Below are 144179 nucleotides of genomic sequence, written 5' to 3'. Positions count from 1 at the left end.
TTGATACATTTTATTTTTCTACTCCTTTCATGCTTTGACCTTACCCTCTCCAAGTCCCCTCCCACCCACAACAGGCAATGCACTTGATCTAATCCTCACAAGATGCTGTAACCCAGCTGATCTTACCGGAACTCCACTCCAGGTCTCTGATCACTACTTTGTCTCATTCTCTCTCCCTCTGTCCTCTAACTCAACTCCTTCCTAGATAGTACTGTGTTGCCGCAATCTTCATTCCCTCGCTCCCTCTACTCTCCATCAATTTTATAATCTCTACCTTCTACCAGGGCAAAAGTGGAAGAAAACAATACTTCCAGAGGGCCTGTCATCCATTCATTCACAACCTTCTCTTCCTCTGTTTCTGCGGCTAAAGCCAATTTATTTTGCTGTAAATATCAAGCATCTGCCTCTAATCCCAGGAAACTCTTTGCCACCTTTTCCTCTCTCCTAAATTCTCCCCTCCCACCTTCTCCTTCCCTAACAGCAGACCACCTTGCCAATCATTTCTAAATGAAGGTTGACAAGACTCCCTCCTCTTTCACTCAACCTGTGCAGGCTTCTGGCCCCACTGTCAGTGAACTACCATATTCCTTGACCTCTTTCTCTTCGCTCTCTTCAGACAAAGTCTAGTGATGTCTGGGTATCTGACAACCTGTCCTCTTGACCCAATCCCTTCCTCCCTTCTCTTGAGCATGCTGTTTCTAACCAACTCATTTCTTATCTGTCCCAGAACTATCTTCTGGACCCTAAACAATCAGGTTTCGAGACAGGTCACTCAACCGAGATCGCTCTTCACTGTGTCACAGAGGCTCTCCGAACTGCCAAAGCAAACTGTCTTTCCTCTCTTCTTATCCTTCTTGATCTTTCCGCTGCCTTTGACATTGTGCACCCACCAGATCCACTTTCAGACCTAGAGGTCTCAGGTTCTCTCCATTGGTTTGCTTCCTACCAGGCAAGTCGCCCCTACCATAATTACTTCACAAAGTGCATTTTGCAAGTCCTACCAATCAACGGCAGCACCAATCATAGTGTGAGCCTCACTCTCTCCTCTTCCACTGAAGATACTGCACGCACTAAAATACTATACCTGACATCCTGCTTATGCATCCCAAATATTTGCTCTGTGCACCTTGGAAGGATCTGCATACTCTAGGAAGGATAACAGGGTACGATGAGTGCCTCCATGGGAATAAATGAGCTGATTGAAATGTTTGTACATTGCTAAGATAAAACCAGGGTTTTGAAACTGCAAAGCTTTTCTAGATATCATTTAAATATGACATATAGTTACTTCCCATATTAATGTTATATTCCAACATTTATAATCCAAAGAAGAAAAACAAATGTGAGCAAATAGTTGATTAGACATCTCACCCTTCTCTAGACTACTGATTTACCAAGCTCTATTCAGGAATTTGGAGTAAAAGCAGTTAGCCAGCAACAATCCCTCTCCCATATGAGAAGTCATCAGACAGATGAAAAAGAAACATAAGCTCCACGCTCCATTGGTCTCAAACAGGTTTAATACACGTTTGACTCACAAAGGCCTCACAATTATGACTATACTAAAGAAATGTGGCATGACACCCTCTCTCCAGGTACTACCGCTGCACCATCAAGAGCATCAACTTCTGGAATAGGAACTATTCCTCCATTCTATCCAGTTTGGATAATATTGGAACCAAACTGTTTGAAGTACAAACTCATTTGTCCTCTGTGATGCACTCAGGCTTCACAGGAGCGGATTGAAGGTAGGCATTTCAATTTGGTTTTCAAGATGGGGGTTTTAATTTTTCTGAAATCATGGAAATGAGAAAATTATTTAAAAGAAAATATTTATACAGATATACAGCTCAGGAACAAGATTTAAGGAAAGTTTTGAGTGAGGAACAGAAGTGTTCAATTTGCAGTGGTCTCTTAATTTTAACCCTTCATTTCCTCACCCAAAACCTTCCTTTCCAACTTTTTTGGAAAGGAAAGAAAAAGGTGCAGTGGTCTCTTAATTTTTTCCAGAGCTGTATATAAGCAGATATGAACATTATTTAGTCAAGATTCATTTTTCTTTCCCCAAATGCTTTCTAAAATCAACTACAACCCTGTTTCCAAAAGTTGGGATGCTGTGTAGAATGTATATTAAAACATAATGCAATGATGTGCATTTCATTTAAACCATGTATTCAATAGAAAATAGTACATAGACAACATATCAAATGTTCAAACAGACATTTTATTATTTCTGGAAAAATAAATGCCCACTTTTTGATGCCAGCAACACGTTTCAAAAAAGTTGGGACCGAGGCAACAAACGACTGGAAAAGTTGTGTAATGCTAAAAAAAAAAAACCTGATGGAATATCACACCACTAATTAGATCAATTTGCAATAGCTCAGTAGCATGATGGGGTGTTAAAAAATAATTCTAGAGAGGATGGGGTTTGCAGAAGTGAGGATGGGGAGGGGTTCATCACTCTGTGAAAGACTGCATGGAAAAATAGTGCAACAATTTAAGAATGAGGTTTCTCAGCATTAAGAAGAAACTCTATATAAACATGATCTAGAACCACAGCCACCTTCTCTGTGTCCGAGCTATTTTTAGATGGACTGAGGCTAAGTGGAAAACTGTCCTGTGGTCTGACAAATCAAAATGTGAAATTACTTTTGGGAATCATGGACACCGCGTCCTCTGGACTAAAGAGAAGAGGGACCATCCAGCTTGTCATCAGCGCACAGTTCGAAAGCCAGCATCTGTGATAGTAGAACTTCTGTAAAGGCAACATAAATGCTGATACAATACATACGGTTTTGGTGCAACATACACTCACCTAAAGGATTATTAGGAACACCTGTTCAATTTCTCATTAATGCAATTATCTAATCAACCAATCACATGGCAGTTGCTTCAATGCATTTAGGGGTGTGGTCCTGGTCAAGACAATCTCCTGAACTCCAAACTTAATGTCAGAATGGGAAAGAAAGGTGATTTAAGCAATTTTGAGCGTGGCATGGTTGTTGGTGCCAGACGGGCCGGTCTGAGTATTTCACAATCTGCTCATTTACTGGGATTTTCACGCACAACCATTTCTAGGGTTTACAAAGAATGGTGTGAAAAGGGAAAAACATCCAGTATGTGGCAGTCCTGTGGGCGAAAATGCCTTGTTGATGCTAGAGGTCAGAGGAGAATGGGCCGACTGATTCAAGCTGATAGAAGAGCAATTTGGACTGAAATAACCACTCGTTACAACCGAGGTATGCAGCAAAGCATTTGTGAAGCCACAACACGCACAACCTTGAGGCGGATGGGCTACAACAGCAGAAGACCCCACTGGGTACCACTCATCTCCACTACAAATAGGAAAAAGAGGCTACAATTTGCATGAGCTCACCAAAATTGGACAGTTGAAGACTGGAAGAATGTTGCCTGGTCTGATGAGTCTCGATTTCTGTTGAGACATTCAGATGGTAGAGTCAGAATTTGACGTAAACAGAATGAGAACATGGATCCATCATGCCTTGTTCCCACTGTGCAGGCTGGTGGTGGTGGTGTAATGGTGAGGGGGATGTTTTCTTGGCACACTTTAGGCCCCTTAGTGCCAATTGGGCATTGTTTAAATGCCACGGCCTACCTGAGCATTGTTTCTGACCATGTCCATCCCTTTATGACCACCATGTACCCATCCTCTGATGGCTACTTCCAGCAGGATTATGCACCATGTCACAAAGCTCGAATCATTTCAAATTGGTTACTTGAACATGACAATGAGTTCACTGTACTGAAATGGCCCCCACAGTCACCAGATCTCAACCCAATAGAGCATCTTTGGGATGTGGTGGAACGGGAGCTTCGTGCCCTGGATGTGCATCCCACAAATCTCCATCAACTGCATGATGCTATCCTATCAATATGGGCCAACATTTTTAAAGAATGCTTTCAGCACCTTGTTGAATCAATGCCACATAGAATTAAGGCAGTTCTGAAGGCGAAAGGGGGTCAAACACAGTATTAGTATGGTGTTCCTAATAATCCTTTAGGTGAGTGTATGCGGCATTGCTTATTTAAGCACGACAATGTCAAGCCATATTCTGCATGTATAACAACAGCATGGCTGTGTAGTAAAAGAGTCCGGGGGTTTAACTCTTCTGCCTGCAATCCAGACCTGTCACCCATTGAAAACATTTGGCGCATTATGAAATGAAAAATATGACAAATGAAAAAAAATAAGAAGATGGGTTGTGATCTGGTGATTGTGCTGGCCACTCATTACTGACAAAACACCAGTGAGCTGGCCACACATTATGGACACCCATTACAGACACCCATTACTGACAAAACACCAGCTGACAGATTCATCCCTAAATAGTTCTTGCATAGGTTGGGACTGTGCTTTTGGTAATTGTCCTGTTGTAGGAGGAAATTGGCTCCAATCAAGCGCCGGGTATGGACAGGGTATGGCAAGATTCCCTTTACCCTGCACATATCTCCAAATTTACCACCACCAAAGCACCCCCAGGCCATCACTTCGCCTCCACCATACTTGACCGATGGAGTCAAGCACTCCTCCAGCATCTTTTCATTTGTTGTGCATCTCACAAATGTCCTTCTTTGTGATCTGAACACTTTAAACTTAGGTTTGTCTGTCCATAACACTTTTTTCCAGTATTCCACTGTCCAGTGTCTGTGTTCTTTTGCCCATCTTAATCTTTTCTTTTTATTGTCCAGTCTGAGATAAGGCTTTTTCTTTGCAACTCTGGAATGTGTGCTCAATTGAGGTGTACAGCTCTACACATACACCTACCCACCCCAACCCTAAATCCTCAGGCTTAGACCGGAACCACTAGGAAAACAAGAAAGGGCCCTTTTTACTTCCATCAGGAAACCCCAAAATCAGTTTCTACCTCCAAACCCCAAAATCACTTCCAATCCCGTCATCCCCACCCCACCCAAACACTTCAATCTTTCCCTTAGATCATTTTTCCTACAATAAAGCAACACATGCTCAACCGTTTCCTTAAACAAACCATTGTCATGACTGCCTACCAACTTCACTGCTGATTCAGCATATTGCCCAGTACACAGCATGGCAAACATCACCTCTTCCAATCTTATCCTGATCTTTAAATCTCTGCCCACCTACCAGCCTCTAAAGGGCATATAAATGGTGCCCCTCTGGCTTCATGTCCCACCATCTCTGCCAGACATCCATCACAAACCCTCTGATCTTACATTTGACTTGATCTTTGCCTAAAGGCACACAAATCTTACCTATATCATCCAATGCCCTCTTTGCTACCTCATTTACATTTAATTTAATTCCCCTCCACACCAGAGTGAGCTGGTACCCAACAGTCCATCCATTCTTGTTGATATTCCGAGACTTTATGCTGCTTTGCATGAACATCATGATTTGTGTTGTGCCATTTACCTATTCACTGGGCTAGTCCAGAAGCTTTTTGTAGGGTTGAGTCACGTGCGTACTTGTTCCTACATGTGCAAAAATATTTTTTCAGCAATCCGTGACCCTCTTGTTATGAATGAGGTTTTAGGGCAGGTTGATTAGTGTTATTTAATAGGGAGCTTTCTGTCTGGAATGTCTTTACTACGAATGTATTTTTTGATTAGGATTGTATGAAATAAAAAAAAAAGTCTAAGTTCATGTGTCATATATGTTGTGTCGTTGGCAGGTGGGTTGGCAGGGGTGTCCTGACCGACGCTAGTATTGTGTGCAAGCAGTGGTAACCAGGCATTATGTGGGAAATAATGGCGGTATGTTGGTACAGTAGTGTCCTATACACAATCATGAGTTACCCCAGAGGAGCAGTACTTAATTCCAAGACATTGTATGTAGTGCATTGCTGTGCATAGTTCTTTAATAAATGGTCAAACTAATACATGGCGTTTTTTATCTGAAATGTCTATACCACCATTCATGTGGGAATGAATGCTTGCATGTGATTTGTTTGAATGGTGTTTTTGGGATCAGTCAGTTTAATTACGTTTATTCCTGTTGTATTGATGTTTTGGGGGATCGGTACTGCGTCCCTTGCTGATTGCCTGTGGGGATTGCTATAAAGAGTAACACAATGATGTTATTGCTGGCAGTATCAAACACAATCTTGTCATGGCAGTGAGTTACCCCACTGGAGTATGACCTAATGCCAAAACATTGTATGTACATTGCTGTGCATCATTTTCCAAGAAATGTTTAAACTAATGTGGTGTTTTCTGTCTGAAATGTCTTTACAATGAGTTGGTGTTTAGATTATGATGTTATGAGTTTATTGAAAAATAATGACCATCCATGTTGGCTTCACAAACATTTAAGCAGCAGTGTACAAAATGTTTGTTTGTTGTTTTTAGCATTTGTGCTATGTCAGTGTTATATTTATTAAATCTCCATTTATTCTTTGGAGGAAACAACCCAAATCACAAGTTCACACTGGGTGTAGTGTAGTCAAGACAACTAATATGTTGACACTCATATTACTCTAGGCAGGTGTGTGTGTGTGTGTTTGCACCCTAAGTGCATGCACAAAATGCATTAAAGATGCCACCGTGGAGGATGGCTACCGTTTTTCGTGCTCCCAACCAACTTTGCGGATTTATTGTCCTATTGTTGTTACTATTGTTGTGTAATTGTGCTACATTCACAACTGCGTTATCAACCTATAATAGACAATCACAATTGGACATCAAAAATGGAATTGTCATTTTCGTCCAGAACATCAAGTTCATTGAACCACCCGGGATGCCCTTTGTTGTGCTTGCCTGAGCAAGCACCTGGAAAACGACGCAGACCAAGGAGGCGTGTCATTTTAACAGTTCTGAACACCCCCCCCCCCCAAGCCAACGTTGGGGCTGCACTCAACAAGCGTTTTCAAGTTATCAATAGGCTTGAATATTTACATCTGGAGGCTGCCTTTATTATCTCTGGTGACAAACCGAAGAAAGTCCTACCATAGTTTAAAAAAACACATCAACTTCACACGTGGGAAAAACACTCTGGACAATGTCTACTCTCCATTTCCTCACGGATATAAGGCCATCCCCTGTCCTGGTTTCAGCCAAAACAGACCATGCGTCAATACTGTTGCTCCCTGCATACAGGCAGAGGCTAAAACAAGAGAAGCCAGTGACAAGGCCCATTCAACGATGGACGAACTGTTTCCTCACCACAGACTGGGAAATGTTCTGAGAGGCGTCTGGAGGCAATATCAACGAATACACAGAGTCCGTGTCCGGTTTTATTTGCAAATGTATTGACAACGTTTTATCACGTACAACTACAAAATCATTTCCTAATCAAAAACCGTGGGTCAACAATGGTATCCTTGCCATGCTAAAGGCACAGACTGCAGCATTCAACTCTGGCAGCAAGGACAATAATAAGAAACCCCAGTATGACCTCAGGAAGGCAATATAAACTGCAAAAAGTCAATACAGAGTCAAAGTAATCTCTCTACCAGGGCTCCAATACCAGGAACATGTGGAGTGGGAACATGAGAACCATCAGACTATAAAGGCAATACAGGTGGTGTGGAGGAAGTGTCGGCTTCTCTCCCAGAGGAACTGAACTCTTTCTATGATCGGTTTGAGAACATCATCCCTGGCATGGATACTCAAATGGACCAGGACGGCTGCCCTTTACAAATGACCAGATCAGATGTCTGTAAACCTCTAAAAAGGATTAACACCCGCAAGGCTCCTGGACCAGATAACATCTCAGGCTGTGTTCTCAAGGTCTGTGCTGACCAACTAGTTGATGTCTTTAATGATATCTTCAACCTATCGCTATGTTAGTCAGTGGTCCCCACCTGCTTCAAAATGTCCATCATTGTTCCTGTGCCAAAAAAGCAAAAAGTCCTCTGTATGAATGACTACCGACCTGTAGCACTCACACCAATCATCATGAAGTGCTTTGAGCGGCTAGTTAAAACACACATCACAAACTCCATGCCTGTAACACTTGACCCGCTACAGTCTGCCTACAGACAAAACAGATCTACAGAGGATACTCTGTACTCTGACCCTCCACTCTGCACTCTCTCATCTGGCCAAAAGGAACACATACGTGAGAATGTTGTTCATTGACTACAGCTCAGCCTTCAACACCATTGTGCCCCACAAGCTGACAGTTAAGCTCAGGGATCTGGGTCTCGACCCCACTATGTGCAGATGGATCCTGAACTTCCTGACGAGCAGACCCCAGGTGGTGCGGATGGGCAACACTACCTCCTCCTCACTGACTCTCAGTACAATTTTTTAAAATTATAATTAATGTGAACTTTTTTACTTTTAACTGCACTGTCGGGAGTAGGAAAACCAATAATTTAATTGCCATAACGTGTTATTGCAAATGACAAATAAACCTTTTGCACTTTGAACTTGAAAAGAGCTGTCAATATTCTTGATTCTTAACTTTGCATTTGAATTTGGTGCCAATTACTGGTGTCTAACAATGTGAGGAACAAAGAAGTGTGAAAACAAGTAAATCTGGTCATCACTATCCATTTTAATCAGAATTAATCAGTAGTGTTGCAAAGTGCAAAAATAGTAACTTTCCTTAAAAACAGGATGGCCCCAAAATTCCAAAAAGAGCCTGCAGAATTCTAGACAGATATTAACACATATTAACATTTACCTAAGTGCAACAAATATTAACATTTACCTAAGTGCAAGAGGAAAGTGTAAGGATTTTCATGTCCGGGCTGGGGGCCTCTAGGCATCTCTATGCGCCTGGGGGCCACAGTCAGGGCCCTACCACAGAGGTGCCTCTAGGCACCACTGTGCCCCATTTTTGAGTTGTCCCACGTTGCCTCTAATTGGGGACCCTATTGAAGTTGTCCTTTGAGTTATTTAGTTTGTGGTCCATTGTTTGTGTGAGTTGTGTTGTGCCTCAGTTCGCGGTTTGCCTCTCCTTTTGTTGTTTTGAGTTTTGTTACAATTAAAAGGATGTTACCCTACTATACCTCCACCACTCGTGTCCAGCCTTCCTTGAACTGTGACAAAAATAAATGGCAAAGAGGACGTGGCATTCTAACTTATCTGTGAAATCAGGTGGAGGTGGTTTTTTGCAGGGGATGTTTGGCTGCCATTGGCTTACAGTTTTAATTGATAATGAAACATTTTGTTTTGCTCAGATACAACCAAATGCCACTAAACTTATTAGATGACACTTCACTTAGCAGCATGACCAATGACCTCAAACATACTGCTAAAACAACCAAGGAGTTTTCAGTTCCAAACTGTGAAATGTTCTTGACTGGCCAATTCACTCACCTGAACGGAATCCAAATTAGCATGTGTTTCACTTTTACGATCCTGAAACTAAGGTGATGTGTGTGGGCCACAGACTTCAGGCAGTAATCAAATGTAATGGATTTGAAACCAAGTACTAAATATGGAATCAAGAATGTGAATTTCTCAAATTACTTTAGATCCCCTACAATGGGGGAATTGTAACAAAAAGGTCTGTAATTAATACACATTTTATAGTTTCTGGATATATATATCCTGAAATAAATGCTCACAGTCTGCACTTTCACCTCTGTATTTACAATTAAGCAATGACTAAGTGTTGTAGTACAGAGGCAAAACAATTACTTGTCTCGCCATCCAAATACTTATGGACCGCATTGTAAATAATGTCAGACTAGGATAAAAACCTTGAATGGCTCTTCATAAAAAGAAAAGATAGAAGGCCAGCATCCCGGAGTCACTTCTTCACTGTTGACATTGAGACTGATGTTTTGTGGATACTGTATTGTAATGAAAGATGTGTTTTGGAAGGTTTGTGAAGGTGCCGTGTTTTCTGGTGTCTCAACTCAGAGGGACATCCTAATCTCACACCAATGGGACTATTTGAATCCTGAAAGGAACAGACATACACAGTGGGGGTCAAGGTAGCCCCATCTGGTCAGACCAACCAGGGGTGAGGGTGAACAAATCAACAAAGTAGAAATATTACATTTGTTGGATTAACTGCACTGATGTTTGGTCTTTGTGTGTCCCATAAAGGGATAATGTGTGTCCCAACAGGTTTCAATGCTGTTATGTATCACGTGTTACAAGTTGGACACAGTCAGGCGTGTGCTGATGCACTTTGCGCCAACCTTACGGAGTCAGGGCGTGTTGGTGTGTTCAAACAATCGCATGGCAATTGCGTATGTCAACAGACAGGGCGCAGTCAAGTCTCTGTCTCTCCATCTGTTGGCATTGTGGATCTGGGAATGGGCTCAGGTACACCTGTCTGTAGTCATCTTTTGATGAAATGTTTTTTGTCTGGCTTTAGCCCCCCTAAAATATTAATTAGCCCCCCCCTAAATAAATCAATATATCAGCCAATATATTTTCTCTGTGATATCTTTTTTTCGTCAACCTTTCCATCACATCTAAAGTTCTTACAAATTGTATAGAAAAGAATTGTGTTTATTTGGCAGCATGTTCGGTTGAGTTTGATGCTTTGAACGTAACTCGCTCATCTGAAGCAAGCTGTGTTCTGTAAAAATTTTCTAGTGAGTTTCCAGTTTCTAGTGAGTCTGAGAATTAAATCCTCTCAAGTTCAAAATGTAATAGCACTGGAAAGCAACGGTACGTTTTGCTAATCAATATAACCTTTCAGCTAGCCTACTACCATTTTACACCCATTGTTACTCTAAAAATACATGATGAAAATATGTTTTGGGTAATATGCCCAGACCCCCCAAAACGAAGCTTAGCCCCCACATCCATGATTTTGTAGTGACGTCCCTGTGTACATTACTGCTGTATTAGTACTTTTTGAAAATGTCTGATGACAAAATTACATTTGATTGACTGATTGATGTGACTATTTATTTCTTGTATAAGACTTGCCTGAAGAGACATTTATTACTGTTTACTACTGAAAATACATTACTAATCTCTTCCTTCATCATGTCTGTGTTATGTGTTGTCTTTATAGCCTACACTTTAACTTAATCCTGTCATTCTTGAAGGGAGGATTATGTGCTATCACTAGTCCTAACTAACATCAAACCATTAGTTCATACTCATTTGGCCCACTGAGCAACCATTGTGCTGGAATAAAGCATTAATAACTGATACCCCACTATTAGGAAATTATTTTGTTGTCCCGCTAAGTAAAGTAATGAATTATCCTAAATTAACAATCACTAACTAATACTAACATTGGTAGCTCACAACCATTTAAAGAACTGACACTTAATCATTTGTTAATATAAATAAATGATTTTGAACTATCATTATCTAGCCTACCATATAAATAATGTATTCAAAAAGGTAATTCTTATGAATAGTTTATATTACTGTACTTAGGTTATTGTTCATGCAAACAACTAGCTACAAGAATGGATGGCCTGTATCAACATTAGCAAACTACAATACAAATGGTGTTCTTACAAAAAACGACATGAGTTTGTCCTGTGTCAACATGAACAAATGACATTACACTCAGATAATGCATTTGTAAATCATGAATTAAGGGTTTGTTTATGTCTTTGTTCATCATTCATTCATGTTAACGATTGCATCCGTTAATGGTAGCTCATGGACCTTATCGGAAAGTCTTATAGTTTGCGCTGTAGTACTACACACGTAATTCTATATACAATACCTTTTCTCAGAACAAGAATGGACTGAAGAGTTTCAGAAGAAAGTTTTTCGTTTCTGGCCATTTGCAAACCCACATTGCTGATGCAGAAGATACTGAACTATTCTAAAAAGGCAATTTTATTGCTTTTTTAATCAGCACAATAGTTCTCTAACATAATCGCAAAAGAGTTTTCTAATGACCAATCAGCCTTTTCAAATGATAAAATTGGATTAGCAAACACAAAGCGCCATTGGAGTACATGAGTGATGGTTGCTGATAATGGGCCTCTGTATGCCCATTTAGATATTCCATTAAAAATGAGTCGTTTCCAGCTACAATAGTCATTTACAACATTAACAATGTCTACACTGTATTTCTGAATACTTTGGTGTTATTTTAATGGACATAAAGAAGTGCTTATCTTTTAAATTTAGGCTAAAAGGTTCATAGCTAATACTGCACACAGATATTAAATCAGCGAACAGTATATATAGCTTATCACTTGTGAGCTAAAAAATTGTCAAGATCATTGAGTAAAACTTTAGCAGTTATTTAACCTGAAGGTAGCTAACATTTGTGGGAAATGCCATGTTTGTTTATCCAAATCCACCAAAGATAATGGTGATGTGTCACTCTGAGACCGGATGGTCATTTATATTTGCTCGTCACCTGGACAGATCTTTGGTCAGATATACCTTACGACTCCCAGAATCCAGTACATTGTAAATAAACATGGCTGCACATATACACAGTAACTGTATATAATAGCTCAATGTAACCTTTACAAAACTAATTTTCACTGATGATATTTGTCCATTACTAAATACGCAAGAATCGGAATTCATACATTTTCATAAACTTTTGAGAACTTATTAATAATAATGTAAATATATGATTAACACACAACCTATCGTCTGATTGTTATGTCTGATAGTATGTTTTAAATACAACAAGTGAAGCGTGCCAGTAGAGTTAAAAACTACCCACCATCATCCGTTGTGCATGCAGAATTAATCTCAGACTGGTTGTTATTACACGTTGAAGCAGTTCTGAAAAATTGAGTAATAGAAGATAATATAATTTTCATTAACCATTTCATGTGAAAAACAAAGAGCTTAGTGTAGTGACACCAAAATGGGGGTTGGGTGGAAAGAGTTAAAATGTGCCTTAAATCTTCTCATTTTGTCTTACACTATTTCTTCTATTTCTATGCCAAAATATCATCCACGGGTGCTGCGTCTTAAAGCTTCATTATTTTGAGGAAACATAAGTCAGGTTTCTCTAACCTCCGCTGCCCTGTGTGCTTTGAATTATCTCCGCTGGCTGGATGAGTGACTGTGAGAGTGATAGCGTTGGAGCCGTATTAGATTAGTCAGTGTCAAATGGTTTTTCAATAGTAATGAGCAACATTTGAATATTTTATATTTAATTATTTGCACCTTGATGCCCATGACAAACGATGAAACAGAGGGGGATGATAGAGGGAGATATATATGATAAGAGAACATTTTGTTTACTCGCAATTGGGATACAGGACATTATTCAAGTCTCATTTTCAAGACGGTTTTCAGTGTTCCAGAAATATACAATTAGACCTTTGCATACAAAAAATGATGTTAAATATAACTGTAGCATTGTACATGTCCAGTTGCCGTTCAGCTCTCCACTAGTGCAGTGGTTCCCAAATAGGGGTACTAGGACTTGGCCTCTCCACAGGGGGTACTTGAAAACACTCATGACACCATAGACTTACTAGTGAAATTAACATGAGGGGGTACTGAAAGCAGTGCAAAAACATTTTGGGGGTACAGTAACTAAAAAAGGTTGGGAGACACTGCACTAGTGGATGCACACTCTCAGGCTTTATAAATCTTCATGAAAAATTAAAATGTACTGGGATAGGAGATTATATTTACAGTATATACACAAGAAAGTATCATATTGTAAAAAGGCATAGTTACTGTTGTCAATTCTGAGCACATATATCTGCAAAATTGCATGCGTTTTCATGTCCCCAAATATTGCCTCTGTTTTTATGCTAACCTGGTTTTTACACTTGAGTTCACCCACTCTATTTTATTCATAGCATTAAGTGGAACAGATGCTTTTTGCTTTATAGGAGCACCTGTTAAATGTAGCAGTGTGGCATGTTTCATGCAAATTTGATTGACAGACAAAACCTTTCTCTAAATCAAGTTGATTTTGTGCCGGTTTTCAAAACTAAATAAAAAAGCTGTATTTTTTAGCACCTGCATGTGTTTGTGTAGACGTGTGCGTGAATCTATTGCTCAACATAATAGGCAGTAAGTTTGTCTAATGATCAATTAGGACTTTGGATGATTTTACCAGCTGCAAAACCACCAGGTAGGCATTTTACCCAGTGTAGACAAATGTGCTTCTCTAGCTCTGTTGTGTTATTTGTCAACAGCAGGCCTTTTCTGAAATGCCAGTGAATTATTGTATAGAATTAGACATCAGATGGTGTTGATAGACCAGTATGTTCAGTATTCAGAATGGTAAATATAATTACAAAAACAAGTTGGTCATGAAATTGTTTTAATGATCTAGATCAAGTTTGTGGCTTTACATAGTGATGTTCTAAAATCTCAGATCATCAAAGGAACATATTCCATTTGCTTTTCAAAACGATTTGGTGGGTACATTTTATGACTATTCTTTATATTCGGATACATGATCTCACTCCACAAGACTCTTTTTACTAATTATTTCATATCATTTCACATTTCATATTATTCTTCTCTTTATACTGGCTGTAGGTTTCTACAATATTATTCACTTAATAATGTTAGACTGTGCAACAATCATGTATGACCAGTAGAGGGCCCCACAGGAAAGGAATACATAGATCAAAAGTCTCATGGTTCAGAAATCAAATAATTTGGAAAAATATTCTTCTTAAAATGCAATATTCCACTTAACTTTTTGTATGGATTTCCTCTTGTTGCTAACTGACCAATATTATGCAAAGCCTAGTTAAAGTAATTGTCAAGTGTCTCCAAGATATATGATTGACAATTGCAATATGAGTAAAATTGTGGGCATACACCAGTCTATTTTTAAAATAGATATATTTAACCCCAATGAATGCACAATCAAAGGGTATAACCCCGGGGAAACAATAAGTGCAGCATATATGCTGGGGGTTTTTCAAAAAAAAAACTGCTGAGTTATTGATCCTGGGTAATATTTTTTTTAAATCCAGGTGTTTTTAACCTTCAATTCTGATTGGCTGATGGCTATGGTATATGAGACCATATATCACAGGAATGACAAAAAATTTATACTGTACAGGATCGTAGTACCTCCATTGGCCCCTTCAAGCAAGTGTGACAAAATACTATCCCCTACACACTTGTGTCGAGCTCCCTCTAGGTTGCTTACAAAACTCTGACTGTGACTTTCTTTGAGTGGCTAGTGGTTTAATAAATCATAAACTTCAGGACACATTAAAAAAAAACAGAGACCACCACTTTGCTGATAGCTAGAAAATAATGCAAACTGCTGAATGGTAACTAGTGACCACAGATTATACACATGCCGTTGTAGATGAGAAAGATGTTTTTGCAGAGTCCTAATGTGTTTCAATGCAATTACCTTTTCTGTTAGTCAATAGAACCTCCACAACAAAAGTTTAGCTAATATCTAGCTACACTTTTTGTGAAGCTAGGATAGGCCTGATCTGATTAGTGATACGACATGTGCAAATATTTACATATGATTTTGAGACTTGACACATATATACCGAAATGTCTTAAATCAAATGTTACATTTTTCTTCTTAATCGATAGGAGGGATTTATACATTTGAATTACAGGCCAATTTTATTAATCAAAAGTGGACCATGAATTGCCTCATTCAAGTCAAGTGTGTGTCTTAACCACTCTCTGGAAATCTCCCTCAGAGTTTGGCAGCAAAACATGACCATGGAGGGTACTCCAAGCAAGGGCATAGTAGAAATTCACAAAATGAATTAATTAATTCATCAGGAGATCTCTCCCAAACTGAAGACAATTCCCAGTCATAATGTTGGCCTATTTTCTGAATCATATGACATTAAATTAACTTCAATAATCCTGACGTGTTTACTAATCGACAAATGGAAAGACAAAAAAAATGATATGAACTACATTTGTCAAAAATGGCTAAATAAAATGTGCCTGAATGCAATGCATAGATTGAATGAACATATTTTTGATATTTACATTCCATTATCCATTTCATGTTTTCTTATACGAAAGTGCTAGATTCTAGAAATATAACAATATAACAAATCACCTTTCAACTGTTTATTTCATATATTTGAAGATGTGGAGTGGGAACTCTTGGATTTGTGTGGTGTATTGTAGGTATAGTCAACATTGTCAGAGCACAAAAGCATTTTGATGTATATCCATCATGTGAATTGACAGTATATCACAAAAGTGAGTACACCCTTCACATTTTTGTAAATATTTGAGTAAATCTTTTCATGTAAAAACACGGAAGAAATGACTCTTTGCTACCATGTAAAGTAGTGAGTGTACAGCTTGTATAACAGTGTACATTTGCTGTCCTCTCAAAAGAACTCAACACACAGCCATTAATGTCTAAACCGCTGGCAACAAAAGTGAGTACACCCCTAAGTGAGAAGCCTCTTCTAAAGATGATGCACAAGAAAGCCCGCAAACAGTTTGCTGAAGACAAGCAGACTAAGGACATGGATTACTGGAACCATGTCCTGTGGTCTGATGAGACCAAGATAAACTTATTTGGTTCAGATGGTGTCAAGCATGTGTGGTGGCAACCAGGTGAGGAGTACAAAGACAAGTGTGTCTTGCCTACAGTCAAGCATGATGGTGGGAGTGTCATGGTCTGGGGCTGCATGAGTGCTGCCGGCACTGGGGAGCTATAGTTCATTGAGGGAACCATGAATGTCAACATGTACTGTGACATACTGAAGCAGAGCATGATCCCCTCTCATCGGAGACTAGGACGCAGGGCAGTATTCCAACATGATAACGACCCCAAACACACCTCCAAGACGACCACTGCCTTGCTAATGAAGCTGAGGGTAAAGGTGATGGACTGGCCAAGCAGACCTAAACCCTATTGAGCATCTGTGGGGCACCCTCAAACGGAAGGTGGAGGAGTGCAAGGTCTCTAACATCCACAAGCTCTGTGATGTCGTCATGGTGGAGTGGAAGAGGACTCTACTGGCAACGTGTGAAGCAATTTTGAACTCCAAGGCAGTGCTGGAAAATGGATGGAGGCCACACAAAATATTGACACTTTGGGCCCAATTTGGACATTTTCACTTAGGGGTGTACTTTTGTTGCCAGTGGTTTAGACATTAACAGCTGTGTGTTGTGTTATTTTGAGGGGAGAGCAAATTTACATTGTTATACAAGCTGTTCACTCACTACTTTACATTGTGGCGAAGTGTAATTTCTTCAGTGTTGTCACATGAAAAGATATAATCAAATATTTGTAAAAATGTGAGGGGTGTACTCACTTTTGTGAGATACTGTACATACACATAGACACAGTGTGTATACACACACACACACACACACACACACACACACACACACACACACCATATTTGGCCTCAGAGCAGAACCCTAGTTTCTTCCTGTACGAAATAATTTTAAAGAGCATCCTAAAATGTATGTGACTTGCTGGCATGATTCTGAAAGACAGAAACCCCCCTCCCTGAATTCTGCGATTGGTTTAGTCCTTATTCAAGAAGTGGCTACTATTCTCCGTCTCTGAAAATACATTTATTTAAGGCAAATACCAGGTTGGATGAGGCTGACATTCTTGTGGCATCGACATTTTTTCAGAGGGGCTTACTTCTCGCAAAACTGGACCCATACAGAATGACCATGTATAAGGGAAAGCGTCGTAATCAACGATGTAAGTCACCGTACATCCATACCATATTTGATTAAAAAGGGAGGGGGGAAATCCGGTTTTGTTTAGCGAAAATCAGATTTTGTTTATATATTTGTGAAGTTATCGGTATGAACTCCATTGCAATTACTTTTTATAACTTACGGCTTCATTTACTTAGAAAAACTATAAAATTATGTGTGACTAAAAAAAATCTACAGAAATGGTTAGCAACGTTAATGTCTCAGTGTGGTTTAAGGCTGAGCAACGGGATACATTCAAATTGACATTCAGATAGTGTTTTCATAAGCTGTAAACAACTTAATTGTGTAATTAACATGTAATTAGTTACAGTAGTTTAAGGTTAAGAAACATGTTGACTAGCCTGGTTAAAAATAATAAACGAAATACAGGTGGGTAGGCTGCATGTTGAAATAATTATTTTGTTTTGGAAATTGGAAGGATTAAAAAACATTCTCGTCTTGTAACTAAAAAGTCTAACTATGAAAGCCTAAAATAATTCTATGTATTCTAAAATAATGGTTATTATAGTCAAATGACAGGAAAAGGAGTGTCATTATATTACATTGTGTGTACATTATTAGATCGCATCTTTAGTGTTATTATTTTTTAACATTGCTGTGACTCTTTGAAAGAAAAGCGTCCTCCTGCCTTTTTCTGTTTCAGCCATATCCTGGATTTTGATTCTTAAAGAGGCTCTGTTGAACTTTGCCAAGTATGTAACTATTTTTTAAACCTCTTCTGTGGGCTGGATGTCTCCAGTTGTCAATAAAAAAAAAGAGTAATTTAGCAAATGTTCATATTCAGAACGACTTATATTAGCTATGTTAGTTAAGTGCCTTGCTCAAGGCCACAAAACCTTTTTTTTTTATGTGAGGCAGCTTTCGGATACTGGCCCTACACTCTAAACACAAGGCTATATCTTCTGTCCTTGAATGGCATAGTTCAGTATGTAGTTACATGCAAAATCTATGAGCAGAATTAATGTCTTACCTCTGTTAGCCACAAAATCCCCTATTCTAAAGCGTCTGTTTTCTGTAAAAGCTGTGAGGCGCCATCTTAAATCCTGCAAGCTTGGTCCAGCCCACACGCAATTTACGTTTTGGCCAATGAGAATCCATCACCATTTGAGAGACATATAGCCAGATTCACATTGTCAAGTTGTACTGTGAAAGAATGCTATCCCAGGCGTTATCCAATGAGATTGCAGTGCAGGTCAATCAGATCAGTGGCACAGCACAGCGAGAGACAGTGCGAGAGAGAGATCAATAACACGCGGTGTACTTCACAATTTGTAGGTGCCCATTTGGCTCTTAAGTGCTACTTTCAAAACTACTGGGTAAAAATATAAAAAAGACTGGAGAACCTTTTTAAATCATATGTAAGCCTCTGTTGTTAAGGAATATTTTAACTCCCTTTTCAGTTCCAGTGAATGAGCGTCTTGGGTGTGCGAAATGCGCTTAACAAATTAAATAATTTATAATTAGTATTATTATTTTTGCAACATAGTTATCTTACTTAAATGTGTATGTGTGTTTATGTGTGTGTATCCACACAAGTGAATCTTTGCACGCATTTGTGTGTGGTTGTGCGTGCATGTGGTTTTGGCTATACCCAGCGCCCAATAGTCTGATAGTATAAATGATTTAAAAGCTTCCAAAAAAAGTGCTTTAATGAGAAAATATCGTGATGATGTCTTTTGCAATAGAGGGTGTTTTTAAATGTGTGATATCCTCTGTGTGTCACAATCCACTTCCCTCCAGATGTCCGCAACTGTCTTTTGTATCAAGTGGGCATGTTCCCCCAAAGATTGCTTTCTTAGCTGCAGTCTGCAGTGCATGACAAAAGAATGGCAGCCCGCTGTCTCCTGGTAAACCACTGAAAATGTTACCGGTTCTGTCTTTTTCACCCTGACAGTGAGGAAGAGGGATGGAAGGATTAAGATTATAACAATTGCAGCACTGAGATCCTTAATTCTATACTGTGTCAAGCCTAGGGCAGCGAGTTAACTCCATGTGATATAGACCAACATAAAAGCATACAGCAGCAGAATTCATAAAACTATATTGTCTCTTTGATAGTTTACAACTTCAAGCAGCTATGACGAAGCAGGTCATTCCTTGCATTGGTAGTTAAGGCACACTATTACTTCGTGCTACCAGTCTTAGTTCTTTGACCTTCCATTCCACATCAATATGTTTTTGACAGCTCCCTAGAGACACTCAATGCTTTAAGATAGTCACCAGTGAAATGTAGAAGATCTTATCCGGGAAATTATGAGGTCTGATTAAATCTGATGAGAGAGTAAACCAGTTTTCTACCCGATTTCCTCTACACCACACTGCCTGTATTCCATCCCCCCATCTCATCATCAAGGCAGCGTGTGGGAGGATATTTACCAGGGCAAGCACCAATCAATAATCAAAGTCTCACATACACACACCACACAAAATAATGTGCAAGAACAGCTGGCAGCATTGACTGGCACGCACACACACACACACACACACACACACACACACACACACACACACACACTTACATTCAAAAGATTTGTTGATTAAATTCAACTTCATTGTCATTGAACAGTATAAGTACAGTACAACAAAATGCTACTAGCATCGAACCAGAAGTACAAATAGCAGAGGGGAGAAAATGTACAAGTATTTACAAATATTAAGTATATGTATATTACCAGTAGAATGTACTGTATAGATGTGCAATGAGGCAAATGCAGTACAAATGGCAATACTCAATTTACAATAAGGCAAATATAGGAGGGCAGATAATGTACAGTATTAGGTGTAGTATATGTTACAAGTGGGATAATAGTTGTTCGGGTACAAATGGCAATTTCAAAATAGCATTCAAGATGTGCAGACGAAGCAAATGAAATGAGTGATGTATTAAGGTAACATGTGCACCATGGATGCAGAGATAGCAACAGTGAGGTCCCGAGGTAGACATGTGTGGGTAACAACTGTAAGAATGCAAGTACAATGGCAATTCTAAATGTGCAAAGAGGCAAACTGAATGTGCAAGGTACATGTGCAACTGAAATGCAGGGATTGCAGCGATGAGGTTCCTGAGGTAGACACCTACGTTTAACAACTGAAAACTTCAATTATCATGTATAGCAAGGCAGTGTCAGAGTAGTGCAACAAGGTCCCTGAGAGGCAGGGGGTATTTTTAGTGAAGGGTCATAGAGTTCACAGAGTTCTCTGGGTCACAGAGTTCAGCAGGGTTACAGTAGATGGGAAGAAACTCTTCCTGAGCCTGCTGGTGCAGGACCGTAGAGACCTGTACCGCCTGCCTGATGGTAGGAGGGCAAAGAGTTTGTGGCATGGATGTGACGGGTCCCTGATGATCTCAAGTGGCCTGTGCCCACACCACTTCCCCTGGAGGTCTGCGATGGCAGGAAGCTGGGCACGAGTGATGTGCTGAGCAGTTTTCACCACCAGTAGCAGGGCATACTGGTCAGCTATGGAGTAGCTGCTAAACCACACTGTGGCGCAGTTTATCAGAATGCTCTCGATTTTACAGCTGTAAAAGTTCACAAGGATCTTGGTGGACACACTGGCTTTCTTCAGCCTCCTCAGAAAGTACAGGTGCTGCTGCACCTTTTTTTTTACCAGGGCTGAGGTTTTGAGGGTCCAGCAGAGGTCCTTGAGATCTGGACACCCAGGAATTTGAAGCTGGACACACGCTCCACCTCAGTACCAATGATGAGGACCACCTTTCAGCCTTTAGACTTCCTGTAAAATTTGGGGTCACTTAAGAATTTCCTTGTTTTTCGAAAGAAAATAAATGTTTTGCCAATTAAAATAACATCACATTCAATCAATTCAATCAAATTTATTTATAAAGCCCTTTTTACAACAGCAGTTGTCACAAAGTACTTTACAGAGACACTCGGCCTTAAACTCCAAGGAGCAAACAACAGTAGTGTTGGATTTCAGTGGCTAGGAAAAACTCCCTAAGAAGGACGAATTTTAGGAAGAAACCTAGAGAGGACCCAGGCTCAGAGGGGTGACCAGTCCTCTTCTGGCTGTGCCGGGTGAGATATTAAGAGTCCAATTGGAATAATGTATACATTTCTCTGGGCTAAATCCAGAGTCTTTTTGATTTTAGACTAGGTCAAAAGTATGACCAGGTGGACAAGGACAGGGACAGCAACGGGCCCCCAAACCAGGTACTCCGCAGGTGTGGACCAGGACCTCATCTCCTCCTAAAATGTAAAACTGGAGCAGACTGAGAAAAGTTAGAAAGTGCATTCCTCATATCCCCCAGCACAATAATATAGCAGCGTAACACCTTGGAACTGAGACGGGGGGGTCCGGCGACACTGTGGCCCTACATTGATCAGAAATAGAGTGTAGACCCTGTTAATGTTGTAAATCACTATTGTAGCTGGGAACAGATTTTTTATAGAATGTCTACATAGGTGTACAGAGGCCCATTGTCAGCAACCATCAGTGCTGTGTTCCAATGGCAGGTTGTGTTTGCTAATCAAAATTGATAATTTTAAAAGGCTAATTGCTCATTAGAACTATTTTGCAATTATCTTGGCACAGTTGAAAACTGTTCCGCTGATTAAAGAAACAACAAAACCTTACACTAATTGAGAATTTGGAGCATCAGCAATTGTGGGTTTGATGACAGGCTCAAAATGTCCAAAAACAAATAACTTTTAGTTGAGACATTATTCTTGTTCTGAGAAATGAAGGCTATTCCATGAGAGAAATTGCTAAGAAACTGAATGTCTCATACAACGCTGAGTACTACTCCACAGAACAGCACAAAATGTCTTTAACCAGAATATAGAGTGGGAGGCCCCAGTGCACAACTCAGCAAGAAGACAAATGACGCTTTGCAGGTCCTCAACTGGCAGCTTCATTAAATAGCACCCACAAAACACAGTCTCAATGACAACAGTGAAGAGGTGACTCTGGGATGCTGGTGTTTTAGGCAGAGTTGCAAAGAAAAAGCCATATCTCAGACTAGCCAATAAAAAGATTAAGATGGGCAAAAGAACACAGACACCACTGAAAAAAAGTGTTACGGACAGATTAATCTTAGTCTGAGGTGTTTGGATCACAAAGAATATTTGTGAGGTGCTTGTAAGAAATGCCCATCAAGCCAATCCAACTTGGGGTTGATGCTTCAGGATTTCAGCATGGGCTAAAATCTCTCCATTTTACCTCAAGAAATTGATAACTAGAATGCCCAAGGTCTGCAAGGCTGTAATTTCTGCAAATGGATAAAAGCAAAGTTTGAAGGACACAATTGTTATTTTAATCAAAAATCATTATTTCTAACCTATTTCTAAATGACCATATTTCCTATGCATTTAGCTATATTTCCTATTCAAACTCATTTCATGCATGTTTTCATGGAAAACAAGGATATTTCTAAGTGACCCCAAAATGTTGAACGATAGGATATTTACGTACACACATTGATGGAAGAATGACTAGCAGCTTTAAGCTAACATAGGTTAAACTTTTTCCTAAACCCCGTAGGAAATCCAGCAAAATTGAGCAACAACATTGTGTGACTGACTGTTTCTTTTATTAGGCCTAATATCAGAAGTGTATGTGTAGCGAACTAGGTTAGCTAGTGAAACCTATAGGTTTTATATGGTCTGCTTACTTGTTAGTGAGAAAATGTTGTTTGCTGTAGCTTCTGCAGAGTTTGGGAGAAAAATGATATCCAATCCAAACTTTGTTGAAAAAATAATCAGATTACCGGTATGTAAAAAAAAAAAAAAAAAAAATAAACCGGGTAAGCCTAGTTCCGCTAGACCGCAATAGAATGTATTGCCCTATTGTGATTTGAACCTGGGTCACCCACTAAGTACACCTTATGAATTATTCCATATAGACGAAAACGTCGCTGGCTAAACCCATTTAGCTTACATTGCAACTGTTTCGGGCATGGAAAAGTTAATCTTCAGTCTTGCTCAATTCTTATGATTATTCCAAGGAAGTTAGTAGATACAACTAAGCATATTAATGGCTAAGCTGTTGAAAAGGCCAGTGGCAAAAGCAATACAGTTCATAGACGCTATGGCGGAGCTAAACTTAATAAGAAACGTTGGTCAGTTTAACACAATCCTCAATGGAGTCTAGCGACTGTTGAAATGTGTAATGCCGTGGCGTTGTGGTTGATGTCATTGCCTCTCATGTGGAAGATCTAAGTTCGAATCTATTGAAAACAACAGCATTTATTTATTATTTCTGGTAGATTATGCGATTCTCTCGTCTTTTCACTTGATGAAAAAGTGAGTTATCATTGCCTTGTTGATAGTTATTCTCATGCCATGAAATGAAATAGCTTTGGCAGACTCGCTAGCAATTTCTCAATTCTTATGACTATTCCAGTAAGTTGGTAGATACCGGTAAAGCTTATTACTGGCTAATACGCTGTTAAAACGGCCAGTGGCAAACACCATACATAGACGCTATTTTTGGTGGAGGTAATCTTAGTAAGAAAAGTTGGTCAGTTTGACTGTATCAAAGTCATTCACGAATGGCCAATTAACTATTAAAGTGGCTTAGTGGTTAACTCATGTGGGCGACCCAGATTTTAATCTCGAGATGGCAACCCTTTCTATTGCGGGCCGACTGAACTAGGCTTGCCTTGTTTCTTGTTGATAGTGATCAAGGTATTCCATTCCACATTCTTAAGCATTGAAATCTTCATGATGGGAAACACAAACAACATAGTATGCGTGTTACAAAGCTGGTGCCTTGTCCATGCCTTTTTGTCTGCTTCGCCACATTCATGAGCAGACAGTGAAAGGTTTATGTGAAGGACATTCATTTGTCCAGTGTAGTGGTGCCATGTACAGTGAACGTTCACCTGTAAGAGGAATGCTTGTTAGTCAGACTCAGTTTAATCAGGCAATTGCTCATTCTAATCCTAGCACACATTTTTATGATAATTAAATTACTAGTTCTGGGACAATTGTTTGTAAATGTACCTTCTTAATCTTCATTATAGATAAGGTGAGTTTTTTTTTTCCTGCTTCATCAGGAGGTGGATCAAACAAAGCTTTGTGTTCAGGAGTGCTAGAAATGGTGGGTAAGGCTACAATGTAATAGGAAGACATTAAGGCCTTCATTATTGGGTTTGTGGTGGGCTTTCTGAAACCATTAAGGGTTTAGATAAATCAGAAAAGGAACCAGGTAAGCCTAGTTCAGCCAGGCTGCAATTAAAAAAGATAAATGTTGTTGTCCCTGCTGGCTGGTTTTGATCAGCGGTTTTCAATGTGGCAGACTTTAACCATTCAATGTGTCTTTAACCATTACGCTATCTAAACTGCGTAAAAGTATGCAACTTTTACCTCAGCCATTACATTTTTGGTGAAATAACGTGGACAACAGAAGGTTTATTAAAGGAACTAAAGTTCACTTCTGTACAAAGATTACCGTAGATTGTCGTCCATACAATAACAATTGAATAGCCAACAACTATGATTTGTGAACTACGAGGAAATCGAAGGCATTGTCTGAATCTCAAATCGCATACTACAAGTACGTACTTCGTGGATGATGGTGAAGTACGTACTGTTTTCTATATAGTAAACAAGCATGCCAAGGCATACTACCTCGTCAGAAAGCATCTCGACATTAGATCATTATGTCACGCATTAACATCACGCCAAGTTTGAATATTTAGTTAGATACCATTAATCATTGTGTTAAACTGACTAACGTTTATTATTACGTTTACTTCCACCACAAATAGCATCTATGAACTGTATGGCTTTTATTAGCCAGTAATAGGAATACTACACTCACCTAAAGGATTATTAGGAACACCTGTTCAATTTCTCATTAATGCAATTATCTAATCAACCAATCACATGGCAGTTGCTTCAATGCATTTAGGGGTGTGGTCCTGGTCAAGACAATCTCCTGAACTCCAAACTGAATGTCAGAATGGGAAAGAAAGGTGATTTAAGCAATTTTGAGCGTGGCATGGTTGTTGGTGCCAGACGGGCCGGTCTGAGTATTTCACAATCTGCTCAGTTACTGGGATTTTCACGCACAACCATTTCTAGGGTTTACAAATAATGGTGTGGAAAGGGAAAAACATCAAGGTGAAAATGCCTTGTTGATGCTAGAGGTCAGAGGAGAATGGGCCGACTGATTCAAGCTGATAGAAGAGCAACTTTGACTGAAATAACCACTCGTTACAACCGAGGTATGCAGCAAAGCATTTGTGAAGCCACAACACGCACAACCTTGAGGCGGATGGGCTACAACAACAGAAGACCCCACCGGGTACCACTCATCTCCACTACAAATAGGAAAAAGAGGCTACAATTTGCACGAGCTCACCAACATTGGACAGTTGAAGACTGTAAGAATGTTGCCTTGTCTGATGAGTCTCGATTTCTGTTGAGACATTCAGATGGTCAGAATTTGGCGTAAACAGAATGAGAACATGGATCCATCATGCCGTGTTACCACTGTGCAGGCTGGTGGTGGTGGTGTAATGGTATGGGGGATGTTTTCTTGGCACACTTTAGGCCCCTTAGTGCCAATTAGGCATCGTTTAATGCCACGTCCTACCTGAGCATTGTTTCTGACCATGTCCATCCCTTTATGACCACCATGTACCCATTCTCTGATGGCTACTTCCAGCAGGATAATGCACCATGTCACAAAGCTTGAATCATTTCAAATTGGTTTTTTGAACATGGCAATGAGTTCACTGTACTGAAATGGCCCCCACAGTCACCAGATCTCAACCCAATAGAGCATCTTTGGGATGTGGTGGAACGGGAGCTTCGTGCCCTGGATGTGCATCCCACAAATCTCTGTCAACTGCAAGATGCTATCCTATCAATATGGGCCAACATTTCTAAAGAATGCTTTCAGCACCTTGTTGAATCAATGCCACATAGAATTAAGGCAGTTCACAGTATTAATATGGGGTTCCTAATAATCCTTTAGGTGAGTGTATATCTACTTACTACTTGGAATAGTCATAAGAATTGAACAATTGCTAGCGAGACTGAAGAGGGAATTCAGCTATTTTATTTCATGACGCAACAATGTTAGTTTTTCTTTCATTCATGAATGACATTGATATAAATAACTATCATTATAGGTGACGATAACTTACTTTTTAATTCAGGTAAAAGACGAGAGAATTGTGGAAACCCATCCACTTTTACTGAGAAAGGAGCTGTGATCTATATCATTGCATTGATGCATTCTTCGATAATCCACCAGAAATAGTTGCTATAACCGTAAACAGTGTTATTTTATAACATAGCAACTGAAGCTTGAAGCCAGCAAGGTTTTTGTCTATCCTGAACAAATCCTAATACTTACTGCATACTTTGTTCTGTTGGAGACTGTTTCTGTGATTCTGTGTAATTTGTGTAATTGTTGCCCCAGGGCTCCCTTGTAAAAGAGATTTGACTATCTCAATGGGACATCCCCTGGTAAAATAAAGGATAAAAAAAAAAAAGTACTGTTAACAGTTTTCCACAAGGTCCAACCTTATACTGCAGATTTTCAAGTGCATCATGCCCTTACCTCCTGAGTTCAAAATTTAAGCCCGGGTACCTGTACTGAGGAATCCAAAAATTATTTAAGCTGGGTGCCCTGACTCTCACCCTTTTTGCAGCCAGTCCACGAGCGGGGGAGGATTTGGGCTCCGGGACCCAGTCACTGGCCGTGCACGGATAACCCGCCATGATTTGATTACGAGACTCCAGAATAAGTAACCGAGGACGAGCTCCCAAAGTGTGATGGCAATTCCATCGATCAGACCTCTAAAAGGAGGACAAAATTCTCTTGGCACAATTGAACCATTTATTAATTATTTGCAAATAAGAGAGACGCGTCAAACTCTTACAAACATAATCGTCCGAGGAGTCCCTAACTTAATACATGAACAGTCCATATTTACAGTTGAAAGGGGTGTGGTAAGTTGTGCCCATCTGTCTGTTGTCACATAGGTTTTTACCCAAAGGGTGGGCTGTCCCCCCACCTTATCCTTTCTGCCATAATGTTTACTGTTGCGTTTACCTAAACAAGCCAATTGCTCCTACTTCCCCCCAAGGACCACATTCCTAAGGAACAAAAGGACTGACACCCTTCTTTGTCTAGGCAAGAGAACATTGTCAAAGTACCTGATAATGCTCTGATATTATACAGACATATGTGTCACAATCAAAGAAAAGATTGACATACCAGGCAATAGAAAGACAGACATTTCTCAAATGTACCTTCACACCTTCCATAACACCTCCTGTGTAGTTCTGGGCTGATTCCTCACCGTTCTCATGATCATTGCAACTCCACGAGGTGAGATCTTGCATGGAGCCCCAGACCGAGGGAGATTTACAGTTATTTTGTGTTTCTTCCATTTGCGAATAATCTCACCAACTGTTGGCACCTTCTCACCAATCTGCTTGGCGATGGTCTTGTAGCCCATTCCAGCCTTGTGTAGGTCTACAATATTGTACCTGACATCCTTGGACAGCTCTTGGCCATGGTGGATAATTTGGAATCTGATTGATTGATTGCTTCGGTGGACAGCTTTCTTTTATACAGGTAATAAACTGAGATTAGGAGCACTCCCTTTAAGACTGTGCTCCTAATCTCAGCTCGTTACCTGTATAAAAGACACCTGGGAGCCAGAAATCTTTCTGATTGAGAGGGTATCAAATACTTATTTCACTCATTAAAATGCAAATCTATGTATAACATTTTTGACATGCGTTTTTCTGGTTTAATTGTTCAAATAAAGCTACCATTAAAATTATAAACTGATCATTTCTTTGTCAGTGGGCAAACGTGCAAAATCAGGAGGGGATCAAATAATTGTTTTCCTCACTGTATTAATCAACTGTGATTTAACGTTACAATACTGTACCTCTGCACCCGGAACACAACATTGATAGGGGAATAAAAATTGTCAAAAACTTTTAATTACACTTAACAGTATAGTAAGATAAGTGTTTGGTACCTGAAAATGTAATTAGTTTTGTAACTATTTAGAAAATATTCTCCAGCCAGCCATAGTGGGCCAGGTGTCAAACCCCGCAATTGACTATGTGGTGAACTGAACATAATGTGGATCTAATTTAGTAAAAATACGTTATGCACCTATACCTATCCTGTTTGTGTATAATAAACTGGCTAATATCTGTAGTAACTCATTTAGAGTCTATAGACTATGAACAAGCTGGAGTTGTCCTTGAAGACACTTTAAATAGGTAAATATTTTCTAAAAACACATGACTCTTTGACAGTTTAACCCACAAACATCCCCATTTTCTTTCAGAATAATTAAGGCCTCAGCTAAGTAAATATGCCTTTAGTAGTTCACTAGTGACAATCCCATGATTAGTAATTTTGTGTATAAAGTATGTTTTGGATAATCAATGCTGTCCAACAGTTTTAAGTGTGAAATCACAACTGCAATAATTTTGCTCAAAGTTAACGTAAACCTGTAACTACTTCCATAACCTACATTATAAACAATGTTTAGCTACAATGCTATAGCTAGCTACAGTAGCTAGCTACTTTATATAAAGAATTATATATTTTATTTGTTTTATTGTTATATATTTTTTCAATTGTGATTATTAATAAGTTTAATTAATAAGAAATTCCCCTGTTACAAAAGCACTGTTCTTCCCTCACTGTCCAGTTTCAAAAGCTCAGTTGCCAGTTACATGTAAAAAAAACACACAAATGTTGTCTCTCTTTAGTTGTTTACTCACTGATTAAACAGGCACTTTTACATTCAGTATTTACCTATTACTTATGCAAATATTACCTATTACTTTTGAAAATAGGAATACACAAATTAAGTGTGAACAGGTTTTTGTAAAAAAATAAAAAAGCTATAGTTATAGTCTATTAACTATATTGAGTTCGCATTGCGACTGATGTGAGTCCTTGAAGTGGATGACTGGGGCTTCCTTTGAGTCAATTCACCGTCATTGCGGTAATCATAATCTGACCTGCAATTCATAATTTCAACTAGTAGGTACCCTCAGTGAGAGCTGTCTAGACGAGGCATAGATAAATGAGCCTTTTAGCAAAGCAATGTGCTGGAAAGCCTCATCAATTCAACAAGGCCTCGTTTGGCCATCACTACATGCAGGCAACATTAGAGATTCGACAGCAACGATAGGACTTCATGTTATCTTAGTGTGTATTCAGTACATTTTCAAAGGGAAAAAAAGAAAAAGAAAAAAAGGAAAAACTATGTGGGAAAAATATATACAAAACAAAATTACTTTTTCAATAATACTTTACATCAGGTAAATAATATAAGGTAGAGCACATTGAGAAATGGTTAGAGCTTAAGTAAATGTAGAGGACATTACCAATGTAAAAACAATAATCTTATTTTGATTTTATTATTGTTGTTAATCTGCTTGTGCTCTTTACCTTTGGAGAGGGATTGTATTATAGATCCAAGCACATATTTATATTTGTCCCTCACCACTGTAGTCTACAAGTGATCCTTTTGTGGTGGAAAAACTATTCAGTTCCGCATTGAATGTATTGTACGAAATACTCAGTAGAGTATGAGAAGTTTGAAAATAAAAGCTCACTCTGCCAGCTGTACCTCCAAAAATTATTTATGAATTATGACTTTAAAAAATTTAAGTTTACTAGTTGCACTGTATTGTACTAGTACTTGTTCTGAAACACTTACTAAAATACACTTCAGAATGTCTTTTATTTATTTTTTGTTGAAAAATAAAATGTAAATAATGGAATTGGCAAAAAAAACAGATTTTATAGGCCCTTACTGATGACTAATTTGTTGGGTCTGTGGCGATGATCGAACTCCGATTCGACTACGTGGTGGTCTGCATCTCTAACCACTATGCTATTTAACAATGGGTGGTCATTCACTCAGTCAGTTACTCACTCATTCACTCAATATTTCAACATTTGATATGTTGTCTTTGGACTATTTTCAATGAAATATAGGGATAGATGATTTGAACATCATTGCATTCTGTTTTTATTAGCTTTTTACGCATCCCAATGTTTTTGGAAACAGGGTTGTAGTTGGATTTATTGCACCTGTTATTAAGTTGATTGTTCAAGATCTGGCCACACCAAGTCTCCAACAGATGGGTAATAGGTTGTCCTCCATAAAAGTGTAGAATTGAAGAAAACGCAATAACGAGTTATTTGTCAGCACTCAAATATGCGTAAGTGTGCTCAAGTGTGCATGGATTCTGTTTTTTACCTAAGAACAAATCCCAAATAAGAAAACATTGGTGAACGTCAGAATGTTTGTGGGAACCGAGTAAGTGGGTTTTAATGAGGCCCAATGTCGATTTATGGCCAGCTAACATTGATTGATCTAGCAATAGAGACTTTGTTCAAGTGGTTATATTACTTATTCTAGTTTTTCTTATTTGGGAAGTAATCTGAAAGTAATTAGATCGCATTACTGAGCTTGGGTAATCCAACAGTTATGTCATGGGTTCCAAATTTGGACTGTGCTCAAATTAAATAAATAAAAATACATATTGTACAGAGAAGTACAAGGTGTTGTATTGTCAGCCCTTTTCAAATAAATCACTGTCATTTGTTTCACACCAGAGAGTTAACTAGCAACAGCCTATTTTTAGAGTTTATTCTCAGCAGTCAGAGAATTGCCACAGATAAAAAATTGTTGTAGTAACCCAATTAATCACGGCCTGTCATGGTCATTTCCAACTGGTAATTATCAAAGGGAACTTGTGCTCTAAAATGTTCTTATTTCTAAATTTCTCACTATCACATAATGCCAAGCTTTTAAGCTAATTAGTTTTGTATACCTCTGGTACCATTCCGAATAAAATATGTCAGTCTCTATAGGGAGTATGGCTCAAGGCTGATTTATCTGCTTTTTGATAAGGTGGTTAATTCCATTGTTTACAGAAGGCAAGGGAGGCAGCAGTTCATATCAGAGTGCTATCTCGTCTGGATACCGTGTCACTTATCTGTAATTTTGGTGCCTTAGGGCCATGTTTTTGGATTTGATCCATGTAGACTATTTATGAGATACACATAGCACACCGCTTCAGAAACGAACTGGGGCAGAGTAATACGACTCAGCCCTCTGTGTTCTCTTCACTTTAATGGAAATGGTGCCATACTGTGTAACGTCCATGCATTTTCACCTGAATGGACTTATGCAGAACAAGGGAACTGCTACATGTCAGAATGATTTAAGTTTTTTTTGGTCCAGAAAACCAATTTGCTAGTTTCGATGCCATTCTTTTTTTCTGCACCTTTATTAACCAGTTCAGTATGACTGAAAGCACATTCTCATTTTACAACAACCACCTGCAAGCAATTAGGTTTAACTGCCTTGCTCAGGGACAAAACAACAGATTATTTTCACCTTGTCAGCTCAGAGATTTTATCTGGCAGCCTTTTTGTTTCTGATCAGATTCTTTAACCACTATTACATTACACTGATATGGAAATTGCTGCCTGTTAATCCGGTACCAATATATTTTTCTTAAGGATGTTGCGGACATGGATAATTATATGTTAATTATTATTCATGTTGTTCACATTGTGTAATAACTATTTTATACAAAAAGTCAAAATCAAAGTAAGCATACTGTATGTTTGAGAAACAATGTGATTTTCTGAGCAATCTTTGGGTAAGGACACTTAAACACCTACATCTCTGTTCCAACACTATTTAATCTGCAAGTGTGCCAACACCAGCTGAGTGAGCCTCCATCTTTAGCAAGAATGAAAATAAAAATATAATTCTTGTCTATAAGTAATTTATGTAAAATGTATGTCCAAACAGCCTTCACAAAAACCTCTCACTTTCTCCTTTCCCCAGTTTCATGTTCAGGAGAACAAGCCTTCGTCATATGCATTCCTTATTTTTTCTCCCCAATGCTCTTCCAAACAGGAAGTCCTGTGGTTCAAATCAAGGGTTCGAGTGAATCGAGGGTTCACTCACTCATGATAACCTGAGTTAGCGCTGCCCATGCATAAGCAGCCTGAGGGAGTTGTAACGGTGCAGTGAGATCCAAAAATCCCTGCTGACTATGCACCCTTACTACTGGGGCCATGCTGGGATGCATGGAGCTTGAATAACGTTAATATTTTAATGTTGTTATTTTCTGCATTATCAAAGTCTCATTAGGTAGCCTCAATTCAGATGTGTCAGTATAAACAGAAAACCTTTCTTCTTGCAAAGCATATACAAAGCATAGTCCAACTCTTTATATCGACAAACACTATCTTGTGCATTTACCATAGCTAATTATTCATATTAACACTGCTTAGTGACACCACAGACAGATAGACAGACAGACAGACAGACAGACAGACTTAACCTTTCACTTTCTTGTGGTTTTTCATAACTTTCTGATAAAGCCTCCATGCCAGCCATTGTTTAACTGTGTAATTAAATCATAGTGTAACCCCGGGCTGCGTGTAGCCTTTCCCCCGCTGTTACACTCTTTAGCAGCCAACTTTTAAACAGGTAGTTTCTCTGTTGAAGGGTCTGACATTGAGCCAGCACAGAGGAGAACAGATGGAAGTGTTCAAGGGACAAAGTAAATGGTTTTTGCTAGGTTGAGGCTTCTAATATGCGATCTCAGTTGAAGGCCATGCTGGAAAGTAAAGGGATAATAATGTCTTGTGTAAAAAAAGTAACGTATTGCAAACTGACCAGGAAACAAAGTCTTTATTTGTCTGGAGAACAGGTGGTTTTGGTAAAGGTAGATGCAAAATGATGTTAGTCTACTAGACGGTCTTGTTACGGAGTTTGCCAGCAGTTAGTGGAACCTATTTTGTCTGATGAGTGATGGGCCCCATTTCTAGAAATCTGGTAGACCAGCATCCAGCCATCTTATTTTTTGACAACTGACATTGTTTGTATCTCATCTGAGTACGCTATGATCAAACCTGGGCATTTAGGTTATTCCATAATTTTTAAGACAGAGATTTGTTACTATATCCTCCTTGCCTACTGCTCTGTCCAACTGCACAGCCTCGATTAGAAAGCTATTTCAACCCATTTTGAAGACAAACCTCTGATGAGCTGTGTGGGTTGGCCAGTGTCCACTGGGTGGTCTGATCGACAGTCTATTATACCAAATACTTTGAGTTCTACTGCTTTACTACGTCTACTAAAAGCAGGTTTTCCCCCTCTGTTCCTGTTCTTTTTTTCAATTTCTCATGCACCTTCCTGCTTTGTATAATTAGTTATTTCTTTACATTAAATAAGTTGAATGTAAGATGGGTGGCGGAATAATTCTCGGTACTTCAAAAGGCAGGCAACTCTCTTCGGTTTATTTTGTCGAATATAAAGGAGGGCTAGGAGAAAGAGGCAGGTGCATGGTACATTTGACAAAGATGTATTGAAATATGTCAGTATCTGGGTATATAGTCTACACATGTTTGAGGGAGATGGAAGAGAGACGTTTCTTGTATTTGGCCACCAGGTTTTCACAAATCTCAGAAGGGATTTTGTCCCACTCCTCTTCCCAGATCTTCTCCATGTCATTAAGGTCTTAAGGCTGACGTTTGGCAAATCGAACCTTCAGCTCCCTTCACAGATTTTCTATGGGATTAAGGTCTGGAGATCGGTTAGTTCACTCCAGGACCTTAACGTGCTTCTTCTTGAGCAACACCTTTGTTGCTTTGGCCGTGTGTTTTGGGTCACTGTCATGCTGGAATATCCATCCACGACCCATTTTCCATGCCCTGGCTGAGGTTCTCACCCAAGATTTGACGGTACATGGCCCCGTCCATCGTCCCTTTGATGCACTGATGTTGTCCTGTCTCCTCAGCAGAAAAACCCCCCCAAAGGATAATGTTTCCACCTACATGTTTCCACCTCCTCCAAAAACGGCGAGTTGAGTTGATGCCAAAAAACTTTATTTTGGTCTCATGTGATGAGATGTTCATTGGCAAACTTCAGACAAACCTGTACATGTGCTTTCTATAGCAGGGGGACCTTGCTGGTGCTGCAGGATTTCAGTCCTTCACAGCGTAGCGTGTTACCAATTGTTTTCTTAGTGACTATGGTCCCAGCTGCCTTGAGATCATTGACAAGATCCTCCCGTGTAGTTCTGGGCTGATTCCTCACCGTTCTCATGATCATTGCAACTGCACATGGTGAGATGTTGCATGGAGCTTGGAATCTGATTGATTGCTTCTGTGGACAGGTGTCTTTTATACAGGTAACACACTGAGGTTAGGAGCACTCCCTTTAAGAGTGTGCTCCTAATCTCAGCTCGTTACCTGTATAAAAGACACCTGGGAGCCAAAAATCTTTCTGATTGAGAGGGGATCAAATACTTATTTCACTCATTAAAATGCAAATCTATGTATAACATTTTTGACATGCGTTTTTCTGTATGTTTTTGTTGTTATTCTGTCTCTCACTGTTCAAATAAACCTACAATTAAAATTATAGACTGATGAATTCTTTGTCAGTGGGCAAACGTACAAAATTAGCAAGGGATAAAATCTTTTTTTCCCTCACTGTATATCTCTGTGTCTATTGTAAAGCTAAAAAACAGACGGTGGCCCAGGATGACTCAGGCTAATGTCTTGCCAGGGCAACTGAAGATGTAACTGCATGGTGCGAGGCAGCATTTAAGTCTCTGTTCACTGCCAAGCCAATCCTGAAGTGTATTTCTGAAAGGTTTTAAGAGGAGGCTGTTAAGGAGTTGAGTATTTAGTAGTAATGTTTGCACATGGTTTACACAGTATGAGGCAACTTTAAATTACAGTTATGAAAAGAGTAGACCTTTAAAAAGAGTAGTGCACAAAACTTGAACTCTGGTGTTTGGAGAGTTTTTGAATGTCAACCCAGATGTACGTGTTTTGATAAATAGAAAGGGTTTTAAGACAGACATTTTGTAGCGCCACTCTTTACAACAGAACTAACATTTTATAAACCATTCCAAAGTACTTGGATTTGTACAACAACAATGACATGTTCCAAACTAATCCAATCTGCAACCTGGTTCCCAAAAAAGTTTAAATGCTGTAAAATGCTAATAAAAACAGAATGCAAAGATGTGAATATAATTTAATCCCTGTATGTACTTGAAAATTGTACAAAGACAACATATCAAATGTTGAACCAGTGAAATATTTTTTTTTTAGGAAAAATATATGGCCATTTTGAATTTGATGCCAGCAAAACATTTCAAAAAAAGTTGGGACAAGGGCAACAAAAGACTGGAAAATAGTGCAACAATTTAAGAATAACGTTTCTCAAAGCAAAATTGCAAAGAATTTGGGGATCTCAGAATCTACGGTACATAGGTATGTACAATAAAGCTTTATTGTATGCTTTATTGTACTGTACGGGTTGCGGAACAAACTTTACAAGAACATTGTAGATTGTTTGTCCATGTTGCAGGACTGACAACTGGCGTCAACACCCAGTCCATTCAGTAATTTTGCAATGGTTAAGAGGGACATTTCCTGTCCTATGTGTTCATTGTGTTTGCCAAGGTAAAGTAATGCTAATGATTATTAGGGGGAGTGTTCTAGATGTCTGCTTTTAGGATAAATAGCCGTATCTGAAAAAAGGTTATTTGAGTTTGTTCTTCCTAGAGAACATGTTGCATTGCAGTCCTATTTAAGCATTTGTTCTCGTTAAAGAGTCCTCCCGACATGTTGCGTTGTAGTCCTATTTAAGCATTTGTTCTCGTTAAAGAGTCCTCCCAACATGTTGCGTTGTAGTCCTATTTAAGCATTTGTTCTCGTTAAAGAGTCCTTCCAACATGTTGCGTTGTAGTCCTATTTAAGCATTTGTTCTCGTTAAAGAGTCCTTCCAACATGTTGCGTTGTAGTCCTATTTAAGCATTTGTTCTCGTTAAAGAGTCCTCCCAACATGTTGCGTTGTAGTCCTATTTAAGCATTTGTTCTCGTTAAAGAGTCCTCCCAACATGTTGCGTTGTAGTCCTATTTAAGCATTTGTTCTCGTTAAAGAGTCCTCCCGACATGTTGCGTTGTAGTCCTATTTAAGCATTTGTTCTCGTTAAAGAGTCCTTCCAACATGTTGCGTTGTAGTCCTATTTAAGCATTTGTTCTCGTTAAAGAGACCTCCCAACATGTTGCGTTCTAGTCCTATTTAAGCATTTGTTCTCGTTAAAGAGTCCTCCCAACATGTTGCGTTGTAGTCCTATTTAAGCATTTGTTCTCGTTAAAGAGTCCTCCCAACATGTTGCGTTGTAGTCCTATTTAAGCATTTGTTCTCGTTAAAGAGTCCTCCCAACATGTTGCGTTGTAGTCCTATTTAAGCATTTGTTCTCGTTAAAGAGACCTCCCAACATGTTGCGTTGTAGTCCTATTTAAGCATTTGTTCTCGTTAAAGAGTCCTCCCAACATGTTGCGTTGTAGTCCTATTTAAGCATTTGTTCTCGTTAAAGAGTCTTCCAAACACGTTGTGTTGCAGTCCTGTTTAGGAGTTTTTTTGTTACAGAGACCTCCTGACGAGTTGTTTAATTGATGCTCCTAATACACATTTGTGTAGTGATGGCCATTCGAGGCTTCATTATAGTTCTTCTAGCAGCAGGATATTATACTAGCAGCTCTAACTCAGAATTTCTTTTCAGAATAAAAGTCATCATTGAAATTTATAAGGCAATATAGTTACATTTAATTAAACATTTTATGTTTAATGTTCGTTCCAATGTTGTTCTTGTCTGTTCTTTTTTACAGACTAGTTTAACTATATCGCCTTGTAAATTTCATGATGACTTTTATTCTGAAAAAGACAATCTGAGTGCTGCCAGCATAATATCCTCCTGCTAGAATAACGCTAATGAAACCTCGTTCGGCCATCACTACATTTGTGCTATAGTGTGTTTTAGACTTATGGTATAATTAGTAGATCTGAATGCATTTTGTAAGGAAGTTGAATATTGCTGGTATAATTATTTGGTACTGTAAGTTGGAATAAATTGTTGTCACGATTAGGAAACGCAGGACGCCAGGCTCAGAGTCAACGAACAAAGGTGTTCAATGACAATACTATGGCAGGTACAAAAACAACAAAACAGCAGGAGAATAAGGCTGGCAGGCTAGGACACATACATGAAACACACTCATAGGTCCAATGTCAATGTCCCCCTAAACCCTAAGCCCAGAACCCTCAGACTTAACTGATGTCACCTGGTGATTGAGTGCAAGAGGCTGCAAGGGCTCTGAATGCTATAAATAGTAATGGGACAGCATTTTGGACATTGTTACCTTAACGACGCTGAAACATGTTGCACACTATTGTGGGTTTGGGACTTTTTATTTTACATTTTATACTTTCTTCGCAGCCAAGGCACTGCCTGATTTATGTCTTGCAGGCTCTTGCCCTGCTGAGTGGACGAGAGGTAGTTGTCAATAATCTATATTTGTCAATAATCAATGTAATATTTTGGGTCAAAACAGCATCGTTGAGCAAAAACTAAAATAAATAGTTGAATAATGTGTGTAATAAGGTGATTGCATTCCTCTGATTTCATGTGTGCCACCTTAATCCTTGTTAATGTAGTGTAGTTTACCGTTCTTCTTCTTTCTTCTTTTATAAGGCGGATTTGCCAGGATTTTTCTCTCGTTTCCGGGCTTCCCCTGGTAACCCCTGTGTTTCACGTCACAATGCTATGACCTGTGGGCAATTCTCTCAGGCAAAGTCTATGGAAATGAGGACTTACAAAAAGGGTGCATAAAGGGCTCAAAATGTCTGTGAGAGAGTCCTTGTGCACTTGACGATTTGACAGTGGGACAGCCCTAAGCCCTCACAGACAAGAACACGCACCAAAGTCTGTGAGTCAGTGAGTGTGGACATTGGGATTGGACCAATGACTCGACAAAGGCTGAATAGAACTAGGCAGGCTAAAAAAGGAAATAACAAGACACAGGTGAAAACAATAAGACAGAAGGACAAGTTACATTCAGGAATGAAGGACGAAAACCAAACAGAACAGGCTACAGTCAGGGACAATGGCAAAAACAAAATGGAACAAAACAACTTCACAATTGTATTACTTCAAAGTATAGATTGCGATGGCATTCCTCGTTATATTCATACTTGAGTTCGTAGGGCTACTGACAGTTACACAAATATGTCAAAGCAACCAGACTTGACATCTCTGAGTCCTGGATTTAGAAACAGTCTGGTTAGGCCCAGGAACACATGACATCACGGAGTCATGGGTTTTGTAACATTCTGTGTAGCCCCAGGAGCACATGCCATTTTATTGGACCGTTTGTGTTAAACGGCCTACACCTTATGCATGCTTATGAAAACTGATATAAGCACACACACACACACACACACACACACACACACACGTAAGTTGAAGTGACCTGAATGGTCATCCCTGAGTTCCGGATTGCTACAATTAGTTGGCTTCTGTACTGGATGAAGAGAAGGACTGAGGATTCACATAGACCATGAAACCCATGACCTTTTAATGTTTGTTTTGTGATGAAAGAGTAGCTACTTTTACTTAGAGCTGCCAGCATATTATGTCACTACGATTGCAAATATTTACAAACAATATGTCCCCCCGTAACCTACGTGGTAAACCTTCAACCACTCCCCTAATACACAAAAACCCTGTGTGATGAACACAATATTTCATCTGTACAGAAGCCCTTCTTCCAGTCTTCAGTAGTCCACTGGCGGTGGGTCATGGCCTTGGCAAACCTCTTTTTCTTAATTTGCCTTAGCAAAGGCTTTCTTACTGCCACTTGACCTGTCTAACCTGTAGGTTCTATTCTCTTCACAGCTGAAACTGTGACCTGCTTACTTTGACCAGTGTTAGCCTGTGCTTGAAGCTGTTGTCCTGTGAGCCGCCCACCACGCAAGCTGTTGACTCAAAAATGTTTCTTCTGATTCTGTTGTAGCTTTGGGTCTGCCAGACCTTTTCCTGCCAGTTTCCTCCAGTTCCAAGTGGCTTTTGATGGTGTAGGAAACTGTGCTCGCTGAGACCTTGGCTTTCTTTGCAATTTCTCTAAAGGAAAGACCTAAACTTGTACGGGATATAATGGTCTGTCTGTCTTCCTTTGTTAATTGCCATACTGTCCAAATGTATTTTATTTAGATTCACATGGGATACCAATAGATTCTGCCTATCATTGTGATAATTTGAGGGGAGACATTTAAGGGCCATGACATAATATGTTCACATGGATTTCGAAAAAGACAGCTCCTGCACTTACTTAATTTAAAATCAAGCACTCTCCAAAGTTTACAATAAAACATTGTCTTTAACATAATGTATTGATTTTTAAACAGAATTGTTTATTTACAACCAAATTTGAACACATTCTAAAATTCCTTAATCACAATTCACTACAGACGTTTATGCAATTAATCTGGATTAATTATTTTAATTGTTTGATTAATAAATACAATGCTCACAAAAATTAAGGGAACACTTCAATTACACTTTCGGTCTCGATGAACAAAATATATTAAAGATCAAAATCTCTACTGTACATTGTGTAATTCGTTGAGAACAAAATTATGTAACAACAGTCAATGGAAAACAAATTCACCACCTGATTTCAGACTCTTTCACGTCTGTCACACATGCTCAGTGTGAACCTGTGAAGAGAACCTGTGAAGAGAACGGGGTGCCAATGGCAGACCTGCCAATCCTGGTGTTCTCTGGCGAATGCCAGTCGAGTGCTGGGCTGTGAGCACAGGTCCCACCAGAGGATGTCGGGCCCTCATGCCACCCTCATGGTGTCAGTTTCTGAAAGTTTGGTAGTGCTGCTCCTGTTCCTCCTCGCATCAAAGGAGCAGATACCAGTCCTGCTGCTGGGTTGATGCCCTTCTATGGTCCTGTCCAACTCTCCTTGTGTAACGGCCCATCTCCTGGTATCTCCTCTATGCTCTTGAGACGGTACTGGGAGACACAGTAAATACGTGTACATTTTTTTGAGCAATGTAATGGTATACTACCATTCAAAAGTTTGGGGTAACATAGAAATGTCCTTGTTTTCCATGAAAACATACATGAAATGAGTTTGAAAAGGAAATATAGGAAAATGTATAGGAAATATAGTCATTGACAACGCTAGAAATAATGATTTTTAATTGAAATAATAATTTTGTCCTTCAAACTTTGCTTTTGTCAAAGAATCCTCCATTTGCAGCAGTTACAGCTTACAGACTTTTAGCATTCTAGTTGTCAATTTGTAATCTGATGAGATTTCACCCCATGTTTCCTGAAGCACCTCTCACAAGTTGGATTGGCTTGATGGCACTTACGTACCATATGGTCAAGCTGCTCCCACAGAACCGTCTCTGGTTCTTTCATATCGCAGGCCATGGATCACGCACACTTGCTTCTGTTGTTGGTTTTCTCGGTCTGCCCTTTTCTACAGCAAGGATATGCTTTGTCAAGGTTATCCTAAGGTGTTAGTCAGTAACTATGGTAAAATAATGTAATTTCACTCAATCTTGCTATATCTTTCTCTGCTTTTTCTTTTACTTTACTAAGCTGCACCTCCATTCTTATCTTAATTGTGTTCATAGCCTTCATACTTACTACTGCTACTATATGGGTGATTGTCACATCCTGAATCTTCAGTTTGTATCAGTAGTTCTAACATACATACGTGCTATTCCCACCATTTTGTTTATTCCCAGCCGTATGTAGTGCAAAGGTTACATACGGATAAACATTGCAGCCATGGAAACAATTTCCCATGCCTCGTTGCAATGAATGTAAAGATGATCATTTATCCCTAGCAGGGAAGACACAAGAAGGGAAAGAGTGAGGCATGGCTTGCAAGCCTAATTTTTGCAGCGCATGTTAGATAAGAAAGGCACACAGGTGCAGTTTATCATTGAAATGTTTTATAAGTGAACCTCTCGCTCTTCTTTCTCTCTGAAGGAAAGTGAGCGAGAGACAAAAAGCAGGAAGGCAGAGTGATGTGAGGGGAACAAATTAGTCTAATAAAAAAAGCAGGCCTCCGTACCCAAGGGAGTTGCGGATGCATGTTCACTCGTCAGAGGAGCACAGCTGAAGCTGAAATGATTGCTCCCTTGCGACTTCTCCTGCCTCCTCGCCTTTCAACTAGAATTCACCCCGTACCCACTTCTGTTCTTTTATTTATTCATTGTTTCAGAGATGATACAGTTGCAATGACAGTTGAGAACAGTTATTCATATGTGCATACAGATAAGGTGTGTGAAATGACTGTAGTCAGCAATTTGAGAAATCACAAAGTGTTGAGTGTAGCCAATGAGATGAACTAGTGAACAAAGTAGTTGGTAAGTCTGGTTGTGAACACCACTAGTGACAGCCTGAATTGTAAGCCTGCATTCAAAACCCATCTCTCTACCTTTCCTCCCCTCCAGAGTTTTGATTTAGCTTAGCTGACATGCATTTAGTACTCAAACATTTGTGTAGTCATGCCTTTAAATAAATGGAAGGATTCCAAAAAATTTGATTTGCAAGCAGGTATAGTATGTATTAAGCCTTGTTCACACCAGGCACAACAAACTTTGTGTTTCGGTGGAAGTCGGTTTATTTCAATAGAAATCTATCCGCACCGCTGCCGCTAATCTACGGTACTGGGCCAGATTTTAATACGGCAGGTGTGTTGCATGAGTTGCATTTTTCCTACTTCTGCTGTGCTTCTCTGTACGGTGTCAGAAACAGAAGTTGATGTACCACCGAAGAAGAGCCAATATGTTGCTTTCAATGATGTGTTTATGGGATTGCAAGAAAAGCTTTGACAGCTCAATATTTGTAGTAGCCTACAAGATCAAAGTTTGAGACTTATTGCAAATATTTGAGAGGGACATTTCCTAGACTCGATTGGTTAAATAATTAGAGGGACATTTTTAAGGAAAATGTATATATGAAAATGTTGCGTGACTTCAGTTTTGATTTCATCTACTACAATTAAACCTAAATTTGAGAATGCTCTTGCTCATCACGTTGCTGGAGACCAATGTGGTAAACAAGAGCTGTTGTTGTCAGGATGGTAAGCTAGCTATAATAAATTAAGCATTTCCTAATTCTAACGAACCTGGCATCTTTACTTGCATGGCTATATTTAAGAGCGCATTTTTACATTTAGGTCTCGTTAAACGTCAGAGGTAGTATCATATAAACAAGGGTGGCTCGCTAGACACTAACAAAACAAGGCTCTCCATTTTTGCAATAGTGGTTATGAAGATGCAAGAGTAAGTGGGAAAGATGCTTTGTAAGTGGGAAAACTTGCAAAATTGGCAGTGTATCAAATACTTGTTCTCCCCACTGTACATGTGCGCTGTTAACGTGTATCAAATACTTGTTCTCCCCACTGTATATAGCCGTCCACGTGATGCTCAGTAATCCCATGAGCCGTGTGAAGAAAACGGCACTCATAGGATCAGGTGACATTCTACTGTTTCTAGGTCCAGTCGCTAGTATGCCCATTGTAGGTCCAGTCCCAATGCAAGCATGCCCATTGTAGGCGCTTTCGACAACGGTCACAGGCAGGTTCCAAAATTTTCTTTTTGACTCACCTGCCAAGCATATTTTTTACCAGCCAAAATAATAAATTGCCTTTTTGTGTCACGTATGAATTAGTTTCAGTACATTTCATTGAGATATGGTATTATGTTCAATACAAACTTTTTATTTCAGATGACAAATTAGTTGTTTCTTCAGCATCATACTGTAGCCAGCCTCTTAAAACTCCTTTGTCTCCAAAACTCCATTTCTCACAAAACATGTTTTTTTATGTGATGCTACAAACATGTTTTTTTAATGTATTTCAATAATTTCATCCCTTTACACCAGTCTCTCTTCCTTGTCAACTTTCTTAACATTATTTGACAATACTTACTTAACATCATTCCCTAATAACCTAAGTACTCCCCCACAATTAAACATTCTCTAAAACAGTTCATGATTCGCCTCCCAGATTTATAACACAATCCCTCTCCAAAGCTAATGAGCAAAAGCAAATTAACAACAATAACAAAAAATACGATTTTTTTATATTACAAAGGTTGTGTTACATTAACTTAAGCTATAACAATTTCTCAACGTGCTCAACCATATAATATTATTTACCTTACATGATGTATTATTTAAAGAGTAATTTGTTTAATTTATATTTGACCCCACATAGTTTTTCCTCTGAAAATGTACACACGGCGCATCGCAGGCTTTTAATTTGAAGGCAAAATACAAAAACTGGAGGTCTTATTGTTGCTGATGAATGTATATAATGTTTCACCGTAGACTTTTATTTTTAAGGCAAAATACAAAAACTGGAGGTCTTATTGTTGCTGCTGAATCTTTAATGTTGCCTGCATGTCGCTAATCCGTTGTAGCTATCGAGTCGTAACAGTTAGCTAGCTTATCTTGGGTTGTCGCTCAGACGATGGGTACTTTCTTTAAATCAATGTGACAGACACTTATTGACAGTTCAACAGAAACGTCGCATGCACAGACACAGCCAGTTAATTTTCTCTTACCTCACTTGCTAGCTTCATAGTCTGAACTTTGGGTGCAGGACATTGTTGCACTGCTCTGAAGCTTGTGTGATAGTCAACTGCGCGCGATGGAAAATGCGCTAAGCTTGGTAAAACAAAATCGTATGTCATAAAAATATTCTGTTTTTCTGTTGCGGCGCATGTGATGGACATCTAAAGTCAGAACACTTTAAGGCAGGTAAGGTAGAGAGGAAAATACTCTTTAACACAGATACAGTTTATTAATATTTGCAAATAGAGACAGAAAGACACCAACACAAGATCAGTGATAGTCTGCCATGCAGTTCAGAAACACCTCCTTTTGTATGGGCAGGAAGGTGGGACAACATCTCACAAAATAACTGACTTATGAGTAACATAACTATGGTCTCAATTACCTTTGTTTTGTTGCTTTGATTAGTTTAACTCTGTATAAACACATATTGCATGTTCCTACTGTGTGAATACATGGACTCAGTACTTCACTATCAACAAAGAGGAAGCTAGTGGTTTTTCACTCTCCTATACAATGGTATAATTAATCAATACATCAGCTCAGTATATTTCCCCAATATGCATCACAACTTAGCAGTGCCACTCTCCGCTGCTCTGATTACAATAACATTTACCCGCCAGTGTGGTGGATAGCCTTCTGAGATTTACTCGCCAAATGTCAAATCTTCCTGCATTTAGTGCTGGGCGGGTGTTATTTTCGGACACTTGTCATCATGGGAAAGTTTAAAGGTTTATTTGTCAAATGCACCAAACAACACAGCGTCATCCTGCACAATTGAACATTATTGTTCAAAATTATTGAACAGATATATTTAGTAGAATTGAATATTATAGATATGTCTGGATATGGAAATATATGGCGATGTAAACTAGCATACGTTTTTGAAAGAGTAGGTTGGGAAGTATGAACAGTATGGTAGAAGTATTGAGTATTATATATATATTTGAGTGCAATATGCTTATGAATGATACATGCAAAGGAATATTCTAATGCCCATTAAGTGTACCTGAAAGGACATCCATGCATCTGGAAAGTTTATCTGTGATCAGAATGATCATGGATAATTGTTGCTGGTTGAAGAGCCTTATGGCCTGAAGAAAAGAGAGAATTTCACATATATGGACTCAAATACTAATTTAATTTCAGTTATTTGAATATTTGACTAATCGTGTCCATCCCTAGTATGTTGATCAAGTTAAGATTTTGCTGTGTAAAGAATGTTGCTCCAAAGGGGCACCACGAACAGCACCCTTTCACTTCATTCTGTAGGGTTATAACTTGACAAGCCAGAGAATATTGGTCCTGCTACAGTACCATTACAACTATGGAGTACTTGTCTAACTAAATGGTTCTGTATAGTACCAAATATATTTTGGGTTCTATATAGTGCTATATATATGTTTTTCTTCTAACAATTATAGAACTATTTTGGTGCTTATGTTTAGGATTCATTAAAGTATTATGCTCATCATATTCTAAATGGAACCTGTATATATGAATTGGTTTCTATGGTTCTATAAAAAAGGTTATATTTAGCACCAGATATACCTTTCCGTTAAAACTGCTATTAGTTAATACCTAAGCTATATCTAAAATATGTATCAGGACAGAAATATTTTATGGGATGAAGAAAATGCACAAAAGGCTGAGCCGTAGGGAATGGTTTGAACCCCTGTCGCCAGGGGGTATGCATCGTCTGGATTTGGGGGCTTTAGACCGCTACACCAGACTCGAGCACATCCCAAAGTATTTTCACAAATCAAATTAGAGACATTCTGATATTCATTCTTTGTATATGTAAAGGTACACAAGGATTCAGCACAATGTATAGCTTTTACTGGTGTAGCAGCTGGCTGAAACAAGAAGTTTAGGTAGCCAGGCAAGGACAGCATGCCTCATCTTCATTGTAAGCACTTCTTTCAGGACCATGGACAGCAGCATAATTTTCTGGTAACATAGCAGGTGGTGCAAGCAACCCAATGAATAATAGATGATCTACGAAGATACCCACACTTTTCCATTGCACCATATGACCCTGGGAACCTAATTTGTTGGGTTGTAAGGTATTCTCTCTTGTCTAGTAGTCTGCTGATGCTCCAGGGCTAGTCTAAGAATGGCTCTGTATTCCCTTGTTGTTTCTTAAACAGTGTTGATGTAGCGTCCATGTACGGCAACACTGTGGAGCAATGATAGCTAATTTTTGCACATTTTTTATATTAGCAATATAAAAACCCATTCCATTATTGAGATGCTTGCTCCCAATTAGGTGACAGAGGTTGTCTGAATGTACAGACCTGACAGTCATTATAAAAGTAGGTTAACAGGTGATTGACAACTACACTTCTTATCCTAACTGTGGCTGGAATCCAATAGGATTGTAGTTATTATACACTACTTTGCTAACCAGGGTTGGGTAGGTTACTTTTTGTTACAATTACAAGTTACCTGTTCACATTTGTAATCAGTAACGTAGCTTTTTAATTAAACTCAGTAACGTAATCTGAATTACTTTGAATTACGTTTAGATTACTTTATGAGTAATTGGAAAACAAATAGGAATAGCCTATAACCATGAGAACACCTTTTGCGGGATCAATCAATATTAGAATTTACTTAGCTGGACAAAAATTGAATTCGCATTTTACCTTATGGGTTGTCCCGGCTACAGTGCCTTCGGGACTGGGTTTCTAAACCATTGCTTTTTACTTCAATATGATTGGGCTACATCTCCACATTACACGCAAAAGGTCTGTCAGATATTCAGTCATTCCAATTAATCCAATAAACCTTGATCTTCCAGAATCTGAAGATCAGAATCTTTTTATCTGAACATAACCCAAAATCTAATGATGCTTAAGCCTGTTCTGTTGTTTGTGTTTATTCATGTTTTTATTGCTTCAAAACATTGTTGAACAATAAATGGCAATAAAGGGTATTGACGTTGTTTAAAAAATAAGATATCCGTAGCTTTTCGCGCATGAACAAAATCTGAGGTAGTCTGATGATATGCTCCACAACATGCTGCAAAATGGTGCAGTATCTCCCAGCACGCGAATGCACGTTTGCAATCATGAACACCCGCATAGAAATAAGGTCTACCCGCGCAAACGTAACCTGCGATTATTATGGCCAACAGTGATAGATTTTCAAAACGCAAATGAAAGAAATAAACTGTGCACTCTTAGCTTGTGTAAATGACGTCAGCAGCCAATGATAACCAATTAACACAATTTTCAGAGATGAAAAGCAAGCAGAACCACATGGCCTACCTGTATGGACCGAGTTGACGTGTCCGTGTCAAATGCAAATAACCATCATTTGGCAGAGTGCTTCCCAACGCACCTTTTCTCCTCAAATGTCGTGGTAAATTCCATATAATGTTTTATCTTGAAAGCAGCGCCATGTTACAGCTATCTAACAAATAGTTGCCTAATCTATTACACAATTCCTGTAAAAGTTATACGGTGCAACTCATCCTGTCTGTGTTCGGTCCATCCATCTTCTTCCGCTTATCCGGGGCCGGGTCACGGGGTCTGTGTTCGGTGCATTTGACAAATACATCTTGAAACTTGAAAAAGATATAACACCAGGTAGGCCTGTTGCCTGTCATTGTTCTGAGAATTATGCGTCGAGTAGATAACTAAATAAAATTGTATATGCCTCGCCAAATATTATCGAAGATATACTCTGTTTTTACCAGCCATCCAACCAACCCAAACCGGATAAATTTAAACTAGCGCTTCCGCCGTCACTAAACTGGTTATGCGCGTCCACCTGGTTATGCGCATGATGATCACACACAACTGAGGCGAGCAATTCGTATTTTGGTTCAAATAACTATGTTTTTATAACATTAAATAATAAAAAAAGTAATCTTTTCAAAAGTATCTGTAATCCGATTAGAATATTTAATCTCCAAGAAATTTACGGTTGTCCTCACCTTTATAGACATCCCAAACAGAATTACTGTAAACCCATTGGCTACTTACTGTCGCGCTTTGAATGAACGTGACTTCCTGTCTATAGATAAATATATGTTATTTTGTTTATCTAAACATAAACAAGCATACACCTGGACAGGCAGGAGCCTGGTACCAAGCAGAAGCATAGTGCCTACTTTAAGGTTTGGTGGAGGAGGGATAATGATCTGGGGCTGTATTTCAGGGTTTGGGGTAGGCCTCCTTAGCTCCAGTGAAGGGTCATCTTAATACTACAGGATTCAAAGGTATTTTAGACAATTGGGTGCTTCCAACTTTGTGGCAACAGTTTGGGGAAGGCTCTTTTCCAGCTTGACTGTGCCCCTGTACACAAAGCAGGGGTTCATAAAGACATTGTTCAACAAGGTGGTGTGGAGAACAGATGGTGGTGGCTTGCACAGGAGCCCTAACCTTAACTCCACTGAACCACTGTTGGAAGGAATAGGAACATTGGTTGCGAGCCAGTCCATCTCATCCAACATCATGGCCTAACCTCACAAATGCTCTGTTGGCTGAATGGGCACAAATTCCAACAGACACTGGACACTCAAAATCTTTCAGAAAGCCTTCCAGAAGAGTGGTGTCTTCAAATGGGGGCCAACTCCATACAATATCCATGGTTATGGAATGGGATGTCCAATAAGCTCTTATAGGTGTGATGGACAGGTGTCCATATACTTTATAGCCTTATAGTGTATGTAACGTGAAGTGTTTATCATTGTTAACGAGACTTTCCAATGTGTTGTGTAACATTGCCCTCTACTGATAAAATGGGCAAAATACGGTAATTTTCCAGTACATTTGGGTAGCCTACTTAATATAAATGTTTGCTTTTATTACCTGGAGTGCGGAGTGGAATGTGCTTGAATATTTTTAAATCCTTTAACACTCCTTTCTATTATTAACAATGCACCACTGATATTTTTTATACCATTCTTGAATTGATAGTACTGATAAAATGATTTGCTAGTATTTTATATGTTTGACTGTCCTAGCAAAAGGAAAAATTTAGACGAGAAGATGTTCAAAATAATTATTTTATTTGTTTGTTGTTTACGCACAGAAACATGGCAGGGGAGCCCAAACCATACCGGCCAAACCGGGCTCTAAACGGCCCTTGTCAGCTGTATACAGGTAAGCCACTAAATAAAACCTCTTCACCTTTCTGCCTCTTTCTTGGTTGTGACGTTCACACCTGCAGGAGCAATAAACCAGATGTCATAAACACAATAATGGAAGGTTGCTCTCAAAAGTAATTTTAATGCACAACCTGTTTCTCAAGTGTCATGAATAACAAATTTAAATTTATATGAAATGTTGCTGAAAAGCGTAATACAAATAATGAAGGCCGACATGGCTAGAAATGATACAAAATAATATCAGAGAGAAAGTGCAATAGCCAAGGAGAAACAACAAACACACAGACAGCTAGCAGACAATACTCACAAAGATACTGACAAAGACAAGCAGTTATAGGCTGTAGTAATGAGGATCCAGTATTTGTAATAATGGAAAGTCCGGGGTAATGAGATGAGGAACAGGTGTGCGTAATAGTGGAGAGTCTGGTATGTTCAGATAATGCGCTGTTAGCAGCCAGAAGCATGGAAGGTGGTGGCTAATTGGCCGGCGACAGGGATCAATGTAGTCATGCTTCCCCGGAGGGAGGGGTGATCATGGGAGGCACCGTGACAGGGACGCTGCATAAAATGCAAATAAAAACAGTTTCAACAACACTGTAATCATTTGGAAACTGAGGTGACTAACTGCTATAGTTTTGAAAATGAGATGTTTGCCATTCTTGCTTGATATAGGATTTCAGCTGCTCCTTTCGTTTCAATGTGTGTGACAGGTCTGGACTCCAGGCAGGCCAGTATAGCACCTAGACTATTTTACTACAGCGCCATGCTGTCGTAATACGTGCAGAATGCGGTTTGGCAATATCTTGCTGAAATAAGCAAGGCCTTCCTGTCAGGTCCTGGCTGGGGTCATCTAGGCATCTCCATGCACCTGGGGGCCACAGTCGGGACCTGACCTAGGGGCGCATCTCTGCAGTACTGTTTTCTGTTCTCCCCAATTAGAGACGGTCTTGTTGTCTCTAACATCCTGTACACCCCTGTTAAAATGCCAGGTTTTTGTGATGTAAAAGAATGAGACAAAGATAAGTCATGTCAAACATTTTTCCACTTTTAATATGACCTATATTACAGCACTCAGTCTTTTTGGGTAGGAGTCTATTAGCATGGCACATCTTGACGTGGCAATATTTGCCCACTCTTCTTTGCAAAAGCGCTCCAAATCTGTCAGATTGCGAGGACATCTCCTGTGCACAGCCCTCTTCAGATCACCCCACAGATGTTCAATTGGATTCAGGTCTGGGCTCTGGCTGGGCCATTCCAAAACGTTAATCTTCTGGTGAAGCCATGCTTTTGTGGATTTGGATGTGTGCTTTGGGTCGTTGTCATGCTGAAAGGTGAACTTCCAATTCGTCTTCAGCTTTCTAACGGACGCCTGAAGGTTTTGTGCCAAAATTGCCTGGTATTTTGAACTGTTCATAATTCCCTCGACCCTGACTAAGGCCCCGGTTCCAGCTGAAGAAAAACAGCCCCAAAGCATGATGCTGCCACCAGCATGCTTTACTGTGGGTATGGTGTTCTTTGGGTGATGTGCAGTGCTGTTTTTGTGCCAAACATACCTTTTGGAATTATGGCCAAAAAGTTCAACCTTTGTTTCATCAGACCATAACACAATTTCCCATGTGCTTTTTAGGGACTTGATGTTTGTTTTTGCAAACTTCAGCCGGTCTTGGATGTTTTTCTTTATAAGAAAAGGCTTCTGTCTTGCCACCCTACCCCATAGCCCATTCATTGTTGTCACATGTAGCACACAGCCAATACTTGGCAGAAATTCCTGCAGTTCCTTTAATGTTGATGTAGGCCTCTTGGAAGGCTCTCTGACCAGTTTTCTTCTCTTCTTTTCATAATTTTTGGAGGGATGTCCAATTCTTGGTAATGTCTCTGTTGTGCCATATTTTCTCCACTTGATGATGACTGTCTTCACTGTGTTCCATGGTATATCCAATGCTTTGGAAATTCTGTTGTACTCTTCTCCTGACTGATATCTTTCAACAATGAGATCCCTCTGACGCTTTGGAAGCTCTATGCGTACCATGGCTTTTGCTCTGCGATGGACCTAAGAAAATGTCAGGAAAATCCTACTAAATCCTAGAACAGCTGAACCTTATTTGTGATGAATCAGAGTCACTTTCAATGATGGCAGGTGTGTAATGACTTCTATTTAACATGAGTTTGAATGTGATTGGTTAATTCTGAACACAGTTATAAGAGGGTATGCACACTTATGAACCAGGTTATTGTAAGGATTTAAAAAAATCCTTTGAAGATTTCAGTTTGTTTTTCAATTGAATTGTTCACATTATAGGTCACATTAAAGGTGGAAAAAGTTATGACATGATTTATCTTTCTCATTCTTTTACATCACAGAAACCTTGCATTTTAACATGGGTGTGTAGACTTTTTATATCCACTGTAATTACTATGCCAATCCAGACAATTATTGACTACATTCTGACATGTTCCTGATTACTACTTGTCAAGTGGTGTATTGCCTCTTGATATTAATGACTACTGCCCTGTTGTTTTCATCAGAGAAAGCAAAGAAACAAATCTCGCATTATTCAGAAATGTTCATGAACATGTTTTTCCTCAAGATCTCGCCCAAAGTAAGCTTAATTGCATCTCATTGCTGAGCAAGCATTCAAACATTTCTCTAAAATGTCTTACTTTATTGCAGAAAAACCATGTTCCATATATTAGAATTAGGGTCAAAAATAGACCCAACCCCTGGTTTACTCAAGATGACTCTGAGGCCATACATAAGAGTAATGTGGCATGGGCTAAAACTAGACAAACAGCAATATTATCTAACTGGCAATCATTTAAACAACTGAGAAACCTTTGCATAAACAAAGTACGAAAGGCAAAATCCAGCCAGGGGCCGGAGGGTGTCAGGTTTGGGGACCACACGATTTCGTCTCTGCTCTTTGCGGATGATGTTGTCGTGTTGGCCCCTTCAAGCCAGGACCTTCAGCATGCACTGGGACGGTTTGCAGCCGAGTGTGAAGCGGTGGGGATGAAAATCAGTACCTCCAAATCAGAGGCCATGGTCCTCAGTCGGAAAAGGGTGGCTTTGCCCACTTCAGGTTGGTGGAGAGTGCCTGCCTCAAGTGGAGGAGTTTAAGTATCTAGGGGTCCTGTTCACGAGTGAGGGAAGGATGGAACGGGAGATTGACAGACGGATAGGTGCAGCTTCTGCAGTAATGCGGTCGATGTATCGGTCTGTCGTGGTGAAGAAAGAGCTGAGCCGCAAGGCGAAGCTCTCAATTTACCGGTCAATCTACGTTCCTACACTCACCTATGGTCATGAGCTTTGGGTCATGACCGAAAGGACAAGATCCCGGATACAGGCGGCCAAAATGAGCTTTCTCCGCAGGGTGGCTGGGCGATCCCTTAGAGGAGCTCAGAGTAGAGCCGCTGCTCCTCCACATCGAGAGGGGTCAGCTGAGGTGGCTTGGGCATCTGTTTCGGATGCCTCCGGAACGCCTTCCTGGGAGGGTGTTCCGGTCCCGTCCCACTGGGAGGAGACCCCGTTTGCATCTCTTTTTTCGTTTGCTTAGTATCTAGTAATGCCTGCTAGCTGTCAGTGAGAAGTAACCATGATTCCTAGATGGCCGCGCCCTATATTGAAGTAGTAAAGTTTAGAACGTTTTTATTTACAAATGCATAATTTTGCTTTTAGTTGTCAGCTATAATGGGGTGATCATATAATAACAATAATAGGGGCCATACTTCATAAATCGGTTCAGTTCCACTTTAAGATCAAGATAGCAGATGGCTGCTTCGTTTAGTTGGTGTGCAATTTTGTGTCGTATTTTGTGTGTCAAATCAGTGTCCTGTGACAATTCTCTGATTGTTTTCTCAAGAGAGGAGCTCATGAACATCAGGGAAACAACTCCTGTGGATTTATTTATTCATTTCTCATAACATCTGTTGTATTACTGGATATTCTTGTAAAAGCTACATATGCACTTTGTCAAGCAGTGAAATGCCGTCGGCAAGGCGCCGTGGACTAAGGACTCCGCTACCTGGAATATTCCTCGCCAGTATGTGACCACTCCGCAATAAACAGAGATTTCTCCTTATCTTCAACCTTGTGTTTCACAGAAACGTAGCTGTGTTCATCTATACCAGACTCAGTGCTACAACTGCCTGGTTTCTCAATCTTCCAGGCAGATCACGAACACAGAACGCTCAGACAAAAGAAAAGGAGGAGGAATATGTTTCTACATTAACACTGGCTGGGGCAACAATGTATAAGTCATACTACAGTACTGTTCTCCTGACCTGGACTAATTTTTTATCAACTGCAAACCTTTATACAGCCCGAGGGAATTCTCATAATTGATCCTGGTCGTTCTTTACATTCCACCTCTCAAATCTGTGTGTGTCTGGAATGCAGCATCAGCATCTAGCCAGAGCATCAGTTCATCTACTACGTCATCATCAAACTTAATGGAAGTGTAAAAAATTATTCTGTAGTAAAGGATTATTACAGAATTTTTTTGTTTGAAATGGTTAATGAATTTGAACAATACAAGAATGTGTTTGCATTGAAGGTCTAATCATATGAAAAAAAACTAAAAAAGAACACAGGCTATAGTATTTTCATTTGTTTATTAGGCCCTACAAATGTAAAAAATTAAAATTACACAACACTTGATTCAAAGATAAATCCATTAGAATTTAGTTTTCATTTTGATGATGCACAAGGTAAAATAAGAGACATTATCGACTAGTTTGCAACTATCAAAGGATATAAGCATTAATAATCTACATAGGCCTAAAGCACGGTTGCTTGATAAACATGATACATTTTTAAGAATGAATAACACATGGGCTACAGCTAATTCGTAGGAATAAAATTTATAAAGTTGATTAAATGTATTTTATTTGAAAATTTGATTCATGATCTAAGAATGATTTACGGTAGCCTACATGAATTACGAAATTGACTATTGGATTAAATATAGAAAAGTAATTTGTTGATTGTTTTGCATGATGTGGGCCCATGCATTTATGCATCTCACACTAACTTTTAAATATAAAACCTTTTCATGTTTTTTCAAATAAAAACAGTAACGTGTAATATGTTTTTTGGATTGGTAATTTGTAATTGGTAAAGAACATATTTGGTATTTTGTTTCGTGAATAATTATGTAGCCTAATGCATTTGTAGAATCTTCATAATAGAATAAGTTTTTGAATGGTCATGGAAATCTTGAAAGAGTTATTAGAAAATGACAAGGTCCAAAACAAATAGGCGATGTGAATGGCGCGTCTTTGCTGTTCTCTCCCAGGGGTTGAAGTGGGGCTATCGAGTTGATTTCAACACCAAAGCATAGCTCGTCTCCTAGATTACTGACATATAAGAGTTTTCTATAGGTGACATGAATAAGTTATCAAAAACCGAAAGGAATTATTAGAAAAAGATGGGGTCCAAAACAATATTGTTAGAATTTCTTTTTGTGAATAATTATTTAGCCTAATACATTTGTAGAATATTATTCTTCAGTAAAATAAGCAGAGAAAATTCAAAGAAAGATGGTAGGATGTGTGTGCAATTTAGTTTCTCTTTCCCTCCTAAAATAACGTAGATTTACATTTTCGATTTACATTTGATGAATTAGCCGACACAATAAGCTGAATCTCCTATTGAAAAACGGTAATTTGTCATAAGTAGCCTATATCATTTGTATTATGTTTCAATAATTAATACATTAAGCCATTTGAATGGTCATGGAAATCTTGTATTTCATTTGTAAGTTCATTCAAATTCAAACAAGGTCTACTCTTTCATCTGGGAGAATTCATCCATTGACGTCATGCATTCAGCGAGGGGTGATTAGCACCTGGGTATCATTTAGGTACCAACGCTAAGTGACGTGGGGGGTTGGCGGATTAAGTCGGAAAACGGTAAAAAAAACAGGTAAATGGTCTCTAAATAGTTTTGTTTGTCAGTTCAGAATTCCGAAAACGGAACATTGTAATATACGCCTATTTAGGAAAAGCCATGGAAGGAGGAGGGGGTAGCTTTCAAAATGGCAGTTTTATTTTAATTACAATTTGCATAGGCATTTGACGGTTCTAGTTTTAATGACCGGCAACTTGCCAACAACTTGAATTCTACTGCAGATCTGAAAGAAGGCAGTCCTGACCGCATACCTTCTCTCTGTGTGTCCAGCCATCAACACCAACCCCCCCACCATCGGGACCCATTCACCATCACCCAACCTAATCATCCCCACCTCTGCCACTACAATGGCACTTTCAATCCTGGAGCAAGTTTATTATATAGCACAATTCATACATAGAAGGTATTCAATGTGCTATACAAAGAAAAAGAGAAATATACAAATGCAATAGAATATAAACAAACTAGAATAAAAACAATAAACAACAATAAAACATCATATTAATAAAACATTGAATAATAAAATAGAATAAAAAAACTAAATAAAAACATAACTGGAAGATTCCATCTTAAATGCAGTAAGGCTAAAAAGTGTGGTTAAGTTTAAGCACTCAGTCATAGGTGCGTGAAAAGAGAAGTGAATTTAACCTGAATTCAAAAATAACAAGTATTTGATACACTGCCCATTTTGCAGGTTTTCCTGAACTCGTTACCTGTATAAAAGACACCTGTCCACACACTCAATCAAACAGACTCCAACCTCTCCACAATGGCCAAGACCAGAGAGCTGTGTAAGGAATATCAGGGATACAATTGTAGACCTGCACAAGGCTGGGATGGGCTACAGGACAATAGGCAAGCAGCTTGGTGAGAAAGCAACAACTGTTGGTTCATCCCAACCGTGAAGCATGGAGGTGGAAACATCATTTTTTTGGGAATGCTTTTCTGCGAAGGGGACAGGACGACTGCACCATATTGAGGGGAGAATAGATGGGGCCATGTATCACAAGATCTTGGCCAACTCAGTAAGAGCATTGAAGATGGGTCATGGCTGGGTCTTCCACCATGACAACGACCCGAAACACACAGCCAGGGCAACTAAGGAGTGGGTCCGTAAGAAGCATCTCAAGGTCCTGGAGTGGCCTAGCCAGTCTCCAGACCTGAACCCAATAGAAAATCTTTGGAGGGAGCTGAAAGTCTGTATTGCCCAGCGACAGCCCCGAAACCTGAAGGATCTGGAGAAGGTCTGTATTGAGGAGTGGGCTTAAATCCCTGCTGCAGTGTGTGCAAACCTGGTCAAGAACTACAAGAAACCTATGATCTCTGTAATTGCAAACAAAGGTTTCTGTACCAAATATTAAGTTCTGCTTTTCTGATGTATCAAATACTTATGTCATACAATAAAATTCTAATTAATTACAATGTGATTTTCAGGAATTTAGTTTTAGATTCCGTCACTCACAGTTGAAAAGTACCTATGATAAAAATGACAGACTTCTACATGCTTTGTAAGTGGGAAAACCTGCAAAATCGGCAGCGTATTACGTGTTCTCCTCACTGTACAATCTTTCTATAGGTGACATTAATAAATTAATGAAAAATGGAGATGAGTTATTTGAAAAAGACGATATCGTTGGAATGTAGTCTAATACATTTGTAGAATATAAATTTCAGTAAAATAAGCAAAGAAAATCCAGAGAGATGATTGGATGTGTGGGCGATTTGGTTTCTCTTTCCCTTCAACAATAATGTAGATTTACATTTTTGATTTAAATTTGATGAATTAGCCAACACAATAAGCTGAATCTCCTATTGAAAGCATGGACAATACAAGCAGGTGTAGGCACTCAGTTCCTTCTTCCCAAGTGCCCCCTTGCCCACAGTGTGAATTGTCGATAGGCAGTCAACCTGTAAAGACTGAAACATGAATATTGTAATTTGTTCATTTGTCATGTGGAGCTACAGACTCGACATTAACTTACAAAAGAGCCCAGCCATGCTTTACCTGTAGCTGTATTAAGCCATCTACATAGTTAGCTAATTCCAAATTCCAGCACAAGGACACAATGACACACCTCAAATGTAAAATAAAATACAACGACACACACTGCTGCTGGTTAGTTCACATACTGTAAGTATAGCTGTTAGCTCATGGCTAATGAAGTAATACCCGGCTGATCCTCTAAACACTAGTCTAAATAGTTACATATACGTACCGTTGTTTTGACATAGCTTGCTCCCACATTCACAGTCATGATAGTAACACCGCACAAAGCTAGCTAGGTACCTACTTTGTAGTTAGTTATGTTTAACCTAGCGAACAAGTTATCAACTGGACCATAAGCTTGTAATGTTGTACACAACGTGAAAGTAACAGTAGCTGCAACTCACCAGCTATTTATAAGGCACTCCAAACTTTCTGTCCGAACATCCTTCAGAGGAAGCATGGCCATCTCTTAAAGGTCTTTCTCTTCACAGAGCATGGGGAAGAGCCTGTGGTCAAGGATGCATGACAATTCTCCTGAACCACCAATACCCAGGTCGCGCAGATCTGCCTCGTTGCAGCAGTTCGATTCTGTCTTTGTTGGCATTGCCATGCAGTTACAACAGGACCACCACTCAGTGTTGTTCAACCTGTTATCTATATGTATTCCGACACAACTAATTGTTCTGCCTCATATGAAACAACTATGGGAACACATTTACGTATTGGTTCAAAAGCATATGCCCCGTCAAACTGTTCCTGCCGTTTGACGTGGTTGATATAAGAGCGCTACCCTTCTATTGACGTCATTTGTATACGTCGTTCTAACATGATGGCGCCCAATACTTTTATAGTACACAATAAGAATTTTACAAACCCGATTCCAAAAAAGTTGGGTACACTGTACAATTGTAAATAAAAACAGAATGCAATGATGTGGAAGTTTCAAATTTCAATATTTTATTCAGAATATGGCATATCAAATGTTTAAACTGAGAAAATGTAGTACTTTAAGGGAAAAATAAGTTGATTTTCATGGCATCAACACATCTCAAAAAAGTTGGGACAAGGCCATGTTTACCACTGTGTGGCATCCACTCTTCTTTTTATAACAGACTGCAAATGTCTGGGGACTGAGGAGACAAGTTGCTCAAGTTTATGAATAAGAATTTTGTCCCATTCTTGTCTAATGCTCAACTGTCTTAGGTCTTCTTTGTCGCACCTTCCTCTTTATGATGCGCCAAATGTTTATAATGGGTGAAAGATCTGGACTGCAGGCTGGCCATTTCAGTACCTGGACCCTTCTTCCATGCAGCCATGACATTGTAATTGATGCAGTATGTGGTCTGGCATTGTCATGTTGGAAATTGCAAGGTCTTCCCTGAAAGAGATGGCGTCTGGATGGGAGCATATGTTGTTCTAGAACTTGGATACAACTGTCAGCATTGATGGTGCCTTTCCAGATGTGTAGGCTGCCCATGCCACACGCACCCATGCAACCCAATACCATCAGAGATGCAGGCTTCTGAACTGAGCACCTCTTTAGTCTGGATGACATGGCGTCCCAGTTCTCCAAAATGGACTTCTAGTTTTGAATCGTCTGATCACAGAACACTTTTCCACTTTGCCACAGTCCATTTTAAATGATCCTTGGCCCAGAGAAACGCCTGCGTTTCTGGATCCTGTTTAGATACGGCTTCATTTTTGACCAATAGAGTTTTAGCCAGCAACGGCGAATGGCACGGTGGATTGTGTTCACCGACAATGTTTTCTGGAAGTATTCCTGAGCCCATGATGTGATTTCCATTACAGTATCATTCCTGTATGTGATGCAGTGCCGTCTGAGGGCCCGAAGATCACGGGCATCCAGTATGGTTTTCCGGCCTTGACCCTTACGCACAGAGATTGTTCCAGATTCTCTGAATCTTTGGATGATAGTATGCATTGTAGATGATGATAACTTCAAATTTTTCTCTGAGAAACTCCTTTCTGATATTGCTCCACAATCTTTCACCGCAGCATTGGGGGATTTGGTGACCCTCTGCCCATCTTGACTTCTGAGAGACACTGCCACTCTGAGAGGCTCTTTTTATACCCAATCATGTTGCCAATTGACATAATAAGTAGCAAATTGGTCCTCCAGCTGTTCCTTATCTGTACATTTAACTTTTCCGGCCTCTTATTGCTACCTGTCCCAACCTTTTTGGAATGTGTAGCTCTCATGAAATCCTAAATGAGCCAATATTTGGCATGTGTTGTGGAAATATCTTAATACAATGTATTTTTACTGATTAAAGGACTAAGTCCCTCTGTTTAGATAGATAGATGAATGTGGGGGTTCTGGCATTTGCTTAGGGGGCATCATTGACTGGTGTCAGCTGATGAAAGGGTTACTCTTTATCTCCTTATCTGTTTGAACTCACCAGGGCATCTATTGTCTGTCCAGATACTGTAAGAACTCTTTAAGTTGAAGAAGGTATTTATGGCGGGAAGGAGAGCTGTCCTTGGTGTGAACCTTTGGGTAAACACTACAGTAAACATTATGGCAGGAAGGATAAGGTGGGGGAAGATAGCATTTGGCTTGTGTGATAGAACAAAGGGAATGTGTCCTGATTGATCTGGAATGTCCAGGATTTGTCACACCCCTCTCCTGTCTTTAAATACTGTAGATTGCCTGTTTTCATTTAGAAACTATTCACCGTTACTTTGTAACCTGTATACTTTCTCCTTGCAAGTTTCATTAAAACCGTTTATTGCGCAATTGATTTCTCCTGTCTTACCTACCATTTTCATAGAACTTTGGAATTTTAGAAATTGCCATCACACATGGCATTACAAAATGTCTCACTTTCAACATTAGATATGTTATCTACAGGTGCTGGTCATAAAATTAGAATATCATCAAAAAGTTGATTTATTTCAGTAATTCCATTCAAAAAGTGAAACTTGTATAATGTACGCATTCATTCCACACAGACTGATGTATTTCAAGTGTTTATTTCTTTTAATTTTGATGATTATAACTGACAACTTATGAAAAACCCAATTTCAGTATCTCAGAAAATTAGAATATCGTGAAAAGGTTGAATATTGAAGATATCTGGTGCCACACTCTAATCAGCTAATTAACCCAAAACACCTGCAAAGGCCTTTAAATGGTCTCTCAGTCTAGTTCTGTAGGCTACACAATCATGGGGAAGACTGCTGACTTGACAGCTGTCCAAAAGACAACCATTGACACCTTGCACAAGGAGGGCAAGACACAAAAGGTCATAGCTAAAGAGGCTGGCTGTTCACAGAGCTCTGTGTCCAAGCACATTAATAGAGAGGTGAAGGGAAGGAAAAGATGTGGTAGAAAAAAGTGTACAAGCAATAGGGATAACCGCACCCTGGAGAGGATTGTGAAACAAAACCCATTCAAAAATGTGGGGGAGATTCACAAAGAGTGGACTGCAGCTGGAGTCAGTGCTTCAAGAACCACCACGCACAGACGAATGCAAGACATGGGTTTCAGTTGTCGCATTCCTTGTGTCAAGCCAATCTTGAACAAGACACAGCGTCAGAAGCGTCTCGAGTGGTGCAGAATCCACGTTGCTTGAAGTCCAGTGTAAAGTTTCCACAGTCAGTGATGGTTTGGGGTGCCATGACATCTGCTGGTGTTGGTTCACTGTGTTTTCTGAGGTCCAAGGTCAGCGCAGCCATCTACCAGGAAGTTTTAGAGCACTTCATACTTCCTGCTGCTGACCAACTTTATGGAGATGCAGATTGCATTTTCCAACAGGACTTGGCACCTGCACACAGTGCCAAAGCTACCAGTACATGAATATAATAAACAAGTTTCACTTTTTGAATGGAATTACTGAAATAAATCTACTTTTTGATGATATTCTAATTTTATGTCCAGGACCTGTATATTCTATTGTGAATTAAATATTAGTTCATGAGATTTGTAAATTATTCCATTCCTTTTCACAATTTGTACAGTGTCCCAACTTTTTTGGAATCGGGTTTGTACTATTATTTATACTATATGGCATACATTTTTATCATGTATTCTTTTTATGTTATTTAATATATACCCAATTATGATATCAATGTGTTTAATCACGATTCAGTTTCACTCTAAGTAATAATCTGTGTTTCACTAATCGCATTAAGAAAATACCATAAAGAGCTAATTACCCCTAACACTAGAACCGCCAAATTCCTATGCTAAATGGCATTTGAGTAATTAAAATAAAACTGCTATTTTGAAAGCTACACCCTCCTCCTTCCATGACTTTTCCTAAATAGGCGTATATTACATTGTTCTGTTGTCAGAATTCTAAACTCACAAAATAATAATTTTACCTGTTTTTTTTACCCTGTTTTCTGACTTAATCCGCCAAAATCACACACCACTTAGTGTTGATACCCAGGCAATTGCTAATTGTACCCAAATAGCGCTAATCACCTCTCACTGAATGAACGACGTCAATGGATAAATGTGCGATTCTCCCAGATGAATGATCAGAGCCTTGGTTGAATTTGAATGAACTTACAAATGAAATACAAGATTTCCTTGACCATTCAACAAATGAATGAGGCTATTAATTGAAACATAATAGAAATGATATAGGCTACTTGTGAATTCTTTAACTCAATAGCCCCACTAGAACCCCTGTGAGAGTCTTGCATAGATGCCCTGTTTTTGTAACATATTCATTTGGAGAAATGAACCTCATCTTTTTCTAATAAATCCTCTCTGTGTCTTGATAACTAAGCAATGCATTGACATTTGTGATGGCAATTCCATCCATCAGAACTCTTTAATGAGGAAATACAGAGATGAAATTATCTTGGCACAATTTAACAGTTTAACCCATTCATGTATAAGACCAAGTATACATCAGTTCAAGAATTTCCACAACACATTAAAATCAACTCGATAGACCCACTAGAATCCCCAGGAGAGACCTACAAAGATGTGCCATTCGCATAGCCTATTCATTTGGAGAAATGGAGAAATGGACTCCTCGGTTTTTCGATAACTTATTCATGTCACCTATAGACAATTAATGTCACCTATAGATTGACTGTGTACTTTTCATTTGGTACAAGTTTAGGGCCTAATTAACAAATGAAAATACTATAGCCTGTGTTCTTAGAAACAATCGTTCTTTGTATTCTTTTCTTAATTGTTTTTTTTTTTCATATGATAAGACCTCCATTATAAACACATTCATGTGTTCTTAAAATTCATTAACCATTTTAAATAAAAAACTCTGAAATTGATTATTTTGTAGACTATTCTATAGTGGGTATGGAAAAGAATCACCCCCCTTAAAAATAAATCTAATTTCTTTGCTTTGAGCCTGAAATGAAAACGGACAAAAACTATTTGTTTTATTCAGCTGTATTTACAACTTATTACATCCAAGTGAAAGACTTGTCATAATTCTTTTTTTATAAATTAAAAAACAGAATCACAGAATCACCCCCCCTCCTAAAAAAGGACTTGTAACCCAACTAAGTGTATTTAATCACCTTCTCAATAGCACAAAAAGCCCAATTGACTTTCAACTGTGATCAGCTGTGGTTATTTTGATTAGCATGAAACAAGCTTTTCCTGAAGCCTTCAGTCCTTGGTAGTGCAACTGAAGAAAACAATCAACTATGGGTGGCAAGGCATTGTCAAAAGATCTCCGGGATAAAGTTGTGGACAGGCACAAGTCAGGAGATGGATAAAACCAAATTATCAGTGCCTAGAAGCACAGTGAAGTCTATTATTAAAAAGTGGAAGGTATTTGGTAGAACACAGACCCTCCCTGGGTCAGGATGTAGCTCCAAACTAGATGAAAGAGCCATGAGGAAACTGGTCAGAGAGGCTACCAAGGCCTACAGCAACTCTGAAGCAGTTGCAAGAATTCATGACAAAGAGTGGTCATTGTGTGCATGTGACAACAATATCACAAATTCTCCACAAATGTGGCTTGTATGGGAGGGTTGCAAGAAAAAAGTAACTCCTCAAGAAAATCTGCTGTTCTCTGCCAGGAAGTTGTCAATGGGAAGAAGATTTACCTTCCAACATGACAATGACCCAAAGCACATAGCAAAACTGACCACAAAGTGGTGAATGTCCTTGGATGACCTAGTCAGAGCCCGGACTTTAACCCCATTGAAAATCTGTGGAATGACTTGAAGACAGCAGTCCACAAACGGTCACCATCAACTTTAGCTGAACTTGAGCAGTTCTGCAAAGAAGAGTGCTCAAATATTGCAATGTCTAGATGTGCAAAGATCGTAGAGACATATCTAAAGGCTGTAATTAAAGCAAAAGGTAGTTCAACAAAATACTGACACAAGGGGGTGATCCTTTTTCCAACTCAGTGATTGTTTTTTTTGTTTTTTTGACATGTTGGTGTTATATCTTTCACTTGGATTTTATAAGTTGCACTGAGTAAATACAGCTGAATGAAACAAAAACTGTGTCTGTCTTCATTTCAGGCTGCAAAGCTACAAAATGTGGTAATTTTAAAGTGGGGGGATTATTTTCTATACCCACTGTATAAAGTTTGATAACAACCCAGTAGATGAACTGATGCTTTATCTCGACGGTGATGCTGCCAAGGAGAATGTGTATGCTAATAGAGACGATTCGTACGCTAATGTTGCCAAATGCCGTTCTGCTCTTGCAAATACTGGAGGTCTGAAAGGCCTGGCAATTCTAGTGTTAAGAAAAATGATGTACCCTGACAAATTATGTGTTATTTGTCAAACAAAATGTTTTAATTATTGATTTATTTTTCTTAACGTGGCAGCAAAGATTTTGCCATTGCCAGAATCACTGGTATGTAGGCTACTGTCCCCTATGACCTGATATATGCAATATCATGGTTCAATATTAACAATGGCCAGCTGGCCCGGGGTAAGACCTAACGACGGGCCACTACACAAAGACAATCACTGTCCCGTGATGGCCAGCGCTCAATTTCCCCATTTAAATGTATAGTATTAAAACATTTTGCTTGCCACTCTTCCTGCTCTTTGTCACTCTTCCCACTTCATCAATTTTTGCTTGTTCTTGCATTAAAGTGTCTGTGGTGCCTATTTTTCCCCCTCCGTGTGGTATAGTGCTGGTGTTGTTTTTTTGACCAATAACATTCCATGGCTCATCTGTTTTGACGAATCATAGTTCATAGTGCATTCTAGAACAGGACCCCTACATCACATCTTATTCGGCAAAGCGAATGCAATAATTCTTGTCTTTGTGGAATCAACAGTTTATTGAATAAGTTTTACTGGTTGGCTATAATGACTCATATAATGTTTAAATTAATTACTTGTGTATGAAACAGTTGGATGTCTTGAAGACAGATGTACGGATCACCTAATCACAAAACCATTACAATATAATGGCACCATTTATGTAAGCATTTATCCCACTCATATGGCAGCCAACGAACAACAACATTAGGAACCATATTTTTGCAGATTTTATTTGTTTTGTTTATATGTAAATGTGTATTAGTGAATGTATTATGTATTGTATTATATTTGTTCATGATTTGTTTAGATTGTGGACCAAATATCACTATTGTAGAGATTGTGAACCAAATATTACCATTCAGTTAATTTCAGTCACACATAAAACAACCAAATTTGAAAAAGTCCAAGAGGAGTGTAAACACTGTAAGACCAATCCAAAATGTGGTTTTATTGGTAACACGGTTGGTTATGGGATGGGAAAGCAGAAGAGCATCTTATCCAGCTGTAAAACTTACTGCCCATATGGAATGACAGTAATGCTTTTGTAGAATTAGTTTTTTTATAGTTTATATTAGTTTTTTTAAACCAATCAACTTCTCTTTTCTCTGATACGGTACATATTTGTAAAATTCCCTTGGAAAAATAGGTCCAAATTGAAATGGGAGACAATCCTTTCACTTTTCAGAATCAGACATTTGTGGATACAGAATGAAGATAAATACATTGCTATGCATGTCAGGTTTTAATGTATCCTACCACTGTATTGGTTATCCTCTTCCCTATTGCTTCATTGGTCTCTTCCTTTCCCTCTCCCTTTCTCTTGCTCCTTTTCTCTCTTTCTCTCTATTTCTTGGCTATGAATAGATGAAGATCATGTCTCAAGTCTATATCTGAGGCTTTCTCCTAACAGCTTGTCAAGGGGTCGGATTAAAGTGCGGATGTCAGGTTAAGGTTGAGGAGTGATGCGAATTCAGATTACGTCTAGTAGTCGAGGTATTGAAGCAAACACTCCATAAGCAATCAAGGACTAGGCCAAGCAGTTAAATTAAACTAAAGCTATCCTGGCTTTGCATGAGAAAACTCTGACTCAGTGTTCAGTATTGGTTTTACTCCCTAGGATTGTGAAGAAAGGATCAATGATACTTTAGTGGGTTTTGGCTTGAGGATGCTTGGACTTTTCAGTTAGCAAACTTTTAAATAATTTTAATATTGGGACTGAGTTTATCTGTTATTCAAAAATGATTTTGTATTGCCCAATTTTCAACAGAGATTCTTTCATTTTTTAAACGACATCTTGGCAACTTATTAATTAGCAAATCAAAGAATTTTAAATAGAACAGCCTTATTATACATGGCACCGATTTTTCTCCTATAAACAGTACAAAGACATCAAAGCTTCATTTGTGTGTCAATGCATAATGTAAAAGATGTGTATTGGTCTCATAACTAATGGTTACTAGGCTGTTGTATAGCGGACTTTAGTACACCCTGTCAATCCATAGTAGTACCATTGATTGGCTTGTTCCATTAAACCCCTTTGTTTACTTATTTATTCATTTGCAATTTGTTTTTGATGTTGCAAATTCATTAAAACTTAATTTGCATTTAAATACCACAGCTCAAAACATGGTAATTAGAAAAACAAAAACTGAACTGCCAAAACCAACATTGGGCTGCTCAAAATGGAAATTTGCATGAATCTTAATTAAAAATTATCCCTCTGTAAAAGAAATGTCAACTATCCTGTTCTGACAATTTTTTGTTGTTGTTGTTTCCTGAAACGTAGCTCATTATTTATTACACGTTTTTTCAAGCTCTCTGTGCTCACCGCTGATGTGAGATTGACCAAGGAGTTATTGTTCCCGTTTCTTGCCCTTCCTAGGTAAAGTTTGTGGCCTTAAATGTAGAATTACCCTGAAGTAAATGTTATTCTGGTCTATTCAGCCAGTATTTGCCCTCCAGATGTCAGATAATTAAAGGTTTTCTCTGTCTGCTGTGACCTATACATTTGTGTGGAGCTAACTGTTTCGATATGTTTGCATTGTCCCTGCTTTTGGTAAACATTAAATGCTTATCAGTCTCTTGCTCTCTTTCTCATCCCCAGTGGTTATGAATTTGATTATGACTACTACAGGGACGATTTCTACAGTCGGTATGTATTAAATAATTCACTTAGATTCATGATATATAAAAAAAAATTTAAATGACAAATGCTAAATAATAAATTAACAAAAACACTTGTTACTCACAGCGACTATATTTATTCTTACACAATTAATTCTTAAGGAATATAGTTAAGTGTTTTTTTTCTTTTGGGGGGAGGTCTGTTGCTTTGTTTTTTCCTGAGGAATCTTCGCATCATTTGACTTGAGTGAAGAAAAAAAAAATAAGAGTTCTCTGTTCAGCGATCCATTGAATTGGCTGAATAGAGAACATGGACGTGTTTCATTATCCAATTTAGTTTGGGTTCAGTGCTTTTATCTGGTGAGACATTTACTAAATATCCAATCAGCCGGAGAACTGTGATAAAGCTCTACTGCCCCTGAGTCAAGGAAGACACCTCACCTTGACATTTCCATTTTTTTTATTTATACAGCGTTTTTTTTTTTTACAGAGATAGTGAAATTGTTTCCTTTAAATTGGTGTGTATAGTCATTAAAAGAAATTAATAAAAAATGAAAATGCTGGTATTTCACATAAATCTCATCTACATCCCCTTTTCCAAGAAAGTTGGGATGCTGTGTATAATGTAATGAAAAACAGAATGCAATGATGTGCAAATCATTAAAACCCTATATTTATTAGAAAATACCACCAAGACAACATAGCAAATGTTGATACTGAGAAATGTTATTGTTTCTTGGAAAATACATGCTCACTTTGAATTCGATGCCTGCAACACATTTAAAAAAAACTGCTGGGACACAGGCACCAAAAGAATGGAATTGTCATTTAATGCTAAATTGTCATTTAATGCTAAATAACTAAACCTGGGGGAATTTTACACAACTAATTAGGTAAATTGGCCACTGGTCAGTAACATGATTGGGCTTTGAAAGATAAATCCGGAGAGGATGTGGAGGGGTTCACCACTCTGTGAAAGACTGTGTGGTCAAATAATGCCACAATTCAAGAATAACATATCACAAGATAAAATTGCAAAGAGTTTGTGGATCTCATCATCTAAGGTACATAATATCATTAAAAGATTCATAGAATCTTGAGTAATCTCTGTACACAAGGAACATGGTCAAAAACCAATTTTGGATGGCCGTGATCTTCGGGCCCTCAGGTGGCACTGCATTAAAAACAGACGATTCTGTAGTGGAAATCACTGCATGGGCTCAGGAACACTTCTGAAAACCATTGTCTGTGAACACAGTATGTCACAGCATCCAGAAATGCAAGTTAAAACTCTACAATGCAAAGAAGAAACCATTCAAAAACAACATCCAGAAACGCCTGTGCCTTCTCTGGACCTGAACTTATCTTAGATGGACTGGGCCGAAGGGGAAACCTGTCTTGTTTTTGGGAATCATGATAGCTGTGTCCTCTGGGCTAAAGAGAAGGACCATCTGGCTTGTTATCAGCACACAGTGCAAAAGCCAGCATCCGTGATGTATGGGGCTGCATTAGTGCACATGGCATGGGTGACTTGCACATATGTGAAGGCACCATAAATGCTGCCATCCAGACAACATATTTCTCAGGGAATGCCTTGCTTATTTCAAAACAATACCAAACCACATTTTGCTCGTATTACCACAGCATGGCTCCGTAGTAAAATAAAATGGCCTGCCTGCAGTCCAGACCTGTCCCGTATTGAAAACATTTGGAACATTCTGATACGGAAAATACGACAAAGGAGCCCCCAAACTGTTGAGCAGCTGAAATCCTATATCAAGCAAGAATGGAAAAACATTTCAGTCCTCAGTTACCAAAAGAAGAGGACATGCAACACAGTAATAAACATGTCCCTGTCCCAACATTTTTTAAACGTGTTGCTGGCATTTTTCCAAAAAGTATTTTCAGCATTTGATATTTATTATTTGTTATCTTTGTACTATTTTCAATTGTATATAGGGATTTAATGATTTGCACATCATTGCATTCTGTTTTTATTAGCATTTTACGCAGCATCCCAAAGTCTTTTGAAACGGTTGTATAATATTTTGTATCCAAAATTATATGCTTATTGGACTTTTAGAGCACTAATTTGGTTTTCATTCGTAAATAATATACAGTACAACTAAGAGTTCATCAAATGTGATGAGCTGTACAAGCCAAACCTACTTTGACATTTAGCAGACAGTATTATTCAGCGCAGTACTGACCTGCATTGAATATGTGTTGTATGACCAATATTGTATGAAAGAAGTGGATTGTCGGGTGATATAGTTCATATACCGGGAAGTGTAATTCCCTACCCAAATTCTCCATCCCTCCCCCCTCCATCTCTTTCCCCATACCTTTTAGGCTGTTTGACTACCATGGCCGGGTGGCCCCTCCCCCGAGAGCGGTGATCCCTCTGAAGCGTTCCCGTGTACTGGCGCCATCCACACGCCGTGGGAAGACCTCCTTCCCAATCAAGACCACCTCCTCTTCCTCATCTTCTTCCAGACCACCCACCTCCTCCGCCTCCTCTACCTCCTCCGGACTCAAGTGTAGGTTCACGAAGATGTTCTCTTATTCATGCAGCTGATTCTACCATAGCAAAAATTGATTTTCTTTCATGGAATGTGCGGAGGGGAAAAATAATCCAGTCAAGTGTGGAAAAATGTTGTGTGGTGGATTGTTGCGGTGGCTCTTTTGCTTTCAGGCCAGCTGATGCAACATATCGGCTTTACATAAATAGTCTAAAACATGGGGTAGTATATCTAATACGGGCATATATAACCAAGGCCCACTTTCAGGCCCTGACAAATAGTTTAAAAAAAATCTTTATTCTAACTGTAGACATCCTATTTTGCAACAATCAAAGATATCATACAGCATTTCCATATTTATACTTGATATCCCTCGGCAAAGGTATCAATCAATCATACAAATTAATTTTATAATTTCTTTTTAAATCAGCAATTGTCACAAAGTGCTTTTACAAGGTAACCTTGTGTTGTAGTTTTAGGAAGGTGTGGTGTTTGTTTAAAGCATTTCTATCAACTCACAAGAGAGTTATCATTAAACAGGCTAGACACGGAGAGAGACGAACGCATGCATGCACCACATAGACAGACAGGGTCAACCTTGCTGGAAATGAATAGCCAGATATCGAGTCAGGCTTTTAAGCCATTAATGTTTAAATGGGTGGAATAATGTCAACGTTCCATTTATTAGATAGTAGCTGGAACTTTCAGTGTCTGATCCTTGTGAGATTTGCATTTGACAGTTTGTGGTAGAACACATGAAAATTGGATGAAAGCCTACTGTGAGGGAAACTCTAAAAGAAGCTGATCTTTTGACGTAACAAGACCTATCTTCTATTAGTGAGACACGGCAGCTTCTGGGGTGGTGCAAAAAGGGCACATTATTATTAAGTGAAGCTCGGAATGGTTAATCAGAAATAAAAACATGAGGAATACAGAATGCCAGACTATAGCACAGTAGCAGACAGATGTAATAATTGGTAAGTTGTTAATGGCATTACAGAGTAATTTTAGATGAACAAAGGATTGTACAGAAATTAATATAATAACAGGGCAAAATTACTGGATGGCATACTAATATTGATTACAATAGTTACATGCAGGTATTATAGCAACCAGAAGGCGGGTGCGCTGCAATATAAAATAGCATTCCATTGTACAATAATGGGCAATACTATGGAAGGCAGAAGATGCCATTAAAAAGAAAATTCACCAGCAAATAGAATGGATATTAAATAGAAATAGGGAATAACAGGCCACGATAATATTGTGTACACTGGAGGAACTAAATAAGCACAGCTAAATCAGCAGATCCTATGACGACTTGAGAACAAGTAGCACTTACGTTTTTAGATCCCCCACTATATGATCACACACTTACGAGAATAACACTGCAGAAGAAAAAGAAGATCAGCCTCCCCTGAGAGTCTTTTATGTCCTGTGAGAGCATGGTTGGCCAGACTATTAGAGACTTTTAGGCTGCATGGCTAATAATTTATTGTAAACCTACAGAGCCCTCCATAAGTTTTAGGACAGTAAAGTAAAAATTGCTATTTTTGCTGTACACTCAAATAACATTTAAAATACAATTCAAAGATGAATATAAGGCATAAGTCCTGCCACCTATTATTCCTGGTTGTTTCAACAGATATACCTATATGTTTTACCAGAGTTCTATCCCCCGTTTGGTGCAAGCTTCAGTATTGGGACAATTCAAATTAAAACAAATGTAAGACGTATAAAAGCTAGTATTTAGTCACAAATCACTTGCATGCAATATTAGCAGTGTGTCTGCGACCCACTGACACCAAACTCTTGGCATCATCCTTTGAGGAGCTTTGCCAAGCGTTTACTGCAACCATTTTGAGCTCTTCCTTGTTTTGGAGAGATTCTGATGCTTGGTGAATCTCCACTTCAGCAAGTGAAATGCATGTTCAATCAGATTTGAATCAGGAGACTGACTTCGCAAGTGTTGGCAGTATGTTTTCGATCATTGTCCTATTGCGTTGTTATGCACCGCCTAATGAGTCTGGTGGTATTTTCTTGTACACTGGGAGTCGATATGCTTCTGTATATTTCTGAATTAATTCTGCTGCTGCTATCATTCATTTCATCATCAGTAAGTGTGAGTGAGACTATTCCAGAAGCAGCCATGCATGCCCATGCCATGACACTACCTCCAGCATGTTTCACAAATAAGGTGGTATGCTTTGGATCATCTGCGGGTCATTTATTTCTCCACAATTTTGTCTTTCTTTTTGATAAAGGTTTACCTTTGTCTCATCTGTTCACAAAGCTCTGTTCCAAAACTGTATTGGCTGATCTCTGTATTTTTTTAGCTAATTTTAATCTGGCCATTCTGTTTTTGGTGTCTGATCAGAGGATTGCATCTTGCAGTGTAGCCCTTATAATTCTGCTGTGGAAGTCTTCAGTGAAAACTAGATTAACTAGGCACTTGATCTCCTCCCTGAAGGCCCATGCCTCATTGTCACTGATCAGGCCTACCACCATGGTGTCGTCTGTGAATGTGACGATGGTGTTGGAGCTGTGTACAGGAACGCAGTCGTAGGTAAAGAGGGAGTACAGGAGGGGGCTCAGCACGGGGGCTTGTGGAACACCAGTGTTGAGGATCAGGGTGGAGGGGGTGAAGTTGTCTAACCTGACAGACTGGGGTCTGTTGGTTAGGAAGTCCAAAGTCCAATTGCAGAGAGAGGGGCTGATCCCTAGGTGGAGTTTGTTGACCAGTCTATAGGGGATGACCGTGTTGAATGCTAAGCTAAAGTCTATGGACAGCATTCACACACAGGTTTTGGTTTTGTCCAGGTGTGTCAGGGCAGTGTAAAGCTGTGGTGATGGCATCCTCTGTAGACCTGTTAAATCGGTAGGCAAACTGGTAGGGATCCACTGTTGAGTCTTTAGAGCCTGGTGCTCGGGAAGTGTGGACCAAGACCTTATGTCCTCCTAAGATACAACGGAGCAGAAGAAAAGGACAATTTAGAGGGCATTCCTTAGGTTTACAAGGATTTACATTGGAGGAGAACTGACCCTACTCCCTCATTGCACAATCAATCAATCAAATTTATTTATAAAGCCCTTTTTACAACAGCAGTTGTTACAAAGTGCTTTACAGAGACACCCGGCCTTAAACCCCAAGGAGCAAACAACAGTAGTGTTAGTTTTCATTGGCTAGGAAAAACTCCCTAAGAGGGCTAAATCCAGAGTCTATTTGATTTTAGACTAGGTCAAAAGTATGACCAGGTGGACAAGGACAGGGACAGCAACGGGCCCCCCAAACCAGGTACTCCGCAGGTGTGGACCAGGACCTCATCTCCTCCTAAAATGTAAAACTGGAGGAGACTGAGAAAAGTTAGAAAGTGCATTCCTCATATCCCCCAGCACAATAATATAGCAGCGTAACACCTTGGAACTGAGACGGGGGGGTCCGGCGACACTGTGGCCCTACCCGGGGGAGGCCCTGGACAGGGCCCAACAGGCAGGAAATCAATCCACCCACATTGCCAGGCATCAACCAAGGGGACACCCAGCAACCGCAACCCCCCTGAATGAGGGCCGAGAATTGCCAGCAGCGTACAGCCCAATTGCACAAGTGCGCAACAGAGAGACAACAAAAGCCAGTGACTCTTCCCTCGAAAGGCATTGGAGGGAGGGCATCCCAGTGGCGACGAGAGCCCTCCTGGCAAGACAGCAAGGGTGGACAGTATCAAGCCTACTGGTCACCTTCACGCCCCCGGGACAGGCTACACCTAATTATAAACCGTGCTGTAGAGATTAGTTTTTAGTAGACACTTGAAAGTTTACTTTAAAGTTTGTTTAGAAATTCTAGGTACAATTAAAAGGCCTGCATCTTGCAATCGTAGGTTACGTGTAGGTATGTAAGGCTGGATCATTTCAGCAAGGTAAGTAGGAGCAAGTCCATGTATTGATTTATAGGTTAAGAGTAAAACCTTAAAATCAGCCCTAACCGTAACAGGCAGCCAGTGTAAGGACGATAGGACAGGAGTAATGTGTTCACATTTTTTTGTTCTAGTTTGGATTCTAGCAGCCGTGTGCAGCACTAATTGAAGTTTATTTATTAATGTGTCTGGATAACCAGAGAGAAGAGCATTGTAGTAATCTAGTCTAGAAGTAACGAAAGCATGGATACTTTTTTTCTGCATCAGTTTTTGATAGAAAGTTTCACATTTTTGCTATGTTTCGAAGATGAAAATAAGCAACTCTTGAGACATATTTTATATGTTCTTCAAAGGAGAGGTCAGGGTCAAGGGTAACGCCAAGGTATTTTACAGTTTTTTGGGATACGACCATGCAGCCGTCGAGGTTCTGCTAACAATGATCTTTGTTTCTTGAGTCCTAAAATTACAATTTCTGTTTTCCTTGAGTTTAAGAGCAAGAAATTCTCTGTCATCTAATATCTGAAACGCATGCTTCCAAAGTAGGTAATTTAGGGGCTTCTCCATGCTTCATTGAAATATACAACTGTGTGTCATCAGCGTAACAGTGAAAGTTTACATTGTGATTTCGGATTACATTGCCCAGAGGGAGCATATATAGTGAGAACAATAATGAGCCCAGAACCGAGCCTTGAGGAACACCAAAGCATACCTTTGACTTGTCAGAGGATATGCCATCAACACTAACAAACTGATATCTTTCAGATAAATAAGATTTAAACCAGGCTAGAACGTGTCCACATAGCCCAATATGGGTTTCCAGTCTCTCTAAGAGAAGGGAGTGATCAATAGTGTCAAAAGCAGCACTAAGATCAAGAAGCAACAGGACGGATGCGGAACCTTTGTCTGAGGCCATTAGAAGTTAATTTGTTATCTTCACAAGTGCAGTCTCAGTACTATGATGGGATCTGAAACCGGACTGGAGTATTTCATAAAAGATTTTTGAGAGGAACGGGAGGTTCGATATTGGCCTATAATTGTTTAATATGTCATGATCCAGATTAGATTTTTTTAAAAGAGGCTTAATTTCCGCTATTTTTAGTGAGTTTGGTACACATCCAGTGGAAAGGGAGCAATTTATTATGTTCAGCATTGGCTGACCTAGCACAGGAGATAGCTCTTTAAGTAATTTTGTCGGAATTGGGTCTAGCTGAGAGTTTGTGGGTTTAGAACTCATTACAAATTTTGTAAATGTGTCGAGCGATACGGTATAAACAAATTCAAGTGTCCCCATTGACACCTGGTCAGGGAGGTTCAGGACATTTTTAGGACAACTGAGATTTTGAGGACCATATCTATTTAAGGAGGAGTCAGTTATTTGTTTTCTAATGGTGATGGTCTTTTCATCAAAGTAGTTCATGTATTCATTACAACTAAAGTGAAGACCCACTTCACATGCTAAGCTTTGCTTTTTTGTTAACTTTGCAACTGTATCAAAAATACATTTTGGATTGTTTTTGTTCACCTCAATCAGATTGGAGAAATAAGCTGATCGAGCAGACATGAGTGATTTTCGGTATTGTAGTGTACTGTCTATCCAGGCTAGTCTAAAAACTTCCAACTTGGTGGAGCGCCACTTTCGCTCAAATTTTCTGGAGGCTTGCTTAAGTGCTCTAGTATTGTCTGTGTACCAGGGAGCAAGTTTCTTGTTGCGTATTTCTTTTGTATTTTATTGGTGCAACTGTGTCTAATGTATTTCGTAGTGTTGAGTTCAGATCCTCGATTTGATCATTTACAGATTTATTTACTCTGTCGTTAATGAGCGAACTTGTAAGAATATCAAGGAATTTATTTGTAGTCTGCTAATTTATAGTACGGCTTTTGAAACTCATTGTTTGCGGAGCAAGTGGATTTCTTGTTTTAACGGTAAATGTAATAAGACAGTGATCCGATAATCCAGGATTTCTGGGGGAAATTATTAGATCTACGGTATCTTTTTCTCGTGACAGGACTAAATCTAAGGTATGATTGTGGCCTGTGTTGGACCTGAGACATGTTGGATAAAACCCATTGAGTCAATTATGGCTTCAAAGGCTTTTTGAAGAGGATCATTGGACTTTTCCATATGAACATTGAAATCGCCAAAAATTAGAATACTATCTGCCATGACTACAAGGTTAGACAAGAATTCTGGAAACTCATTGAGGAACATTGTGTATGGCCCGGGGGGCCTATAAATAGTAGCTATGTAAAACGATTTATCGGCCTGGTTAACTTTCATTAGTAAAACTTCAAAAGAATGAAACTCAGTGATATGTTTGAGAGTACATTTATATTTAATGTCATAAATATCATTAACACCCCCTCCTTTTCAGGGTGCACAAGGCATATGATCACTAGTATAACCAGGAGGAGAGGCCTCATTTAAGGCAGTGAATTCATTAGGCTTTAGCCACGTTTCACATAAACCAATAACATCTAGTTTATGATCAGAGATTAATTCATTTACGGCAACTGCCTTTGGAGCAAGGGATCTAACATTTAGGAGTCCCATTTTGAGATGCAAGGTGATAGTCATTTTTATTTTTATTTGTGGCCAAGGTGGAGGAAGGCTTTATCTTAATAAGGTTGTTTTTGTTAGCACTACCTTGTTTAACTTTTCTCAGCCTGGAACGAGTCACAGTGGCAATAGGTAAAGCTGTACTAACTAATCTGGCTATGCTATCGACAGACTCCACTATGCAGGTCAGCCTGCGGCCTGACCTGCACCCTATCTCATGTTAAGGCTATAGGAGTGAGACTCCTGTCAATGTTTCTAGATAAAAGAAGAGCACCACTCCAGCTAGGATGGAGTCTATCGCTCCTCAGCAGATCAGGCCTGGCCCTATTTCTGGGAGAGTCCCAAAAAGAAAGCCAGTTATCTACAAACTCTGCCTCCTACGACGGGCAGAACTCCCTTTTCAGCCAGCGATTGAGTTGTGCAAGTCTGCTGTAGAGCTCTTCACCACCCCTAGCTGGGAGGGGGTGTTGTGGAAATTTCTTTATACAATGTATTCTCACTGAGTAAAGGACTGAGTCCCACTGTTGAGATAGGTAGAGGAATGTGGGGGATCTGGTATTTGCATAGGGGGCATCTATTGTCTGTCCAGATGCAGATCAATGGGTTTTAGGACAGGATAGGAGAAGATACAACAGGGGGCAGTAAGGTCAGTTGGCCCCTTTGGGTAAACACAACAGTAAACATTATGGCAGGAAGGATAAGGTGGGGGAAGATAGCATTTGACTTGTGTGATAGAACAAAGGGAATGTGTTTGATTGACATGAGACAGATGGCAGCAGCTTACCACACCCCTTTTTCTATGTAATAAATACTGTCGAAATGATGTTTTATTTAGAGACTATTCACTGTTACCTTGTAACCTGCATACTTTCTCCTTGCAAGTAAATTAAAACCTACCATTTTCATAGAACTATTTGGACTTTAGAAATTGCCATCACAGGGGCCAGAGAGAATTACTCGATGCCGACACATCTTTCTAGCTAGTTTACACGCTGATGCTATGTTCTGCTTCGTAACCTCTGACTGTTTCATCCTATCGTCGTTGGTGCCAACGTGAATAACATTATCTCTGTACTCTCTATACTTGCCAGTTTTAGACTTGCCTCCCGGTAAACAGTGTACGATAGCCGGCTGATTCTTTAGTCTAATACTGCGGGTAATGGAATCGCCAATAGTTCCAGTTTTCAGTTTTTCAAGGCCACGGGTAGAAAATGCCTGCCGATCATTCCCCTCCGAAGACGGCTCGGGCCTTGACTCCGACTCCAGTGGGGAAAACCTGTGGAAAGTTTTCAGTTGGATTTAGCAACGATTCAGGTTTAACTGGTCGACAGCATTTCTTCCCAGTGACCAAGAGAAAGTTCTTGCCCGGCTGCAGGAACTGTGCAGGGGGGCTAATAAGACTATCGTTTCCTCCTGGTGGCACTGACACAGTTTTTTCTATTTCTACACTAGCATAATCCTTGCCTGGCATTTGCGTCAGAAGCCGAGCCTCTAACTCTGCTATCTTTACCTGAAGACGATAGTTCTCCGTGTTGTTGCTACAACAATTACAGTGATAAGGGCATTTTAATGATACTTAGCCTCGGGTGTTCAGGGGTGAGTAGTTCCGTTAATTATGTCCAAAAAGAGTCCTGGTGTAGTGAAGTTGGGTAAGAGGTCAACAGATAAAAAATATTGCGTTGGTAAAACTCTTAAAATAGAATTTTGACCAATTAGTTTATATAGAGTAAATTCGAAAAAAGTTTGGCAGGTAGCCAGGTAGGTAACAGCAGGCAGCGTAAAGCACGTCAACAATCCACAATCTCAACAATCCCACAATGCAGTTCGTCGATTCGAGTGGTAAAGTGTTTTCAATAATGGCTCTTTTCCAATGCAATGATATTGGCTGAACTCTATTCGCCTCACCTCAATTCTACTTGCTTTGGGAGCTTTTCCACCGCTATGTACCAGCTCGACTCGGCTCAACTCACCCCACCATTTCTGCAAAAGGTTAGGGTAGCTGCACGCTCGGTTCATATCCTGCATAAACTGGAGTGAACCCAGCGTGCAGCAGAGCAAAACGAAACTACCAGATTTATAATGTCCACAATATTGTTATAGAATTCTTACATTTAGAAAGATTATGAACCGCAAAACCACGCCATTGTCAACTGAGGAGGTGCAGACATTCCTCAGTTTCCTCAGCCAACGAAAGGATCCAGCTAGAGCTGGATGAGGCAACTCGTAATGAGAAGGTCTACCAAGAAGTCTCCCAACTGTTGGCCCCACATGGCTACCAAAGATCATTCCATCAGTGTAGTGAAATGTACAAAAAAACGTAGAATTCACTATCGATCTATGAAAGACCACAATGGTCGAAATGGTTCAAAGCGAAAAACCTGGAAATGGGTCAACCAGATGGACGCTATATACGGCCATAGACTGGCGAGGAATGGGAGGGCAGCCTCGACTCGGCAAAGGCTTTGTTTTGGAGTCCCTGATGGAGGATGGTAAGGACTATTATGTTACCCCATACTCTGCTTGAAAGCTATGTGAAAATCAACGTGTCGCCAAAACATTGCAAACACAAAAGCAGATAACATATATAGAAATTCCAAAATTAACATTTTGAGATTTTCACCTAAAGACCAGCATGTCTCGCCATTGGAAATCAATAGGCAAAGCTCAAGAGTTCCACAACAGGCCAGTACAACAAACAGCACCAGCTAAAGTTATCTGCTTTTGTGTTGTGCATCATTTTAATCAACACAATCTTCTCTTTTTAATAAAATAGGATTTGGTAGCACCATTCCTTGTAATCAAATGCTAGATGAGAAATATTCAGGATTTGCTATTTTTTTTATACTTCCAGGTTACCCAGATGTAATCGCAATTGAAATAATAGAGGGCCAAATGTTTAATTTCTACATCAGACGTTTTTTTTCAATTTGGTCTTAGGAAGCGAGTAAAATAGGTAGGAGTAAAACAAAACATTTATGCATTTGGACATAGTTGTTGGTGCCATTTTGAGAAAAATTTATTTTTAGCTCTAATCATGCCATGAGAGGCTCATCAAAGGTTTGAAGTGTTCAGTTGTCCAGCCTACCTATTGTTTACTTCATTGTTTACTGTATTTGTGTTGCAGTAATACGTGTAATTAACCAGTCATTTGTATAATCTCTCTGTTTAAGATTCGATCAGCGAGGAGAGCTTGATGATCTAAGATGACGCCCCGTTGGTACCATCAGCAGTGTCTATACTGTAACCAGCACCGGTGGCATCACCGACACAGTCAACCACCAGCGCATCACAGTGTAAATATTTCAAGTCTTCTAGCCTGGGAATCTATTTTCTTCACAAAAATTAAGAACCTGTTTTCATTTATTTGCATAAGTATGCTTTGGTTGAGAAGTGTATTGTCTCAAGCTCCAAACTTAGCTATTTACCAAATAATAATTGATAAACGTATGGGTTAACCAAGATTGTTTTTTTTCTTTAATGTCCAGTCAGGAATAAACGGCATCGGGAGCAGGAGTATCTGACTGTCCTAAGGGAGATGCAGAAGTCAGATGTGGAGCAGCAGGAGCTGAACCGGGCTCAGCGTGATCAGCATCTACAGTTGGTTTTAAAAGATGCAGCATGTGCAAGGTAGCTGGAAGCTGCCTTGAGGGGGGAGGAGATTGGAAGCCTTCAATCAGGCCTTTCTTGCTACCCTGAGCCAGCTTTTACAGGCGTTGAGTGGCTGGCCTGCCCCATATCCTCCGCCCCTGGACTAGACCTCTTGTGCCAAATATATCGTAATTTGTACATTGGACTAGTTTGTATTTTCTCTGCATTTTACCTGTGAATATAGTTTGCTGTGTTGCACTAATTTGTCATCTTATCATTTACATTTATGTATATATTTATATAAATAAAGTTTTCTACGTTGTTACAAATGTATTTGACCATGGCCATTATTAAAGAACATTAGTGAGCAGGCAACATTCGTTTTTTATTGCTTATGGGATTCATATTCATTTTCAGTTATAACAGAATGGCACAATCATAAAACAAAACATGGCAACAAAGGAAAAGATTATTTGACCCCTGTTCAAAAGTCTGCAGGTAACGACTGGAGGGTCAACTTGTGCTTAGGGTCTACCCGTGCCTTTAGAGCTCACACACCCCCAAAACATCAGTGAGCCACCACCATGCTTCACAGTGGGGATGGTATTTTTTCACTATAGGCCTTGTTGACCCCTCTCTAAACAAAGCGCTTATGGTTGTGACCATAAAGCAAAATGTTGGTCTCGTCACTCCAAATCACAGTGTGCCAGAAGCTGTGAGGCATGTCAAGGTGTTGTCTGGCATATTGTAACCAGGCTTTGATTAACCTTCTTTCTGGCAACCCATGCAGCTCATTTTTGTTCAAGTACCGTCGTATTGTGTTCCTTGAAACAACCACATCGTCTTTTTCCAGAGCAGCCTGCATGTCTCCTGAGATTACCTGGGGGTTTTTCCTTTGTATCCCGATATTATTTTTCGTAGTTTTGGCTGAAATCTTTCTTGGTCTACCTGAGTTTGGCTTGGTATCAAGAGATCCCTGAATTTGCCACTTCTTAATAAGTGATTGAACAGTCCTGACTGGCATTTGCAAGTGTGAGGGTTAAGCAGAGTCTCCTAGGATGTAGTAGCCAACATTCACCCCACTAATATTACAGGTGTATGCTGGAAAATGGTTGCCATGGCTGGCCAACTCCCACAATGTGGACAATTTCAAAACCTTAGTGTCATGCAAGCTCCCAGGCAGTTCAGCAAATGCATTCCAGAAAAGTCCCTTTGCATCTACAGCACCTTAAATGATGAGTGCCAGCCTTTATGGTTGAAGTAGTCACAGTAGTCTGCAGTGGGAAACGACCCGAGGCGAGGCATGTAGAGCCGAGTTGAGCTGGTCCATAGATGTGGATAAGCTCCTGTTGTAGAATCAAGGTGAGGCGAGTAGAGTTGAGCCAGTTGAGCAAGAACCATGCATTAGTTTTTCTGCATCGGTTTTTAATAAAACATTTCAGATTTTTGCAATGTTCCGAAGATGAAAAAAGCAGCTCTTGAGATAAATTGTATATGTTCATCAATGGAGCTCTCAGAGTCGAGGGTAACGCCGAGGTTTCTCACAGTTTTTTGGGATAGTGAACTGTCAAGGTTCACTGTAAAACTCTTTGTTTCTTGGGTCCTAAAACAAGACTTTCTGTTTTTCTTGAGTTTAAAAGCAAGAAGTTCTCCATTATCCACTTCCTAATATTTGAAATGCATGTTTCCAAAGTAGCTCATTTTGGGGCTTCTCCATGTTTCATCGAAATATACAGCTGTGTGTCATCAGCGTAACAGTGAAAATGTACATGTGATTCACCCTGCTCAGTACACCTGCTATGGATATTCTGAGGTGGCGGTCATCTGGGGGGAGCTCAGCTTTAGAGGCTGGGTCTTTGTTGTCCCTGTCGAAGCGCATGTTCTTTGGCCGGTAGTCTGTGATGGCTTGTATGCCCTGCCACATGCGTTGGGGTTCGGGGTTGTTCTTGAAGTGCTCCTCAATATGCAGTATTTGGACATGTTTAGCCATCTTGATGCCCCTTTTCAGGCTGGCTCTGGATGAGCTGTAGGACTCCAGGATCTGGAAGCAGTGTTTCATGCCTTTAGCAGTTGTCGGACCTCTCTATTCATTCAAGGCTTCTGGTTGGGGAAGGCCTTTTTTAGTTTATAGGTGCTGACATTGTTGGTGCAGATGTTGATGTAATCCAGAAGGGAAGAAGCATATGTTTCAGTGTCCGTATGGGAGTCAAGGGTGGCTTGAGTGGCAAACAATCTCCAGTCTGTGTGTTGAAACTGGTGCTGTAGAAGTGAGTCTGACCCCTCTGGCCACACTTTGAATGTCCTCACTGATGGTTTCACATGTTTAATGAGGGGTAAACACTTGGGGAGTAGGAACAGTGAAATGTGATCAGACTGTCCCATGTGGGGGAGGGGAATGGCTTTGTGGGGCAGGGGCCATTTTGGTGGAATTTAGTATTTGAGTGGTTAAAATCCCCTGCAACAATAAAAGCACCACCCGGATGTGCAGATTGCTAATTGCAGCCAGCCATTATTTCATTGCTAGTTGAGCAGTTGCATCCGGAGGTATGTAGTCTGCATTTACAACAATGGATTTGAACTCCCGAGGCCAGAAAAAAGGCCTGCACCTAATCAGCAAGTACTCCACTTTTGTCTTGTGGTTCTAATTGAGTTCCTATTTTATTTTCAAAATAGCTTGCTTTTCTTGTTGGATTACGACTACTGACACCAGACCTAGACAAAGAAAAAAGCAAAGGATTGAACTGAGACTTCACATTCACAGCTCTTTTTGTGAACAATCAATTCAACAGGAAGCACCTCATCAATTCGAAACACCTGTGAACCAAATGTCCCAATTCTATAACAGTGCTGTCTTAGTTGGTAAAACATACAGTTCTGGAAATAAATAAGAGACCACTGCACCTTTTTCTTTCCTTCCCAACAAAGTCGAAATGGAAGGTTTTGAGTGAGGAACAGAATGGTTAAAATTCAGAGACCACTGCAAATTGAACGCATCTGTTCCTCACTCAAAAAATTCCTTTTCATCTTTCTTTGGAGCTGTATAAGTGCTGAAATGGACAGAAATAAACCCCTAATAAGTCATATTTAGGATTGTAAATGTTTTGGATCATGGATAGTTTAATTGATTAGTAGCAGGAAGGGTTTTACCACAATTACCTAATTCCCCAGGTAATGCCTGCTAACAATTCCATTTACTCAATCCAATGACCCATAGCCCAGAAAGCAATGTATAAACACTCTCCCTTGGACAGAAGCATACTATGTTCTATTAGCATGTAAGACAACTTTTTCCAGAAAGATTTTATTTAGATAATGATCTGTGAAATCAGAAAATCAAGTTGTATCATGTCATGGCTATATTTTTAGAACTTAGGATGGGTGATAACACATTATCACAATGCTTTAAAACAATAATCTGCACTCCTGATTGCCAAATAACTCTAACTCTATTTACATTGAAGGTACATAGTCAGATTACATTAATACACTTTCTTCCTTCAATTACAATAATGCATAAGAGTTTGGATGTTTCCTATGCTTCAGTTTTGCTATGCCAGCTATATACCCAGAAATGTTAGTACTTTTTCCTTTTTTTGTGGGTTTTGCATGTTTATTATGCTAGAATTTTTTCTGATCCTGCCCTGCATGCAGAGTTGCTTTACATGTCGCTACAGCTAACTGATAAACACAGATTTCCTCTTTACCAAGTACAATATAGCTAGGTTTTGTAGCTTATCTGACCAAGGAAAATGTATTTATTAGAATCATTGTTTTATCCAAAGAAAGGTCATTAGATACAGAAGGCAAATCTGAAACTAAAATAGAAACAACTATTTAAATATCTTGAATCATTTTTAGACAAATTGAATTTGAAGAGAAGTCCAGTCCTAAACCAACTTTGTCTTGCGTATGTCTTGCGTCTGGTGCATGATCTGCGAGGTCTGTGACACGCTACAATTTGGATTTGTAAGAAATATACTGTAGGGATACTACAAAAAAGACAATGACAGTCTTGCTGGGATTAGTGACACTAGCTTTAGTGACACTTCAGTGGGTGAAAGGGTGTCAGCCCAAACATTTTTAGAATCTCAAAATGTTCTTGGAGTGACAGCAACAATTAAGCATGAAATGGCTCCCTCAAGTTTATAAAGTGAAAGAGTGCATTCATTCCTTCTAATTCCTTCTTTAACTAGTATGTTCCAATTGATGGGAATGTGTTCACAATAAACATACCTAGTAAAATACACACACAAAAATAACATTTAGAGACTTTGACAAGGGCCAAATTGTGATAGCTAGACGACAGGGTCAGAGCATCTGCAAAACTGCAGATTCCCGATCAGCAGTGGTCAGTATCTATCAAAAGTGGTCCAAGGAAGAAAAAGTGGTGAACTGGTGACAGGGTCATGGGCGGCCAAAGCTCATTTATGCATGTGGGGAGCAAAGGCTGGCCACATGCATAAATGAAAGTTAATGCTGATACTGACAGAAAGGTGCCAGAACACACAGTGCATCGCTGTTTGTTGTGTATGGTGCTGCGTAGACACAAACCAGTCAGGGTGCCCATACTGACCTGTCCACTGCAAAAAGCGCCTACAATGGGTACGCGAGCATCAGAACTGGACCACGGAACAATGGAAGAAGATGGCCTGGTCTGAGCAATCACATTTTCTTTTACATCACATGGATGGCAGGGTGCGTGTGCATCACTTACCTGGAGAACACATGGCAGCAGGATGCACTATGGGAAGAAGGCAAGCTGGCAGTGTGACGTTTTGGGCAATGTTCTGCTGGGAAACCTTGGGTCCTGCCATTCATGTGTGACATGTACCACCTACCAGAGCATTGTTGCAGACCATGTGCACCCTTTCATGGCAATGCTATTCTCTGATGGCATTGGCCTCTTTCAGCAGAATAATGCACCCTACCACAAAGCAAAAATAATTCAGGAATGGTTTTAGGAACACTGCAATGAGTTCAAGGTGTTGACTTGGCCTCCAAATTTCTCAGATCTCAATCCAATCGAGCATCTGTTGGATGTGCTGGACAAACGGGTCCAATCCATGGAGGATCTACCTTGCAACTAACAGGACTTGAAGGATCTGCTGTTAACGTCTTGGTGCCAGATACCACAGCACATTTTCAGAGTTCTAGTGGAGTCTATGCCTCAACAGGTCAGGGCTGTTTTGGTGGCAAAAGCGGATCTGCACAATATTAGGCAGGTGGTCATAATTTTATGGCTAATTTGTGTTTATTTGTGAGTGATATCCAACCATGTTTGTTATTGACAAAGACATGGTTGTTGCAGTCAACCACTCACACTCCTGAAGCTTTCACCTAGCATATGCTAAATAAATGTATTCATATGGTTCACATAATTTAAATGCACTACAAGGGACTCATAGCAAGCATGCTTGTTGGGTTCTGACAGGGCTGGTTCTAGGTGTAAGTGGCCAACCACCTAGGGAACCCCCAACTGAGAGGGGGCCCAAATGGCTAGAGATGGGGTTCTAAATATTACCAATTGGACTACAACTGAGAGAGTACCCAACTAATATAACATGTTAAAAACCACAACATATACTCAAAATGACTGAATGAGCAGTGAATTGCTTAAAGAACAAGACCAGGTAAACAACATCAACTAAAGCAAGCATCTATGTAATGGGTGCAATAAATACAACTTCTTAAAGGTTGGATTAGGTTAGGAAAATAAAGACTATTAATTCCTTCTTTTTTTATAAAAAAAAAAAGAAAATCAATGTGTGCATGGAGAACAGAAGATATTAAAACATCTTGCAGCAAAGTGTTCTGGGAAATGTTGCTGGTATTATCAAATCTCTTTTGGGACAACATTGAATGAAAGTGAAATATTTAGGCTTTACACTCTGCATGCAACTTGACTTGATTCAAATAAAAATATCTGGTTCTAACTAATACTTTTCAACTGGATGGAATAAAAAAGATGAATTGGATGTAATCTTTTTTTTTCCAGTGTAGGGCTTCTAGATCACTGCCTTGTAGTACAGCTGCATCATTGTGATTAGGAGTCTTGCATAGCGCATGGTGAATTGGCTCAGCACTGTCTGGGGTTAGTGGTGTAGATGTCAGACAGGGCTGCCTTGTTTGGCTATGCTCTGTCAACTCCTTGCACTCCCCACAATGCATCCAGATTGCTTCCTTTTTGACATTACAATAAGAAGGTGTGGCAAGATGTGCATCAAAGGGGTTGTCCTTAATCAACTGGGAGATAATGGGATAATAAAAAGAGGGGGCAAACATAAAAAAAAAAAAGTATCTATAAAAAACACATTTTATGCTTTACTATAAGTTGTTATTCTATTACAATTCAAAATGTAACTATTTTACATTTTGAATTGGTAGTTACAAAAGTAATCAGGGACCTGCATAAAAGAAAAGCACTACCAAAAACCCTCCCTCAGTAACAGAAGCTCCCATTTCCCAACGTTCCTACTGTAGACATGCACTTTCTGTGCATCTATAAATAAAGCATTACAGGAGGAAAAAAAAAATGAGGAACAACAATGTAAGGCACAAACATAGTGAATAATCTTCTTATAAACTGACTCGTAATGCTGTATCATTCTAGGAACTAACAATTCATCCATATCAGTCTGTGGCGCAAACTAATAAATATATAAGTAATGTGAAGATCAGAGATACTAACTATGTAAATATGATGTGTTAAGTATCCTAAACGGAAGTCTTTATAACATGAGCTGTATAATTGGACTCAGTGTGCGGTCTGCACGGTTCCTCTTCCTCACAATTCAGGGCAGTGTTATCAGTACCAACAGCTTGCTAATGTCAGTCAGGGGGCTCTAATGCAGTGGACTTTTGAAGCGAGAGGGGAAACCATGTTTTCCTCTGGAGGGAAATACTATAGATTTTTCTCCAAGACAGGCATTACAGTTGTAATGTAGTATATCAGTTAACCTCACTCAGTAGAGTCAGAACCGTAAGATATTGCTGTTTCAATTGATGTAGATGAATTGGGAGCTAGCTATTGATAGAAATTCCAACAGTTGGATGTTTTTAGTGTTGGGTTATGCATAACAGACATTCAAATACGATCCAAGCCATGACTGTCAAAGACATGGGCTAGAAGACAAATAGACTAATATATTCAGTGTTGACCTCTTTGACCTCTAAAATTCAATAGAGCTAAGCTGTGCATATGTCAATGCAAGTAGTGCCAGTGGCAAACATTTACATATTTCTCTTGGAGCTTGGAACTGCATTTATTTGAAAGTCAATCATTCTGCAACTTTTCTGAGAGGGCAACAAACTTGTTAAAGTTTAAAATCTGTTTGGGTGTAGGTGATACAATTACATATATGTAGCTTTCTATCCAAACCCTTCTTAAAAATAATGTGTTACTTCTCTCCATCACACCCTGTTCTGGGCTGTCTTCTCAATCTCATTCCACACCGTGCCATCTCTTTTTGTGTCTGCCTCAAGCTGCCGCCTCCAGAATGTGTGCTGAGTGTTTTAAAGTGACGTGGTCTGTTTTTTAAAACAGCAATGCTATTGGTGATATTATGTTGGATTAGGCTGAGCATGTCTAATGTCTTTCTCGATCTGTGGCTTGTGTGACTTACAAGCACAAAGGAACAGTGCCTGAAGTCATTGATAAATTACAAATGGCTCCACTATTCTTATCATCATAGGGCCACTATAGTAAGATGCCCAAAGCATACACAGCAGCTGATGTTGAAATAACAAATTGCTCTGTGCTTGTGTGCATGCTCACATAAATAATGCCTTTGTGACTTCATATTCTCCACATCCCCCATATCCTCTATTGGATTTCCTACAGAGACACTGTGCAAACAATAGAAGCGACGGCCACAGCAGTTGGCTTGCATGTGACTCCAAAACTCAACATCGACTGGGTATTGACTCTCAAGGAGCGTTATATATAAACTACTCCAACATGCTCAACAATGCTGTACTGTAAATGGAGCCAATGCCAATATCACCGTCAAACAAACCCATCTGTTTTCACACACTTTTTCACTCAGAGTACCTGCCAGATACTTAATGAGTGTCACCATTATGGTTCAGGTGCATTATGGTTCAAGTTGATGTTTTGCTGGGCAAAATAGAAAGTGAAATATATGGCTTAAACATTGCCCAGGCTTTTAGTGTTAATTGACTTTCCTGGTCAAATAAAGGTTAACTAAAGAATGCCATTTAACTGATCAAAGAGAAAAGTGTCAGTAGAAACTAGTTCTGCCAGCACTATCTGCTCTCCCTGGAGCTATCTGTGCTATTTGTCATGATCTGATGACAACACTATGCACGTATTGTCCTTGATGAGAGTAGAGAGATCAACAGATGTGGTGTGTCCTGGTTACATACCGTAAATCAAACATAGTAGTTGCTGCAAAACATTTTGCCGTGAGAATGCTGAAATGACAAATTATTAATTTAGTCTTCCATTGAGCAAGGTCCACCCGAGATCGGTATTGCACTTTCAACCCAACTCCTCCAAATTTCAGAGGTGCGGGGAGTTGTTGCATTGGGCGGCTCTAACCACAATGCTATATGCTGCTCAAGTAAACACTTGTTTGAGAATGAAGCTATGGGAGGGCTTCATACTAACACTTCAAACAACATCCTTATTTCAGGACTGACAAGCTTTGATAAACTTCAGTGTTCTCTCTTTCAGCCTATTGCTGTTTGTTTTCCCCCATGTTGACAGATGATACATTTTCAACCATCAAGCAGGATAGTATTTTTCTACCCATAATTCCCTTAATCAGCTCAGTTCCAGCTACATAAGAAATGTAGAGCCTCATGTATACTCGGAGAGATGGGCCTGGTGAGAATTAATCTGACGTCTGTCAGATTGTTTGTATTAGGTAGGCCTTTTTAAGTGGATGTTATCTGCACACTGACATTTTAGGGTCAAGTCCTATACCGTTGTATTTCCAGCATATTATGGTTGCCCAAATTCTACTCCTGATACCTGGTTATGTATATTGGATGTAGTCAGCTAAATCACATTTGTCTACACCTCACAAACACTTAATAGCTTATTTCAATATGTCCTTGATTGTAATAATTATTGACATGAACTAAGTCAGTGGTGTCCAAACTATTCCACGGAGGGCCATGTGTCTGCAGGTTTTCGCTCTCTCCTTGTACTTGATTGACTAATTAGGTTCCTAATTGGTTTGTTTCTACCCTGACCTGGTTGTTTAGGTGTGAACTGGGAACGAATTTATAAGAAAAACCAAAAACCTGCAGACACACGGCCCTCCGTGGAATGGTTTGGACACCCCTGAATTAAGTGATTGAGCTTGTCATATTGTTTTACCACCATTAAACAATTTAATTATTATTTGTCATGAATTGTTCCAATGGTCTCATTATTCACAAAAAGTGTAAAGGTGCAAACACTAATTTATGGGGCTAAGTCACTCTAGATAAGTATGTCAGCTAAATGATCAAAAATGTAAATGCAATGTTACATATTTTAATAATGGCATCCCTGTGTATTAGCAAGAATGCTAAGGAGAGGTTGGATAAAGCAATGGGTAGGAACCGACCAGCATAGTATGTTAGTGTCATGGGTTGCGGGAGTAAGGAACCAGGCGCAGGCGGAATGCGGTCGGTTTTCACTTTTAATAAACAAATATCACGCACGACCAAACAACAAAGAAAGGGGCTGATTCAAGCAGCAAAAACGACTGTGCACAATGGTCATATAGAAACGTACATTTAGCGGCAACACACACGATGACAGCAAACACAATAATCCACAAATGCGGGGAGCAGAGTGGAAACATTTAAACACTTACAAACGATATGATAGGGACCTGGTGTGCATGAATAAAGACGTGACACAAAACAAGTCCGGGATGTGTTCATGAATGACGGGAACTGAGGGTGCACGGAAAGGTGGCGCTGCTGCTCACCGTACTGTACCCCCAAAGGCCCAGCCAACACGAACCCTGGCCCAAGGGAGGGGGGGCGGTGCTGCACCCTTTGGCTGGGCCTTCCTGGTGGAGAGGAAAATGTCCTTCCTCAACCAAAAAGGATACCGGGACAGTAGCTCCTTGGTCCCGGTGATGGTTTATATGCCTCCACTAACGTTTACTCGATGAGCTCCTCAGTGAAGGGAGCTTCCACCTCTAGCTGTTGGTAGCGCACCGAGCCGAGCATACATTCAAGGAGGCGGCGGTTCCATGTATTATTCTCCTCTCTTGTAGCCTGCTGGTTCCATTTTAGGTGGATCATTTTCTGTCACGGGTTGCTGGAGTAAGGAACCAGGCAAAGGGGCTGGCACAAGCAGCAAAAACGACTGTGCACAATGGTCATATAGAATCTTACATTTAGCGGCAACACACACAACGACAGCAAACACAATGATCCACAAATGCGGGGAGCAGAGGGGAAACATTTAAACACTTACAAACGATATGATAGGGACCTGGTGTGCATGACTGTACTGTGACAGTTAGTGAAAGACTAACATACACTCACCTAAAGGATTATTAGGAACACCTGTTCAATTTCTCATTAATGCAAATATCTAATCAACCAATCACATGGCAGTTGCTTCAATGCATTTAGGGGTGTGGTCCTGGTCAAGAAAATCTCCTGAACTCCAAACTGAATGTCAGAATGGGAAAGAAAGGTGATTTAAACAATTTTTAGCGTGGTGCCAGCCGGGCCGGTCTATTTCACAATCTCCTTAGTTACTGGGATTTTCACGCACAACCATTTCTAGGGTTTACAAAGAATGGTGTGAAAAGGGAAAAACATCCAGTATGCGGCAGTCCTGTGGGTGAAAATGCCTTGTTGATGCTAGAGGTCAGAGGAGAATGGGCCGACTGATTCAAGCTGAAAGAAGAGCAACTTTGACTGAAATAACCACTCGTTACAACCGAGGTATGCAGCAAAGCATTTGTGAAGCCACAACACGCACAACCTTGAGGCGTATGGGCTACAACAGCAGAAGACCCCACTGGGTACCACTCATCTCCACTACAAATAGGAAAAAGAGGCTACAATTTGCACGAGCTCACCAAAATTGGACAGTTGAAGACTGGAAGAATGTTGCCTGGTCTGATGAGTCTCGATTTCTGTTGAGACATTCAGATGGTAGAGTCAGAATTTGGCGTAAACAGAATGAGAACATGGATCCATCATGCCTTGTTCCCACTGTGCAGGCTGGTGGTGGTGGTGTAATGGTGTGGGGGATGTTTTCTTGGCACACTTTAGGCCCCTTAGTGCCAATTGGGCATCGTTTAAATGCCACGGCCTACCTGAGCATTGTTTCTGACCATGTCCATCCCTTTATGATCACCATGTACCCATCCTCTGATGGCTACATCCAGCAGGATAATGCACCATGTCACAAAGCTCGAATCATTTCAAATTGGTTTCTTGAACATGACAATGAGTTCACTGTACTGAAATGGCCCCCACAGTCACCAGATCTCAACCAAATAGAGCATTTTTGGGATGTGGTGGAACGGGAGCTTCGTGCCCTGGAGGTGCATCCCACAAATCTCCATCAACTGCAAGATGCTATCGTATCAAAATGGGCCAACATTTCTAAAGAATGCTTTCAGCACCTTGTTGAATCAATGCCACATAGAATTAATGCAGTTCTGAAGGCGAAAGGGGGTCAAACACAGTGTTAGTATGGTGTTCCTAATAATCCTTTAGGTGAGTGTATATAATAGCAAAAATATCAGTGTATGTTAGTGAAAAACGAACCCCTAAATAAAAATAAACTGTTTCTTGTTTCGTATAGGAGCACTGTACATCATCAGATTAAATATGTTCATCCCTAAAGAAAATAATCTGTCTTGATGAAAGGATAGAATGTTACAGGGAGCCCAGATTATTATATAATATGAGAAACACTTAAAACCATTAAGAGTATCAGGAGACCAAGGCCGGAAATATTCTCCTGTAATTTAAAAAAAGATGCAGCAATGTTCTCATATCATATTTAGGGATTTCGCTGTAATAGATGGATATGATTCATTGAACAGATCTGACTTTTAAAATGAGTGCCCCAGTGCTGAAATTATCAACAACCAATAACTATAGCCTTGAAATTAGATAGTAGATTAATTTGACTGAGTTGTCACCGTTTTCACTTTGAGTCTAAAACATATACAACACAAATGTTCTTATGCACACACATGCAAGCACGTATGTCCCTGCTCAGGCTGAGATGTGAATGCATGAGTGTGAATTAGTGACAACAGCATGTGAAATTTAAGCACAATCCTGGTAAAAAAATAAAATAAAAGATAGGGTACTGTATATACAGTGGTGCTCATAAGTTTGCATACCATCCATCCATCCATCATCTTACGCTTATCCGGGGCCGGGTCGCGGGGTCAGCAGTCTAAGCAGAGATGCCCAGACTTCCCTCTCCCTAGACACTTCCTCCAGCTCTTCCGGGGGGACACCGAGGCGTTCCCAGGCCAGCCGTGAGACATAGTCCCTCCAGCGTTTCCTAGGTCTTCCCCGGGGTCTCCTCCCGAAATAGATGCCCAAGCCACCTCAGCTGACCCCTCTCGATGTGGAGGAGCAGCGGCTCTACTCTGAGCTCCTCCTGGGTGACCGAGCTTCTCACCCTATCTCTAAGGGATCGCCCAGCCACCCTGCGGAGAAAGCTCATTTCGGCCGCCTGTATCCGGGATCTTGTCCTTTCAGTCAGAACCCAAAGCTCATGACCATAGGTGAGAGTAGGAACGTAGATTGACCGGTATATCGAGAGGCTCAGCTCTTCTTCACCACGACAGACCGATACATTACTGCAGAACCTGCACCGATCCGTCTGTCAATCTCCCGTTCCATCCTTCCCTCACTCGTGAACAAGACCCCTAGATACTTAAACTCCTCCACTTGAGGCAGGCACCCTTCACCAACCTGAAGTGGGCAAGCCACCCTTTTCCGATTGAGGACCATGGCCTCGGATTTGGAGGTACTGATTCTCATCCCCACTGCTTCATACTCGGCTGCAAACCGTCCCAGTGCATGCTGAAGGTCCTGGTTTGAAGGGGCCAACACATGTGGGTTTTTAAATTGCAGTTAATGTTATGTATAAATAGTCAATGAGTTTGTTAGCTTTCATGTGGATGCACTGAGCAGGCTAGATACTGAGCAATGGGGAGCAGAAAATACCTGTCAAAAGACCTGCGTAACAAGGTAATGGAACTTTATAAAGATGGAAAAGGATATACAGTGGGGCAAAAAAGTATTTAGTCAGCCACCAATTGTGCAAGTTCTCCCACTTAAAAAGATGAGAGGCCTGTAATCTTCATCATAGGTACACTTCAACTATGATACACAAAATGAGAGAAAGAAATCCATTTAATGAATTTATTGGTAAATTTTTGGTGGAAATTAAGTATTTGGTCAATAACAAAAGTTAATCTCAATACTTTGTTATATACCCTTTGTTGGCAATGACAGAGGTCAAACGTTTTCTGTAAGTCTTCACAAGGTTTTCACACACTGTTGCTGGTATTTTGTCCCATTCCTCCATGCAGATCTCCTTTAGAGCAGTGATGTTTTGGGGCTGTCGCTGGGCAACACAGACTTTCAACTCCCTCCAAAGATTCTCTATGGGGTTGAGATCTGATGACTGGCTAGGCCACTCCAGGACCTTAAAATGCTTCTTACGAAGCCACTCCTTCGTTGCCTGGGCGGTGTGTTTGGGATCATTGTCATGCTGAAAGACACAGCCACGTTTCATCTTCAATGCCCTTGCTGATGGAAGGAGGTTTTCACTCAAAATCTCACAATAAATGGCCCCATTCATTCCTTCCTTTACACAGATCAGTCGTCCTGGTCCCTTTGCAGAAAACCAGCCCCAAAGCATGATGTTTCCACCCCCATGCTTCACAGTAGGTATGGTGTTCATTGGATGCAACTCAGCATTCTTTCTCCTCCAAACACAACGAGTTGAGTTTTTACCAAAAAGTTATATTTTGGTTTCATCTGACCATATGGCATTCTCCCAATCCTCTTCTGGACCATCCAAATGCTCTCTAGCAAACCTTAGACGGGCCTGGACATGTACTGGCTTAAGCAGTGGGACACGTCTGGCACTGCAGGATTTGAGTCCCTGGTGGCGTAGTGTGTTACTGATGGTAGCATTTGTTACTTTGGTCCAAGCTCTCTGCAGGTCATTCACTAGGTCCCCCTGTGTGGTTCTGGAATTTTTGCTCACCGTTCTTGTGATCATTTTGACCCCACGGGGTGAGATCTTGCGTGGAGCCCCGGGTCGAGGGAGATTATCAGTGGTCTTGTATGTCTTCCATTTTCTTATAATTGCTCCGACAGTTGATTTCTTCACACCAAGCTGCTTACCTATTGCAGATTCAGTCTTCCCAGCCTGGTGCAGGTCTACAATTTTGTTTTGTTGTCCTTTGACAGCTCTTTGGTCTTGGCCATAGTGGAGTTTGTAGTGTGACTGTTTGAGGTTGTGGACAGATGTCTTTTATACTGATAACAAGTTCAAACAGGTGCCATTAATACTGGTAACGAGTGGAGGACAGAGGAGCCTCTTAAAGAAGAAGTTACAGGTCTGTGAGAGCCAGAAATCTTGCTTGTTTGTAGGTACAAATACTTATTTTACAGAGGAATTTACCAATGAATTCATAAAATGTGATTTTCTGGATTTTTTTTCTCATTTTGTCTCTCATAGTTGAAGTGTACCTATGATGAAAATTACAGGCCTCTCTCATCTTTTTAAGTGGGAGAACTTGCACAATTGGTGGCTGAGTAAATACTTTTTTGCCCCACTGTAGAAAGATTTCCAAAGTCTTGCAAATGCCAGTCAGTACTCTTCAATCCCTTATTAAGAAGTTGAAAATTCAAAGGTTTATTGATACCAAGCCAAGGTTAGGTAGACCAATAAATATTTCAGCCAAAACTGCCAGAAGAATTGCTCAGGATACAAAGAAAACCCCACAGGTAACCTCAGGAGAAATACAGGCTGCTCTGTATATATATGGTGTGATTGTTTCAGGGAGCACAATATGACAATACTTGAACAAAAAGTAGCTGCATGGTTGAGTTGCCAGAAAGAAACCTTTACTGTGCCAATGCCACAAAAATGCCTGGTTACAATATGCCCGACAACATCTTGACATGCCTCACAGCTTCTGGCACACTGTCATTTGTAGTGACGAGACCAAAATAGAGTTTTATGGTCACAGACATATGTTTGGAAAGGGATCAACAAGGCCTATAGTGAACAGAATACCATCCCCAATGTGAAGCATGGTGGTGGCTCACCACCTGCAAGAATTCAGGGCCTCATAGACAACTATTACAAAAGACTGCACGCAGTCATTGATGTTAAATAAACAGTATTAAGAACTAAGGGTATGCAGACATTTGAACAGGGGTCAGTTAATTTTTTGTTTGTTGCCATATTTTGTTTTATGGTTGTTACATTCTGTTATGACCTACAGTTGAATGTGAATCCCATAAGAAATAAAAGACGTGCTTTGCCTGCTCATTGATGTTTTCTTTACAAATGGTACATATATTACCAATTCTCCAAGAGTATGCACACTTTTTGAGCACAACTGTACTATAAAAACATATTGATTGTTTAACCAATATCAAAAGTCCATCATTAGTGAGATTTTAGTTTTTTTGTGGAAAATGAATTATAGGAATTATTAATGCAACATAAGTAAGTGTGATTTGGCTTCATTTGGTATTAATTATTGTCTACCTTTTGTAACGGGGAGAGACATAAGGAATGGAAACAGAGGGTGTGTTCATGGCCAAGGAGGGTGTTTTATTAACACAACTAGAAGGTTGAGGGGAATCCAACTTGAAAGACAAAACCTTTTTATGGGGAGGCAGCTTCGTGTCTGGGGCTGTGGGCATCATGGTGATGGTTTGGGAGGATGGGCTGCTGGAGGTTGTAGCTTTGGTGGCTGACCCAGCTGGTAGCTTCCGGAATCTTCTATTAACATACTTTTTAATAAAATATAATAATAAGTGATTATAAGCAGCCCACCTTGCTACTGTCAATGACAGCATGTAATGGACCTGTTGCTATCATGACATTTCTGCTTATTATTGAAAGTAAACTATGCATGGTAGCCTGGTAGCTAGCTAGGTATCTGAGTGGAATGCATGTTTCAATCGCCACATTAGTTGCAGAGATGTCTATGAGTCATACATATGCTTCAGGGTAAACAGCTTGAAGACTTGGATTCTACAAAGGCAAAGAACATCCCACTTTCTTTCTATGCTTAGCTCATGTTCCACAATATCACAGTGAGTGCATGCTAGATCAATGCAGTGGTTCTCAAACTGCGTGCTGTCGCACACTGGTGTTCCTTGGGAGCTGGCCAGGGCCTTGCAAATTGTTTTATTTCTGTTGATTTACATAGCTATAATCAAATGTAGCTAGACTAGCTAGCTGTAAAGAGCCCTCTGCACCAATCTGAGTTTGTAACTCACATCCTGACTTAGAGTTGTGCTAAAAAGTTGGCATACCCTTGAATGTTTGCCTTGTTACAGACACACAAGGTGACACAGAATTGATAATATATGTACTATTTGTAAAGAAAACATGAGTTAGCAGGCAAATCATGTCTTTTATTTCATATGGGATTCACATTTTAAAAAAGTGCCTTTTAATTTCAAATAAAATAAATCTGCAGCAGTAGATAAAGTAAATCTGCTGCAGATCTGGTCAAGTATTTTTATTTTGTATTATTTTGAACGTTTTGGATGTATGGATAGAATGACTCAATGGGCCGGGATCCAGCCCAGGGGCCTTATCTTGCCCCGGTCTGGTTTAACCTCTTCCACAATATTCCTAATTCTATATTTAAATCATTTTAGAAACAACTGGATATTGTCAGTCCATTTATGTGGAATTATAAAACACAGTGCCTGTTTTATGCACACAGATTAAGCCTAGTCCTGGATTCAAGTTCAGTGGAACATATTTACTATATTGGATTTTTGTCAGACCATGTAAGAAAAATGAATGTCTCATACTGAGTGAGTGAGTGAGTGAGTGACTGACTACCCATTGTTTAATAGCGTAGTGGTTAGAGACACAGACTGTCACATAGGTGACCCGGGTTTGATCATCGCCACGGACCAAACAAAGGATATTGCTGTCCATTTACATAGCATAGTGGATGGCTATTCAACTGTCATTGTTTTTGCCAGACCGCATAAGCGGAGCTGGCCAAGAAGAGCAAAGGTCTCTTACTGACTGACTGACTGACCACCACTTGTTAAATACCATAGTGGTTAGAGAAGCGGTCTACCACGTTCAGGTCTCTTTACAGTCAAAACAAATTATGCGTTAGAATTTGTACAGAATAGACAAAAACTTTGCTGGCTAGAACCTTCAGTTGCCATGTTATAGTAAGCCTAAATTAAAACTGTATTGCAACTATTTCTGGTGGGTTTTTCGAAGTATGCATCCGTGCATGCTTTTTGGGGTAATATAGGCTTGATCACATACCCTTGTTTGGAAAAGAGTAAGTAAAAGAGTAGGGGTTTCCATGATTCTCTCTTCTTTTCACTTAAAGAAAAAGTCAGTTATCGTCACCCGTATTGATAGTTTTTGAATCAGTTTAATTCACGAATGAAAGAAACATTAACACTTTCAAATTAGTAAGTTAGTAGATATTAGTAAGCTTATTACTGGCTAATATGCTGTTAAAATTGCCAGTGGCCAAAGCCATACAGTTCATATATTGTATTTGTGGTGGATGTAAACTTAAGAAATGTTAGTCAGTTTAACACAATGCTTAATGGTGTCTAGCGAAAAATTCAATCTTGGCAAGATTTTTATGCGTGACAACATGATCTAATGTTGAGATGCTATACCGACACCAGGCAAGCATATAAATCTGTGGTGTAGTGGTTATAGACACAGCCTCTTGTTTGGGAGACCCAGGTTTGAATCAGGCAACAACAATAATCACTTATTTCACAGGCCTGCTGAACTAGGCTTGCCTGGTTCCTTTTCTGGTTAAAAGAAACAAACCAGCCGTGGTGTGACTGGTGTCTTTGTATTCGTTTCAAGTTAATGTTTTCCTAGACTAAAACTTTGCTGGCTATGAGCTTCAGTAGCTATATTATAGTAAGCCTGAAGTAAAACTATGGTTATATTGTGATGGACGAACTGCACTGACAATGAACATAACTGTTTACGGTTATATTGTGGTGGATGACCTGCCCTGACGACGAAGATTTTGCTCTCAAATTCAATATTCCTTTTCCTAGTTCACATGGCGTAGTGCTTAGCTATTCAACTGTCATTGTTTTCTAAAGAAACGAACCAGCCATGGAGCGATCCTGTTTTACCTGTTGTTGTTTTGGATGTTAACTAATGTAAGGAACTAGTTTTGAGAACCGTGGAGCTGTTTAAATAGCATAGCGGTTAAAGACACAGTCTGTCACATAGTAAACTGCGGCAACAACATTCATCCGTTCTAATCGCGGCTCGGCAGAACTAGGCTTGCCTGGTTCCTTTTCTTGTTTTAGTACAGAAATAGGTTTATTCTGTGTCCATGAAACCGGCCCACGTTTGGCTCGATGATGAACCTACATCATCCAGCTAGCTTTGAATTGAGCATGAGGATGGCCAACCCTATTGTATTCAGTTGGAGCAGTTAATATACCCAAACCACCTGTTGAAGTCAATTTATCGCCCTAATCCCATAGTACGATCCATTTTTAATAGCAAATTAAGATGCACTTCATCCTTAAACCAATGTCACTCCTGCAACAAACTCTTCCTTCCAAAACATATAATGCTTTGAATTGCTGGGAAGAGGTGCTATCTCCAGTGTATCCCCTGTGTTTGACGGTTATTTCAAAATGTCAAACCACATTTTTCCCTGATGTGTATAAAGCCATTCATTCTGCATTGAGCTTGATTTTGTAGTCCAGGAATAGGCTTAAGCAAAACTGTCCCATTGAGTATTTGGAAAGTGGCACAAGTTGTGTTTCTTTGTCTTAGTATTCCATCAACTGTTAACCGTGTAGGAATCCTCATTGATCCTCAAATGTTAGGGGACTCTTTCTTGGTTGTTGCGTCGTTAGTTCATGCCATTGTAATTTCAAGGTGTGGCATTTGAAGTCTTTGTCATTTGGAACAAAGGGTAAATAAAGCAGACAAACATGACAAATCTGAATAAATCAATTTGAGACACAGCCAAAACATTAGGTGTGTCAAAATTGACTGTATGCTTCATTGAAACAAGAATGTACATATAAACATAGGAACAGAAAACAACCTGGTGGACCATAGAAGACTACTGTAGTGGATGGCTGGGGAATTCCGCAATTAGGAGGCATTGATTTGTCAAAGAGTAGCATAAAGAGAATACTATGCCAGCATAACCTCAGGGGGTTTACCTCAATATGCCAACCACTAGTAGCCTCAAGGACTGAATGTTTGCTAAAAAGTACAAAACTTGGGAACTCGAAGTCTGGTGGACAGATGAGATAAAGATTAACCTGTGCCAGAGAAAGAGAAAAGTGCTAATGATCCCCAAGTGTAAACCATCATGGAGGTAATGTTTGTATGGGTGCTAAGAGAACTGGCTTACTTTATTGACGATGTGACTGCTGACTGCAGCAGCAGGATGAATTTTGAAGTTTACAGAAATATCTTATCTTCTCAGAGCAAGCTAAATGCCTCAAATTTCATTGGAGAGTACTTAACCTTGCTGCTCGACAATGACCCCAAAATACTGCTAAAGCAAAATGTGTTTTTTCTGATTTTTCTGGGCCAAATAGTAGAGGGTTCTTGACTGGCCAAGTCAATTACAACACATACCAAATTGAGCATGCATTTCATACCTGCTCACTCAACTTCAGACTTCATTCAAATCAATATTTGACATTGCTCAAATACTAAGCAATATTAGATCTTCCCATAATTCTTATCCCATGGGTTGCAAATGTTTGGTGAAAATTAATCAAAATGTTTTATATTCGTGGTTTTTAATTTGTGAGAAAAAAGAAGCACAAACTATTTCTGCCTGATTTCTTGTCTGTTTGTTTAATTAAAAAAATATATGTCTCAGCAGTGAAGACAGACCAGCTCCAGACCATCAAAAGAGAGCTGACTCAGATCAAGATGAAGATCGACTCTCTGTTGGGTCGACTGGAGAAGATTGAAAAACAGCAGAGAGCCGAGTCTGGTGAGAGAAAGAAATAGAGAGGGTGTCAGAGAAAGAGGGAGAGAGAGAGAAGGGAGATGGAAAGTGTAGTAAAAAACGAGAGGAAAAGGTGTTAAAGAGACAGAGAGATAGAGAGCGAGAGGGAAAAGGTATCAGAGATAGAGAGCGAAAGAGGGGGGACCTGCCATCAAAAAACACCAATAGCTGGGGGAAGGAAATTAAAAGCGCAGCCACCCATCAGTCCTCCTGACAGAATGGGAAGATAAGAGGCCCCAAGCCCTCTGTCATAACATTCTGTTAACACTGCTAATTCAGGTTATATGAGGGGCCTTCATAGTTTGTCCTAGAGTACTCTCTCACAGTAGGATAGGTAAGGAAGATATTTAAATTGGAACCCTTGCTGAGACACCAGTGAAGAATTTGCCATGACTGATCGCTATGAATATCAATTGCAAGAACAGTATCTCCTTCTCACTGTAGAGTAGCTTGTAAGTATCTTTCTTGCCACTAGTGGTTACTTTGGTATCAGATCATTTGCCTTCCTCTCACTCTTCACCCTTGTGTTGTTCAGATGCTCAGAGAAAGTACGAGGACAACTGTGACTCTTTACATGAGGAGTCTGTGTCTGAGACAGCCGAGAACTCTGGGGAGGAGGCTGGAGATGGGGTGTTGGATGTTGGAGAGATGACTGACGGTGGCGAAGATGACTATGATGAAGAGGGCAATCATCTGGTATGGAAAATGGGTGATGAGTAGGGGCACGGAGGAGGGACTGAGGAGACAGTGTTGTCAGATATTTCAGTTGGAAACACCAGTTTTCCCTTAAGAAAATTAATTATTCATGACTCCAGATCGGAGACTGTGAGGTTGTTCATGAGTGAATAGTCAGGGCGCCACAATTGACAGTTTCTCCCAGATGGCCTTGGCTCAAGTAGAGGTGGCAGGTCTCTATTCACACATGCATGTGTGCACACATCAACACACACAGTCACTTAAAACAGAGCCCTGCAGACACACGGGGGGAATTAGAAGCCTGTCTTAACACTCCAAATATGAAAATTAAGATATAGTTGCCACTGAGGATACAGCTAGTGGTTTTCACACTTGCTGTTTTTTACTCTACAAAGAGCTAGAGACTGATGGAAAATGGGAAAGTAATTTGATAACATCAGGAATTGCTAAAATGACACCTTCAAATATTGATCACTTCAGTCGACAACTTTGAACTCCCCTTAATGATATTTCTGACAGTAATTATCACAGAGTGGTATGCTATTTGAAACTCTCCTTTTTCAAAAGAATATCTTGCCTGTTGTGTCACTGGAGTGTGGCTCCTCACAGAGTGAACAGTCTTTCAAGTTCATGCAGGAAGATCAAAGAAGTTATCTCTGGGGTTCATCTCTGGTTCAACGCCACCATGCTTTCCTTATTATTTGATATTTATGGCCCATTATAAAATGAAACATGTGCATTCCATCCAAGATCCAAGCCTTGTCTATTCGATAATGGAAGATATTATTTTTCCCAGCAAGTGTGTGGGAGATTTATTTGTTTTTCTATTCAAGGTCATATTGATCAAAGATAGTGGTAATGTAAACTGAATCAGGATATTTTTGCAAGTTGGTGGAATTCCCCCACCCAGAAAACATTGAAAAGTCCTGAAATATAAGCTCTGATATAAGTAGGATATGTACTAATGAATAAATGCATGTGTTTCCTTTTTTTGTTTCTCTTCAGATAGAGAACCATGTTTCTGACATTGACAACTGAGAACAGGTAATATAATGTGGAACCAATAACCTTTCCTAAAATGCTATCAATGCGTGTGTATGTCAACCATTTTAGGTTTCCTAACATTTTCCTTTAGTTTCATTACCATTAGTTTCTCACAACCAACCTAGTTATTGAAGTGTTTCTTTCATCCTTACCATCACCAAGTGTCTATTCATCAATCATGTTCATAGTAAGGCCAGCTTGCTTCAGTGAAGTGATTGACAGAGAGCACAGTAATGGAGTAGCAATTGTCCATAAACAACATTAATCTGAGTGAATAGTGAGGAAGTGGGGGCTGAAGGCAGGGCCTGAGGAAAGGTGTTTATTTGCTTCTGTCTTCCTTTCCATCTCAGGGTACTGGGCCCAAGCAGCCACATCACCCGTTAGCCCAGTTGGATTAGCCTAACCTAGTAAGCCTAGCAGGGCTATATGTCATTTCATGTGCCCATGATATTGACATTTCAAAAACATTATATTTTTTGTAATTTGTATTGATTAATAAGTACAAAAAACTATCAATTGAACAAGTAATAAAAAAAAATTAAAACACTATTGAAAAACTGTGGTGCAACATTTTGTACCTATAGGAGTTAGTGGGGAAAGCCAGTTATTCATCCCATATAACATTTTGGTTTGTAGTGGACTAGCTGAGCTGAGCAGAGTAATCTTATATCTGGACTAGTTCTTAGGATAATGTAGGGGAAAAGCAGATGTTAGGTAAGTTTGCTAAGTTTGTTTTCTTAGGTTATTTTATACTTAAAATATAATAAAATAACTCAGGTTCCATTCTTTGTGTCAGTACCACTGAGGCTCATTGTTTCAGTAACCGCTTTTTGATAAAAAATTTAGCTGTAGTTACAGCTTGTGATGTAATTATTCAACCTTTTCCCACAGTCTCGCTGATGGCTGATGTTTGATTTTCACTACAACAAAATGTACTATTCATGCCTTTTAAGGTTTCATTGCTTTTCATTAGAATGTTTTGTGTTGTCTTTCTTTGGGTCAATGTCCTCGAAGGGAACGGTGAAAGGACCATGTGGGTCACATACAGCATGTTAACAGCAGTCACAGCATACACTGTCTTGGGAAAGTATTCAAACTTCTTCACTCTTTCCACAATCTGTAGTGTTATAGACTTAATTTGTCATATATAATTATTATTATTTTGCCATCAATCTAAACACAAACATGTTTTTAGACCTTTGTGCCAATTTCCTACAATAAAAACTGAAATATCTCACGAAAATAATTATTCAGACCTTTTGCCAAGTAAACCCTCCTTACGGTGAAGCATGGTGTTAGAACAGTTTTGCTGTGGCTACTGGGAGACTGGACAGGATTGACGGAAGGATGAATGGTGCAAAACACAGAGCACAGGACCTCAGACTGGGGTGAAGATTTATTTTTCAGCACGACAACAACCTGAATTACACAGCCAAGCCAATGATGAAGTAACTTGGGGACAGGTTTGAGAATGTCCATGAGTGGTCCAGCAAAAGCTCAGAATTAAACCCCATTGAACAAATGTGGACATGTCATCCAGTGTGAGAGAGCTTGAGAGGATCTACATGAAAGAATAGGTGAATTTGCCCAAATCCATGTATGCAAAGCTGGTAGAGGCATACCCAAGAAGATCCAAAACTGTGATTGCTGCCAAAGGCGCTCCTTTGTACTGAATTAAGAGTCTGCATAATTATGTACGTAAGATATTCATTTTCAATACATTGACAAGTGTCTCAAACTGTTTTCCAAAGAGAAAACCTATTATTAGGGTGTCGTTTGATGAGAAATCTAAAATAAATGGAGAAAGTGAATAGGTCTGAATACTTTCTGAAGGCACTGTGTGCTTTTTGGGGACTGCCACACTCTGTCCTTGATGTTCTCTTGTCTTGCATTCAGCCTATGTCCCTGCTTATCCAATCATCGCTAGAATCAATTCCTTTGCTCATCCACATATGTATTTCAGCCACATTTCTTGATTATTTCCATATGTTTGCCACTTCAGAATTGCACCAGTGGTACTATCTATATGCAGCATAACCTCAGTGACCTAAAACCAATGATCTGATTGAACATTACAGTTTTCTCTATAGATCATATAGAAGGATTAGGCTCCCAAAGTGTTCCAAAAATATATGTGCAAACATTAAGCACTGTGCAATCTATTTGCACCATTATACTGTAAATAGCCACAATAAAAAGTAGATTGAATAGTCATGAGGGGAAAACCTGTAACTATTTCCTGCTCTCTCCTGCATGTTGTCAATGTCATTATCTTTTTTTATCTTAAGGATTCGGGGAGCGGATGTCTCTTCATTTATTCTATGGCATCAAGAGACATCATCATCACCTCCTAGAGAAACCAAAGGATCTCTGGGGGGAAAAACGGTTGTGTGTTTTAGAAAAAAGATGGCTGTCCTCTTCCTTTCCCTTTCTTTCTCTGTCTCCCTCTCTGTAGAAGAGACATTGAACAAATGCCCCACTGAGCTGCAGTAACGGTTATGAATATGGACTGCTGCTGTCAGAAAAAACTAAACAAATGCTACTGCATCTGCCCATCCATCTGCCCATGGATATTCAATTTGCAATTGTTTTAGAGACTGATTCAATTAAGTTGTAGCTAGAGAGAGAAGAAAACACTCATTAAAATTGTAAGAGAGGCGGGATATTTGTTGATGTTGATGATAACTGTCACTCCCTAGAGTTATGTTCACATTTGTTTGTTTATGGCATTTATTTTCAGTGCAGAAAACAGTCAGAGAGGATAATTTTGCTTGAGCTTTTAGGTTTTTGTCCTTTAGATTTCATATTTTGTGTTTTTTTTTTCATTGACAGGAAAGTCACAAACAGAAAAGTCCTTTTCACTTATGAGATCAAAAATGTTTTTTCTGAAAGGATTTGGAATAGTATTGAGTAATATCATGTTTTTGGACTCTTACCCATACATAAGCGATCGCCTTTAGTGTAACTTTTCTGGCTTATCCATTTATCAAATGCATGCCCTGGGGGGATGTTCCATATTTGTTCTGACCTCCTGCCAAATTTCAAAGAAGAAAACTGATTTCTTGTTACAGCTAGCCAACGTCTGCCTTGGCATCTAGCCAGGAAACCGTGCCCTGTGTCTCGTAGTAGCCCCTGCACAATCTGTACTACCCAGCATGCATCACTCTGTAAGAAGCAATGCCCTCTTTCTCCACATGGATCTGACCTCTCCTCAGGAGAGAATGTCTTCTTTTGCTCTATTTTTTTTCACAGCCACCACAACTGCAATATCACATGCACAGGAGTCACAAAATCCACCCAAGGAAAAACTGAGAAAAAAAAGATTTTCAGTGTTGCGCTCTCAATTATCTCGCCCAATTTAATTAATTGGTCCAATCAGCCTAATTGAAGGATTAATGCCATTGTTCCCAAATGGAATAATTAGACAACTTTGAACTCATTAGTGTGATTGGATATTGAAATGTATTTCTGTGAATTAAATTACAATTTATATGTTGTTAATTTTCTTAGTAATTGTGTCAACTTTTTGAAGGTCAAATAAAGTTCCATTTATTTAAGATTTTAGATGACCTGAATAGAAAGCGCAGTGGACTATTAAAAAAAACCACAATTTCAAGGGTTTTATGCACATGAGTAGAATTCAAAAGGTTTAAAACTACACAATAAAATATTTGTTATTTGTTAAAACATTTATTATATTACTATGTTTTGAACATTATCATACTACTATCTGTTTTTATATTTATGTGTAATCATGGGATTACACATTACTCACCATACATTCGCTTTTCTGAAATAGATTTTACGTATGTTCAGTATGTTATTAAAATGAATTAGATAATTATGTAGGTCTTCTGGGTGGATCATTATGAATGCTCATTTTAATTCCATTAATTACGTTTTTAGTATAGATAGTTCAGTAATTTTGACAGAAGGTTGTCCAGACGTTTGTTGAATTCCCGAAGAGTTGTCACTTTGCTGTTAACCAAAAGGCAAAGCCAAATTCAAAAGTCAGATTTTTAAGGAAAATCCATCCCTTGACACTATTTGTCACTCAGTGTTTTTTCAATCTCCCTTGACAATGATGAGTGATTAGATGGGTTCAGACATAGGTATGCTACACATCAATTTATTATACATTTGGGAGAAGGGGGAGTTTAACCAATGACATAATTGGTTGACTTAGCTGAAAATCTAGTCATGCTTTGTAGCAATTATTGTGGTCTTTATGTGTGTCTTTCACACATTGCTCGATCATAGTAGTTGCACGTAGATAGTTGTTCTTGGCGTCTTTTTCTGGCTTTTTCACAGTTCACTAGCTAGGTACTCTTTTTGAGATTCCTGCTTCTAATGATTGTATATTGCTATGAAATCAATATGAACTCTGGATATTAGGGTTTGCTTACAATTCGGATATGTAGATAGCCCATTAATACCAATGCAATAAAATGCGTTTTTGTCATGTGATGTTTTGGTAAATAGACCAGCAGTGAAATTTCCCTTTTAAGTGTAATCAAAAGGAGATAATAGTCCTCTTTCCAACCTTTAAAAGCACAACAAAGTTCAAGTGAACTATGGAGTATTTACGCAACACAATCACTGTGCTTCATCCAATAGCAACACCAAATTACTCTTATTACAGTTCAATGATGTTTGATCAATGATGTTTGAGATTCTGCACAGTATATACAGCGGGGAGAACAAGTATTTGATACATTGCCAATTTTGCAGGCTTTCCTACTTACAAAGTATGTAGAGGTCTGTAATTTTTATCATAGGTACACTTCAACTGTGAGAGATGGAATCTAAAAGAAAAATTCTAGACCTGCACAAGGCTGGGATGGGCTACAGGACAATAGGCAAGTAGCTTGGTGAGAAGGCAACAACTGTTGGCGCAATAGATAGAAAAGGGAAGAAGTTCAAGATGACGGTCAATCTCCCTCGGTCTGGTGCTCCATGCAAGATCTCACCTCATGGGGCATCAATGATCATGAGAAAGGTGAGGGATCAGCCCAGAACTACACGGCAGGACCTGGTCAATGACCTGAAGAGAGCTGGGACCACAGTCTCAAAGAAAACCATTAGTAACACACTACGCCATCATGGATTAAAATCCTGCAGCGCACGCAAGGTCCCCCTGCTCAAGCCAGCACATGTCCAGGCCAGTCTGAAGTTTGCCAATGACCATCTGGATGATCCAGAGGAGGAATGGGAGAAGGTCATGTGGTCTGATGAGACAAAAATAGAGCTTTTTGGTCTAAACTCCTCTCGCCATGTTTGGAGGAAGAAGAAGGATGAGTACAACCCCAAGAACACCAACCCAAATGTGAAGCATGGAGGTAGAAACATAATTATTTGGGGATGCTTTTCTGCAAAGGGGACAGGACGACTGCATCGTATTGAGGGGAGGATGGATGGGGCCATGAATCGCGAGATCTTGGCCAACAACCTCCTTCCCTCAGTAAGAGCATTGAAGATGGGTCATGGCTGGGTCTTCCACCATGACAATGACCCGAAACACACAGCCAGGGCAACTAAGGAGTGGCTCCGTAAGAAGCATCTCAAGGTCCTGGAATGGCCTAGCCAGTCTCCAGACCTGAACCCAATAGAAAATCTGTGGAGGGAGCTAAAAGTTTGTATTGCCCAGCGACAGCCCCGAAACCTGAAGGATCTGGAGAAGGTCTGTATGGAGGAGTGGGCCAAATTCCCTGCTGCAGTGTGTGCAGTGTTTGGACTGTTTAATCTAAGACACTGTCTTAGACTTCCTTTTTAGGTGTTATTTTTTGATTTGTTGGTGAGGTGAATCCAACACATCATTTATAATTAATCTAATAGCCTAATTGCAAAGTATAGCAAACATCATATTGAATTATCTTATTGAAGCAACCAATAATTATTTGAAGGATATGTATATTTTTCGCTACTGAAATAGTTTCCACATTTGTTATGAAGTAAAAAGTAAGTAATCCAACATCAATTATAAAGCAATGTAAATCAGTTGAGAAACTGGAATTAAAGGTTGACTTAGAACACAGAAGGAACTATATGGAACAGATCTCACTAAAGTATTGGTATTTTGTTGAGCTGAAATACAAACACAATTCAATGTCCAGTTTGTCTTAAAATGTCACCATCTCAACCGTACACTCACCTAAAGGAATTTTAGGAACACCATACTAATACTGTGTTTGACCCCCTTTCGCCTTCAGAACTGCCTTAATTCTATGTGGCATTGATTCAACAAGGTGCTGAAAGCATTCTTTAGAAATGTTGACCCATATTGATAGGATAGCATCTTGCAGTTGATGGAGATTTGTGGGATGCGCATCCAGGGCACGAAGCTCCCGTTCCACCACATCCCAAAGATGCTCTATTGGGTTGAGATCTGGTGACTGTGGGGGCCATTTCAGTACAGTGAACTCATTGTCATGTTCAAGAAACCAATTTGAAATGATTCAAGCTTTGTGACATGGTGCATTATCCTGCTGGAAGTAGCCATCAGAGGATGGGTCATAAAGGGATGGACATGGTCAGAAACAATGCTCAGGTAGGCCGTGGCATTTAAACAATGCCCAATTGGCACTAAGGGGCCTAAAGTGTGCCAAGAAAACATCCCCCACACCATTACACCACCACCACCAGCCTGCACAGTGGTAACAAGGCATGATGGATCCATGTTCTCATTGTGTTTACTCCAAATTCTGACTCTACCATCTGAATGTCTCAACAGAAATCGAGACTCATCAGACCAGGCAACATTCTTCCAGTCTTCAACTGTCCAATTTTGGTGAGCTTGTGCAAATTGTAGCCTCTTTTTCCTATTTGTAGTGGAGATGAGTGGTACCCGGTGGGGTCTTCTGCTGTTGTAGCCCATCCGCCTCAAGGTTGTGTGTGTTGTGGCTTCACAAATGCTTTGCTGCATACCTCGTTTGTAACGAGTGGTTATTTCAGTCAAAGTTGCTCTTCTATCAGCTTGAATCAGTCGGCCCATTCTCCTCTGACCTCTAGCATCAACAAAGCATTTTCGCCCACAGGACTGCTGCATATTGGATGTTTTTCCCTTTTCACACCATTCTTTGTAAACCCTAGAAATGGTTATGCATGAAAATCCCAGTAACTGATTAGATAATTGCATTAATGAGAAATTTAACAGGTGTTCCTAATAATCCTTTAGGTGAGTGTATATTTACAGTGCCTTCAGAAAGTATTTAGAGCCTTTCATGTCTCATGTATTCAGACCCTTTGCCATGATACACCAAATTTAGCTCAAATGCATGCTGTGTCTTTTGATCATCCTTGACATGTCTCAAGAAATGTATGTTTCCACCTGTAGCAAATTCAATTGATTGCACATGATTTAGAAAAGGACACACAAGTCTATATAAGGTCTCACACTTCACAGTAAATGTCAGAGCAAAAACAAAGTCATGAGGTCTAAGGAACTCTCTGGAGACCTTGAATTGTGTCGGGGGAACGTTATAAAATCTGTATAAAGATTTGAAAGTGGGCTCCATCATTATGCAATTGAAGAAGTTCAAGGCTCTTCCTCGAGCTGTCCACTCGGTAAAACAGAATAACAGGGCTAGAATGGCCTTGACCAGAATGTCTCTGGCCTTGACTTCAGAATGTCTCTGCAGAAATGTGAGAAACTGCCAGAAGGACAACCTTTCTGCAGCACTCCATTAATTAGGTCTTTAAGATAGTGGTTAGATTGAAGACACTTCTCAGTAAAAGGCATTTGACAGGCCGTCAGAGTTTGCCAAACAGCACTTTAAGGACAACCGAGAACATGATCATAAAGATTATCTGGTTTGATGAGACTAAAAAGTGCTATATCTGCCCAAAACAATGTGCCACTCATCAACTGACTAATACCATCCCTATGATGTGTAGTGGTGGGAGCATCATACTCTGGGGATGCTTCTCAGCAGCAGGTACATGTAGACTGTTTAGGATTCAGAGAAGGAAGAACCTTGGAAAATACACCAAGGGTCCTTCAAGAAAACTCCAGAGAGCTCACAGGACCTCAGAATGGAGCGGCAATATATTTCTCAGCACAACAACTACCTGAAGCACACAGTCAAGACAGTCACAGACAAGAGCTTGAGAGAAACTGTCCAAATCCAGGTGTGAAAATCTGGTAGAAGCATATCAAAGACTGAAAGCTGTGATCGCTGAATACTTATGCACATGAGCTAATTACCTTAAATAGACAGGTGTGTGCCTTTCTAAATCGGTTCCAATTAGTTTAATTTGCCACAGGTGGACTCATGATCAGAGGACACAGGATGCATCTGAACTAAATTTCAAATGTCAAGGCAAAGGTTCTGAATACTTACGAACATGAAACATTTATATTTTTCATTTTTAATAAATTGGCAAACATTTCTAATGTTTGATTGATGCCAAAAAAATTATAAACCCATAACACAAAGAAATGTAGAGAAAGTGAACGTTCAGTTGTGCTCAGCATTTTTTGGCTGAAATATTTTTTGGTCTACCTGACCTGGTATCAAGAGATCCCAGAATTTTCCACTTCTTAATTAATAAGTGATTGAACAGTACTGACTGGCATTTACAAGGCTTTGGATATTTTTTGCATTACATTTGTAAAGAAAACATGAGTGAGCAGGCAAAACACGTCTTTTATTTCTTATGAGATTCACATTCAACTGTAGGTTATAACAGAATGGCACAATCATTAAACAAAACATAAACAAAAGTCTGCATACCCTTCGTTTTAAATACTGTGTATTGTCCCCTTTAGCATCAATGACAGCGTACAGTCTTTTGTAACAGTTGTCTATGAGGCCCCAAATTTATGCAGATGTTATAGCTGCCCACTCGTCATGGCAAAATGCCTCCAGGTCATGCAAAGTATTTGGTCATCTTGCATGAACCGCACATTTTCGATCTCCCCAGAGTGGCTCAATGATATTAAGGTCAGGAGACAGTGATGGCCACTCCAGATCCTTCACCTTTTTCTGCTGTAACCACTGGAGGGTCAACTTGTCCTTGTGCTTAGGTCATTGTCGTGCTGGAAAGTCCAAGAGCGTCCCATGCGCCGCTTTCCTGGAGAAGAATGCACATTTTCGCCAGTATCTTCTAATAAAATGCTGCATTCATCTTGCCATCAATTTTCATAAGATTCCCTGTGCCTTCGGAGCTCACACACCCCTAAAACAACCTTTTCCAATTTTATAAAATTCCATTACCTTGTTACTCAGGTCTTTTGACAGTTCTTTTCTGCTCCCCATGGCTCAGTATCTAGCCAGCTCAGTGCATCCATGTGCAAGCTAACAAACTCATTGACTATACACAGACACTGATTGTCAGGTGTAGGAAATTCACCTTTAATTGCCATTTTCACCTGTGTGTCCAAACATTCAAGGGTATGTAAACTTTTGATCAGGGCCATTTGGGTGATTCCTGTTAATATAATGATTTAAAAAGGAGCCAAACAACTATGGCTTCAAATGATCACTATCCCTAAATGTGTTTTTTTGCATGATAAAATCTATACCAACATTTCACAATACCTGCCAGGGTATGCAAACTTATGAGCACAACTGTATCTGCATAAAATTTGAAAGAACTGTAAGTTAATAAATATTTATGAAATTAAATACAATAATCAAAATCAAATTGAACAAAACTATAAATGCACCTTACAAAATAAACCTGGATCCCATGTAGTCATTTTCGCCTTCAAACAAAACCTGATACCCTAGGCCAATATGTATTGTTTTAGCAGAACCCTGGCATCAAATGTAATACCTGTTTATGAACACTCAAATCCTTTATAAGCCTATGTTCCTATTTATGACATTTCACATATAAAGTATAGTTATACACAAAATGTTTTACCTACCGGCATCTGACCAGTAACCACAAGGATGAAATCCCAGAGCTGTCAAGGAATAAAATAATGTTATTCTGTCCTTGAGCATGACAATTAACCTGTATTTTACTGGATACCATTGTCCACTAAATTACGTAATTCCCTAACTTTTGGAAATATTTTGATTGCAACAATAAATCTAGTTAGTCCTTATGTGATCTCATTGTAATGTTATCATTGTCAAGATAGCACATTGGTAGTCAGTGACAAATACAATAGCAGGATTTGGCTAAAACCCTGGATGTACAGTGGGGAGAACAAGTATTTGATACACTGCCGAGTATTTGTACACTTCAACTGTGAGAGACGGAATCTAAAACAAAAATCCAGAAAATCACATTGTATGATTTTTAAATAATTAATTAGCATTTTATTGCATAACATAAGTATTTGATCACCTACCAACCAGTAAGAATTCCGGCTCTCACAGACCTGTTAGTTTTTCTTTAAGAAACCCTCCGGTTCTCCACTCGTTATGTTTGGAGGAAGAAGAAGGATGAGTACAACCCCAAGAACACCATCCCAGCATGGAGGTGGAAACATCATTCTTTGGGGATGCTTTTCTGCAAAGGGGACAGGACGACTGCACCATATTGAGGGGAGGATGGATCGGGAGATCTTGGCCAACAACCTCCTTCCCTCAGTAAGAGCATTGAAGATGGGTTGTGGCTGGGTTTCCAGCATGAAAACGACCCGAAACACACAGCCAGGGCAACTAAGTAGTGGCTCCGTAAGAAGCATCTCAAGGTCCTGGAGTGGCCTAGCCAGTCTCCAGACCTGAACCCAATAGAAAATCTTTGGAGGGAGCTAATAGTCCATATCGCCCAGCGACAGCCCCGAAAACCTGAAGGATCTGGAGAAGGTCTGTATGGAGGAGTGGGCCAAATTCCATGCTGCAGTGTGTGCAAACCTGGTCAAGAACTACAGGAAAAGTATGATCTCTGTAATTGCAAACAAAGGTTTCTGTACCAAATATTAAGTTCTGCTTTTCTGATGTATCATATACTTATGTCATGCAATAAAATGCTAATTAATTACTTAAAAATCATTGGATTTTTGTTTTAGATTTCGATACTCACAGTTGAAGTGTAACTACAGGAAACTTATGAAAAAAAATTACAGACTTCTACATACTTTGTAAGTGGGAAAACCTGCAAAATCGGCAGTGTATCAAATACTTGTTCTCCCCACCGTAGATATTCTATAAAATCTAGTGTAAATGAAGTTCTGACATTGTTTCAAAGATACAAATTCACTGTGTTCTCATATGTTTTCTGTACGTTTTGCATTGATGGTATAATAATGTGGTGAAATTTTTCAATGCTGGTTGAGGTGAGATGGGAAAAGGTACAGGTTGATGACATTTAGCAGATGTTCATGCGTTGAATACATTGATTCAAAATTATATTAATGAAGTTGATACTTTGTTGATTTAACTGTTATGTGCCCAGTGGTTTATCTCCAAAGAACAGAACAATCACATATCACAATATGTTAGGCATTACTCAACAATAACAGCACTGTTGAACTGTGTGCTAATGTAACTTTTAATGCAGCACTGTAAACGCAGTTTGCAGACATAACCGTTTGCTTGGTTGATTTGGTGGATATTTTGTCTATTTATTGATGTGTCAGTGGCAATTAGTACTATCTCCAGTTTTGCAACCAAGGTCATCTTCAACTCAAATCTACTCAATTTGTCTGTCATTTAGCTACTGCAGCAATCCTTGCTATGAAAAGCAATAACTGTCATTTGGTGGCAGTAAAGTAATCCTTTACATACCAAGGATGAACAAAACAAATATAGAAACGTTACATAGTTGAAGATAATCTACACATTCTGTGTTTGAAAGAAAACAATACTTTTCTTGATTTGAGAAAATAAATTAATCAGAGATGTGCAACTAAAAATATTGTTGTATAAATGTACATTTTTGTAAAGATATTTTTATGAAGGGCATGTTCATTCTCAGCGTTTTAATTGTAATGTTTATAGTTGCAACCGTTGTATGGCTATATAGATTCCATTGCATAGAGCAAAAGACAATGTGTCATTGTAAATAATAGTGTTTTATTTGTTTTGTCTTCAGTCCATGACAAACATTTTATTTTACTTTGAAAATAAATATCAACTGAAATCCAATGCTACTCTATTGTCAATAATAATTATAATAATACATTATTAGTATTACATTTTATAATACATTTCAGATTTTCAGAAATTGTAATGTTAAGGTAACCTCGAAAAAGTATTATTAAATGTGCCGACTATCATTTGTGTACTCATTGCTGTTCTTTGATTCTAACTCCTCAGACAGTATTATAAGTTCCACACTAAATAAGGCAATAAGTGTCATCTTCAAGGTGGTAGGATTTACATTTAAGTCATTAAGCTAACACTCTTATCCAGAGCCACATACATACATGGATTGCAAACATTTAGCCTCTCTGGTACATCAGAAGTATTTGTTTGTTATGAAGAGGTGATAACATTTTTGCCAGAACACCAAGGTTAAAGAGTGAGTCCATGTATCTTCACTAGAACCACTGTAGTAGAGCATCTTGGGAAATGTTATAATAGACAAAGCTTTTCAGGATGAAATAGCGTAAAACTATTCTTTCAATATAAATATTTAATTGAATTTCACTGGTTCTGGTGTATATGCATTCCCGTTCTTTCTCCGTGTTAATTTTATACTAGAGAACTTTCTGTATACTTTATCAACACAACAGTGTCCAAGAGATGTTTCATAAAAAACAAAGTCACTTCTGTTCAGTTGCTAGACACCAAAAGTGTCTGAAAGTGATGTTGAAGGGCCATAGGGGGAACTTCCTGTAGGTAAAAATGTAACCACAGTGCCGCAGGGCGGTCAACCGGACATTGCCCTATGTAGGGTGACGTCTTTGGGATGGGAGGTTAATCAGGTGTTCTTCCCTTGTGGTCACTGTTAACCCTGACTCTGAGCTGTTAAATACTGATTGAACACTACTGATTTAACACTTGTTGTTGATTTAACAATGGAGAATTTGGTGTGTTTGACATTGTCCTTGAATGGTATGTCGCATGGTTAAAAAAGTACCTGTTTAAAGGTAGTGACTTGGCAACAGATGGCCAATTTATACCAGTCAATTAATCAACAGTAAAAGGTAATGTCCCAAGGCTAACGACGGCCAACTGGGATGTTACAGGTAATTAGCCCACAGTATTAAATGGATTCCAGTACCTGGTCTGATGGTCCACAGCTGTTTCATTTAACCTGTATGTATTAAACCATTCACCCCAAATAATGTGTTGGTAATATGGTCTACTACTTTGCATGATTGAATTACAGACCTTAGATAAGAAGCATAAAATGGAGCTCAAATGTATTTTCATGTGAAATATGAAAGTAAAAGGGAATTTAAATAGTTGCAGAGTGAATTTCATGAAAATACACATCATGGACATACCTGTAGGATTGTAGTATGCTCTCCTTCACACAAATCAACCTAAATGCATAATAATCAAGTGGCTATTTTATCATTTAATATGAATTTGTCCTTGAAACCAAAAAGACTGCCAATACTTAATAATTGTCTTTTAAGCTTATCAGCTGTCTCAAAATCTTATAGTAACACATCTCCTGTTTGCAGCAAGATTTGCCAATCTGCAAATGTTTATCATATTCCAATCGCTAATATGAATTATTGAGAAGGGGAATAAAATTCATTTGGAAGAATGCCAAAGTAAATGTAAGAATCCCAAAGCAGGCATTACTCTAATAACTTTTATTTTCGCTCTCCAACATTTTCCCACATGTTTCATTATTCATATATTCCCTAAAACTTATTTACATGGACATTCTAAATGTGGAAGAAAACCTAATGCAGTATCCAATTTCATATCCAAAAAGTTACAGAGGATTTGCCATATTGCAAATGTTCATCTCCCCAGCTCACTGCACAAATCTTCATTAACATTTATATTATATTAGCTCAGGGGTGCATGATGTATACACTTGCGAGGTCTGATTTGAAAAATATTTAAATGAGAGTGTGTGTGTTCTTTTCTAGAGCGTGGGCGCCTGTGTGCGTGTATGTGTTTGTGTATCCCAAGTAACAGAACTAACCTGATTTTTTATTCCTTTCTACAGTTTCATAAAATATAACACAATTGTAATGGCAAATACCATTGGCATATGGTTGCACTCAGAGAATCTTTCTGCCAGTTATTTATTTTGGGATATAGTTTTTCTCTCTTAAACCTCATTGTATTGCTGTTGTACAGTATTTTTCTATTTTGATGTCAATAGAACTTGAAAAAACATCACTATTCAGAGAGTAATTTCCAGGCTATTGAAGAAAATAGAAAGGGAAATAATCCATTGATTTATTGGTGAGGCGGGAACACTTCTTTTTTCCATGATAATTGAACATGAAAGTGTGCCAATAGCATGAATGACCAGAGGCTAATGAAACAGTATGTAAAGGTCAATTTCACAAACCAGTGAGCAGACAAACAACACTCCTTTTTTATTCATCCTGGGACCAACAACTTGTCAATCCTTGTCTCAGATGGGGTATTGCAGCAGCTGACCATGGTGGTTTCAGCTAAAAACAACCTGTTTTCAAGTCAGGATTTGAGATGATCAGAGAGTTTCCATCAACCCATCCTACCTGGTGTCAACTGTACAGGATGCTAATAGTGGTTTCAAGGTTTGGATAATGTTTTCCGAACACATTACGTCCCTTGGAACCAAATGAGCAATGTTTGAACACCACACCCTAACTTAACACCGGTGCTGACCAGGTGGATCTCTTCATGGCGTCATATGGATTATGTACTGTCGTCCAATCTGTGCCAACCTTGTGATGCCATCATGTCAATATGGAACAACATCCTAGTGGAATATATTAGAGGCCTTGTGGAATCTATGCCTTGAAGATTTCAGGCTATTCTTGAGGCAAAAAGAGGTCGGACATGATACTAGATCGTTACTACCTAATAAACTGACTGAGTTTATAGGTAGTTTAGTAAATGAACTATACAGACTTCATACAAACATACAAACAGATCTAATTAAACAAAAAGAAAAACTACGCAAGCCTAGTTCAGCCAACCCACTGTTGGTTGGTGAGGTGTTGAGCCAGGGGGTGATCCAGGAAGGGGCTTGAAGAGCAGGTATTAATGGGCAAATTCTAGATACCTAGTACCACGTAGACATGTTTTTGGTAATTGTTAATTACTTTATAACAAAAAATATATATATATATATTTATTTTTTTCATTATGTTGCAATACAATATTGGCGATATCCCACATTCTAGCCAAATGTCTTGAAATAGATTAAAGGTTTGTCAATAAATATGGGCCTGCAACCTATCCTTAAACGTTGATAATCCAAGAACCTATGCACAGGTCCTACTTGTGTATTTTAGCTCTGCATTTAACACCACATACATTTTAAAAGTAATTTCTTCAGTGTTGTCACATGAATAGATATAATCAAATATTAGCAAAAATGTGAGGGGTGTACTCACTTTTGTGAGATACTGTATATGTATTCCGACACAACTAAATGTTCTGCCTCATATGAAACAACTACAGGAACACATTTACATATTTGTTCAAAAGCATATGCCAAGGGATGAACAGGGACAGGTATGATGGGTCGGCCTTCCATTGTTCCTGTAGTTTGACGGGGTTGATATTAGAGCGCTACCATTCTAGTGACGTCATTTGTATACATCGTTCTAACATGGCGGCACCCAATACTTTTTAAGTACACAATGTACACAATTAGAATTTCTATTATATGGCATACATTTTTCTCATGTATTCTTTTTATGTTATTAAATATATACCCAATTATGATATCAATGTGTGTAATCAGGATTCAGTTTCACTTTAAGCCTGTAATGATTTGAATACAGAGGCAGTGTAAACCTAAGCGCAGAGCACTGAACAAGGGGCAGGCAAGACTGGAGTCCTTTACACAGACAGAGAGGGTCCAAACACACAGGTAATCCAGTAGTGTGGCAGCGGTAACAAAAGGCGCAGGCAAGATCAGAGTCCATTTCACAGGCAGAGAGCATCCAAACATACAGGTAATCAAGCAGGGTGGCAGAGTTAACAAAAGGGGCAGAATGGTCAATAATCTAAGTAGGTCAAGAATAGGTTTGAGATTATGTTTGGTAAGTAGCAGAACTAACAATACTTCACAAGAACAGAGGGAACAGAAGGCAATATGAACACTAATGAGGAACAGGTGGCAGGAAAAACAGGTGGTCAGAATTCTGCTGATGATGATCTGGGATGAGAGCTGCGTTCAGGAGACACACGGTGAGTACTGGAGGTGGACCTTAGACCCCCCAGGCGGTCGCAGAAGGCTTTCTATACCCTGGAAATGAACTGGGGACCTCTGTTGTACACGATATTTACGGGGATCCCATACTGCCAGAAGACCTGGTTGAAAACACACACAGCCATTTCCAGGTTGGTAGTTAATTTAGGAAGAGGCAGGACAGGATGTACTCAGAGACATCATCACTTAATGATGACCAACAGAACTGACGGGAGAGGAGCACGGAAGTGCGGGTGATTCCAGGGTGCCCAGATCCCAAAGTGGTTTGTGCCCATTGGAGCAGTTATGGTCTGACTGCTGCAGGGACATACGTTTTTCCTGTGGAATAGATGAGGAGGTCATCGATGTAGACTACCAGGAATTTATTGATCATGTCACGAAAAACCTCATTCATGAATGCCTGAAAGATGGAGGGGGCATTAAGAAGTCCATCTGGCATAACTAGGTACTCTTAATGAAGGTGGTTTTCCATTCGTTCCCCTCTCTGATAAGGATGAGATTGTATGTGCTGGGGAGGTCGACTTTAGAGTAGATAGACGCTTTACCGACCAGTTCCAATGTTGATGGGATGAAAAGGAGCGGGTCTCATCAATGTACGTATCCATTGCCTTTGTTTCTGGGATGGATAAGGGTAGACCCGTCCCTTCGGTGGAGCCACCCCTGGGAGCAGATCAATAGTGCAATCCCACGGACGATGTGGTGGCAGAGTAGATGCTTTCTCCTTGCTGAATACATCACCAAATTGGTCATACTGTGTGGGAATTGTAGTGGGAATGGCCGTGCTGGAGTCCTCTATGGATGTGGCACGACAGTGGATGCTGAGACAGTAGAAAAAACAAAGAGCTCCAAGAGGTGAGCTCACCTTGTCACCAGGAGATGGTGGGGTTATGGAGTCACAGCCATGGATGACAAAGGACCAGGGGATAATTGGGGGAAGGCAAGACCATAAGCTGGATGGTTTCATGATGGAGGAGCACGGTTTGCAGGTTGATTTCCACGGCTTGATGGGTTATGTGTCCGGTTACCAGGGGCTGTCCATTCAGTGCGTGATTCTTAGGGGAGGACATTTCGGAATTAGACTGAAATGTTTATCTATTCCAATAGCTTGAATGAGTGTTGCCATGTTACGTATATCATTTGAAATAAAATCTTAAAATAATCATATATACATTGGGGAGAACAAGTATTTGATACACTGCCGATTTTGCAGGTTTTCCCACTTACAAAGCATGTTGAAGTCTGTAATTTTTACCATAGGTACGCAATCTAAACCAAAATCCAGAAAACCACATTGTATGATTTTTAAGTAATTAATTTGCATTTTATTGCATGTCATAAGTATTTGATACATCCGAAAAAGCAGAACTTAATATTTGGTACACAAACCTTTGTTTGCAATTACATAGATCATACGTTTCCTGTAGTTCTTGACCAGGTTTGCACACACTGCAGCAGGGATTTCGGCCCACTCCTCCATACAGATCTTCTCCAGATCCTTCAGGTTTCGGGGCTGTCGCTGGGCAATACGGACTTTCAGCTCCCTCCACAGATTTTCTATGGGGTTCAGGTCTGGAGACTGGCTAGGCCACTCCAGGACTGTTGAGATGCTTCTCTTTAGTTGCCCTGGCTGTGTGTTTCAGGTCATTTTCATGGTGGAAGACCCAGCCACGACCCATCTTCAATGCTCTTAATGAGAGAAGGAGGTTGTTGGCCAAGATCTCGCGATACATGGCCCCATCCATCCTCCCCTCAATACGGTGCAGTCGTCCTGTCCCCTTTGCAGAAAAGCATCCCCAAAGAATGATGTTTCCACCTCCATGCTTCACGGTTGGGGTTGTACTCATCCTTCTTCTTCCTCCAAACACGGCGAGTGGATTTTAGACCAAAAAGCTCTGTTTTTGTCTCATCAGACCACATGGGCTTCTCCCATTCCTCCTCTGGATCATCCAGATGGTCATTGGCAAACTTCAGACTGGCCTGGACATGTGCTGGCTTGAGCAGGGGGACCTTGCGTGCGCTGCAGGATTTTAATCCATGATGGCGTAGTGTGTTACTAATGGTTTTCTTTGAAACTGTGGTCCCAGCTCTCTTCTGGTCATTGATCAGGTCCTGCCGTGTAGTTCTGGGCTGATCCCTCACCTTCCTCATGATCATTGATGGCCCACAAGGTGAGATCTTGCATGGAGCCCCAGACTGAGGGAGATTGACTGTCATCCTGAACTTCTTCCATTTTCTAATAATTGTGCCAACAGTTGTTGCCTTCTCACCAAGCTGCTTGCCTATTGTCCTGTAGCCCATCCAAGCCTTGTGCAGGTCTACAATTTTATCCCTGATGTCCTTACACAGTTCTCTGGTCTTGGCCATTGTGGAGAGGTTGGAGTCTGTTTGATTGAGTGTGTGGACAGGTGTCTTTTATACAGGTAACGAGTTCAAACAGATGCAGTTAATACAGGTAATGAGTGGAGAACAGGAGGGCTCCTTAAAGAAAACCTAACAGGTCTGTGATAGCCAGAATTCTTACTTGTTGGTAGGTGATCAAATACTTATGTCATGCAATACAATGCTAATTAATTATTTTAAAATCATACAATGAGATTTTCTGGATTTTTGTTTTAGATTCCGTCTCTCACAGTTGACGTGTGCCTATGATAAAAAATTACAGTTTTCTACATGCTTTGTAAGTAAGAAAACCTGCAAAATCAGCAGTGTATAAAATACTTGTTCTCCCCACTGTATACTATAAAACCCTGTTTCCAAAAACGTTGGGATGCTGCATAAAATGCAAATAAAAACAGAATGCAATGATGTGCAAATTATGTATACCTATATTTAATTGAAAATAGTATTTAATTGAAAATAGTACAAACAACATATTAAATGTTGAAACTGAGAAATGTTACCAGCCCATTTTGAATTTGATGCCAGCAACATGTTTGAAAAAAGTTGGGACAGCGGAATGTTTACCACTGTGTTGCATCATATCTCTTCTAAACAATTCTCTGTAGGCATTTGGAAACTGAGGAGACCAATGGCTGTAGTTTTGAATGTGTAATGTTTTCCATTCTTGCTTGATATTGGATTCCAGCTGCTAAACAGTTCGAGGTCTCCATTGTCGTATTCTTCATTTCATAATGCACCAAATGTTTTCAACGGGTGACAGGTCTGGACTGCTTTTATCACTTTTATCATTGAGTCATGTTGTTGAAATATGTGCAGAATGTGTTTTGGCACATTGCTGAAATAAGCAAGGCCTTCCCTGAACATGAAACCAAGCAAGCCTAGTTCAGCCGGCCCACAACAGAAAGTGTTGCCATCTCGAAATTCAAACCCGGGTCACCCACGTGAAAGGCAGTGTTGTTAACCACTACACCATGGAGCCGTACATTTGTCAGGTGTCAGCATAGCCGGTGTCTACTTACTGAAATAGTCATAAGAATTGAGCAATTGCTAGCGAGTCTGCCAAAGCTATTTCATTTCATGGCATTAGAACATATTTTATTTCTTTCATGGCAAAATAACTTCTTTCATTCGTGAATGACATTTCTATAACTATCAATAAAGGCGATGATAACTTTTTCATCAAGTGAAAAGACGAGAGAATCGTGGAATCCACCAGAAAAAATTAATAAAAGTTGTTCCTCTCCATAGATTCGAACTTAGGACATCCACATATCCATCCACAGGAGGCACTCTCTTTAACCACTACGCCACAGCATTACACTTTCAACAGTCACTACAATCCATTGAGGATTGTGTTAAACTGACTAACGTTTCTTATTAAGTTTTCCTCCACCATAGCGTCTATGAGCTGTACTGCTTTTGCAACTGGCCATTTTAACAGCTTATTAGCCAGTAATATGATTACTAGTATCTACTAACTTCCTAGGAATAATCATAAGATTTGAGCAATTGCTAGCAAGACTGAAGATGAACTATTCCATGCCAGAAACAATATAACTGTATACAGTTTCAGTTAAGGCTTACTACAACGTCACTACGTTGTTAAGCCAGCAAATGTGTTTGTCTATCCTGACCCAAAACACATGCACGGATGCGTACTTTGAAAATCCACCAGAAACAGTCGTAATATAACCATAAACAGTTTTATTTCAGGCTTACTATAATGTAGATACTAACGGTTTTAGCCAGCAAAGTTTTCGTCTATACAGAATAATTCACAACGCGTACTCTTCACCTGCGAGTAGAAAAAAAAGTTTCAAAAGCAAAAAAATAAGCACTGCAAGCAAAGGGGGCAGTCTAGCCAAAATAGAGTGTGGTTGATAGTAAGTTTTGTTTTTAAATACATTTTTGGTTCTTTAAATATTTTTTGTGCTCTATCACTAAATATTTGATTGCAAAATAAATGTTCTACTTTGAAGACTCGTTTTTGCTTTTAGAACAATTATTTTAGATAAAAAATAAAGACGTTTTGCTCTCGATAAAAAGACAAATGTACCTCCATACTTATTTGTCGGATCAACTCTAAACGACAAAAGAAAAAAACAATCAAGCTTGTGTAAAATATTCGGACTAATATTGTACGTCGAATTCTGTCATTTCCAACCATATTTCCTAATTAAAATATTGCATGGATGTAAATATATGTTGTCCCATTGTACTCTCGTACTCACATGACCAAACACTCAGTAATGCCTTACTGAAACAGCAAAGGGCTCGCTGTTTTCTTAACAATAGATTGTATAGGTCAATATTAGGTTAATTAGTATGCTATTAATCTATTTATTGGGCATAGCTATGTATATATTTTAAGCTATTCTTCACCCATTTTTGACTCCTCTCAACCAAGTTTTCTAACCCACTCCTCTTGTACCTTTGCCTGTCGCAAATGTGCAAATAGGACCAGTGTGACCGACAGTTTTGCTCAGGTTAGTTTGGTTGAAAATACTGGGGGCGATAATTGTTGCTGGCTTGCAATACTCATTTTGTCTGGAAAGGTTATAGCAAATCGATAGTTTCCCCAAACAATGTTGTTTTTCTTTACCGATGCCTAGCGGGTGTTGATAGGACTCAAGCATTCAGTGTGAAAATTCCAGTTTGACTTTAAGAAAGTAGTAATTTCTCAACATGCAATAGTCCTAACTAGCATTGGTAAATTACAGTGGATATATAAATTCTACACACCCCTGTTAAAATGCCAGGTTCTTGTGATGTAAAAGAATGAGACAAAGATCAATCATGTCAGAACCTTTTCCACTTTTAATGTGACCTATAACGTGAACAATTAAATAGGGGGAAACATTTAAAAAAAATCACAATAACCTGGTTTCGTAAGTGTGCACACCCTTAAACTAATACTTTGTTGAAGCACCTTTTGATTTTATTACAGCACTCTATTAGCAGTCTATTAGCTCATTCTTTTACATCACAAAAACCTGGCATTTTAACTGGGGTGTGTAGACTTTTTATATCTACTGTATGTGTAAATGTTTTGCATGGTGTGACTTTTCAGCTGGAAAGGCATCTCAGATAGATGATAATGTAACCGGAGTACATTTTTAAAATGACTAATACTACAATGATGTTGGTAACATCTCAGTCAGGCATGTTAGTCCAGCTTTAAGTTTTCCAATCTGCACCTATTGACCACCTTGATTTAATACTTACTTAATACTCACTATCTTACCTGTTGGTTTGTGGCCTCTCTCCCTCGCTCTGCCTAACTTTCTGACCAGTGTTATTGTTATGACTGCCTATCTTCTGCTTAAAGTAAATTCAGCTGATGTCCTTTTATTAGAAATCTTATTCAATGACTGATTGATTTACATGATTACAGATGAACAGTCTATCTTGGCGTGGCACTTATTAATGATTTACCTGTTGGTTTGTGGCCTCTTTCTCTTCCTCCTTGCCTGTTTGTTCATGTTTATCACTTTCCTGCCATGATCATACATAGCATAAACCAAATTCTTAAAATATTGAACACACTTTAGTTATATCTAGATGATTCAAAACTGAAGGAAAAAAATGCCAGCTGTGAGGATATTGTTACCAAGAACCTTAGCTACTTAAACTCCATTCTTGACTAGTGATAGCTCATCCATTACCTAGCTAGCTACTTGCAGACCCTATGTTGAAAACCAAGACAGACATTGTACAAATCATCACCACCTTCACCTCGTACAAAGTTATCAACCAGTCTTGTTAGCGTCTCCAAATGTACAATACCTGAGTTGTAGTTGTTTTGTGTAATCCCATTTGCTTTATGACAGGTCAGACCTTCGTCTTTGGGCCACCATTAACAGATTGTGCGATGCTGCCACCATCTGGTAACTCATCGGTCAAGTCACCCAAGAATGGGCCTAGAGGGGGCACCCAATCCCTCTGGCGTGTGACAAAGATCACTGAATCAGTGTCTGCGTAGACCACATGTCTACACAACGTCTCCAAGAGTGAATACAACTAGAGTTTGGCATAAGCTGTTGTGAAAGTGGCAATAAAAATGTTGCTGTTACAGATGTCAATCATCTAATTCCAGCGCCAAGGGATTTCTATGTCGCCATGTTTGATTCCATGTTGCTGTGCTTGAATAACTGTGTCACGGTCATGGTGGTAGGACACAGGTGTAGAGAAGAAAGGGTGGTAGTAATCCATGTTTAATCCAAAAGGAACAAAACAAAAGCAGCAACCAGTGACGTTGGGCAGCATGTACAAATATAAAACCAAAATGCACCACACCGGGTGTGGCCAAACATGGAACATAAATAGGTTCCACAATTGGAGGCAACGATCTACACCTGCCTCCAATTGGGGAGACCAAACTTTTGTGTACATAGAGAAAGATCTTTGAGTTCAGCTCATGATAAATGGGGCAAAAACTAAATTGTTGCGTTTATAATTTTGTTCAGTGTATATGGCTCTAAAACCGTATTACAACAGCTCAATAGACTCACTGTGTCACTGTATAGAGCACATAAATACCTGAATGAACAAAAATTGTCTACAATTAAACCAAGATAAAACAGAGATTATTGTGTTTGGCAACAAAAATAAAAGAACAAGTATTAGTAAAGAGCTGGATTCTCTGGACCTAAAAACCGGGGACCAAGTGCGTAATCTTTGTGTTCTGATTGACTCTGACCTCACATTTAACAGTCATATCAAAGCATTCACCAAAACAGCGTCTTAAAAATATTGCCAGAATTAAGGGCCTCGTGTCCCAAAAAGACCAAGCTCATCCATGCTTTTATCTCTAGTAGGGTTGGCTACTGTAATGGCCTCTTAACTGGACACCCCAAAAAGACTGTAAAACAGCTGCAGCTCCTTCAGAATGCTGCTACTTGAATATTAACCAGGACCAAGAGAACAGAGCACATCACTCCGGTTCTTAAATCTTTGGATTGGCTTCCAATCAGTTACAGAATAGATTTTAAAGTGGTCCTTTTAGTTTATAAATCACTGAATGTTTTAGGCCCCGAATACATTTCTGATATGTTTGAAGAATATAAACCGAGCTGGGCTCTTAGCTCCATGGACACAGGTCAGCTAGTAGAGCCCAGAGTCTACACCAAACATGGAGAAGCTGCGTTTAACAATTATGCTGCACACAACTGGAATAAACTTCCAGAAGATGCCCCAGATGTATCAATTTTTTAATCCAGGTTCAAAACACTTCTCTTTTCATGCCCCTATGACTGCACACTTATACTTAACGACACTGTTTAGCCCTGGAGCTTTTATAGCTTCCTATGTTTTTATCCTGTTATTATTCTACTTCTATTTTCTTATTCTATGTTTTATGATTATGATCTTGTTTTGATGTTTTAATGTGCGTATTTGTTTTTATGAAATTGCATTGTTAGATTATTTTTCTTTGTAAAGCACAGTGAATTGCTTCTATGTATTGTGCTATATAAATTAACTTGCTTGCTTATCAAAATGGGCCAATATAGCCATTAACATTCCTGAATTCCAGCCATATAAAAGAGCTACTGGACATGTTTTAAATAGCCATTCAATTCAAATGTTTAAACAAATAGTATTTTTTTCTGTGTAGGCTATTGGTGTACTTCTTTATTAATACATTTCATAATTATATCAGTGATATAATTAGTTACATTTGATTTAACCTGTTATGTTAGGAGAACATTGTGAACATTGTGTGTACTGTCGTTTAGAAAATATTTTTGACAACTAATAGCATTTTCAGCTTTCTAGCTCCCACCATGTGTTTGGAATAGTACAATCACAGTTTGATGCAATCTATAGCATGTTGACGCAATCTACCTGATCTTACCGCGGTAAGAAAACGCTGTAATTAAATGAGCGACATCTGTACGTGGTTTGATTGGTGTCTGTTTTGTGAAATGCCACTGTACCATCGCAACTGTGTCTGAGATGAAAGAGAATTCACTAAATTCCATTTCACTGGAAAAAAGATGGTGGCTAAATTCCTCCGGATCTGTAATTAACATTGTGTTCATATGGTTAGTCCGCTCACACATCTTACCCCAAAGACTATTCATTCCCAATTTAGCCAAAGATAACCTAGCACTGTTTACAATAATGTTTTCCTTGTCAAGCTGCTCACCCTCCTTTTCATGATATTCACGAATAGACTGTTCTTTAGCATCATCTTCAACCACTGATGGCGGGAAGCCACTAGCTTTCTGCTTGTGCTTCAGGAATGATCTCAAGTAATCTGCAAAAAGATTATCTGATGTCCTGGTGAAATCCCAGACTTCGAATATCAGAACCTCGTTTTCAGACTCTGCACATAATCTACACAAGGGAAAGAACAGCTTACAGTAACACAGTGAAAGGCCTTTCGGCAGACACACGGTATCCCTAACAATATCGAAGTAGGTGTCTAGTGGTTTGAAATCTCGAAAGATTGTCTGGATGCCCAATTGGATAAGTCTTTGTCTTGTTGCAGAATGGGTAAAGACTACAGACATCGTTATACTGAATAGTCTCCTCTTCATGAGCCATAAACTTTAATTAATTTCCCACGAAAAGAGCATCCCAAGGGTCAAGGCGCTCTGATGTGTCAAAGGTCTATAAGAAAGCTTGGACATCTGCAGATGTGTTTCTAAGCTGATTCCATTCACACTCCCACATGTACTGAACATGTACGTTGTGTTGTTCTTTTATAATTTCAAGTTTTGCCAGCCATTGCTGGTGCATCAACCTGTTCTGAATCTTTGTCACTGGGTTGGTGCCTGTTGAACAATGACATTTTGGGTGACCATTCCAGAAACAGCCTTGAAATTCATAGGCTACACACACCCTCACATTCAGCATATCCATCAATATAGTATGCCCTGATTTTCATCTCACCCCGGTTCAGAGCATGCTGTATCGGTGTATTTTCATCAGAGCCCAGATATTCAAGCCATTGGATGGAGCTGTTGGAGAATGTCTTCTGACAACGACTGAAGTTGTCTGAGGGGACCAGTGCAATTGTGTCCTTTGTGAGGATTCTGTTCCAAAATACTTTAATGCCAAAAAAAAAAGACTTTCAAGCCAAAGCAATCATAATTGATCGGAAGGGGTCAACACCACCACATTCCAGCAACATGAGTCTGTAACGCATACACCCCTCTCTCAAGATGACCTCATCATTCACTCAGTTATTATCCTACATGACAAAGGGGTCTGCAGACCGTGGAAAAAACTCATCTTTTTCTTTAGCCATCATGGTATTCACACCATAGAAATATGGTTTCGGATGGGTTAGGATTAGGCCAACATAGTTCTCATTCTCCTTAACATTAAACTTGTAAGGAAAGTAGCCTTTTTTCAAATCCTTAAAACCCATAGCACATGGCATAGCCTCCAGCTTCATTTGTAGGAAGCAATGACCATCAGAGTATCTCTGATTAAATGTACTGTTTGTGAAAATCATGAGCTTGCTACCATTAGCAATAGGTGTCGTGCCAATGCCATTGTTAACAAGGTGTTGCATCAAGATGTAACAATCAAACCTTTCGAGTTGTGTGCTATAAAAGTGTAGTCAGTATATTTTGGTTGCCTAAACTTGGTTGCCTAAACATGGTTGCCCATCTCCGGGCGAACACCACGTCTTGTCATCAAAGCTTATTGCACACACAAAATGTGCGGTTTGTATTCATGGTTCATGACTCATTTCATCCATGTTACATTAGCTGTGCACTTGTGCAGTTTATAGTTGTTAAATCAGTGTATTGATGACCACAATCGACACAGTATGTCTTGTGGTCACACCTACTAACACAAAGGCCTGCACCTTTGTGGAACTTCAAGACTTTATGATGGCCTTAACAAAAGTCAGAATAACATATCCGCTTACAGTCCGGGCACTGCTTTGTGTTCCGAGGCTGGTTATGACAGTATGAAGACATACACTACAGCTGTGTTTACAACCATAATCACCGCGGGTGATTATACCTGTATAACACCGCTCACAGATGTATGACACCCCCAGAAAACCTTTCAGGTTCATGATGCCATAGAAGTGGTTGTCGTGTAAGTACATAAAGACAGTTCTAGGATGTTGGTCCTCGCTGTTTTGAAACTTAGTAAATCGCCCATCCCAGGTTCGGTGAAAGAGAACTATTTTAGACCCTGTTTTCTGTTCAAACCGGATGATATCCATGAATGACACACAGTCCTCTAACACTAAACCAGCATTTGTATGTAGCTCACGACCACTAGCCATGGCCTCATCATATGTGTACTGAGGGTACAAAATACCCGTCTGGTCTACTCCGGCCGACATTTCTGTATTATACCCTTTTATTCTAATATTGCAGAGGTACTGGATTTTTGATTTCCGTGAGCTGTAAGCCGTAATCATCAAGAATGAAACTGTTTTACTTTATGTGTAATGAATCTAGAATATATGAAGTTGTCACTTTTTGATTTGAATTACGGGGAAAAAATGAACTTTTCCATGATATTATAGTTTTTTGAGATGCACCTTTATGTACACGCAAAGAATTAAGTGACGATCGTCCATATTCAAGTGTTGATTGATCAATTTACTTATTCAACATGTTAAATTGTGTTATTTAACACTGTAGTTTTGAGACTCAAAGGTCTTAATGACAGTCCATGCTAGTGAATTTTAGGACCGCATTTGTGAGGAATTTCTAGCCTCTGTGGACTGTTCAGCCTATGTGGCTGTATTTCTCTTTTGGCTTGTTTGATTGGTTTACTGTATTGTTGCTTCTGATGCTTATCCTCAATCAATATTTCTTGTCCCTCTCTAGATTCGATACCCAATATATTGTGTGGCAGTCTGCATCTCTAACCACAATGCTATTTAACAATGGGAAGTTAGTCACTCAGACAGTCTTAGTCTAAGTCAGAGACATTCATTCCTCTGGGCTGGTTCCGCTTACGCGCATCTGTAAAAAAGAATGACATTAGTATAATGATGCAGTCCCTGTTGTGCAATTAATTTCTACACTCTGAGTGGTGCCCTGATATCTGTGCAAAATTAATCCAGTCTAAACAAAGTTTTCACTCTTTTCCAGACAGTGACAGCTCTATTCTGTAGAGAGAGGTAGATAGACAGAGAGCAAGAGGATGAGAGAGAGAAAAAATGTATTAGAATAGAACATAATTTGCCTATGAAAGTTATCTTCTTAAAAAGCCCAGCTCCCTACAAGTGGTGTGTGTGTGTGACTCCATCCAACTTGGCTTCACATTTATCGCCACCAGGCTCTCGGTTGAGTTGAGGATAAGGATGGGTGGCCCCTGGGGGTTGAGGTGGCTGGCTCCCATAGTTCACAGATAACACACAGCTATTGCCAGCCAGATGACTGCCTGTGAACAGACTCATTATGCCACCAACCAATTATGCATCTGAATGGAGAAATTATAGCGTGCAGGAGACAGAATTGTCATATTATAATTATGAACACTGGGGGAAAAGCTAAGAGCCCTATTAGAGGTGTGCCGATACACCCACAGCGACCCAAATTACATTTACTCTACCTGTCATAACGTTCACAGCATGACACAATTTTCAGTTGAAAATCATCAGGCTGGAATGACAATATCCAATTAAATGTAATCAGAAATAAACCCCATCCAAACAGCAAACTGTGATTAAAATGCATTGTTGAGTTCCCCTCGGAAAACTGTTCCAAAGCAATTCAAATAGTCCTGTCAACCATGAAATATCTAGCCTCATATAAGATGCTAGAGCAATTGAATAGCAATTGGCCAGTGAATGTTACCCTTCGCTACAGATGTCCATCATATCTTCTTCAAGCTCTTCGAGATGTTCGGAAGAGGAAAATTCAACAAATTCCCCTAGGATCCAGTCCAGCATTTGATGATGGAAATTGCCTATTGATCTCCTTAACTCTGTCTATCAAGGAAACGCCTTGCATCTCTCTGTGATTGATTTCCCGCAAGTTGAGACCTGCTCTAACAATCTGCCTGTGATGTTAAATCGGTTTCATAGGTTGAGTAGAAACTTGATAAGTATAAGAGATTAGGAGTTCTTTTTTTCTTCTTTTCTCCCATTTTTGTTGTAGGTTTTAGCTGAATGTGGAAAGGGGATACTAAAATAAAGGTAATTCCATTCACCTCGGTGAAGGAGCTTTGGTGTAATCAATGCAGTCAGAATGAAATGGCACAAGAGTTGTACTCTGCTATTCTATGAGAGAGTGGCAGGACTGAAAGCCCCTCCCGCCTTCCCCCACAGTGACACTGTAACAGTGCCAGTATTTCTGATTACACTTTCTATGGATTAAATCATTTTCAGCAGAGCATTGTGGCTCTCCATGGGTTAGGAATTCACTGACCATTTATTTTCAAACAAAAATCCATAGCCTTTTTGATAAAGTAAATTGACTAGTCATGCAACCTTTGATCCATTTATTGACATGAAACTAAAAACAGGAAAACACTTTAGAATTGCTGTACATAGCCTCATGCACAAAATGCAAAAATAGGGTAGGGGACTATTGGCCGCTTTCTGTAACTACATATGAGAGCACACACCTGGAGAGATTTTGATTGAATTGGTTGAATGATCAGGAATTTACTAAATTACATTAATTGGCCAGATGGTGGTGCTACAAAAAGCAATTTGAAATGCAAATGTTACAAGGTTTTCAAGTTCACCATGTTTGACCTAAAGTCATGATATTCGGAACATAAGTTCTCTCCTCAAAAGGAACAAATCTGCATCACGGAAGTCCGCTTTTTCAAATTTATTATAAAGCATATTTCTAAATATAGTCAATAAATATTTTGACCAATAAACAAAGAATGTGATCTGGCACATGCATTTTATCACCAATTAACATTTTACACTCTTTGCAAAACATTTCAATATTCAACACATTAAAGAAAATTCATATTGAATATTGTGGTGCTAAAATGGGCACATTTAATATTGTCATCTGTTTAACTTGCTAACCATGGTGCTATCTGACACCACTGGCAAGATTTTGACATAACATCAGTGAAGGATGCATCTTGTCATCTGACGTGAAAAAAGAATACAGAGTAGCCCAAGGAGCCTGTACATCATTTTTGAGGGACTACATGCCCAGGATGATGCTGTCAACAAGCATGAGAAAGGAAAGAGGAATCAATATATAGCCAGCTTAAGTAATTTCTTTAACAGTGTCATGCAACATTTCTAAATACACTGTTCCATAAAGGTTGTGTTGTAGACACACATTTCCACAGCTCTCTTTCTATTACTATAAATAGTGTGAAACTCCTACTCCCACTAGTTAATTAGTTAATTTTAAAACTTGACAACCTACAGTATGACAAAAACAGCCTGGGACACACTATACAATTCAAATGAAAAAAGATGAGTCATCCCGCTATTAAGGAATATTCTGTGCATTATAACAATTGTCTCTCTGACTATATCAAAGAGAGCCTCGCATCCAACAGCTACTGTTCATACATTACCAGAAATCATGACACATTCATTTCTTACTCTTTAGGATTAGAGGGCCAGTCAAAGAAATATGAGTTATGCTTCAGATTGATGATGTGCCTGCAAAAGGAAATGGGAGATTTCTAAAATGTCAGACAAAAGGCTGCAACCTTTCAAAAGGTGAGGTATAATAGGAAATGCCCCTCTGCAAAACGACCCACCATGTCATCAAAATGATAATGATGGCCTATCCCAAGATGCAATGGCATCGATTTCGAATTGAGTTATAAGACTCCTAATGGTGATATAAATTGCCCTTGCAGTGTGCCCATATAATAAATTATGCAGGAGGCTGTTAAATTAGAATATCCTTGGCGTATATCCTTTTATTTACTAAACAGCTGTGAACGCGTGCAAGGCAGTGGGGCACAGGCTTTATTGGATGATGAGGGATCGAGTGATCATGATGAAAAAAGGTGTGTGTTTTGTGTGTGGCAGGTGCTTAAGTACTACTCCATCTGAATGTCAGCATCTGTGGTTTCTGTTAATGATATTTTTAATCAAGAGATGTGGCTCAATCAAAATACCTTTTCTGATTACTTCACCAAATGCAGTTGATTTTTGGGAAAAGTGCATGTTGTGAAATAGGATTAAGTAGTGTCTTGGTTCGAATTGCATGTGCTGAATGTTAAATGCCTAGCTGCATTCTATTCAGATACTGTGACTGCAATATTATAGAGGATCTTCAATTTTTTTTTCTTTTGTAAACGGCAGTGCAGATTACTCGATAAAGGCGTGAATTTCATCTAATACATATAGGTTACATATTAGGTACATAGAAGAAGGTTTCTGAAAGGATGTTCTATTTGGATGAAAGTGTTCTCAGATCATCCACAGCGGGTCAGACAGATAACCTGAACTCCACAGCACTCGCTGCTCCTCCCACAGCCAACCCCCTCACCCCACAGACCATTGAGCCTTGGCAGCTTTGACACAGCCTTTTAGATCTCCGTCCCAACCTTTGGCCGAGTCTTAAGTGTTACACCGAAATCCACTAGCCTTTGACCCAGCCTGTCGACTTTCGACCTGACTATTAAACCTTTGTCTCTACACCCCGCCAATCTGTCTCCCAACATTCTCCTGCTAGCTAAGATTAGCCTCCAAAGCGAGTCCATGACCTTGACTACGCTCAAGCAGGCCACAGTTCCAGGCCAATTTAATTCCTGACCCCATGATTCTGATGCAACATCACATTAGCATTACAGTTCAAACATCACATATGATGAACTAAGTCTGTTTAGTGTTACTGTATTTGTCAGGGGAATCTAACAAGCCTATACTGCAGGAAAATATGAACGTTTTTTTATTTACTTTTAATTGAAGGCACACCTTTTTGTCTGCATAACTCCATGCATGGATATCAACCTTAACAAGAACAACTTATTTATTCTGTAAATTATTCGATAGGTATCAACATTATACAGTCAGTAAATAAATTAGGTATAGTCCAAAGATATCAGCATGCTGCAGTGTACCTTTTACAAAAATAATACCAGTAAGAATTCCAATTTTCAAATGGATGTTTTGTAAACCTGAAAGTACTGGAAGTAAATGGGCCAAGCAACTGTATGCATTACTGCGTATTCTTTAAACAACCATTGTAAACTTAAGCTAACTTTAGCCACCTTTAGCAAATAACATTTATGGAAGTGCTCAGGGTGACACACATGACTGACCTCAACAATATTCCAACTATTTCAGCTATATAAAAATCGCTACAAACAACTTATGCAATTTCCAATAAGCCCCTCCAGGACACATCCAAAAGACTAGAGAGTATGCTGCTTGCCAAATTTTCACACTATTTGGGGTATTTTTTCAATATTCCTACATAAATATTACTGGTTGTGTCAGACAAATGCAGTAATTGTTTAATTTCATGCCAGGACAGTTCGAACCAAAGTGATCTCATTGCTAGGGTGAGCCAGCTGCTTGAATTAAAAATGAATTTGATACATGGACACATCGAAATTCAACGAGAAGCCATTTACAAGGCATTGCAAAGATTTTTCTAAGCAATCAAAAATAGATTTCTGGTTAATATCCCATAACTCTAGAAAGATATGTTGCAGATGATTCGATAGAATCTTCTATTATCACAGTCCAGCAGTGGTTCTCAACCTTTTTTGGGCCAGTGCCAACTATCTATAATCCAGATCCCTTAACCGCCCCCCATCAAATAAGATGTAGGGTAATTGCCCTGAATATTAATTATTATTATTGTTGTTACTATTGTCATCATTGAAAATCATTAAAAAAGCACATAATTGAATGACAAACAACAGATTTTAGTTTCCCAGGGAAACAAACAGCAGCCAATCAGAAACAGCTAGCAATTTAACATTCAAATCTTAAACAACAGCCAAACAGAAATGCCAAATAATAATCATTCTTATGAATTGTTCCAACGGAAAACAAGCTGGCACTTATCATGGGATAAAAGCAAAAGGATTCACTTTTAAAGGAAATAAGTTATAAACCTTTGAAAGTTGGTGATAGGCCTGCTCCTGGTTGTATTACAGTCATGTCAATAAAGCCACTCGCATTTGTTGTGTACTCTTATAAATCCAACTAAGAGACAGCTATTGAAATTTGCATGCAGTTTTATTTAGTTAGCACTTTAGTAAAAGTAATCACTATACCAGAAACAGAGTGGCGCAGCTTCTCCTGGCTTGTGGCCATAATCTGAACATTGAACCACACTTGAAGGTTCCTTTTATACATTTCTGAACAACCAATGATAAATCACTTACAGTATTAGCATACCCATTTTCTGCAACCTTTCCAGGATAATCTTACTTTACTGTGAGTACACACAACACTTCTCCCCTAAAATCTGAAACCTGTGTCTCCCTTAATTCCTAGTTACCGATTTAACCTATTTAACCCCTCCTTGAACTGCCACCTTAACGATGTGGAGGGGTTTGAGTACCCGAGTGAGCCTAGGAGCTATGTTGTCTGGGGCTATTTGCCCCTGGTAAGGTCTCCCAAGGCAAACAGGTCCTAGGCGACGGGTCAGACTAAGAGCGGTTCAAAATCCCCTTAATGATGAGCAAACATGTTGAGTTCTGTGATGTCGCCCGGTATGACACAGCCGGGGCCCCACCCTGGAGCCAGGCCCGGGGTTGGGGCTCGTACGCGAGCGCCTGGTGGCCGGGCCTTTCCCCATGGGGCCCGGCAGAGCTCAGCCCGAAGGAACAACATGGGGCCGCCTTCCCGTGGGCTCACCACCCACAGGAGGGACCATAAGGGGCCGGTGCGGAGAGGATCGGGCGGCAGTCGAAGGCGGGGGCCTAGACAACCCGATCCCTGGACACGGAAACTAGCTCTAGGGACGTGGAACGTCACCTCGCTGGTGGGTAAGAAGCCTGAGATCGTGCGTGAGGTTGATAGGTTCCGACTAGAGGTAGTCGGGATCACCTCTACGCACGGCTTGGGCTCTGGAACCACACTCCTTGAGAGAGGATGGACTCTTCACCACTCTGGAGTTGCCCATGGTGAGGGGCGGCGGGCTGGTGTGGGTTTGCTTATAGCTCCCCAGCTCTGCCGCCATGTTTTGGAGTTTACCCCGGTGAACGAGAGGGTCGTTTCCCTGCGCCTATGGGTCGGGGATAGGTCTCTCACTGTTGTTTGTGCCTACGGGCCGAACGGCAGTGCAGAGTACCCAACCTTCTTGGAGTCTCTGGGAGGGGTGCTGGAAAGTGCTCCGACTGGGGACTCTATCATTCTACTGGGGGACTTCAACGCCCACGTGGGCAACGACAGTGACACCTGGAGGGGCGTGATTGGGAGGAACGGCCCCCCTGATATGAACCCGAGCGGTGTTCAGTTATTGGACTTCTGTGCTAGTCACAGTTTGTCCATAACGAACACCATGTTCAAGCATAAGGGTGTCCATCAGTGCACGTGGCACCAGGACACCCTAGGCCGTAGGTCGATGATCGACTTTGTTGTCGTTTCATCTGACCTGCGGCCGTATGCCTTGGACACTCGGGTGAAGAGAGGGGCGGAGCTGTCAACTGATCACCACCTGGTGGTGAGTTGGATCCGATGGCGTGGGAGGAAGCTGGACCGACTCGGCAGGCCCAAGCATACTGTAAGGGTCTGCTGGGAACTTCTGGCCGAGTCTCCTGTCAGAGAGATTTTTAACTCCCACCTCCGGCAGAGCTTTGACTGGATCCTGAGGGAGGCCGGAGATATTGAGTCCGCCATTGTCGAAGCGGCCGCTTGGAGTTGTGGCCGTAAGGTCTCCGGTGCCTGTCGAGGCAGCAATCCCCGAACCCGGTGGTGGACACCGGAAGTAAGGGATGCTGTCAAGCTGAAGAAGGAGTCCTATCAGGCCTGGTTGGCTTGTGGGACTCCTGAGGCAGCTGACGGGTACCGACATGCCAAGCGGACTGCAGCCCGGGTGGTTGTGGAGGCAAAAACTCGGGCCTGGGAGGAGTTCGGTGAGGCCATGGAAAAGGACTATCGGCTGGCCTCGAAGAGATTCTGGTAAACCATCTGGCGCCTCAGGAGAGGGAAACAGTGCCCTACCAACGCTGTTTACAGTAGAGGTGGGCAGCTGTTGTCCTCAACTGGGGATGTCGTTGGGCGGTGGAAGGAGTACTTCGAGGATCTCCTCAATCCCGCCGTCACGTCTTCCATTGAGGAAGCAGAGGATGAGGGCTCAGAGGTGGACTCGTCCATCACCCGGGCTGAAGTCACAGAGGTGGTCAAGAAACTCCTCGGTGGCAAGGCACCGGGGTTGGATGAGATCCGCCCTGAGTACCTCAAGTCTCTGGATGTTGTGGGGCTGTCTTGGCTGACACGCCTGTGCAACATCGCGTGGCAGTCGGGGACAGTGCCTCTGGGATGGCAGACCGGGGTGGTGGTCCCTCTTTTTAAGAAGGGGGACCGGAGGGTGTGTTCCAACTATAGGGGGATCACACTTCTCAGCCTCCCCGGGAAAGTCTATGCCAGGGTTCTGGAGAGGAGAATACGGCCGATAGTAGAACCTCGGATTCAGGAGGAACAGTGTGGTTTTCGTCCAGGCCGTGGAACAATGGACCAGCTCTATACCCTCTACAGGGTGATGGAGGGTTCATGGGAGTTTGCCCAACCAATCCACATGTGTTTTGTGGATTTGGAGAAGGCATTCGACTGTGTCCCTCGCGGCATCCTGTGGAGGGTGCTTCGGGAATATGGGGTCCTGGGTCCTTTGCTAAGGGCTGTCAGGTCCCTGTACGACCGAAGCAGGAGCTTGGTCCGCATTGCCGGCAGTAAGTCAGACTTGTTCCCTGTGCATGTTGGACTCCGGCAGGGCTGCCCTTTGTCACCGGTTCTGTTCGTAATTTTTATGGACAGAATTTCTAGGCGCAGCCAGGGGCCGGAGGGTGTCAGGTTTGGGGACCACACGATTTTGTGTCTGCTCTTTGCGGATGATGTTGTCGTGTTGGCTTCTTCAAGCCAGGACCTTCAGCATGCATCCCGGATACAGGCGGCCAAAATGAGCTTTCTCTGCAGGGTGGCTGGGCGATCCCTTAGAGATAGGGTGAGAAGCTCGGTCACCCGGGAGGAGCTCAGAGTAGAGCCGCTGCTCCTCCACATCGAGAGGGGTCAGCTGAGGTGGCTTGGGCATCTGTTTCAGATGCCTCCGGAACGCCTTCCTAGGAAGGTGTTCCGGTCCCGTCCCACCGGAAGGAGACCCCGGGGAAAACCTAGGACACACTGGAGGGACTATGTCTCACGGCTGGCCTGGGAACGCCTCGGTGTCCCCCCGGAAGAGCTGGAGGAAGTGTCTGGGGAGAGGGAAGTCTGGGCATCCCTGCTTAGACTGCTGCCCCCGCAACCCGGCCCCGGATAAGCGGAAGATGATGGATGGATGGAGATTTAACCTATCAGAGAACCTTACCTTCCTCTGAGGTCTAGAATGGAATTCCTCCTGCCTGACTGACAATTCCTCCTCCCTGACACTCCTGTCTCTAACACCCTCTAGATTATGTTGCAACAAGACCAACTTGTACATGATACTCATCCTCCAAATGATCATCTGACCCAACATTACACAATCTCTGTTTTTTGCATTTGATTTACATATCTTTTACATATTTTCCCACCAATATCCATCAAGTAAGTGACCGACCCAACACTCTTAAAATAGTACCAGGACACTACTTTTCACCTTCCCCTCCCTTGTGGATTCGAACCAACACTTTCTGTGTTTGCTGGAAGACTCTGATCCACATCTGTCTACCACCCAGGGTGCACTGCGCTTCCTGTTTGTCCTGCTTTGTCTCCTTAACCCTTTGACACGTACGATCACACCGGTGTGATCAGTCTAGAGTGGTCCCTGAAGCGTACGATCACACCGGTGTGATTAGAACGTGTTGTTAAGAACGCACCATTAGAATGCCTAGGTACGAGTGACGTAACAATGGCTGGTCAGACCGCGCTGTTATTTACTCACATTTAGCTCAACCAGCGTTTATAACTTCCTGATTGTAATTGTTTCAAGACCACACTATGATATTAACCAGGTAGCAAGCATTAAAAAAAGGTTAATTATGTACCAACAGGCAGCCAACACTAGCAGTTATATTTTCTACAATAAACATAACACACAAAAACGAATGATATTAGCGACTTCTATAGAGCATCTAACCATTTCCTGAAAGAGCTGACAAGTTGTCAAAATAATTTTGTAAAACCTTACTAGAAGTTACGTTACCCGTTGAGGGCGCTGCTATGCTTTTTATCAACCGAAGATACAGAAAGGTGAGTAACTCTTAAGACCTTTACATTTACATTTGCCAGTCTTTAGGACAGATGTGCCATCCTGGGAAAACTATGATCTTCATTTTCGCTGCACTGAATTACAGGTCACACTTTGTTAGCTAGCGGTTAACTGGCGTTTGCTAGCTAGCTACAGTTAGCTACACATCAACCAGCTTTTGCAGCTTTGAATTCGAGTCAAAGAGAGAAGCTTGCAATGCACTGTATGTCGTGTACCTTATCTGGCAAAGTGACTGTTCATGTCAACCGTCTGAATGCCACTCAATGCATGTAGCTAACGTGGGGTTAATCCAGTCAGTTTGTTTTGGGTTCACTAACAATAGCTCAATTGGCAGATCTAGTAGCGAACCGATGGCGCAAACTAAAACAGTATTACAGCACTACTTTTGTACTGCATTTGCCTGCATTGCACATGTATACATCCCACTTGTAAAGTTTCTGACCTCTTGTTTGCACTGCTGGTTAGACGCTAACTGCATTTCTTAGTATTGTACTTGTTCAGTGACAAAGATGAATCTAAAAAAATCAAAACTCATAATACGCCTCACACTAAAACGAATGATGTTAGCAACAACTTACCATATCCCGGGTGAGCTGACGCCTGGTCAAAATCATTGGGCACATAAATCCATAGATGTTAGTAACCCGAAAGTAGCTAACGTTTGTTGGCGCTGCTATGTTCGTTTATGCGAATCAACCAAATATAATGGTAAGCGGAAGAGTATGTATGTATGTATGTATGTAGATTGGTTATCCTAATTGAACGGACGGTCAGCCCCAGTCATTTCCATTTGCTTGCCTTCTGGACATATTGGTGAATCAGCTCCTTTTTGATTGTCTTAGGTTGGGTTGACCTTACGACTCCCATACTGCATTGCAATGTAAACAGAAATGGCCACGCACTCAGACCGTATTTATCTAAAATAGCTCAAACTCATCACTACAAATTAGATTACGTTATTCTGTAATCTAATTTACCTAGCTACTACATTTTTTGGGGGAAATACAATGTCTTTCAAACGGAGACAGCTAACAAATGAAGACATAGTTGAGTTGTTTTTTAATTCTGACAATGAGTCAGAATATCAGAGTGAGGCGTCAGACTCTGACAGTGACCAGGAGCTACCCCCTAATCTTGTGGCTATGGAGAACCCTGAGGTAACCACCCAAATCCTCATGGAAAATGGTGATGAGGATGGAGGCAGGCCACTTGTGGGTGATGTGATGGAAGTCAGCAGCAGCCACTGGAAGGACAACAGTCATTTTACCCCCCCTGTCCCTGCCATTGCCTTTGATGAGGGCCAGTCAGGAGTGCAAACCAGTTTGCCATCTCCCACTGAGGCAGAGTGCTTCAAGCTCTTTATGACAGAGCAGCTGGTTGGAGACATAGTGGAGGAGACCAACCGCTACGCACTGGAGCTGCAGGAGAAGACAGAGCCAGGAGTAAGGGCGAAGCTTGTCAAGTGGGTGTCAACATCTGTTAATGACATGTATTCCTTCTTGGTGGCTGTTTTCCTCATGGGAATAGTGAGGAAGAACTCCCTGAGGGAATATTGGAGTTCAGATCCCATGTTAGCTACACCCTTCTTTGCAACACTCTTTTCCCAAGACCGCTTCTTAGTTCTCCTACGATGCCTGCACTTTGCCAATAACGCCACAGCAAACCTTGCACAAAATAAGCTGAGTTCTATCAGGACTGACACAAGCATTTGGTCAGGTCTTTGTCCCCTACAAAGATCTGTGCATCGACGAATCCCTAATGCTGTGGAAGGGTAGGTTGTCCTTTCGACAATATATTCCCTCCAAAAGGCACAGGTTCGGGGTCAAATTATTTCTTCTGTGTGATGTCAAGACAGGATTTGTTCAAGACATTATAATATACACAGGGTCCACTACTGACATCCAGAATAATGAGGGTCTTGGTGTGTCTGGATCAGTGGTAATGACCATGTTGGCTCCTCAACTTGGCAAGGGCCACACACTTTATGTTGACAACTGGTACAGCAGTCCAACTCTGTTTCAACATCTCTTGTCTAACAACACTGGGGCCTGTGGCACAGTCAGGAGTAACAGGAAGGGGATGCCAAGATTCAGCAGCAGGAAGATGCAGAAAGGGGAGGTTGAATTCTTGGACAATGGGAAACAGCTAGCTGTGAAGTGGCATGACAAGAGGGATGTTCATGTCCTCTCCACTGTCCATACGGCCACCATGTCAGAAACCGGAAGGGTCGACCACCTGACAGGAGAGAGGAAGGTGAAACCTGACTGTGTGCAGGAATACAACAAAAAGATGGGAGCTGTTGATAGGGTTGACATGGTCAACAGCTTTGTGGAGTATGCCCGCAAAACCACCAAGTGGTACAAGAAGATATTTTTCCATCTTGTGGACACTGCACTCTTCAACAGCCATATTGCACATCGCCATCTGACCGGTAAGATAACAACTGAACAAGTTGTTTCTTTGTAATTGGGTATACACAAATGTCAATATAATTGCATAATGTAACTCTCACTCATTATCTTCAACTCTGTCACACGTATAGGTGAGGTTATCACATACCAGAAATATCGGGAGAACCTCATGAGAGAGCTGCTGGAGGAGCATCACATCCCTCGCCGTCCACCCACAGGAGGCCGGCCTTCTGGTGACAACCCCCTGCGCCTCACTGCACGACATTTCCCAGCTGAAATGCCTCAGACAGATGCCCAAGGCAGCCGAACCAGGAGGCACTGCAAAGTATGTCTGTCAGGGACCAGGAGCAGGAAGCTGAGGAAGTTAAGAAAGTACATGTGTGTATGTGTTACACCATGCTTTGGGGAGTACCACACTCTCAAGCACTATTGAGCATTTATATTCCTTGTTCTGTTTTGTGTGGTCTTTTTTACTGCTGTGCATGTTTTGTCTTCTAGTAAGTGTCTTAGTACCCAAATAAATTGTTATTGTAAAATGTATTTAGTTAGTCTTTCGGGGGCATAAGACTTTTTCACAGTACTGTATTTCTAACTTTGTGTGTTATTTATATTCCAGTTAGAGGAATTGTAAATAAAGTTTTTTTCCAGTGGAATACTCGTATGCAGTGTCCTCAATACAGTTACCGCCTTTTCTTACTGTTTTTAATTCCAAGAAAACTATGCACAAGGACACTGAATTCAGACCGCCTCTTGATCACAATGTTATTGGCTATACATACATCGACATGAAGACCATAACGAAAACCAACACATTACTGTTTACAGTTTATGCAATTATACAATACTCACCATTGTGTCGGAAAAAGATCCGTAGTCATGAATGCATAGCCAGGTCCGGAAGGCGTTCAGCAAATTCTCGTGTCCCAAATAATCTTAACGATTTCATAAAAGTTGACAGACCATAAGGTTAACCTTAGTTATACCCAACCTAGCTAAAGTCAATGCATCGGCTAAGTACTTCACCTCTAACCTACCAACATCAACTGAAAAGTTTTTTAGAAAAATATTTTCTCTGCATATTGCACTGGGGTAGGCTAAATGAAATCCGCTACTGTGTTAAATGGGCTAAGTACTGTTTAACATAATATTACAATTTACACGAGTGCCATGCTTTGTCAGGTCCCTGTACGACCGAAGCAGGAGCTTGGTCCGCATTGCCGGCAGTAAGTCAGACTTGTTCCCTGTGCATGTTGGACTCCGGCAGGGCTGCCCTTTGTCACCGGTTCTGTTCGTAATTTTTATGGACAGAATTTCTAGGCGCAGCCAGGGGCCGGAGGGTGTCAGGTTTGGGGACCACATGATTTCGTCTCTGCTCTTTGCGGATGATGTTGTCGTGTTGGCCCCTTCAAGCCAGGACCTTCAGCATGCACTTGGACAGTTTGCAGCCGAGTGTGAAGCGGTGGGGATGAAAATCAGTACCTCCAAATCCGAGGCCATGGTCCTCAGTCGGAAAAGGGTGGCTTGCCCACTTCAGGTTGGTGGAGAGTGCCTGCCTCAAGTGGAGGAGTTTAAGTATCTAGGGGTCCTGTTCACAAGTGAGGGAAGGATGGAACGGGAGATTGACAGACGGATCGGTGCAGCTTCTGCAGTAATGCGGTCGATGTATCGGTCTGTCGTGGTGAAGAAAGAGCTGAGCCGCAAGGCTAAGCTCTCGATTTACCGGTCAATCTACGTTCCTACTCTCACCTATGGTCATGAGCTTTGGGTCATGACCGAAAGGACAAGATCCCGGATACAGGCGGCCGAAATGAGCTTTCTCCGCAGGGTGGCTGGGCGATACCTGAGAGATAGGGTGAGAAGCTCGGTCACCCAGGAGGAGCTCAGAGTAGAGCCGCTGCTCCTCCACATCGAGAGGGGTCAGCTGAGGTGGCTTGGGCATCTGTTTCGGATGCCTCCGGAACGCCTTCCTGGGAAGGTGTTCCGGTCCCGTCCCACCGGGAAGAGACCCCGGGGAAGACCTAGGACACGCTGGAGGGACTATGTCTCCCGGCTGGCCTGGGAACGCCTCGGTGTCCCCCCGGAAGAGCTGGAGGAAGTGTCTGGGGAGAGGGAAGTCTGGGGAGAGGGAAGTTAGACTGCTGCCCCCGCGACCCGGCCCCGGATAAGCGGAAGATGATGCTATGCATGCTATGCCATGCTTTGCAGATAATGTGCTTTTAGCCACTACAGTAGTACATTAGTTGATGCATTGAAAGAAACACGCTGGCTAATGGCTAGCTCAAGTAAATTCTACACTGCAGAAGTTGTATTGTCAATGTATTATTTAGTTAGTGTTTTTAAAATGATTTACCTATGTTATTGCTGGTTGTCATATAGAAATATAATTTTAAATTGACTGGTCAAAATAAAAAAAAGAACGAAATATATAGCAAACAGCGTGGTTCGGGTAAACTGCAGCGAATGGAGCTGCAGGTCAATCCTGTGACGTCATAATCACATTCTAGAACTCAGAGCTAACACTGAAATCACGCGCAAAAAAACTCACGCTGGGGTGCCTGGAAGAGATATTTGGATCTTACGTGTGAAAAGGTTAAAGCTAGGCCTAATTAGAGACAACCTTGTTCCATTGAATCTCTGGTTGATATGCTGCTAGGATAAGTGCCCATCTCTGAAGTCTAGTGACTGCTAAGGTAGGAATCTCTGTCTTGGGTCCTACGATCTTCACAAGCGGCTTGTGATCAGTACATAGCGTAAACTTTCGCCCAGACATGTTACTCATAAAACTTAGTGACCCCCAAAAAAATTGCCAATTTATACATGTGCATAATTTACCTCTGTCTTGGATAAGGTATGGGAAGGGTTTGGCTATTGGCTGTTCACTATCCTCTGGTAACAGGTGAGAAATGATTGCACCTACTCCATAAGGGGATGCATCACATGCAAGTATCACTGGCAGCTTTGGATCATAATGTGCCAGAACTGGGGCAGACCACAGCTGTGTTTTAATCTGGACAAAAGCTACTTGACACTGCTCCGTCCAGACCCATTCCTTGTCCTTTTGTAGTAACTCAGTCATAGGAGCCCTCAGCTCTGTAGTGTTCTTTGGCACCGGTGCCTTCTGTATTGCCTCAGTATTCTCTTTCACTTTATGCAATCCTTGTGCATCGATGACATGACCCAAGAAATGCACACTTCGCTTTGGTCACCCGTAGACCATATTCTTTTAACCTCCAGGTTTGCTAGGTGCTCAGATGTATCCTACCCTGTGTTAGAGCTACAAAACACCCCACATCAAAGTGAATGTTTGTGTAACTCAGAGATTCTGAAAACTCTGCGCTCCCAGATGGGTCATTTGAATGAGGGGCAAACAAATGATCTTGTCACATTAATTAATGATTTCCCTAATCTTGTCCAGGATGTTCCCAGTCATACATCTGTCCTGGAACATGGATCCCAGGAATTTCAAACAAGTGCAAACACATTGCTAGACCTCTCAATCACTTCCCTAAATATAGCTGCTGTTGTTAACCAACCTGAGTGGGAACAAGTTGTGAGAGAATACTTTTCATTACTCTCTCAGACTCGGAAGATGAATCGGTCAACGATAAGGAAACCCCAGACTTCGATACTGTTGTCAGAGAATGAGAGAGGTACAGTGTTGTCACAGATGTTGACTGTGTGATGGAATCAGTGGAATATCGTGCAGCGTATGTGTAATGATCCCTTCCTGAAGGGACCATTCCACTGCGTGTTTTCTGTGTGTCCTTGTCTTGTCCTTGTATGGTTTTTCCTGTTCTTGTTTCAGTTAATCGGTATATTCATTTCACCTGTGTTTTAGCCCCCATCTTTTTCTGTTCTCCTCGTTTGTCAGTGTATTTAGTGCAGCCATTTTCTCCCTGTCATTGTTGGTCATTGTGCATGT

General features: G+C 40.1%; 1 protein-coding gene and 1 pseudogene across 1 annotated transcript; both read left to right on the top strand.

Moving 5' to 3' along the window:
- Positions 1 to 49032: 49032 nt before the first annotated feature.
- On the top strand, positions 49033 to 105624 carry LOC105031318 (RALY RNA binding protein like). The gene is given in 8 exon segments (XM_034289459.1): positions 49033 to 49060; positions 49063 to 49099; positions 66349 to 66396; positions 68721 to 68908; positions 99043 to 99156; positions 99707 to 99867; positions 100873 to 100911; positions 103200 to 105624. Coding segments are annotated over 7 exon segments (609 nt in total). The 3' UTR covers positions 100906 to 100911; positions 103200 to 105624.
- Positions 105625 to 138853: 33229 nt separating this feature from the next.
- On the top strand, positions 138854 to 140690 carry LOC114829943 (annotated as a pseudogene).
- Positions 140691 to 144179: the final 3489 nt, after the last annotated feature.

The sequence above is a fragment of the Esox lucius genome, chromosome 21, assembly GCF_011004845.1.
Source record: "Esox lucius isolate fEsoLuc1 chromosome 21, fEsoLuc1.pri, whole genome shotgun sequence".
NCBI classification, from domain to species: Eukaryota; Metazoa; Chordata; class Actinopteri; order Esociformes; family Esocidae; genus Esox; species Esox lucius.
This window is presented reverse-complemented; position numbering and strand designations above follow the sequence as displayed.